A 125,253-nucleotide genomic window follows, 5' to 3' on the forward strand; every position below is an offset into this window, starting at 1 on the left:
GAAAGAGTCAGACTCACAGAGACCAACTGCTGGGACACCTCCAACTTATGTAGCAAAAGCTGCTAATGAAAATGAGCTCAACGTGCAACTCCTGTGCTGTTTGCAACGAGCCCCAGGTTCTCTCAATGAGCAGCAGGCAACGAGGGAGCAAGAGACACTCAGTTAGGACGAGGGGGCTTGAATCTTGCTTTTATCACAGGATTAGGTCCTACGGCCATCGTGGGCCAGCTGGTTTTTATAGAGAAAAAAGAGGAAACATAGCACCTGCTAGGAACACACGTAGCATGACAAGCTCATTTATTCCCAGCAGTTGTTTACCACTCCCTACCTTTCCTGCAGCAAATGAGACAAAAGGCAGGATTTGATAGTGAAATGGCTTAGACATTACAGTGGAGTTGGATTTCCTTTCCAGATCCAGCACAAGATCCTTCAGCAATTTCTCTCTCTCCTCTCTGTCTCAGCTATCCTCTGCAGAAAGCAGAGATCCTGATACGCAGTGTGGTATCCCACTAACAGCAGGATTAACGTGAACTCTGAGCTATGTGGGATCTCAGGATGGGAAGGACTACAAACTCTCACTTTGCAGTTTTACTAATTTGCAGCATGGAAGTGTCCAGTCTGCTTGCTTCCCAGTAGAATCAACAGACTGGAACCAGTCCCCTCCACTGCTAAGGCAATGAGCTGATATTGCCAAAGCTGTCAGTGGTCACTTGGTGCTGCTTACTGAAAGAAGGAGCATTTTGAAGGTTAAATTATACACCTGAAGTGGAACTAAAGAACATCTGGAAAGGGTGAGTTATAAGAGAAAAAAATCAAAGTCGGGTTTTATTTGGCCAGCTCTCAGGGTTGATTGTACAGAAGAAAAATGTTCAATTCCAGGTTACTGCCCAGGTGGCCACAAGCAGAGACCTGCTGGAGCAGCTACACCAGAGACAGTGCTCAGGTCGGAGCCCACAGTGAGGGGCACCATCCACCAGAGCCAGAGCATCCAGTCCCCTAAACGGCCTTTTGCTTGTCCTTGCTATTGATTCAGAGGCCCCTTTGAGCTCCCTGATGCATTTCCACCTTGGGAAACCTTCCTCCTTCCTGGCATGCCCTTGGAGCAGTTTCTAAGATTATAGGCTGGCAAGAGGAGAAAGGGGTAACGTTTCCTGTAAGTGCAGAAAAGTAGAATATATATCTGAGTTACTGCAAGCCTCTTCCCCCTGTGAATCACCAGAGAGCCACGGGGGGCTCAGCAGTCACCTTGCAAGAAATTACATGCTTTGGATATTAAGGAGTTGGATTTATAGAGTTGTTTTATTTGCACTAAGTTTTCGTGTGTTTCATAAAGCAGAACATGGTATAATTTATTGCTTGTCTAGCATCTTTTGTACCAAAAAAGATTACAGAAATGTTTCACTGCCAATTACAGTTAACCAGCTGCCATCAACCGGCCTCACGCAAAGGCAGCAGAGCTAATGCTGTACTTGCACAAGCTCAGAAGTTCATGGGGAGATGAAAGATCTCAAAACCCAATTACTTTTCATATCCAAAAGTCCAACCATTTTCCTTCTAAGTAAATCCTTCCCAACAAGAGGGGGCTGAAAGCTGAAGAGCCCAGCAAAGACGGCTTGAGAAGAAATCTGCCAACGGAGCCGGCTCAGGAAAAGTAGGCAACAAAGCCTTCCCAGCAGCAGGCCACGCAGGAGAGAAAGCAGAAAGCTCTCCTCTTCCCTCTGAATCCTCCAAATGGCAAATATGGAGCAGAACAATGAGTACAGTTGATTATAGGATAAGAGCAATAGGCTGGGGCAACATGGCAGGGAGGTTTTTAAACAAGTAGGATCATTTATATTTGACTTAGAAAAGAAAGGATATGACCATCTCCAGCCTGGTGTTGGAGATATTTTTATCGCTTGACTTCTGTGTGAACTCATCAAACTAGTATTTGGATAGTGAAAATACATTGCAAAGAAATGTCAGTATGCTTGTAGTATGTCTGGCAGGGGCTTGCAGCTTCTCCGTTCCAATCATCAGGCAATAAAGTCCTGGGTGACGTGTTCCTATGCTGAAGCATTGAATATCCCTTGGATTTATGCAGGTCACAGGGCTTGTGTGCTGACTTCAAAATCCATGAAGTACAGATGGCGTTGAGATCTTTCTCCCCCAAAGAAAGGGTTATTCATCTTCTTTTAGAAGATGGTCCAAACCACAGACAATAGATAATGTTTTGAAGTCTGAGCCTTAATTAGAGAGATAAAGAAGGGTATCTTCTTTTGTTAAAAGAGGAGGTTGTATTGAGTGTGTGACAATGAAACTGCTTCCAGGACAACCACCAGAGCTGTTCCTGCAAGGAGCTCTGTAGAAGGAAGATAAAGAGCTCACTCTTCACAAACACTGGCTTTTTGCCATCTTTGCACTTTTGTGACTCATCTCCTACTGATTTCAGTAGAAAGCAGAAACCTTTAATGTAAACGATACTTCTCGCTGAGTTTTATCAAGAGAAACAACCAATGCTAAATCCAAAGTTAATCAATTCCTTTAAAATTAACAGTACTGAGGAAAGGCGGAGGTGTGCATATAGAAACTTACAGGACTATTGTCACGTGAATATTATAACCTAGGAAAGAAAACAAGCCTTTTGAGCTGGGCCAGTTTAGCACTGTGGGGTGCTGCTGCTGCTGCTAAAAGCTATAGGAGATGCTTCCTTGCTTAACAGAGTCCCCTGCAGCAGTATGCCGGTCAAAGCACTGTACCTTACTTTGGAGAGATGCTCTTGTCCACCGCAGCCAAAGAATGGTGTAAACAGCACGAGTCAGTCTCCTCATTCCTCAGCGCCCAGGAAACAGCAAGCAAACCCTAAAACAAGGGCAAATAATCCCAGAGAGCAGAGTGATTAGGTGTGCATCAGAGCACCTGTACGTGAACAAAGACGAAGAGGGTGTGCGAGTGCACCCCCCTCTCCCAGGCTTCGGAGACCAGGTTCTGGAAGGCTGATGTCTAAGAGGACAAATAGCGATTTCACCAATTCAACCTGAAAAAGTTTTATCTAAAAACAGTGTAAGGAGGCCTTGGAAATGCAGCCTCGGGGGAACCGGCTTTTTCATGAAATTTTAAAGATGTGCATAAAATACAGGTTCGGTTTGTATGTGAAGATCTGAGTGGGCTCAAACACCAGTACAAAGCACTTACTTGTTATTCTTTTACTGCTAGACGCAGTAGAGAAATGAGAGCAAGAATGAGCACTGACAATCTGGATGCCTGAAATAAGGTTAATCCAAACCAGGCAAAACTCTTCATCCCTCAGCTCTTCCCAGGCGTTTGCGGCTCTGGCCTCCGTCCGGAGGAGGAGTACCTGTCGGCACACATGCTGGGGCGTGCAGGGGTCTTCTCGTGAGGAAAAGGAGACTTTTACTTCACGTTAGGATTTGCAGTATCCAACTAGGGCACCCAACATCAGAGCAATGCAAAGGTCGAGCGCGGCATTTTCTGGCCTATGGTGCACCTAACGGCTGCTGTGACGAGCTGTGCCAGGGCTCGGCGCCCCCAGGGCTGCTCCTGGCGCCGTCCAAACCGGCGCTGCGGGTCGGCTGCGTCTTACGGAGCCGCACGCCCCCTTCGCTGCCGCTCGGCGGTTTCCGCTCGCGGCGGCGGCGGCTGTCGCTGGGCTGGCCTCGAACCCCGAGGAAGGGGCAGAGCTCGGCCGGTGCCCGGGCTGAATCGCGCCGACAGGAACAGCGGAGAGAAGGCATCAGCATCTCAGGCTCAGCATCCTTGCGGCTTCTCTTAGGACCGCTTGATTCTCACTTTTCGGTTTTACTATTATTTGCACTATTCCACCTAATCTTCATTAAATATCTAATTATTTATTGCAAAAAAAAAACAAAAAAAAAAAAAACAAAAAAACAGATCAAGCCCCTCAAACACAAACAGAATATTTCAGCATGCTCCTCCTTTGCCAGTCAGTGCATCACACCCGCAGCCTTGCTTTGATTTCTCTGACTTAAGGATCATACAATTTGCTGCAATGCTGCACAAAATAAATCCCTAACCTCTTAAAACAACAAAAGGAGGACATTTAATGAGTCAAAGACAATATTGTATTACCAAAGCAAAGATTAAAGGAACCGAATTCTTGCTTTAAAATAAATTTTGAAAGGCTTAAAACACAGAGCCCAAGAAATCAAAAAAGCCATATATGAAGGAAATATAATTACTCCAGCCACCGAAACACAAATGCTATTGGTAGAAAATACAGCAGGGCGTTTGGAGAACAGCACTGAATGAAAGCAACAGAAGCAGAATCTGGATGAAAGGAAGAAAGAATGAGGCAGATGAAAGAGAAGATGAGAGCCGGGTGAGCAAACAGGAGGGTCATTTCCTTCATCTAGAATTGCTAACTCCACTGTTCAGAAACAAAGCCAGCGGCTCTTCTTCACACGATTGTCTCCAAGGACTCTGTAGCCCATTTGGTGATATTTTGAAAAAAATATATTTTGAAAAAAATCCTGTGTTCTTTAATGTCACTCAGCAGTTGTCCTGCAGCTGGGGATTTCTGTTCATAGAAAGGTCTGAATTTTTTTCTGCTCTAGTTCTTTCATTACAGCCATAGGATTTATTACCTGGTAATTCCTTGAGCTCTTATAAATTTATTTGATTTGGGAGTTTTGGGTTTTTTTTGTCTTATGAGTCCAGTCTGGCAACAAATTTTCCATACAAAATTTAATCTATTGTATCTCACTTTTGTATAATCAGATCGTTAAAATGCATTGCTAATATGTAAATCTGAACTAACCTCATTACCATAATTATGCTCCATAATTATTGAATAAACAAGCATTTTAGAGTTTCTGAAGTCTGCTGAGAATGCTTTTCCAGTTTGGGAGTGGCTTTAATTATGTGCTCCCTGATCACTGTGATAAACCTCCACGGCAATCCGGCTATGTGGCTGTTTAGAAAGCTGCTCTAGATCCCACCAGCAAGGACCAAGGGTCTGCATATCAAGAGCGTGTCAGACTGCATCTTGCAATCACAGCCCGGCTGCCACGCTCCATGGGAATTAGTATTATCGTTTAATTGCTAGAAAGGGGGTTGCTCACAAGCCTCCACGTACTTTAAGCAATTGTAAGCAATGAGTCAAATTCTGTTTTTCCCTCTGGAAGGAGAACTAGCAAGCAAATCTCTGTGTGCGTGACAGAAGTTTATTGAACGGAAAGTATTTGGAGATAACATACTCACCGTAAGTTTTACACCTGAAATGCACAGGTGCCTGTTGAAAGAGCTTTCAAATGTGCTGCCTGCTGAGTAATTTTATCTCTTTTTTTTTTTCCTTTGACTTTCTTTTTAAGGAGAGATTTCTTTTTCATATCCCCAAATGAGGGATAGGGTGAACATCAAATGCCAGCCCATACAAGTAGCTCCACTGAAGCTAATAAACCTTCACCGATGTGTGGAGGATTCAGCCCGTCACCTGCAGAAAGCATTACGAGCAGGATCCTGCTGGCTTCCTCAGTCTGGCTTCATCTCTAACAAGAAGCACGTCATGCCACCACCGCCGTTGTCAGAGTTTGCAGCCACATCTTGGCTTAGGCGGAAAATGGGAACATGCTGTCTCTGCAGGCCTTGGGAAAAGGCATCCACAACCTGTGGTAGACACCTTTGCACAAACGACTCACAGATGATCAGCGAGGTCTTGACAACATTTGGGTGCACTTGGCCTAGAGCGCTATAGACAGCAACACCCGTGGTACCGAGCTTTTTCTCCTTTTACATGAAATTTTGTGTAGGAGACTTAAAGTTTGCTAAAGTTTAAGAAGGTCAATAATATTGATCCATACAAATTTTCAGAGTGAAAAAAAAAAAGAGCTGTTTGATCTATGTATTAGAAAATCAAGCATAAAAAGGATAGTAGACTACTGCTAGTAGACTACACTAACTAACCGGCTAGCACATACAAAACAAAAAATAAGCAGCTCCACGGTTTTCCAACGAGCCACAGGACATAGAAAAATACACATATTAGTTCAAAAAGAAACTCCAGGAACCAGACTGTTTTAGCAGCTATTGTACAGTCCCAAGGCTCTTTTGATGTCTTCTGAATTTCTCTTAAGAAACAAAGAGAAAGGCAAAAAATACTCCATTTCTTGGAGGGCGGATCTCTTTCTCTAATGCCTTGCAACAGATTCCCTCGACAGCCTGGCCTCTACATATTCAGTCCTTTAGGTCTCTTCCCATAGAAAGTGAACTGGAAGAGAAGCTTAAATTAGGTGCAGGTGGTGGTGAACATTACCATTTTGGTGAACTGGGGCTTGTCAGGCTCCCTTACCTTTAGGTGAGCATCACATTGCCAGCTCCTGGGGCAAAGATTTGATGTGAAATTACATTTCACTGTGCATTTGTGGGACAGACAGACAGTTTTATCTTGGATGGGGAAAGACAGATCGGATCTTTACAGAAACAAAAAAAGGATTCTGCACGCCCCCTGACAGCAGCACCCCTCCTAGGTGAAGGCCAGCACTTCTCTATGGATGGATTTTGTGCCCTTTTACACAACTCTTTCTTGAGAGTCTTGGGAAGAAAAGTGATTAATATAATAATGTGTGTGGGCACATTTTCTGGATTAAACAAAATAATAACGAGGCACATAAAGATCATGTGCTAGATGTAGGGAATAACACAGTAGTTTGGGGCTTTTCTCCCAGTACTATTCATGCTCCACTTCTACCTGTGTCTGCATCTTATGTTTCCATCTATATTGCACTGTTGCTTTAACTGCACGGATTTGCACCCTTATTTCCCAGACGAGACGCAGGCTTGGCCCCTGCCTCCTGCACCCTGCGGATAGCAAAAACTCGGGTCTCCCCTGAGGAGCAGCTACCCCAGACCAGCCCGGACAAGCCGGGCTGTGCTATGCCCTTTCAAAAGCCTGGTGACACAAGAGACCCAAGCGGCGGGGCGCAGCGAGCCTGCGCTCCACGGGCGCTGCCGCGCGCCCGCATGCTCTTCTGCCCGCTCTCGCACCCTTGCCGCAATGCACCGTGTTCACCAGACGCTCTGTGAGCCCAGCAAGCTAAAAACCAGGCAAGCCTGAGAGGCTTTCTGCTACTTCAGCGAGCTGAACGGACTCTATAAAGCATCCGGCAGTGCCCAGGGCCGGCAGAGAGTAGAGAGGAGACCCTGAGACAACCCACTGGGAGGCTTCGCTGAAGCTGGAGCACAGAAATCACTCAGGTTATAAAATAATAATCACCATCATCACCTTTAGAAGATTTGTTTTAGCCTGAGCCATTGCAGTCCCAAAATCAGTTGCCTCAACAAAATAAAGGAAATGATGAACAGCAGCCCGGGGAGAGGAGTGAGCGACCAGCAGATGGAGGGAAGCTCTTATGCCCTTTGCCACCAAAGCAAACACGTGTGGACCCTCAGGAAAAGGACTGGGAACATCTTTTCTCCAGGCTTTCAGTGTGTTATCTGAGCCTCTAGAACAACCTGTTTGAAGGTGCAATTTCACAGCAGACTCAGATTAAGCCTGCAACACCGCTGCGAAGGGCAGTCTCGCTCTCCGGCTGTGTCCCCCACCACATCACAAGATGATTGGGCTGAAGTTTAATCCTCTTTTCTGTTTGTTTGTTTGTCCATGGCTGTGTTTCAGTCAGATGGGCTGAGCCTGAAGGTGCTGCCTATGCAGCCGTAGGGATGCTGGTCCCAGCACCGGGCAGGAGGCAGGAGGCAGTGGCTGACCGCAGGTGACAGAGCAGCACGGGCTTGCACAGCTTAGCCAAAGAAGCCTGCCTGTACTTTCTGGGTGAAGTGTGGCGAACAGTACACGCTGCCCTGTGCCCTGGCTGTGTCATAGGGTATGGTTTGAAGGACTCTTGTCAGCTAAAGAGAGCTAAGAGAGAAAAGGAGGAGTTTTACTGAGCGAAGTTATAGCACTCCCCTGCTTCCCGAGAGTAACACAAATTCAGAGCTAAACAGAGAAAGAGGATGAATGCAAAGATCGTGTTCAGACGTGTTGCCTGCTTTCAGCTGGATCATCTGCCTCTTTGGCTAACCCTGCCCCTGGCACATTAGCAGCAGTGGGTACCACTCAGCAGGCACCACTACAGCTGCAACTCTCAAGAGCAAAGAGGTAAATAAGCATCAGCCAGCTATAGCATCAAGATGACTATGTGTTTTTCAGGATCCTCTCTTTTCCCCCAGTTATTCCTTTGATGAACAGCTACTCTGAGAACAAGAAAAATAAGAAGGTCTCGGTCCTGCAAGCCCAGCATAATAACTCCACACTCTTTATTATGGCACTGCCAGCTCCCAGCTCGCAGGCATCTCCTAACCCATCTCTGCCCTAAGAGCCCCGTTCCCAACCATTCCCCCTAATTTTCTGCAGGACATTGGCTACTTCTGAGCTGCCTGGGTGCTGAGCTGGCCAGAGCCCCGGAACCAGCCACTTAGGAGCTGGCCCAGGAGAAGAGCTTCCACCAGCTGGGCCACCAATTTGTGTCCTTCTGCCCTGTTCAGCCACCAGTCCCCGTGGCACTCTTAGTCTACCCTTCCAGGTGGCCACCCTTGTGGGCCTGACAGTTATCGGTGGCCCTCGCACAAGCCGGTTAATAGCCCTTCATCACCAAGGGCTGGGTCTTCTACCCACACAGGGACAGAACCCGTTTATTTTTCGTGTCTATCCTTCCGTTGATCTTGCTCCGGCCAGCTGTATGATAATTTATCCTCTGTCACTGTTCTTAACTCCCGAGTTCACGCGAAGTATGGTAGCAGTGAGCTACATGAGCAGCTCCCCGAGGACAGAGCCTTAAAGCCTTCCTGAAAACGGAACCCAGCACTTCACTTTTGCAAATACAGAATTTACTTGTTTGCGCTCGGCTTAATTAATTAAATCCACGTGGGAATTACCCGCGCAGTACGGTATGCCACAATATATCTGCTGAGACCTAATTATCGTCAGCCCAGGCAGAGGAGAGAAGCCGGGGAACGGTGCCTGCCCACGAGGCAGGCTGGGGCGAGCGAGCGGCACCCACCGCGAGGCGTCCAGGTCGTCTTCTCCACGGCGGAGGGGTTTAGGTAAGGTGCCTTCTTCTGTGTAAGGAGCCGCAGGTATGTGCAAATGAGCAAAGGAAAAGAAGGAAGGAGGGGACATCCACACTATGTCCCAGCAATCATTATTATTGATTTCTCTGTTGCCTTTAAAGGAGGCATCTATTACAAGAACCAACGCTTAACGAAACTGCAAAGAAACACATATGCTTCCCCATAAACAAACTGGAGACCATCGCCTGTCACCCTCCGTTTGCTACAACCCTAGCTACAGCCACAGTCTGGAAACACCGTTTCTATATCCACATTGCTCTCAAGCTATTAAAAAAAAAAAAAAAAAAAAGACTAGGTGAATTTTGCTAGTTCTGGGCAAATCAGAAATCAGATCAGTTCTCACCAGTAGCACTGGGTGGAAACAATCTGCTCCAAGCTAGAAGCACGGGTGGCATCTGCCACGCTAGGACCCGGTCAGCACCCCAGCGGGGAAACTGGTACTGTGCAGTATGTAAAAGACTATTCCAGTCCTTGTGCTCGCCAGTCACGCTCCTGCTCGTACACTGCTAATTGATAGAGCACTTAAATGGTTCACATGGTCAAATGGCTCTCAGTTTTAAAATTATGGGTCTATTAATCAGCCTGCTTTAGCTGGAAGTTGTTCTATATATTTAAGTAAAAGATATGCAAACCACAGAATTTATTATACAGACCTTATAAGCTTTTTTCTGAAAAAAAAGATATTTTAAGTGATTTTCCTAGTGTTGCAAAAGGGGCTGTAAAGAAAAATATTCTGCAAACTTGCATTTTTGCCCGGTGTTTTTGGATCAATGTCAAACACAGGCAGAAGTTGTTCCTTTCCAGGTAATGTTAGTGCAGTTCGTTACCGGACTCCTAAGCCTCGAAGTCACCTGCCATGACTCAGACTCAGAGAAGAGTACTTAATTTCATCCAATGTCTACAACCCAGTCTCTTTTACAAAGGCTTTTAGCTACATCTCACTCAAGGGGTGAGTTACACACTTTGGATGAAACAAAGTTTTCAGCTTCAATTACTACAGAGTTGAACGATGCAACCGCCCTCAAAAACACCCAAGAGCTTGTTTAGATCAGCTCTGTGTTCCAGACAGAAGACCAAAATGCAAAAGCATTTTATTCGATTTACTCCAGGATCAGCCTCCTGGGGCTTTTCAGGGTAAAGAGGTGATTTCTGTGGCTCTGTTTGTGTATAATAGAAAACTGCTGCACTTTAACACGACTCTAGCTTCTCTACAGTGCAGTATCGCTAAAGCAGAGCAGGTGCTAACGCGGAGTCAGGCTGCAGTGCAAGCCCGCCAAGCTCTACCGTGTACAGCAGTTTAAATACCGAGAGGGAAAACCTCGATGGAATTTCAGAAAACGTAATAGGCTTTCTAAAACCAATCTTTCGGAGCGAGAATATTTTTCTATTAACCAGTACTATACGGTTTAAAAATTCCTCGCCCCTTCCCACAAGGAGAAACAGGGGAAGGGGGGAAGCAGAGACGCCGGCCGGCGTGCCGGCACCGCTCGCGGCACGCGACGAGCCTGAAGCGGGGCTGCCGGCCGGCCCCGGGCGAGCTCCCCGCGCGCCTTCGGGTCGCGACGCGGGCTCCCGGGCAGGAGGACGCACGGGCCGAGGAAAGCTGCGAGCAGATCAATCCTAAAGTGATTTATTTCCAAGCAGCAGATACCAAGCAGGCAGTGTATATTTATCATTTGGACAAGGCCTTAATAAAGATAAATTTGGAGTGTGAGTCCCTCCAAGAACTCAAGCTGCAGACACGTGCCGAAGCGCACTTCGCTGCTTAATTAGACACATGTGCTTCAGCTGGGCTAGCTCTGGGTTTTACCAGGGATGACGTTTGTTCGTTTTCAGTTATGAATACTACAACTAGTTCTCCGATAGTAAAGGCTGTGCAGGCCAAACAGCGGTGGCATCCTTTTAAGGCAGTGTTCCTAACACCAATAATCAATACATGTTGCAAAATCAGAATGTACTCCCAGAGTCAATAATTAACGTATATTTATTACCTGAATAAATACATTTTAAAACCTTGTTAATATGCATAAGCAATATTGAGTCCTGCTGGAGACTCTGAGCGAAGGATAGCCTGGGACAGTCAGAGCATCGCTTTGAGGCTGTTCTTTAGCACCGAGCACCGTAAAACGTGGGGGGACAAAGGGAGAAGGAAGCAGAACGCGGCTTCGTTTTGCTCAGAAAATGCACTAGGCTCGCTTTTATCTGTGTCTATACGGCCACCCATCACAAAATCAACTACTATTTACTGTGAATTAAAATATTTTCTGTGCTCTACGGTACAGCGTCCCAGTTTCTTTCAGACTAACCTAGAACCAACCCCATCTTCCTCACACCGACGATCTTTCTTTGAAGTCAGCGGGAGCCGCGGGAGCACATGGGCTGCAGAAATTAGACCGAGATTCTCAAAGGGGATTTAGATACATGTTCCATCAAAATGAATGAAAGGTAAACCCCCTGTGTGCCCTGAAAATCTCAATTACTGTTCTGAACTTCAATTCAGTGATGAAAGATCCCATTGTTGGTCTGCTCAATAATATCTTAGCTGTTCTTTCATGCAGAGCTGCCACAAGACAGCGTACTCTGTGGCGACGTATATTAGCTCTGTGAAATACAAACAGAACCAACATGGGGCTAAAGTCAAATTCAAGCTATAAATAACTCCAAACCACCAAGAGACCGGTCCACAGCTCCTGCCCCACATGTGTAGTACAAACCACGCTCTCTTTGCTTGCCTACTCTGCCATAAGCCAGGAACAACCTTTCTGAAGTCAAGGGAACCATGTGGAGTTAGCCCAGTTCAAGTGCAAAGAGAAACAGTTCAAAAAGCCTGGAAGGGAATGTCTCATCTGTGATTTCTCACCGAGTCCTGAATCTGCTGCTCTACCAAAGGCAAACATCTGCCTTTATATCTGTCGTCTCAATGGTGAGGTTAGAATAGCATCTCGAGGGACACCATCTGCAGAAGCAGGGGTGCGGACCCGCCGCACTCCCTACGGAGCGTATGCGCCCTCTACAAAGGAGTGTGGGAATACCCTGCTGCCCTCAGTAACAACTTGATCGCCCAAGTGAAAAGCAGAGCCCTACCTCACCAAGCGCTGGCCATGGTTAGCAAGGACCCGTGGGAACCTTTTTCTAATGAAGTGGCACGCAGCCGGGGCTGCAGAGCTCCAGCCCCAAGTCCCAGTCACGTGCCCCCTTCTACAGATGGCAGATCTGCCTCCTATGCACGTGAACTGGAAGCTGCACTGATGTCAGGTAAGACCTTGTAGAAATAAAGAGACTGTCTGTTAATGAAAACAGAAGCTTCTTGCTTCTATAGTCTTCTCACAGAAGACTATGGGAGTCTTCTGCACTCATATGCTTCTCCCAATCCCTTCTGAACAGACAAATCCAACAAAAAATGCATCCAAGCGATATCTGTAAGGGTTGTTTGCATCAGGAGCCCTAAAGGCTTTTTAACAAGATGCATTTCAGGCAGGTTGTGCATATAAAGCCTTTCCCCTAGGTGTCTGCCTGGTGACGTCTTCCAACCCAAAGAAATCCATGTTTTCCTAAACCTTTTAGTGCATCTCACAATATGACAAGCGATAATGGCTCTCATCAATCTTGTGTTGTGGTACATCTCTTTCCTTAACAGAGGAGATAGAGGAGACCGAGGAAACCTCAAAGGGAAGTGGCTCGCTCTGTGTAAGGCTAAAACACAAAGCTTAATACGCTACAGGAGAAAGGACACAACGAAAACACAAAGGATGAGCTTCCCTGCAAGGAAGCAGTAGGAGAATCTGGCCTCATTTCATATCATCACGAAGCTCGAACAGGCGCATAAAAGCACGTATATTGAGAAGAACATTATTGGACTAACCAAGCCCACTCTGTTAGCTCCGGTAGTTCATTAGTTTCATTGGGATTTCATAGCAGTAAGGGCTACTTGAGCCTAAAGGAGCTGCACAATTTGGATGCAATTTGACTGAAGAACTTAACCCAGAGTCTGGTTCTCTACCAACCTCCAACAAAATGGGTAATTTGCAATTTTGAAACATCAGATGTCATCTACCAGTTTTTTAGCTTTCCTTGATTCATCTGTATCAGAAAAGTGTGATAATGCAGGTTAGCTAACTTAAGCTAAATTTCTGAATGTATAATACTAATGGAGATGAATTTTTACACAAGCTTTTCTCTTTTTTAAAAAAATAAACACATGTTAACAAGACTGTGGCCTTTTCTGAGTTTACTAACTCTAGGAATTGCCTTGCCCTCACTAGGTAACAGCTATGGAGCATCAGGGGTGAAACAGGTCAAGAGCGGTAATGGTTTATGCACACAAACAGTTTTTAAAGTCAGCTTTTGCTAGGAATTACAAAATAGTTCTCCCTACTATTAGGCTTTATCTTAAAAATGGTAATTGCCACCTGGCATACTCCATCGATACTCTGAAAACCGAGCAAATGAGGCCGCACGTTGCATTGAGGCAGCACATCAGTAGGAGAGGAATGCATCCACGTGCTAATGTAAGCAGACACATGGAAAGAGAAAGACACGAGATAGTTTAGAGGGCATTATATAATAATTGCTGGCAAGAGCTGGCTTTTTAACAGGGATGGCTTTAGAAATTGGGCAGCAACCCATCAGCCTGCAGGTGCTGAGCAGAGAATGAATTGCTTATCTGTCCCTGCTGCTCATTCTCAGGAGAGATACAGTATCATGTCATTCAACTTGCTGATCTCTTCAGACAGGTTTCTTTAGTGACAGGATTTTAGTGCCAAAAGTATTGGTTTACTAATAGGGAAACATGGCTTCTCCAAATTGATATTTCTATATGCTGAGCACATAGGGATACCCTTGGGTAGTAGCAAGTAAGTAGCAAGCATTTTCTAATTAATTAATCCGCACATCTCCTCTTTCAGCTACATCTGTATACATCAGTACTGACATCAAATTGTCTGTTAACTTCATCAGAAGTATTTCCTTTCCCTGAATTTCCCAGGGGCTGTATCAATACCTGCTTCCCTAAATAAAAGTGGCAGGCGGATGTAAAGTGGGTATCAACTGACTCCCCTGTTCAGCATATCTCCAGTGAAGACAACAGTTCAAAATGGTTATTAAAAGGTTAGAGATCCTTCCAATTGACAAGGCACCAAGTCCAGGTGACACTCATCTAAAAGTGCTAATGGAAGTGGAGACAGAAATTGGAAAACCAGTAGGAGACATTTTGACAAGCTCAGCTGAGTAAAGATCCCTAAAGGCAGAGAAAGGACTAACATAAAACAGTATTTTTAAAAGAACAGAAACAAATAGGGAAACACATACATATAGATCTAAGTGTTTACAGACCCGTATTCAGGAATATTTTGAGCATTATTTTCATGGTTCTGAACTTTAAAAAGACAGACTTCTTCAATTTGATGCTGTGAGCAGGGGATGTGGTTTCATGAAAATGCAAGTCTCTTCTTCTACCTTCTCCATGCTCTTTTAGATTATGCCTTTGCTTTCTTCGTGGAAGAAAAGCCCTGTTACAGGGATCACATTTAATGAAAGGGGGCTAAAAGGGAATTCTGACAACACCAGATGTCACAAGTTGATGCCATTCCTCATATATTATTGTATTCAGAAAACCCTACAAGTACTGAGCCAGAGAAAATTCTCTGGCTTAAAATCAATACTAAACTAAAGTCCTTTATCCTGCCAGTAATTGCTGTTTGCATGCAAAGCTGCTGCATATGTCTTCACTGGGAGAAAAAACTAATAAGACTTTCCTCATATTGGCAGAAAAACAAAGAACTCAGATATTTGCTCTTAGCTCTTTTGTGCAGCGGTGGATCGGGAGGAAGAGGTAACGGCCGTGTACCTTGGAGCTGATCCTGGAGAGCTGTGAAAGTCGTGCAAAGCAGCATTTTTGATCTCTTCAGTCACCTGCAAATCTCTAGATCACAACTGTCTGCATAAAGGTCCCATGCAATTCCTTATGTACCTGCCCCGCACATGTAGTTCCTGACAGGCGATGCCCAGTTAGCTTTGGGGACATGTCAGAGGGTCAGAACTAGCGGTCAGAACAGAAATGATCATACATACCTATTTAAAGATAAGTTCTTCTGACAAAATTTGATCTGACTGAAACAAAAATTAAAATTTTAATGCTTCTCTGAAATGATCAGACTGAATGAACTTGGAAAAACTAGTCAGGAAGTATAGTAATTTACTCAATCTCATACCATTAAGGTCATAAAAGGCTTGAGAATGGGGCACTTTTCTGAGAACTGCAGAAATACCCATGTTTGCAGTTCTCATTTCTTAGACATCTCAGTTTTTTTCCAGCTAATGCATGAGTCCGCATGCAGTGAGCCCTGTGGCACTCCGCGAAGTGCGCGTACGCACTGCACCCCTGCGACGAACCGACTCCCATGCTGCTGCAAACAGCGAGTTTCAAAGCAGGGCTCAGCTGAGTTTCAGATACTGGCTGGAAATCTCAGCTCCTGAGCTGCTGCGCGGCACTGTGGCCGCCCTTCTCCTCGGAATCCCCCAGGGGAAAGCTGGTCACGGGGTGGATCTCAAACCTGCTCAGCAGCTGCACCAGGAAAGCAGAGCCCAGCAGAGAAGAAAGGCCTGCAGGTGGTGCGGCTGAAGTGGGCCAGGTTTGAACTACAGTCCTAAACAGACCTATTTGTGTTCCTCTTTCCTCATTATTTGCTTCAAATGGGAAAAACATATATAAAGATTGTATTGCCTAGAGAATCTCGAGAGAGGCTTGTTCTGCTTCCATTCTAACAAAATAACCAAATTTTCAAGAAGCAGGATTGCAGTGTTTGCAGAAAAATTGACTCCTTACCTCTTGATAACTGCCTGAAGGTGAAATATCCTGAAGACCCTTCTAGGTCACCTTCATCAAGTTCAGCCTACGCAAAGGCACCTACTCTTCATCCAGGTCAAACCTAGTGGCTCTTTTTCCCAGGAACATTATTCCTGCTTGGAAGCGTTCATGCCCAGGTGGATGCTCGCTCCTCCTTTGAAACCAACTGATTTTACTTTAAAGAAAGACAGCAAAAATGAAAAAGTACTGAATTCTACAGATCTCAGGTATTGAAAAGCTTCATAGGCTATGTGTGCTCTACATAGAAATTGCAATCTGTCCTCTATAACATTTTCACCTCAGCTGTGCCATTTGTTAGCTTTAGAGTTGCCCAGAGATTCGGTGGTATTTTATCACCTCCTTTTGAAAGATGGACTTCCACCGTTTGTTCCCATGGGGTTGCATGCTATTTTAAGCTGTATTTTCTAGCCAGCTTTTCCACGGCTTCTGCAGCGGCATGTAATTTCCATCAGCACCTTTAATGCCAGTGCTGTTTAATCCCTTCCTGAAATGCAATGGAAAGGAATTTAGAAGCAAGTGAAAGCATCTAGATGAATAAAGAAGTAGAATATCCCAGTGTCAAAGCTTGAATTGGTCAGTGTGCCTGCATGCGTGTTGTTTTACTATAGTCCTGACTATTAGCAACAGGCCAGTGTACCACATCAGTGGAATCCGGAGCCTGGGACCTCATGAGCTGTCCCAATGAATCAAAATGACACAATCCCTTGTGCTAAATAGCCTTGTGCTGATGTGGTCTGAAAATGCAGAGACTGTCTCTGCTCCTCACTCCTCTGGATTATCACCTAAAGTGGGCTGGTATGGAAAGGGCCCCTTGCCCTTCAATCAAACTGCAGTGTTCAAGGAGAACCCAGAGCTTCATGGGGAAGCAATTAAGGTGGTGTTCATCCACGCTCACTAACTGACCACGGTCATTCAGGTTTGAGGCATATCTGGTTTGCTTGGGTTTTTTCTTTTCTCTGTTTGGCAGAAGATGTTTGGGGGCTCTGGCGTTATGCTATGAGTAAGCCAGCTGTCTTGGTGCAGGGTCTTTCAACCCCCAGATAGACTCGAAAACCTGAGAAGTTGGAGGGAAGCTGAGATTTGAATCTAGCCTATCTAAATGCCCAGTATCCTGTCTTACTCTTTTCCCTAGCAGTATGTTCCTGGGACTCTGTCCCTGCTGCTTGGGATTGGGAAAGCTCTCCTCTTCTTCTTGATCTAATTTAACGTGAGCATAAGCTGGAAATAGCTCCTTGGATGTCAGCAGTAATTCCCTGTTGCCCTGTGTGTTATATAACAAACACCATGTATGCAAACCAAGTATGAAATGCTTCTAGGAAAAACGGAGCAAGACGGTATTTCACACTCACTCATGGTGCAGAGAGCTGTAGAAAATCAGGCACCAAACCAAGAAGAGGTCAATGTTGGGCTGCTCATTTGGCATTAAGCTTTCTGCATTTAACAGCTCAAGACAATAAGAGTTTTTGCACATTAACAAAAATGATTGAACGATCAATAAAACCATCTACAGATTTCATTTGCAAGAGGGAAGGGAATTAGATGAATTCAAAAGCAGGAGCTCATGATCATTTTGAAACATGGTGCACTAATCAAAGATATATTTGCACATCTGTTGTGTATTTGATTAGTCTCTGGCAGTTAAATGCTACAGCAGTAATAGGAATATCAAAGCCATTGATCCCCTACACATGAAGACCATGAAGTTTGATTCGGACAGACATCTCTTCCAGGTCCCATTGAACTGTATTGGTAAGGGTTAGCTAAAGCCTTCTGTTGGGACAGCTGGTTTCAAAGGAGGAGCATAGTGGGGTGGAGCGAGCGTCCATCTGGGCATGAACGCTTCCAAGCAGGAATAATGTTCCTGCAAAAAAGAGCCACTAGGTTTGGCCTGGATGAAGAGTAGGTGCCTTTGCGTAGGCTGAACTTGATGAAGGTGACCTAGAAGGGCTTTCAGGATATTTCACCTTCAGGCAGTTATCAAGAGGTAAGGAGTCAGTTTTTCTCCTTGTTCATGAGACATCCCTGCTCCACCTCACTAGTGAAGGTGGAGCTTCTGAGCTCTGAAGCACATGAAGAGACAGAGGCTATGACATATAAGCAGATGAAGTGACTGAAGGGTTAAATGAGTTTTGTTATTTTTGTTAGCTATGTTGTGCTGTATTTTTATTAAATTCTTATTAAAGGATGAGAGAGAAAAGTGAATAAGGGGAAGAAGAAAAATCAGAGTTTGTTGTCTACCCAGCAGTGGGCACCTGACTGGATTTGGTGTTTCTTGGGGCAACAGGGAACCTGCTCAAGAGTCAGCTTTGAGGGCTTTTTCTGCCACCCTGCAACTCTGCCCACCTCTTCTGCTGTCAACTTTGGATCTCTGTGTCCAAATGAACCCTTTTGGCATGAGTGCCAGTTTCAGTTCTGCCTCAATGTCTATTTTATCCACTCTTCACGTCTTGCCAGCTCACACCCCACCTCCTCCTGTCCCTCCACCCCCTGAGTCAAAGGTGACCCTGCTCTGGGTAGCAGCGTTGGCCACAGGAGCGCCAGCAGAGCACCATGACCATTTTCCGGCCAGTTGCTTCTGCTGCAGGAGCTGGGCCGAGGGGCAGGCAGGTCCTTTGGGAGCAGAGATGGAACCAGTAGATTCAGAACTTGGGTACCAAATAACTGTCAAACCTCCCTTGCAAGTCCACAGCCCCGAGCAGACAGTTGTTTTTGTTAATCTCTCTCAGTTTTCCCATGGCTTGAGTGGTAAGGAGTTAATGCTAGTTGTTTAATTAATTAATACTCCAAGGAAGCAGAAGTGCTGCCATGCTCTTAACAGCTTTTAGATGTGTTGGCCCTGCCCCACTCAGGCAGTAGGACCGAGCAAGAACACACCAGGCTTCATGCGGTTTGGTTCAAACCGATGCATCCCGTTGAGCTCAGGACAGCAGCAGCTGCAGGGCTAGCAGCAGCTGGATCCTGCACACAACCTTACACATGCCAGTCAGATCAATACGCAGAACTGTGCTTTCAGCAATGCTGATTTCAACCTATGTTATGGATTTCAGGGATTCTTTGTAAAGCAAAGAAGCCCTGGTGGCTTCCTGAGAAATAACAAAGCAATTTCAGGGCATGCACATATGCCAGAAGAACTACCTAGTAACCACTGCCCTGTGATTTTTTATTCTTACACTTAAAGGAATGCACGTAGCAACAACACTGAATCAGGACTATCACCAGTAATACTGCAGCAGCTTTTCTTGTTCAGCTGTTGGGAAGCTAGAGAGTGGCGGATGAGTAGTGCTCCAGGACAAAACCTCGGGTAACGCCATCCAAAGGGAGCATTGCTCCGTCCTGTTACTGCAGCGTGGTTTGGAACTGTCTTTGCTGCAGTGACACAACGCCAGTATGAAGTGGTGCTTCACATAATTAAGTCAAAGCTGAGACTAGCATGCATATTAATGAGCACTCTAATGAGCATTAATTTTTGATGTTCCTCGTTAACAAGCGTTATAAACTATGACAAATTTCTGTTTGACTGAATGCCAAAATTCAGATGAGTGGTGGTTCAAAATTGTAAATCTGAATGCTTCCCTGGGGGATTGGAACACCAGGCATAAATACTCTGAGAGCTCGCAGCTTCAAAGAGGAAAAATATATGCCATGACAGGCTATCTGCCACTGCCCTTCTACATGTGTCTAGTGGAGAAGCACTTGCATCTTTCAGGTAGAGGCAGTTTAAATTTAAAATATAAAAAATGAAGTATCCAACTCTCAAATGCTAAAAGTAAAGCATTCTGCTCCTATTGAAAGCAAGAGACATACTTTAATATCGAGAGTTTGACATGAACAGAGGAGTCTCACCCCTTTGGCTCTTATTTGTGCAGTCAAACACCTGGACTCAATGTGCAAGTCTGGAGGCTGGTAAAAATGCAGGTTCATACCTGTAGTCACGACATAGGCATGAACAAAGAAAACATCTCTGAAAGATGAAGAACCCTAAAAAAATCTGGATGAAGCAAGACAGTGACGAGAAGATCTAAAGGACAGCAAACCCGTATGTATAATCTGCACAGATATATCGTATCCTAACCGGCCCAGGGACCCCTCAGGCTTCAGCTGCCCGACTTGAGCACAGAGCCGGGGAGCTCGGGCTCCGCGCAGCTCTTCTAGCACGCGCTTGCAACGAGCCTGGGTCGCTGTTGTATTTTGTTCGTTTACAGCTAATCAAAGCAGTTCATTTTTCAGACGTTTCTGACCAGCTTTTGTGTTCTATCGCACTCAAGCCCCACTTTGAAGGTGATAAGCATTACACGTTAAGGGAGGCTTGTCTGTGCTTTTCATGCCTCGCTGGTTCAGAAGGAGCAAACCGGTGGCATGAGAGCTGCATTAGTAGACAAATACAGGCCATGTCAAATGAGGAGAAGGACAGCTGGCTGAAAGAAAAGCAGAGTCAGAGGAATCCGCCCCACTGTGCTCACCGAGCGCTTCCAACAGTTTTCTGCTGCACTCCGTTTTACCCACGTAACCACCCTCAGCACGCGCCGACACCTCCATCCAGAACGGTGTTCATGTCATCACTCACGTCACTAGAACTTGGGTGAAAGGAAAGTTTCCTAAGAAGTTTGACTTTTCAAAGTTGTTTCCCTTTCTGAGTATTTAAAAGTAATTCGTTTTTGGCTTTGTGGGATTTTCCTGTTTTTCAGTATTTTTCTCTGAATATCACTAAAACCAGTAATGACATTTTGCTCAATAAAAATCTGATCTTCAAAAAGGAAATATACTTATTTTAATAAATTCTGAAAACCTATGTTTTTCTAAAAGATATAAGAAACTAGACAATGCTGATGTCCTTTCTTTGAAAAAGGAGGCGTCTTTCTGAAAACCGCTTTCCATGAAAAAGCAGCTGATCGGTCCATCATAGATCGACCTCACAGCAATTAAAGCACCGAGCATGGGATTCGCTTTATCTCAAAGCAGACATCTACAACTGATGAGATAAATTGCACTCCACAAGTGCCTCTCCATTGAATTCAGAGAGATTGGAGGACATCATCTGTATATTAAACAAGTAAAAATAGATAAAATGAATTCCATGACTGCTATAGTCCTGATTTTTTTTTAACCTCGTTCTCATCACGCTGTACTCAGCACTGAAAAGGAGATACAGCCAGATTTTAGGGAACATCTTACATGAACTGCCTACCTATGGGGCTGAACTCATAAAACAGGTATATACCTGCTATCAACAAACTGATTACAGTTACGGGGCACGGTGTTATAAAATGGAAGTAGTTGGGAAGTCTCTGTCTCCAAGAGGTAACATCTAGGGGTGGCACTGAGCTTCACTATTCAGGTAAGTCAAGGGTTGGCTGCCTCACAGCCTCCAAAACTGTCCGTTTCCACTCTTTTCTGTTGCCGTTGCTGATACTCTACAACAGCCTCTGCCTATCTGATTACTTAAATTTAATTAATATTCCTCTCGCTCTACTTGCTCAAATGGATTCATTCTCTTTACTGCTCTCACGACTGCTAATAAATTAGAAGATGGATTTTAAAAAACGCTACTGTCCTCATCATACATCAGCCAGTCCTGCACTGCCAATTGGTTTTCTCCGTGATTGCTGACACTTTAGACAGAAGAAATATTTCTAACACTTACACTGAATCAACCTGGATATTTTATACCTGCTGAGCATCTTACAGTCTCATCCCTCCAGCTGGGGAGGTGAAAGCCATGTTGGCCTTTTCAAGTGATCCATCACAAATTTTCTTCTCTATTTTCAGTTTACTTTCTATTGGTGTGCTTCTGATTTCCACTTTGATGTTGTTCTCAATAATCAAAGCCAGAAATCCAGCTTTTTACAGACGTCTTTTGAAGCCATCTTCAAATTATGACAGATCCAGCATCCCAGTAGGCCAATTCAGAAAGACCTTTGATTAATATTTATACTGCGGAACCTCAGTGCAAAGCAAAAAAAGTGGATTACCTTGCAGCCATTGTTTAGGCAAGGCAGGCAATTACAGATTATAAATAATGTCACCCTCATTCTTTTGGCAAAGTGAATGTTCACTGGCAGCAGAGTTTTCTAAATATCTTCCATCAGAGTATTGTCAGGCATTTAGCTATTTTCCTCTTCAGAGCTTTGGAGTTTGAGGACAGGTGGATTAAATGGCAAATCAACCAAACACTGAGATAAAGGAAATCAGCTGTCCCAGGTGAATAATGAGCCTTTTTTGGTCACATTACTCTGCCCTTAAATCTGTCATAAAAAAGGCTAATGCAGTCATTCTTAACCTAATCCGCTCGGATAACTGGAGGAACACCCTTTCCAGGAATCTTCCTTGTGCAATTCCATACAGGATGGGAAAAGAGATTAGGCATTACAAAAATCTTATTTATTTTCAACTGACCTGGAAATGGGCTTTTTTATAAAAAAGAGATCAAGGTTCTTCCCCAGTTTTTGTGCCTATTACCACGTAGTTGGATAGAAGCACAGACAGCTCTTGGAAAAGCCCCTGTGCGCTGCCCTAAACAGTTCCACAATTTCAGATGGATGAGATCGACCTTGGTGCAGCGGGCACCAGGTGGCTATTTTACCTGGCAGAGCCATGATTCACTAGGTGGAGAAAGGTGTGAGCGAGAAAGCATTTGTGGAACTGGAAACAGGAGTCCTCTTCCAGGAACAACCTCACTTCAAGATCCCAGGAAATTCCCAAAGCCACCCTACAATCATCAAAATGCTACTTGCGCTTGTAACTTAGCAGTGCCTGTAAGCAGCTAAAAAAAAAAAAAAGACACTGTAAAGTTTTTAGGTCCATTTATGGGTTTGTGCTCTTTGGATAGCTCCGATGAGCTTCCCTTTTGCAAAGGCACTTAGGAATCAAACGCTGCACAGTCTCAAATTCATCAGTTTGCAGACGTCAGGAACCAGGGGCAGCGCGAGGAAGCAAAACCAAACCCAAAAGTTAGACTCGCGCGGGGCTGCCCCAGGCTCACGCTCGTGGACGTGAACAGGCTGGTTGCCAGAGCAGGCTGCTGCTTCCTGCTCCCGCCTGGCCAAAGAGCAAGAGCAAGATACCCGGACAGAGCGTGTCCGCCGTCGTTCTGTGCCCCAGAAGGACGTGCTCGCTGTCACCTCGCGGCAGCACGTGGGACTTGCGTAGTGCCCCAGGATGGAGGCAGAGGAGAGGACCAGCTGGGTCCCCGGGAGCCCTTTCCCCGGAGGAATGGCACGAGGCTAAGAGGTGGCTGGGCGATGCCCTCTCCTTGCGAGAGCAAGGCAGACGGCTCCTCTCCGCGGGGGGCTCCCGTAGGGGTTAGCAGTGGGGGGACAGCCACAAAAAGCACAGCGCGCCGTAAGCATGGGATGCCCCGCTGCCCCCTCCCTGGTGCAGAAAGCCGTCCGCGTCCGCCCGCGTGCTCCCAAGGAGCACTCGGAGCTCGCTAGCACTGAGACGGTGAGCAGGAAGCTCGCACATAAACGAGCTGGCATTGCATGGATCAAATTGGCTTTTATTATCTGGAAATGAAGAGTAACGAAGGGTTCGGCGGTGCGTTCCTCTCTCCGAGGACATTCCACAGATACCAGCCAGCAGGCCGCTGGAGCACGGGGGTTGGGATCAGAATCCAAATCCAGCATCGTTCTGGTCTTACCCCACTGATATACGTGTCTATGGGCAGCAGCAAGGCTTGCTCTCACTGTAGTCACTGGGAGGACACAACCGAACCGTGATGAGTATTACCACAGCCCAGTTCAATAGATAAACGATTCTGTTGTTTAATACAGTTCTTGGAACGACTCCTAGAAGTGGAAACCTGCATTTTATACTTCCTTATTCACTAACAAACGCTACAGTGAAATTAAGCTTAACATTGACTTGGTTTTGTGAGATAAAGGGATAAAATCCATTAATTTTCTGCTGATAAAATGTTATTTTGACTCATTCTAATGTGTATTCTTTCCCTTGCCACAATCTCAGACTCCTTTTTCCCTTGCTGCTCCCTGGCTACATTACAGGTTACTAAAAAATCAAAGCTACAGATCTAGTCCGTAGACTCTATCCTTTGTTATTAACATGTAAGGCAGAGCACGCAAGCCGGCTGTCTGCTGGGGAGGAGGCCGTAGAGCGCATTCCCCACAAGCAGCCCCACAAGTTGCTGCTGCACTAATGCGACTGCAGAGAGCACGACAGAATTGTAAGAAATGACCCCAAACTGGCATCCAGGCCACAGCTTCCAAAGAGCAAATCTGCTCGAATCTAAAGAAACAGTACCAGATTTTTTCTGGACCTAATAAAATACTTTTGACGGAACAATTTTACGTGAAACCTTCTAAGCTAAGAAAGAACTTCTTAAAGCTTGCAATATTCTGCTTTAACATTTGTGACCAAACGGTTGGGCTAGTACATGAGACCACTGGGAAGCAAACCAAAATTGATTTATTTCGTTTCATTCGCCAAGTTGAATGACAAGCTGGAAATTAAAGGAACCAGTCGCATTTTGAAAATATTTGCCTTTCCCTCATCCCATGATGAGGCCATTAGGAGCCTCTCCACCTCTCCAACTTTACCAACGCAAGTGATGCCATCCCTTCTACAGAAACCTCTAAAACAGAAAAACGTAGCTACTCTCCTCCCCCTAGCGAACAGGGGTCTGTGCTAGCATAGAGAAACACAGTTTGCACCTCCGTCAACATGACGCTATTTGGAAAATATTAATGAAGAGCGAGAAACTCTAAAGCAGGGAAGAGAGGATAGGACAGGCAAGGTGGAGAAAGGGAACTAGGGCAATTCTGCAAGAACAGCACTCAGTGCTTTTTCTTATTTAATATATTTATTCATGAGTCAGGCTAACAGTAAGAGCGTGCTAATGAAGAATCGTTAGCTGATGATATCAGGTTAGGAGACCTAATCAATACAAAGGAGGAATAGAGTATCACACAGGAAGAGCTACAAGATCAAAGCATTTCAAAGAACGTCAAGCATTTAAGGACTGCAAGGATTTTGCTGTAAAGCAGAAGCTCCTCAGCTAGAGAGCACAGAGGAGGAGCGTGGCTGTGGAAAAGACAAATACAGTTCTACTATGCATCAACTAAGCTAGCTCTGCAGCATGGACATGAACATGCTAATACAACTCTATAAACACTGGAGAAAACTCAGGTCTGAGGGAGACTGTGATATTATTATTTGTCACTAAATCTCTCAATTACTAATTTCGGCACAAAAATAAACCATATATATCAACCAACAATTAAAGACAAAAAGCTAGGAAACAAACCCTAACAAAGGAAAAAAAAACTCTAGAAGAGCCTTCAAGTAACGGCAAGAACAAAAAAAGAAGTAGCTTAAGACTCCGTTTAGTATATTTATCAATAGGAATACCTTATTAGGCACGAACTGAATTACAATTTTCTGCAAGGGCAAGAAACTGGACAGTGTTTGGGGAAGTCGCCCCCAGGCTTGTATCTCTGACAGCAGGGATCACCTTCAGTCAGATGATGTTGCAGGATGTAGGCCTAAGGGAATTAATCATATTTAATATTAAAGTCTTTACTTTGACACAATTTCAATTGACTACAACAAATCAAAGCAAATGCTGCAATAAATGTCTTCATAATGCCTCGTGCTGTAGCTGTGCTTTGAAAGCCCAAAATCAATAAAAACAAAATGGTGACATATGTTTGTATTATTTGAAAAACTAAATGCATGCAAGGGGATCTGTCACTGCAGGATTAATAGAGCACATGACGCTGTGTTTGCTGGGCGTCTGGTTGTCTGTCTTGTAATACGAATTTTGAAACAGCTAGGGATTTCTGCTACTACTTTTGCAGGTTTATGCTGAAGTTCACATTAACAATAAATCATCCTGTATGTATAGTTCTCTTTTTCAATTTACTGCAACATAACTTCACCAGTTCACCCAGGGAATAGGGCCATACACATAATGAGTAGGAATCTGATAATAAAATATTAAGTAAGACAACAAAACAAAAACATTTGAAATATTAATACCAAGGCTCTAAAATACCCCTCATTGCCATTCAGCCTGCATTTGGTGCGTACATACCTCTTACATGTGGGTGGAGCAACAGCAGGAGAGCGCCAAGTGGTCTACTCTAATGACTGCAAAATAATCTATCTGAAATTAAGGAAACTATTTAATGATGATGTAAGTGAAAATAAAACACGTTCCACAGTGACCTGAAAGATGTTGTTTCTAATCTAGCAGCTAAAATTACCTTTGACCAAGTAATTATTCGCTATGCTAGGACCTTTTCCACATCCCTGAGTACTTCACAAAATGAATCTGAATGTATTTGCCCAGAGTGATTCTTGGCCCTCCTCGTGGCTGTCCTCACGAGGCAGGGGAGAGCTTCCGGCACGGGGAGGTCCCTTTGGCGGTGGGCGGCAGCAGAGCCAGCGCGGAGCACGTACCGCAGCAGCCCCGCAACCTTAAGTGTTCTTTTCCAGCAGACAGTAAAGTACATGCTTAAATTTAAGCATGTGCTTACGCCTGCTCGACAGCAATGGGAACTCTGCACGCACCTATGTACGCGCCTAAAATCAGGGCACAAACTTTTGCCCTCTCCTTTCTGGCAGCTTCCACAGATTCAGATTCTAAGGCCCCTGAAATTACTCAAGTCTTGGATATATTTTTAAATACATCTATATTCAAAACCCATAGGTGAGACTTTCAAGATCAAATGCTTTTGGTATTCCACAAAATGCAGCTCTCCCATCCCATGTGTCATGCAAATAGGCTCATGAATTGAGTAATTCTCCTCAGCTAACCGGGCTCATATTTACTTAACTGATGTGAACAGACAAAGGAAAATATACCACTTGCTCAGTGTGTGCAAAATTTATGGTATGTAGCTAGCATAATGTGTTTAACAATTTTATCCAAGTTTCAATCTAGGACAAAACAAATATGTTCACTTAATCCCATGCCATATTATAGCAGTTGCATGCAGTAAGTGATTTAAAGTTTTAATTCATCATTAAAGTACACTGTGCACACACAGGTTTTTCTTTTTAAATAATAATATGCAAAACTTCCAGAGTCGTTAACAATTCAATAAGCTGTTTAAACAAGAGAACTCTGAAATGCTTGATCTGTGTCTGTGCCTTCTAAGCATCCTGCAATAATTTATCATCATTTTCACAAATTGCTTGTCAGGTGGACCAAAAAACCTGTTCTACAGTTACCTTCGTTCTGAAAAGTCTCTGTATAAGTTTTATATAAACTGGTGCAGGGAAGTGCATGGAATCAGATCAGATATATTTTTCATTCAGAAAACGTTAATTGACATTACCTACATCCTTAAGTCTTGCCAAGCACTCAAGCAAAAACTATTCTACCAGATCTGCCACAGAAGACTGCAGCATCCGTATTTTGTATGCAATAATATAAACAGTCAGCAGCAATACCAGCTGAGCAGCATATGCTGGCCTTAACAGCGTAAAGCACAAGTGTGAGATGCTACTCATGCTGCCTTGTGTTTGCAGAGGGTCATCGTGTATCTTCGTCTGCAGGAGGAGGGTGAATTAATAACAAGACTGACATTTAGAATTGCAAAGCCATTTCAGATCACCTCTACTTAAACTGGGATTTGGGATAACAAATTCTCCATAGGTATGTCTTGGGAAAGCGCTGGTAAGAGAGCCCGTTTCCCTCCAGCACACACAGGTAAAACAGTGCACCGGAGAAGATGGATGCTGTAACCAGCTCCAGCTGCACCAACCTCTATTACCTGAGTGTAACCATCCAAAGAGTTGGTCCTCTAGGTCTCCCTCACTTTTATAAGTAACTCTTTTAGAGCTTTCTAGTATGTCACATAACATTCAGTCAACAGAAGGAAAGTCTTACTGCATTTGAAAGTATAAAACCAATATCAGAGTGCTTCTTAGAAGGCAGGCGGACAAGTAGCCCTTACGATTTTACATTGAGGCTAGGGTTTCATTTGAATGCATTTTTTATTAACCACTGACACACTGTTAAGGAGGAACAGACCTAAGCTAACATCTGACCTGTGGGTTCCTGTAGCTGCTTCCACTGCGGTAGGTGAAACCTCTTATGGAAAACTCTGCAGATAGTGCAGTGATTGACCTCACCCAGATTCATGGACTTCAGTGAGCTCCACTCCACTTAATAATTCAGTCTCAGTTCCATTTTCTGTGATTGCTTACAAAGCCTTGTCTAAAAGCAAAAATTTTAGGCATTTTTAACTGAGGTGGCAATAACAGTGCTTGTCAGGACTTAGTCCCAAATACCTACGCTGGCACATGAAATGGCAAGGCATTACATCTTGTTCCCAGAACCACATTGCTTTGTTTTATGTTACTGAAGCATAAGAAAGCAATACAATTGTTCTCCTTTTTTTTTTTTTTTTTTTTTTTTTTTGCTGTGACAAGTCAACTTTATTTTTGAAAATGCAGGTTAAGGAAGAACTTAAATCTCCAAGCCTGTGCCTTTGAAAATGTACTTCCTGCAGTTTGGGATGGATTTGTAAGGTGGCTTTGACATTTTGTGATCACCTTCAACCAAGCATTGTGAACTATTTTGCACATTTCATTTCCAAGATCCTACAGCTTTTCAAACATGAAAGGCATGTACAATTGCATACGAACTTTAAATAACAGTGCTCTGAACTCATTGCCTGCCATTTCAGTTGCAGAACTACTACAGTATGGAAAGCCTTTAGACATCAGAAGTTTTCCATGTTAATCAGGATACCTTCTCAAAATAGCATAATGTCTGCTAGCAAAGTCAGAGAAACAAAGGAAAGAGAAGTAATTCTTATAATACAGATGTGGAAGCTAATATGCTTAATTCTACTGTCAACAGTGGGAAATGGTGGTAACAGGACTTTAAGATAGGCATGACAGTAGACAGCCAGGAGTGCAAACACTGGCCAGAAGGCAACAATACAACTGCTACAGGTGGAAGAAGCAACCTACATACTCTGCAGTGCACAGATGTACGGAGCCATGTGTCACCATACATGCAAGAAATGCTACCAGGGTACAGAAACCAGTTAATCTTATTCCCTTTAAGTTTTTGTTACCAGATAAAACAAGAGCAGGAGCCCTCCACTGAATTGAGAGTGCTAATAATTTCTAGTTATATGATCCTATCGTATAATTTGACTCATGGAATCAAAGCAGCATGCTGTCTCTAACCTACATCCTGCAGGTCTCAGTAATATATTCTGGACTCAGTAGTGAATTACCATAATGTCAGTGGGTAAACTGCACAGAGACCCTGCAAAGGTTATACTGCAGATGAAAATAAAGTGGAATAGACTACCCGTCATTAGGAACTCCAGCATTTACATGGAGAACCTGCTGAAGAACCACTGCCTTAGTGGAGCCAAAGTCTTACAGAAGTTGGAAGAAATCATGTTCTGTGTTTCACATGCTTCAGAGAGACCCCTGAAGATGACAGGTTGCTTAATAGACATGTTTCTTCTAAGTTTCTGTATTTTTGTTCTCATTTCTTTGTAGCCAGTTCACAGCATCTCTGGGCATTATGGGCTGTTTTTTCACTACACAGTGCATCACCATCTTTCACTAATATCAGGGAGAACTGGAGGTACACAGAAGCTTAAAAAATACACTTGGCAGGATTAGGACAATTTGACAAAAATGAGTTTTGAAACAGCCTTTATAAAGAGACCTGTAGCACTTAGCAGTGCAGTTGGCTGTTATGTGCTGCTTGTACGGATTGCTGACTCTTAATCATAAACTTCATTAAATATGATTCCCTCCAGAGAAGAATAAGCATGCATCTTACCTACATACATTATAATTTTGAGGCCAGCTGAGGGAGTGCATTTCCTGAAGAAGCAAGGGATATAACTCCAGCTGGGTTGGGAACATAAAGCAAAATTGAGAGGAAGAGAGAGAAAAGGAGAGAGGCAGAGTACTGCATCTCTAATGCAATGGCATAGCCTGAACAGATTGAAAAGCACAAAAAAAGCAAACGGAAGCCTGAAAGCACAGTGTGAAGCTGGGAACGTAGGCCTTTATATATGAGATAGATGATACAAAGGAGATAAAACTTCGTCATGACCTACATTTCTTGTCATGCCATTCATTACAGTGGTGGTGCATGGCAAGAGTTAGGGCAGATCTAGCGCTGCGCAAGTTGACTTCCAAATGTGAGAACATAATTTATGATATTCTGTCCCCATATGAACACTCAAGTGGCACTGAAGTGGATATTTGTGCCTCACAATCTCACTTTTCCACTGATATGAAGAAATGGGAGTCCTCAGGCACCCACATTTACAAATTAAGCAAACATTATTCTGTAGCAAATGACTACATACTCGGAAATTATTTTAAAGCAATCTTTAAAAAAAAAAGCCTATAGGGGTTCTAAAGATTTATTGAAAAACAAAAACATTAAACCAGAAAACAATGAGGAAAAAACAACATCATTTCGCGTATGTTCAATGTGCAAAATGGATACACAGCCCTTTAGGTAGCAACAACAATAAAGAAGAGTCATCTAGGTCAAGTGGCACATTTCTATTTATTAGTAGTATTATTTAAACAAGACTTAAGGTGTAGGCAGAGTTCTCCAAACAAGTGAAAAACGAGCAGGTCCCTGCCCTGAGACAGCATACAATACGAGGTATGAGAACAGAAGGATAATACCGTTAAGTCTTTGCGGGGGGTGAGGGAACATCACCACAAAAAAAGGTGTGGGGCTGGCACCCACGGTCCCCACTGCCAGCGGGGCACCCACGGTCCCGGCGAACCAGAAACCACCAACCCGAGGACACGGGCAAAGGACAGGAGTGCATTCACGCTGGCGGGCTGCACCTCAGGCAGGAGAAACTGTGTTAAAAGTCCTTTCTGTGACCACAAGAACACTTGAAAAGAATCATCACGGCACTTCGCTGCTCAAATAGCAGATAAGATCCCACTGTACAAGCACGACACAAATAAAACCAAGCTTGTGATTTGCCTGATTGGGTTATAAGCAGATGACAAAGCCCAAGTGAATCACAGAATCTAAAAAGAAACAAATAAAAAGAATTAAATAAGTTTAAAAGAAGATGGAAGCAGCAGCCAAAATCTCCATCTGCCATTAGAAACATCTGACAACCTTTCAAAAATATATAAAAATTGACTTCTGATGTCCAGGAGAAGACCAAAATGTAGAGGAAAACGAGAAAAGACAGAATCATTACAGTTTTACTGTAAGCAAAAAGTGAGATGGGCTGTTAGGCAGAAATGGTGGTGGAATTACAAAGATGGCATGCATATATATATGTGTATGTATAAACGTATGTGTGTAATGTGTGCATTTGTGCATACATGCACACACAAATATATAAATGTGGAAAATAGCACACTAATTCTTCTCATATATCCTTTTTTTCAATATTTGTCCGACTGGAAGCTCCAACAGTAGCTTTTAAGTGGAAGACATCCTAATCACCAAACGCACAAGAAACAAATAAACTAAACAGTACATAGCAATAGCAGTTAATATTTTCTCTGACGGCACAGAAGACAGATACAGTCATAGTGACAGCATTTGACTGGGCGTCGGAGTTCACAGAAACACCCACAAAACAGCTCGACGCAAGAATCTAATATTACGTTCCTGTGCTGAACCAAGATGGCTCTCTTTTTGCAAAGATTTGTTTTGCGGTATTCTCAGTATGATTCAGAAAACTCATTTCTCTCCTTCACCGTCTCTGCTAGAGCCGAACTCACCAAGGAAGGAATGTGCCTCGGGTTGTCTTCTGCAGACTTTGATTGCTGAGGACAAAGACACAAGCAGGCCTCTGAGGAGGGTTTGAAAGCTCCCCGCCACAGGTGAGGACGGTGGAGGAGTGCACCCAATGAGCAGCATGCGTAACTAGCAGAAATCAGACCATCAGCCCCAAATTTGCCTGTAATCTTGGCAAGGAACTGGCCAAAACAAGTCTCTGTTGGAATCTTCCTCTTTCTCCTGCAGTTACTGCAACTTGTTCAGGTTGAAGTTTACCTTCCCCAGCAGTTTTTATATATAAAGTTACTTTACTGGCACTGAAAGACCCCTTCTATCAGCAGCAGCCACCCTGCCTATTTTTAGTTGGGTCCACAGCTGCAGGAGCTGACATGAGTATCAATTTTCCTTCAGCTGAGCAGCCTCAGCTCCACCAGCGCCTTGGGCAGATGCTGCAGATGCTTGGGCAGATGTTGCCCTGATGCCCATGCACCACTGATTTATACTACCAGAGGAACACCATCCCATGTACCTATTTTCTCTACCAACTTCTTAGTACTACAACACAATACGCAAAGAAATAGTTTGCATTTTCAGGTGTGATGCATAAAAAAATAATTAAAACATTAAATCTTTCCAAATAAATGTGATATACACAATTAAGCTCAGCATTTTGCATAGGGAAAAAAGTCTCTTCAGATTAAGCTCATTGATATGGAGAAGACGGCCTTCAGGTCTTCTAATCAACTTTTATATCATTATACTTTCGTCCACCTAGTTGCAATCCTCCCCTCAGCCGCCTGCATTAACTAGTTTGTGCTGCTGGAAACATCACCTCCAGCCATGTTATTGCATGCTGATTTTACTTCTCTCAGTAGAGTTATAAAAAAGAAAAAGAGAGAGAAAGGAAAGAGAAAGGTTACACGCATGTATGGGAGCCACTCTTTCAGCTCAGATTTGTGCAGTATCTTGGACATTTCCTACGTGCAAGTGTAATTTTCTGAACTGGATTTCTGAATACAATGCAAGAGCATTTTGCTTATGAAAAAGCTTGTTTACCAGCAGCGTAAACCTGTCTGCCGTTTATGCCCCTCCTGTAAATATCCGGCCACGTTAGCATCCACTGCCAAACGGAGGGGGAGACGGGGCTGTTTTCCTTGCGAGGCTTCAACGGGAGGCTAAAGAATACGTAAAACCGAGCGTGGTGGGAAGAGCAGCTATTAGCTCTGGTAATTCACCCCCGGCCCCGAGGAGGAGACGGGCAGCCCGGAGAAGAGGAGCGCGCGCAGCCGTGGCCACCAGCCCCCTTTTTTATTGCCTTGAGTCGCAGCCACGTTTGCCAGCTTTACTCCACAGGAGAACGCGTTGGCCCCTCTTGTGAAAATACACCCATAGATTTTAAATGCTGCCTAACCTCCTCGCAAGATCCGAGACCTAATCAACGCTTTACGTTATGACCAGGTGTAAGTCATAGCGGGGTTGTTACTGCAAAATTTTATAGCGTCAGGAGCTGAGATGCTCCCGAGCGAGATGTGTATAAACAGCCCGCTCCGTCTTCACGTTGCCAGGTGCCGGGCGCAAGATTTCTACCTGCTGGCCAACTTTAAATAGACTTAGATAGTCTAAACCCATTGGTTTCAAATCCCAAAGTTGTATCTGCTACTGATTTACAGAAGAGCAATCCACCAGCCACGTAAGGTCCAAGCCACTCGCCAAGCCATGTGGGTGCAGAGGCCAGAGCTTGCTGCTGCTGCACCGTGCCACTCAATTTGACATTGCCTCTGTGTTGTGGGGCAAGAGGGTAGAGTTTAGAGCGGAACAAGAAAGAAACTAAGGGCCACGCTCTGTGCAAAACATCAGATATGGTCATTAAACAAGCCCTAAAACAAAAATCTGCAGCAGCAACAAAATACAATTCAAAAAATATAAAATAAGCAGAGACCTCAGCTGAAAGCAGACATGGTATCTTCACTTCTGTACCTTACTCTTTGTGGAATACTTTGACTTAAGATTAATGGTCACCAGGACACAGGTGCACGTGCTTTTCCACTATTCAGCAACCAAAACGTGCAAATTAACAAAGTACGTAAATTTGTGTACGCTCTTGCAAAGACATCCTTATCTCAGATTGAGACCACTCCTTTTCTTTAGTTTAACTTAAACCACTTGAGTACCACCTAAACCAAAGTGTAAAGGTCCATACAGGTTTACCTAAACCCATTTCAACACCAAAAGAAGCTGAACAACTACAGCAAGTCATTGCAAAGAGAGAAAAAAAACTCTCGATTTGTTTGGGCAGCACAACCCGTGCCTTTGTAAGCGACGTTTGTTCGCAATTCCACGTTCGCGGAGGCCCGAGCCACCCGCTCCCGACGCGGCTCCCGCGCCGCGCGCGCCCCGGTGTCGCGGTCCAGGGCTTCGGCGGGGTCCCGCGCCCCGGCGCTCGTCCCCAGCAAGTCTCCTCCCCGCGTCGTTCGGCCAAGCCGCCAAAACGCCGAGGATCCGGCTCCCGCCCAGGCAAATCGAGGGAAAAAAAAAAAAAATAGGGCAAGACAAGACACCAGGTATCTGCAGCACTATCATCTTGATGAAAGAGCAGGGACACACATTCTGCCTGTCACAATTACGGTGATAAATGCCTGTTTCTTTGAGGCTTGTTTGAAAGTCAATTATGCAGATTATTTCTCGAATACAGACAGATGGTCTTTTCCCCCATATGAGACAATCAAGTTGAACTTTGATATGTGCATAAAAATACTGTAATTTGTCAAGCTCCAATGGGGCCATTTTATCAGAGATAACCAAAAGACTGTATGGATTTTTGTATTTGCCTCTTTTCGATTAACACAGCCTCTGTTCCTTTTTATTCAGATTTTTTTTTTTTAATGGAAGCTTTGCTATGTTTCGTCTTGAAGCCAAATATTGATCATTCAGTCTAGTCTTCAGGTTTTGATTAACACAGAAAGTTACCAAGCGAGCAGCTTTTTGTTTGTTTTCTGCTAATTCTTTTTTTATTATTCACTTGCTGCAGTAAATCTTACTTTTATTGTCCAAGCACTGAAAAGAAAAAATGGATTGATTTGAGCTCCTAAACAATTTACAGCATAGAGCTTTTTGGAAAGACTGATGCAATGTTGACCTTCATTTTTTCCCCTTCTCTTTTGACAATAGAACATTTTTGATTGACTTGAAAGAAAAAGATGATGATTGATTTTGGCATGTTAATGATGATTTAATGCAACAAAAGCTTTAGAAAATGAGTGTTTAGTAAGACATGTTTTTTAATAAACGAAAATAGGCTGTTGTAAGTATGAGAATTTTTATAAATATTTTTGTCATTTTCATTGCCCAACAGGCAGAATTTCATGCTCCTACTTAAAAATGGAGTTATACTCATTTTTGATTCGCAAATGTTCTGACCGCCTGGATTCTCCTTCATCAGCTCTTCAAAACAAGTTTACTAAGCAAAAGCACGCAGATAAAGGGAAAAGCTCTGACAAACGTAGGAAGGGTTGTTTGAAATAGGGACTCTGGGAGATGAAGATTCTCCGACTTGTGCAGACCTTTGGTGTCACTGTGGGCAAGCCCCTCAGACCCCTGGCCACCACAGCCAGGTCAACGACTGAGCTCCTGTCCAGTCCAGGAATGTCTGAAACCTATTTCCAAAGCAATGCAAGACCCACCTACAGTATAAGGGTTAACCAATATTATAAATCAATAACTTGAGTCAGTAATAGATGCTGTATTATCTCCCTGAGGCTTAGCATTTCCATCAAGCTTAAAGTAAGGTTAATAACACTTGCCTAATCAACAAGTGTTTTGAGATCTCCAGGGGAGAAGCGCAGTGGAAGGACAACATACTATTAAGATAACCTTCCAGATACTGGAAGTCTTTCCTGACAGCACTACCTTGCTCATAGCTCGAATCACTGGGAGATCAATTAGATAGAATTAGATCTGGCCAAATGTTAAGCAAACAAGTATTTAAGGTGGAACTTTTTACTTACTTTCACAGTAAGAGGTGCAGGGTTGATTAACGAGCCTCATGGGGAGGCATGAATATTAAAGTCCCCAAAACCCACAACATTTCTGCACACTGTACAAAGCAATGCTTTGGGGAAATGCTCTCCTCAGCTTGCTTGCCAAGTGCCTGCATTATCTAGGAGTTTCTGCCCAGTACATCTCAATTAGGACATTCTGACTTTTTCCAAACAGTGCTTGCTTTAAACTCAACTTCAGCTTTGCCAGGTCAAATAAGGTGTTCTTATTATCAATATTATCACCCTCAGTTCTTACCCTCCACCTTCCAAACAGAAAAGCCCTGTACAGCATTCTACAAGTGATGTTGGGCTGGGACAATTACTGCAAATTGCCACAATGTTTTTTCCATCTTTTCTGTTCTGATTGTTTAACATTCTGGATATGCAGCATCCCTGTTAAAGAGAGTACAGTCACTCCAGATTTTCACTGGCATCACTAATAGAAAAATTTGGCTCCATATCAATAAAACACTATGCCAAGCCAGTCATAAATATTCAGCTTTTCCCTCAGGAATGTACTATCTCATTTTCACTTCAATGGAATGTAGTATCAGCAAGTGCTCAGGGGTATATTAATTCACATGTTATTATACACCTGCCAGTTACACATGTGCACTAGCTCCATATGCTAAAGATCATTTTCACATGCTCTTAGAATACAAACTAAATCAGGCCATTATCTCAGTAAAGTCCTAATCCACCATTAGTCAATATTACTAAATATGTAGCAAAAGTTAAAGATCTGCTTAACTGTTTTCTGGACTGAAGCCTAAATTAGGCTTCTAAATAGAACAACATATGTTTTAAATGTCAAACTTCACCTAAAAGTCGACATTGTCCTTATGGATCACTTTCTTTGTTGTAGGCAGTGGGGTTTTTTTAATTAAATCAGAGTTCTAACACAGCATCATCTTTATTCTAGTTATCACCTGATTCAACCAAAAAATTGCCCTGAAAAATGAGCAAGTCCTGTATCATTCAATTATCAACTGCTATGATCTCCATTTTAATCAGATGTTACTGAAACTATTAACTTTCCTTACATGACTAATGTAATTTTTGTACAGTAAGTACAAATGTGTTCTGGGACCACGTCTTTCAGTGATATTTGTTGCTTACAAACCCAATTTTCACTTTTAGTAAGCTCTATACAAGGATCAAGGAGGCTAATGAGTAACAGGCTATACTGAATTTGGACAGTTTACATACAAAAAGAACACGAAACCTAAGATCTCGTATTCTGTAATTCTGCATAAAGAAATGCACCTCAATATAATGAAATGCTATGCATAGCCAAGTAACTGCAAGTCACAATCAGGACATTTCAGTGGACTTGACTTCCACAGGGAACATCTTCATCTAAGAGGGTCGACTTTGTAATTGCTTAGGTTAGTGTTTACTATTGCTTTCCATGACTTGTTGAGATTGATAAAAAGATTCTCCATGTGCTATTCAATGCTGGATCAAACCTGGCAAAAGTTAAGAGTTCTTTTGACCTCTCTGCTTCACCCGAGAGGAAGAGTTTGCCATTGTCCCAAGATAAATAACAGCTCCACTTAACCAGATCTTTAACCAGCCTGTTAATACCTCACGGGTTAGCAAGCCTAAGAAGGAGCATTCAAATGCACATATACACTTCAGTCTCTTCTTTAACATGCTGAAGATTAAATACTCAAAAAATAAACTTGTTGATGGGAATGTGAAGAGTGAGAAGGACCATCCACATGGCAAGTCCGAGGGCAACAGCAACATGAACATAGTCTTTATTCAGGAGTCAAGTCTCCTCCTCCAACTTGCTCCTCTTCTCTGGTCAAAAGGTTTCAGGCATTCAGTCATGATCCTGTGACTTGGGCCTGCAGTATCTGGGATTTTCAGACGATCCAGCTAGTGGATATGACCCATTTAGTTTCTAAGCTTACCCAAGACCAAATTTTCTAACTTAGGCAACAGTCATATGTGGTATTCCTTGAATTTATCAGGTGAAGGATAAAACCAGACCAAGTCCCAATTCATATAGATCAATAAATCTCCAGTAAAGGCAATGAACTTACTAAGTCAATACAAGACCTGAGCATGCACATGAATGAGCATTTCCACTACCTGCTGCTCACTAATTGGGCTGTGCATTGTACATAAGCATGTATTTTAGTATATGGATTAATGCCTCTTGAAAAACTGCTCTGTGAACTGAATCCCACTGTGCACCCCAACATATTACACCATGCCACCACATGCAAAATGCTAGGAAAGTGAATGCAGGAACGGCATTCAACTTGTACCCTGAACACCGTGTTGGTGCGCTCCAGTATTTTCACCAGAGAAAGCATAGCACACTAGAGGAAGAACAGACACAAAGAGAAAAAGAATATACATGAAAAAAAGTTTTTGAAATTGTTTTTAAAAGTACCTTGTAGGCATGAGAAAAATACAAGTCACAAGTGTTTTCAATAAATAAAACTCGTTATTGTCAAGTAAGAGAATCAAAAATCACTCACTGTTGAACCCTGCACATCCTCAGAGCTACTTGTTATGCTGTTTTCAGTTGTGCTTAAGCTTACAAGGACAAATCAGACCTTTGAAACTAACAATTTCATTTTCAAGGGTGTCCTTGAAAGACTGCAGCCATATACAAGTAAGTTAGAGGATACAAAAGAAAGCCATGTAAATAGCAAAAAACAAAAAAAATGGGGTGAATGTCAGCAATTGAAAACACACATGCAACAGCTGCAAAATAAATTACTATCGTTCTAGCTGCTCCTCAGACTCAAGAGCTCATATGGCAGTCTTTTAAAGGTCAACACTGAAGTCAGACACATTGGAAAAGAAGTCCAAGAATATGAAACCCAGCGTTCAAATAATTTGTTTGCCCTGGAGTCCATATTAGAAAGGTAATCTCTTTTCTATCACTACTTAATAACATATCATTACTCTGTAAAGTGCTTTAAAATACCTGGAGTACAAAAGATGATATTTAAACCCAATTCGTTCCATTCTATCCCAAACAATACATAAAAAACTGGGAAGAACAGGATAAAGATGTTAAATTTTGTAACGTTCCTTGAGAAAGTGCAAACAGCCGTAACTCCAAAATTACATTGTAACCACAGGCCATTTTATCACCTGAAAAGGACCAAGCAATGATAATTTCTCCACTGACCTTAATTAAGCTTCTTGTAGACTCTCTCACACACTCTTCTTTCTGCTTTCTTTGTTATTAAAAAGTGAAGTTACCCCCCCAGGTGAATTTTGCCGCGTGCTTGTGGCTCCGGTGTCAGAAGCACACCTTGCGTAATGGAAAGTTTACGTGAAAAGTCAAGGTTTTGATGAATGTCACACTTGAAAGCCAATTAAGTGGGCTGAAAGGAAGACACAGTTTCCCATTGTCTAATTGCCTCGCAGCACCTTCAAGGTAATAAATTTGTCACGTTGAATTATTAATGAGAAACGAGTATTTGACTTGCAGCCTTGAGTGGCAGATCGTTCATCATCGGCTGGCGCTGCCCCTCCCGAGCAGGGCGGCACGGCGGGGGCCGAGGGGAAGGTAGCAGAGCGTCTCCTCGCCTCGCCGCCCCGCACGCGCCCTTCGGTTCACACCCCCTACAAACCCCAGCGTCCTTGATCAGCCGCGATGGGAATTACGAATTATCACGTGCCCCTAAGTTGGCCTCCTCGGGGGGCCACGGACTCGGGCTTTACAGCGCCTGGGACATCCTGGAGCCGGGGAGGGGCAGCCCAAGACAGCCTCATGGGTAAGGAAACAGGAGCAACTTATTTTGGAGCCCTGCGGACTGACTAAGCGAGCGGATCTGCGTCCTCTCCCGCGGGGCACCGCGACGCCCCGCGTGCAGCCAGCGCAGAGGCGGCCGTGCGAGCCCCCCGCGGGCCACGCCGCACGGGGCAGCAGCGGCGCGGCGCCGCGGCAGGGGCCTTCGCTCCTGCTTTCCAAGTGGGGAAAGACACGCAAAAATGCCACCCAAAAATGTCTTTAAAAATAAGTCATTGGAACAGTGCAGAAATCAGGCTCGCTCGCAGAAGTAGTTATTGGCCTTGTTCTCTTTTTTGTGTTCATAAGATTGAGAATTTTGGAGAGTAATCAGAACACAAAACAGCCAGAGCTGGTATCGATTCTCTTCTCAGAGTTTGGATTTTGTTTCCTGCCTGAATACTGCTACTCTATAAAGCATGCTCTGTAGTTAATACATCCCACATTTACTGCTCTCCCTGTCGTTTGGTAAGATGCTATTAGCTGGGAGGAGAATTCCTTGCATTTTAGAAGGTACTTGGGAGGAAGAGGCAATCAGTTTGTATTATTATTGTAAAAAGCTAAAAGAAAACACAAGGCCTGTAACTTGGGGATATTGAGCACTCACACGTATACTAGCATATTCAGCTGCACACATTCAGTCGTCAGTTGAACAGATATTTGCTGGAATGGTTTCCACTTCTACAGAAAGAAATTCAAACCACGGGGCCCAAGTTCCTGAATTCAGGAGGTTTTTTTGCAATTGAAAGACTGCAAGCCCCTTTCTTTTTGAACTCAAGATTGATTAAATTAGCTTCTTTGATCACTGACCATTCCAGAACTCAAATATTCCCTCCTCATCCTCGCTCAGTACTAAGGTTCTCCCTGTGTTATCTAAAAGCATGATTAACACTCGCTTAACAGCTGTTTCCATAAACAGGCAATTACAGTCAATGGCCATACACTCTTGTAAAGTCCAGTGAGTCAATAGGCTACTTCTAACCAAAATTACAACCAACTGCTCCCTGCTACAGGTGTCCTAGTAACAGTCCAGAGCATCTATAACTCCAACCCAAACACTGCTGCTGCAATGCAGTGAATGAAGCCAAAGACGGAGGGAGGAGAGCAAGACATGCTGCTTGGCAGGACACAGAGTTTGGGAGCAAAAGAGGGCGGTCAGCTGCTAGGAAGGACATGCATGGCAGCCAGGATCCATCATACCCAGCAAAGGTCTCTTTGCTTCTTTCTCCTTTCAAAAGACTTCAAACATCCACTAATCCTTTATTGACCCTTGAGAACCACTCGTGACCATACAAAAAGAGCCGATGCCTTACTGTAATACTACAGCATCGTTCGCAGGTTTTGTAGGACTTCACCACATTCATGATGGTGCATGGAGCAGCAATGGAAAAACGAGATCCCCTTGGTAGACCTCACGGTGAAGCTGCTTTGGATATTAGTATTTCTGCTCAAGTGGAACCTAGCTACAGTCATCTATAAAGACCAAATCTTGTTCTCCTTGGGCGGAAGCTAAATTGCTGTTAAGACTCTTTTGAGAGGCAACATTTGCCAGAGAGGTTTGTTGATCTAAAGAGGTGTTTGAAGGGCTTATTCCAAATACTAGCGCGAGCCCTTAGCAAGCAGTCTTTTAGATGCCAGCATTTCTGGAACATTATCAGAACTCTGTAGAGATGAGAATGCCTTAGGGGTTCAGCAACTTTAATTTTGCTATGAATTTGACTCGGTGACTTCCACATATGTACCAATAAGACCTGGAGTAGAAACCTTAGAAATTAATGAGTAGGACAGGGAGATTTAAGAGATCTGGGCATATAATTACTATAGCAGCATGTGCTCTTTCTTGCACCACCGTGAGATCTTCTACTAGGCACACTGCAATAAACCGAATAAATCACAGGTCACAAAACACAGCAATAAATCCAGCCCATATTAAATTATGAAGTAATTAAAACTGGTGCTGTATTTACATTTAAAAATTCACTAGCAACATGAGAAAAACGTTCTTATTGCCAGTGCATCCACAGCAGCCTCTGTGGTGTTTCTATAACTACTCCTAACATGAAGCCCTACTATTTCTAGCAGGATCAGGCATAAAGGTGGTATGTAGATATTTAAATGTGCAGTAGGCACTTCCTAAAGCCTTATAAAAGTTCCTAAACCTAGGAAGATACAAATTCCATGGATACCTATTGATGAAAAAATCATACATTCAGTATCCACTCTACAGAAACCTGCCAAAACGGGCATCATAATCTGGTGAAGTTTTTATAGAGCATCTAACAATGTTGTTTAAACTTATTATTGGCAACAAACAAATTTTCATCTCTCAGTCCCATTTCTCCATCCAGGGTCAATCCAATGTAGCAACAGAAAAAAAAGTAAGCGTAGCTACTAATGTTGCTGTACGTGTTCTGTTCGAAGGCCTGCAGTGTGCCAATTTTTTACTTCCGTTTTGTTTGCGGGTTTGGGGGGGGGGCAGGGGAGAAAACCCTCAGCAAATAGAAAATATCAGTTCCCCAAAACCTTCTTAATTCAGCACCAATGAAAGGTTCTGGACAAGAAGCAAGAAAAATGAACACACTCCTGCAAAACCTTACAAGACGATACTGAAATCTGCTCATTATTATGTTATTATCCCTGACGTATAGGGCGAGTCAAGCCTTTAGTCATCCTTGTCCAAACATACTCTTGCTACAGACAGTGAATATCTTTCACCCTATTTCAGGAATGCATCCTGAATAAAGCATCCAATACCACTGATATACAAAGTAAAACTCAGATTTTCACCACACATATGGTAGATTTCATTATTCCGTTGCTTTTCACATCAGTCACCTGGCAGTAGTTATGTCATCCTCAGAAACTGGGAGGCAGCAATTAGACACCTTGCATTAGACAATCACATTGCTCAAACCGGGGTTTGAGCTCCCAGTACATCACCGAGACACTTTTAAAGAGCAGCCGACACCTCCTGGCAACCTATGAAAAATGTCCTATTTTTAAACAGTTTTGCCTCTGTAGGATGTATGTTCTGTTCTTCCTCTCCCCTCACTCTTCATTACGAAGAACATTTGCATGACAAATGTCATCTTCAGTCTTCAGGTTCACCTGCTCCTGCTGCTTTTTTTTTTTTTTCCTTTGCGCTTGAACCCTTAATCCTCTTTGTGCGCGTACCACGGGCGCTGTGGAAATGACTGTGGTACTGGCAGAGAGGAGAAAACGCAGCTGCCGCTGAGCTGTCTGGAGGAAGGCCGGGTGCCAGCGTTGCCCCTGGTGATCGGTGCAGAAACCGAGCGGGCAGCGGCCAACATCTACTGATCACTCTTCTAACCCATTGTTTGGCCACACCAAGCCTCACTTTTCATTCATCCAATTTCTCGCCTTTCCTACCGTCAGACATAAGCTACTTTGAGTTTCAAGACCTCTCCCATCTTCCGTTTATGATATTTTATCCCATAGAAGTGGCTGATTCTGGTTTTTCACCCCTTCCCTCCCTGTGCCATGGGCCACCTCTTACATGCTCAAACAAGCCCTTTCCTCCTCTGCTGACCCTCACCCTCCAATGGAACCACCTGTAGAACCACCTCCAAGCCTTGTTCCCTCTTCCCAACCCCTTCTGGATTCCTCAGTTACAGCAAAAGACTTGGCAACATGCATGTCACTGCCACCCATGTCAGCTAATATCCTCTTGCATTTCTATTCATCAGTCATTTCCTGCCTGAGACCCTTTTCTTTTGGGCAGACATCTTTTTGTCTAGTGGGACTCTGATGCACAAGAAATCCTCTGTTTACAGAATCAAGACACATGAGCAATAAGTAGGGGTGAAGTCTGAAAAGCACGGGCATATGCTCGTTTAACTCATCTCCCACTGTTCCTGCTGGCCTTTGATCCCTGAGCATCCAGCCAAACAATGAAGTTACAGTTATGGTAAAATAAGATCTATGGGACTCCATCTGGTCATTTTTACTTGGGTAAAACTGATGCACAGAGAAGTGTTTCTAGCATAGAGCTGGAGCATTCAACTTCCCAGGGAAAACATTATTTCTGCAAGAACACAGCAGAGCAGATTTACCCCAGTATAGCAGGAACAAGAACCACCTACGTGTATGGGGGCGGGGGAAGAGCCTAGAGCGATGGAAGCGGTGCACAGTGCTTGCGCCGGCAAGCGCACCCTTCCCATGCCAAGATACAAAGCACGTTGCTGTCAAAGCACCTGCCCCGAAGCATCGCTGCAGCCATCAAATTGCTATTCCCTGCTTTCTTTGTCCGGGATGCAATTGCTCAGATTGCATTACTGCTCCAGAGCAAAAAAAAAAAAAAAAAAAAAAAAAAAAAAAAAAAAAAGCAGCAGAAGCTACCGCGTGCTGCAGATCCTCCGAGGATGCCCTTGTCATTCAGCTGTGCCTTTCTCTTTCTTAGGAGGAGTTAGCCTCTGAGTACCATGTTTTCCATCCCTCCCACCTCCTTATCAAAATTACTATAATCGTTTGATTATTCCTTTCTATGCAGTGGACAAAAACATCAATCACTTTAACCAAATGTTTTAGGAAGTTAAGTTTAGCTTTCAAAAGGTGGCTATTTCCATGAAATACGTTATTATTCATAATGGCTTTAAACAGAGTCTGCTTTCCCCAAATGCCTGAGTGCAAGTTGAGAGCTCTTTCATCTTCTAGTGTTCACCCGTTTTATTTTTTATATACATGGTGGGCTGCATTCATCCAAGCAGCTCTGTAAAATATGACAGATCCTTATACAGCAAACCTGATTAACTGAGAACAGGCGGTCTCCTCGGTTCCAGTAATATATGGACAGAGGTTTAGGGGGAGAGGAGAGCAGCTGCTCACACTCTGCCACTGGAAAAACATGTTCTAGGATTAAAATATGAAAAAAGCCACCCAATGGCACCTCGTTACTGGGGCCAGGCCAATTAGAGCATCATCCTCGGTTTCTACAGGCAAGCAGAGCCCCAGCGCTTAGAGGAAAGCTCTGCCCATGCCTGCCAACTGAAGTTTTCCTCTCACTAGCTATTAATGCAATAAACACAATGGTAGAAAGAAAAAATACTTTGAGGAAAATCAATGCTTTTGAGAAAAAACATCAATGTAATTCAAACAGCCTGAGTCAACTGTCTATAGTAAATTAAGTTTAAAATTTTAACAAACTGTCATGTAAAAACTGGTGGTGTCTGACAAATTGAATTACCATAGCAATACATCACTCACAAAAGTATTATTGATAGTGACAGGAAGATATTGAATTTAAATTATTCATTTTTATTGATTCAACAGTACATCTTTACCAAGAATGGGGCAAAACATCTGACAAACATTTGAAACGCGTATTTCAGCTCCCGGAATAAAGAGCTGCCAACGCACCCGCGCCGTGCCTCCGTCCCCACGGCGGACGGTCCCCGCGGCCCGCTGCCAGCGAGGGGGTTTCGCCCCCAGGTCCTCCAGCAGCGCTGGCCCGAGCTTTGCTCCCTGCTGCCGGCAGCGAGGTCCCACGCGACACGAAAGGTCTCGCGGGACGACGATCCGAGCCGCGTGCGACACAGACCCTGGGCAGCAGCGCGGGAGGGAAGGGCGGGCCGAGGGCTTGCTGCCTTCGCGCTACCGACGCCTTCGCCCATCCGAACAGCCGTAAGGGCTGACGGGGAGCGAACCAGCACAGACTTGGAGCCGGGGGACCTCCACGCACGCCAAAGGGCCACGGGGCGGCTGCGGCGTGCAGCCGTTGGCACGGGGCAGGAGTCCCGGCCGCCTCCGCCACGGCGCGGGAGGAAAGGGGGCACGGCTCCTCGCGGGGCGACCCGCACACGGGCTTGGTGCGTCTATTTACAGGAATAAGCGTCAAATAGGACTCGATCACTACCTTAATGCATTTTCAGTGGATTTGTAGGCAGGCTCGGAGCTCTGTGGTCTCTGTATATACCCCAGGCAACACCGCAATGCTGCACTTCGGGCAGAATAATCCTTTCTGGTCCACGCGAGACTAGCTTGCACTTTCAACTGCGAGATCCGAATGCTGCTAGCTCGAGCACACATTGTTACCGACAGTATTATTTATCACAGTATTAGGCAGTCTTTAAAAAGAAACCCCAGCATTAGTCCGGAGTAGCAACATTTGTGTGCAATTAGTCCGGAGTAGCAACACTTGTGTGCGAGCACCAGTAGCAAGAAGGATCTGCACAGCTTTAGGATCGCAGGTGACCATCAGCTTCCCTCCAGCCCAACAGAGCAGACCACACCGCACGCAGGAGCCCAAGGCGGGAGCAATTCCTTCGTCCACCCCGGGACACACAGCCAAAGCTAGGCTGGAAAGCCAGGGCTTGCTTCAGCCATTGACCATTTCCTGTGTTTCCTTTTGTCATGCAAGAGAATATTTACTCTTCCGAGCTGTCAAGAGAGAAAGGAAACATAGCGCAACTGCTACACATCAATGCAATGCTCCTCTGCAGCATTAATACAAGAGTAGCACTTTTTATTCTTTTCTGTGGTTTGCAGAATAAGATGGAAGCAATAAGACTGTATTCAAGGAAGCCTCCTCAAAGTTAACGATCGAACGTGTTTGGCTACTAAGCAAGCATACATTTTTTTTCAGTAAAGAAATCTCTTCACCTGCTTCCAGTTGACATTTTTATTTCTTTTACATGAAGACAAAGTGTCTTTTGCAACAAGAAAGCTGAGACTGCTACTCAGATTATTTCTGTCTACTTGAAATAAAAAGGAATTTATTTTATATACTTGACCTTTGATAAACTACTATATAATAAATCCTTTTCATTTCATTCCACCTGCTGAATGCGTATTTGAGCCAGTGTAAACACAGCAGCTTTCAGCAGCTCTAAGAAACTTCACCAAGAGACTGCAGAAAATTAGTTTGTTCCTAGCATTACTATGCCCTTGTTTAAGAGTCCTCTGTGATCCATCAGAAAAAAATGCATCAAATAAGGCAAATACAATGCTTATATGATTCACAGCCACTCTGCCAAAGAGCAACGAGCCCAGGGTGTTTCAGTACCTCCTCATATCTTAATATCCCATTCAAATGCCCACTTCTTAAAAGTTCTATTTTACCACATTTCAACCTTTCAACAGAAAGATTCTGAACCACTAAATCAAGGGGAACTTTAGTCCCAATTTCCTACCCATATCTCACAACCCATCCAGCAATACTTAGTATTTCATAACAAATGCACAGCAGAGATCTGTGGGACAGGCTTTGAATCAACCTCTGAAGGAGGCTGATTCCAACCACTGGAAGGAAATTTGGGACTAGATTTGTGGATATCTGTCAAAATCCAGTGGCTAACCTCTGTTTTGTTCTGCATGCAGCCTCCCAGCACTATTAGTAAGAATGCACCACATGTATCTCTGAACTAAGCCCAGGGCAGGTCAGGGCAGGAAACTCAGCTCCAGAAAGCTAAGAGCCAGAGAGATTTTTCTGCTAACAGCCAGATGAGAGAAGACACGCAAGTCCACGTGCTGAGGGGGCTGAGGGGGAAAGACAGCATTTGGGAGGCAGGTAAGAAAATTGCATCCTGTTCTTCCGACTGAGAGAAGTCTCTTCTTTATTCCCATGGGAATAGTTTTCAGGCTCTTCTGAATGTCTGTCTTCTAGAAGACAAATATGGGGCAGACTCTAATCATGTTATATAGACCCTCTTTTTAACCTCCCTCTTACCAAGAGCTCCTCTGTGCTTTGCTAGCAGATATGCCAACTCTTTCACACTCTTAGAAAGCAAATATCACTTAGTGCTCCCTCCACAAAACTTTCTGCTACCCTCTAGATAGTATTCCCTGAATCTTTGTAGATCAATGAAAAGTAAGGACTTTCAGTAAAGAAACTGTAGGAAAAATTAACAATTTTAATTTTTCATCCATTTTTTTCAACAAACCCCACTTCTCTTCACTTGGCTTTATTGCTCTGCACATCTGTTCTGTTATCACCCAGTGATGATCAATGCTAAACACAAAAAGCAGCTCTCCAGATCCTCCGGAGACAAGTCCTGTACAGACAGCTGTAATTAGAGAGCCACAAGACTGCTGGGAGCAGCTCTCACACTCTGAAGCATCCAGCTGAAAATGTTCACACAACCAAGCTGCCTCCAATTGCATCACCTTCACGTGAAGTTTGAGAAGGTCCGTCTTACCCTCAGTTCAGGCAAGTCAATGTGGCAACCTGTCAGTTCACCGCAGTTATTTGTGTTGCTCCCCACCCTATGCCCTATAGGCTGTCCACTGTCCACGTTCAGCAAGTAACACCAACTGCCCAGACTGACTCCTCGAAATCAAGGTGACAAGACAGAGCATATGACTTCGAACACCTAGAGATGGACCAGGGTTAGCAGCAGCTCTGTTTTGTTCTAAACGCTCTGCCTTGCCTCCCACCCCGACCCCTTGCCTTGACGTCCTCTGTTACTCCTACAGCTTCTGTTTTTCCCCGGGCAGAGAAGACAGATCTGCCATCCCCCCCAGACAGACCTGCCACCCCCCCTTGCCCCAAGCTGGTTCCCAGACAGCAGCAGATGCCCTGTCTTGCACCAGGAGCTGTGGGTCCCAGCACCAGCCGGTGCTTTGCCTTCGCTGCCAAACCCCAGCGCTGCTTCCATGCTTCCATCTCCTTTCCAGTTGAGACGAGGCACCGCAAACCCAGCCCCGACCTCTCCCAGGGAGGACGGTAGCCGTGCGCCGTCTGTTAGGTTTGCTTTGCTTTTCCCGGCAGACACCAGGACGGACTCTCAAACCCGCACAGCCCGCACCTTTCCGAGGAGGGGGAGACGCGGAGGGCTGGCGCAGAGCACAGCTCTTCCCTGCCACGGCCGCGGGGAACCTCCTCACGAGGGCTCAGCTCTGTTCCTTGCTAGCTCTACACCACCTCTTCCCTTTCCCTCCTCCTCCTCTCTATCGCTTTGATGCCGTGGGCCTCTCCCAGAAACCTGGGAACACCAAGGGGGTTAGGGAGGAAGGCCACGTCCGCTGGAGTCAGCGCTGGAGGTGGGCGAGTGCCAAACCAGGCTTCTGCAGGGTGACATGGGCGAAGGAAGGAGAAGCCAGGTGGGGAGGAAGAAAGGAAGAAGGGAAGAGACCGGCTCCCCAGACCCTCCAAAACCCACTCCCCCACAGCACCCTGTTCTCCAGGAACAGCCTACCACCTCTGCAGGACTTTCTCCATGGCCAGGAGGCCGCGACAGAGCCGTGCTGACGCTGCACTACAGGCAAACACAAGCCATGCAAACACCTTTTCGATAGTGAAAAGGTGGCTAATGCTATTCTTATTTAGGAACCCAAACCTAAGCTTTGCAACTGGAAAGCGTCAGCAGCAGCGACTTGCCAAGCTCCACAGTGTGGCAGTGCTGGAGAGCGACTCAGGAGTCCCGAATGCCGGTTGCAGCTTGCTAAAGCCTCACCCCTAGCTGTGGCAGGTCTAGCAGGAGGAATATCCACACATGGAGAGGTTGAATTTGCCAGTGCTCAAAGCTGGGGGGAGTGGAGAGGGGGGACAGGGTTTGCTTCACGAATCCGTCATCCTTCAGACCTGTGCTGCAAAATATATATTTAACCTCTAAGATAAAGTGCACTAAGTTCAAGTTGTAGTAATCAGCCAGAGATGAATTTGCAATACGAAAGCCATCATGTCAATTCTGCATTTCACAAAATCACACTCTCCAGATGAGAGGCAGAACTTCAAATGAGCTACATAGTAACCCTGGTTTCAGCCCAGCTATGCCGAGACCGCCGCACGCATTTCCGAACGCTCACAGCTGCGGTCGCGAGGTTTGCACGCAGACCCGTGTCCCTGCCGAGACCGCAACAGCGGCACCATCTAGTCACTCGAGCACCGCGGTCAGGACTTCACGCAAGACCCTGTGCAAAAACCTACAAGCAAATTTTGTGGCTTACTAAATAGGACAGTTGATGTTCTTGAGAGTTCTGGTCGCACGCTGACCATTGGCAATTGCTAGCTGGGGAAGTGCAGCAAATTTTTTTGGAGAACAGCATTTCTGGAGAGCCCTCTAATACTTTCGAAAAGGACCATCTAAAATTGCTCTCGACTCCACACAGCACTACAGACAAGGGAATAAGCACTGTTAAGAAAACTAAAAGATAACTCATTCACTTATAGAAAATTCTTGTGGCTGATAGAGATATTCATGAATCCAGCCAAAAATTATTTGCAAGTAATGCCCATTTCTGAGGCTGCAGTATTTGCCATCATTATTTCTGACACTTTCTATATAATTTACGGCCCTCCATGACACTGAGAAACTGATTCTAAGTCTTCTTTGAGGAAAATGTGTCAAGCAACAGAAATAAGAGCTGCACATTTGTATTACTGCAGACAGACCTTTGAAGTAATCAAACCAGTGCACACAGTGATATGGCAAGAAAAATATTCATATGAATACCTACATGTGGGAAGAGGGCACCCTCACACACATTGCTCTCCAGTGCCCTTGCCAGAGAGGCAAGGGAGCTCCTCCCCTTCCAGGAAGCTGAGGTAGCCACTGAAGATGGAAAAAGCCAGTTCTGTCATGGCTTATCCAAGAGACTTAGAAGGAGAGGAAGTAAAACCACTTTCTAAAGAAAATTCACCCCAAAATAATGAGCCTGGAGGTGTTTGGAAAGTCTTACTAACTTGTAATAGGAACAAAATGCCAACTTTCATTCATCCTTTCCCCAAATGTTTGTCCACATCCACTAGAGGAATGGCTACATACATTATTTTCTGACCTGTGCAAGACTTCTCTTGATATGACCCGTAGCTTCAGACAAGAGCATTCACAGTGTGCTGTGCAATGTTAGCAAAATTTGCCACCAAAAAGGCTGAGAAATTGCTCTTCAGGTGTGTCATTTACTCTTCCATGCTATTTCCTCTCCAAAGCCATGTGTGGGCAGGAATAGCTTTTCTTCCCAAGGTAGATGCAAGTACAAACTTACAGGGTAGATTTATAACAGGGGTTAGGTGCCGAAAGGCAGGAACTGGAATTTAGCTCTCAGTGGCTGCAAATTCACTAAATTCCTGTCTACTCCTAAGTGCTCCTAATTTCTGGGCCCTGTGGGCCAGCCCAGGTGGGACACCAAGGTCTCTGTTCACAAGAAATAACAGGCTCCTTCCCGAATAGTTTTTCTTCAAAGACACGGTTACTCTCCTGAGCAGGGGTCACATTTCATAGAGCTTTGCAGCAGCTGGGCTATTTCTTTCAAGTCCATCTCTTCCCACAGCAAGCAGTGGAAGGATGACCAGACAGAGGGTGAAACCCTTAAACATGCTCTCTCTTCACCGTCATTTGAATTCAGGCTGTTCAACTCGACTGTATGATCTCCAAACAAACTGCAAACATTTTTACACACAGATTTGTATGCACATAGATGTCTGGAGAATAGTTGCTCTTCGGACACATTTGAATGAAAACAAGGCAACGCTAAGGGCAGATCAGAGCCTCTGCAGCTCCTCAGCACCTGTTATGTTCGTAGGGTTATGAACAACTAGAGGATTGTGTTGGTCTGGTAGCACTTGATGCAATTCAACATGCAAACTGGCAACACCAAAACTGAATGAAGTCAAAGGAGAAGCAGAAGACCTGGCAAAGGAGTGAAGGTTGAGAAATTGTCCTTGTTTTATGATAAATCCGGTGATTTGATAACCGGATCAAATCAAATCCATAAATGGGGCAATGACATGATTAAGACAGTTATGAAAAGCTCAAGAATTCCTTGATTGTCATACAATTCAGCATAAGACTTAAGTGTCATGTATGAAAGATGAGCATCTAGGGGTATGTACAGTAAGGGCTAGACTGGCCTTTTTAATCGATGTATTAAGACCTTGAGGACAAGAACTTAGCACAGACATGAATGTGACCCTTCCTTCCTGAGCAGGAAGATCTCCAAGGACCCTCTGTACCTGCATTTCTACAGCAGTCATTTTGATCCGTTTCCTACATTTGCAGTACTAAGGGAACAACTATTTACCTACCTTCCCAGCGTATTAGGGGAACTGTCAAATGCAAAAATGCTATGAAATCTTCAGGTAGAAGATGGCAATAAACAACTTCAAATACAGCATCAGGCAAAAGAGCAGAGATTTTAGCGTTTTTAATTTATTGACTAGAAGGGAACGATATCATGGGGGTGTGACTGCAGATGGAATAGCTGCTTCATTTCATTGGTGTAGCTGTCAGCAATGAATTGAAGCAAAGCAAAAGATTTGACACCTTTCAGCTAAACTTAATAGGAACATAAGTGGGTAGAAAGACAATGCAATCAGGTCTACAACTGAAACATCTAGCTACATCAAAAAAAAATGACTTATTGTAATCACGTAGTAAGTATGATATGAATCAGTAAGTCAAAGGCACTGTTCGGGAGATAGTTCTAAAATATATAGCTTTGCAGTCGTTTCAAAGTATGTAATGGATTGGTTTAATATACCTGACACATATGTCACATAGGCTCAGAAATTTTACATTTATTTCAGACTCATTATCCTAAATAAATCATAAACTTTCATGCTGCTTAGTTATCTAACAAGCAAGAATGTCTCTATAAAATAAAAGGCTAAACGGGCCCTCCAACACACCAGTAATTGTTTCTTCTCTCATTCCAAGTAAAAGTTTAGACTTCAGATCATATTTGAAAGTGGAAAAAAGATAAAATTAAACAATTTTAAAAACAAAGCATTATTTTTTCTTTCTTCAGAAGACCTTGGTGCAAACCAGCTGCTTCAAAGCAAGTGGGACACAAGAGGCAATAAGGCTGGAAGAAAATGCAAGATGTCAGCCTTGCCCTTCCCTATCCTTAACATGGAACCAACCGTTACTTGATCATTCCCGATCCACCTTCCCCAAAGTTAGGGAGCAAAAACAACCAGCATGGGAACTCCCTGCCCTCCCTGAGGGCCCTTCTCCCATGCTGGGCCTGTGACTCCATTTCAGCTTGTCAAAGCCAAACATTTAAAAGTCGTGTCAGGCTTCAAAATCACTAGCTTAAAGTTGTTAGAAATTAAAAATTATAAAAGCTTAAATTGTTTTTTAAAAAAATCTTTGAGTTCTTCCCTCTATTTTTTGAGCCCTGAGAGTTTATATTTCCAAGCCTTTCTGAAATATAATCAGTTTTCACAGAAATTGAGTTGGACATACTACTTTTTCCTCCTCCTCTTAATCTAGGGAAGGAAACAAGGGAAAAGAACAGGAAAGAAGAGATTTGCCTTTTTCTTTCCGGAATGTGGACACCTAGACTCCGGCTCCTGCCTGGGCATGCCTGTGCAAACCAACTTCACTTTTGATATAAAAAGCCTTGGACACATCCCAGTCTGCAGATAAAAAGCAGCCCTGTACACTTAACGCTTTTCTGCTCACAGAAGTGCACAGCACAGATGTATTTCAGCCCCATTTTCGGGCACAGACCTTTCTCCTGCACACAGGCTACAGAAATTTAGTGCCAGCCTCAAGCAATGGTGGCCTGATCCATCTTCCACTGAGATCAGTGGAGATCCCTCCACAAAGCTGGACACATTTTTAAGCATGCACCCAACAATTCTGCTCTACCAGACTAAAAATAGCAGAGCTTTTGTATCAAACCAGACATAAATGCATACCAAACAATGAATCACTGTAACTAATTATAGCACAGGAGGAAAATGGGGATTGAAGTCAAGATCCAAATTTATAAACTATAGAGGTAAAAGATCTAGCAGCTGGGCAGAAACAAATGAACATGATTGACTTCTTTGTTCCATTTGCAGATGAACTTTGCAATTGCAGCTTCTGCTAAAGAGTGGAGCAGGAATATTTAGCTGTAAGCACAAAGGGAACAATAAAACAGCAAAACATCAAAGCTACAGTACAAATGAAAGACAGAAGTAGATGCAGGAGGGGTTTGCCTGCTCCTTCATTTGGCAGTATTGCCAAAGGGCCACAGCGATTTAGAAAATAACAGAAACATAACTGGAACTATGTCAGAATAAGCAGGAAGGAAAAAAGAAAAACACGGCTTTGCTCTCAGTCCATCTCCCTACTAACTGCCAATTTTGATAGCTTTGCAATCCGTCGTGCACAGCACAAGGGAAGGCGAGGGGAAGATGTTTTATTCGGTGTTCAGCCAGCACAGTGCCTAGTAAGAGTAATCATGTTTTTGCAAGATTTTTTTTTCCCCAGTACCAGTTTTCCCCCAGCGCAGTTTCCCCTGCTGCAGCCAGCCCGCAGCAGGCAGCTCCGCCCAGACACATGGCTGCACGTCTTGCTCCCCTCGATGCGGGTCTGTGGTCGAAGGCTTCTCGCGTCCTCCTGCCACGAGGCAGCTTTGACCATCAGGGTCAAAATACATGAGAGCTACGATATAGAAGTTAGCAGGTGGCACAAAAACAGACCTTCACAAGCTTTCAGTTCTCCCCAGATAAATTCAGGGTCATGTCCTGATAGGATTATCTTCTTGCCAAGCAATTATTTTCATAAAGAGCCGTATTTAAAGGGGGACCGCTTGAATTTTCACCCACTTTCCTGGGCTCACGCTCTCTCAACGTCTGATTGTCACACAATCTGTACTCATATTAATCAGCCCCAATTTCTGTCCGGCCCGACTGGCAACGCGTTTGCGTTACGTTTGTTTGCTAATGAACCGGAGCTCGCCCTTGCGTTTCCTGCCTCTGGCAAACAGCTGTCCAAGCCCCGTCCCCCCGTCAATTAGTCAGTGCGTACATTGAATCAGCAAGAATCATCCCGGTGTCTAAAGCATCGCAACTCGCTGCAGCGGTGCCTCTTCAGAGAGCACATCCCACCAAAGCTCATTAAGGGAAAAACAAGCAAGGAGGGCTGAGGCAGGATCTTTGGCTCTTGTCGCTGTTAATAATGTCAGACCCATTTCTGCCTTGTCTTTTCATGTTAAGATTTTTCAGAAGAACATGGTGGAGTCGCACTTGACAGGTCCTAGAATACCTTTGATATCCTGATCAAACTTGGCACCTTCTACTTCATCTCCAGAGTAAATGATCTTCGGAGCTCACACACATATCACACATTAGCATGTGTAGCTTTGTGATACCTATTTGATATGTATTATTCTGTTTCGTTGTATATCGCAGACCCTATTCCCTCAGCCTATTTTGATAGCTGAGGGGATTCACGGGCAACGCGCTGTTAGGGGTGCCGCAAGAGCAGTCCTATAGCTTTTCGCACTGTTCAGAGCCTTAACGGTTACAGCTCCTCCATCTGCTGAGGTATTAAGTGACTCCTAATAGCCAGTTGCACAGACTGGTTGGATTTTCTCTTCTGACAGATAAGCAAACAAGGAAAAACTTCATGTTTTTATAAATCCATCGGTAGAATGTTACCATGCTGTGATAGATGTCTTATGTTTGGATCTGTTCCTCTCATGATACTCAATCTTTCTATCTCTTCAAAATTCATTTCCCATTGGGGGTACCGGAAGGGTTGATGCACAATCCAGCCCTAAACACAACTCCCTGAGTTATCTGCACAGCACAGGTCTCCAGTGCAGCACGAGAAATACCAGGCTCCCAGAATGTTTGCCACCTCTCTGGTAGTGGCATGCCTCCTCCTACCTTGGCGATTTTTATCCCAAACTCCCTAGGAGCCACATTACCTTCCCTGGAGTTTGAAGTTATTTCTGTCTGGCCCATAATCTCTGCCTGATAATTCTAAATTGCACCTAGTTTATTGACCAAATGCAACAGTGTGTAGCCTGAAATACATCTACTTAACGACTGACAAGAAGCACACCTGCCCCAGCCTGCAGTAAGTGTCTGACTGAGAGCACAAAGAGTTCTTCAGTGGAAACCCTGACATCCTGATGTCTGCATTTCTAGCAGGTGCCGCTAGCCCGGGGTGCGACAGCTTTGTTCCCCTGCTAGGATGCCTTAACTCATCCTGACACATCACCATGCATCGCACTGCAGTGTATAAGCAGACTTCCACTGTTGCAGAGCACATAGATGTTTTGGTATCAGTCTCCCATAATTTTTGCTCCAGATGCAGGGGAAGTGGAACTAGGCCTTTTTTATTTGGAGAACGCACTTGGCAGTCTCAGAAAGCATCAACCCTGCAGCTTGCAGCCCTCCATCCCTCTGCAGGGCGGGCACAGCTCAGGCAAAATGCCTTTCCAAACAACATCTAGCTAGCAGCAGTCAGCTCTAGCTTCAACAAGTCTGGCGCTCTATCCAGCAGAGAGAGGAATGCCTCTTCCAAATAAGTGACACATGAGCTATAGTTACTCATGTTCTGGTGAGTTCAGTGAACTGACTTTGACGAAGTTTCACAAAGTTACTCCGCACTGTGCATTTCTTTAGCTTTGTCACTGCAGATGTCAAAATACATGGGTTACGATGATGTTTTCCTTGATGCAACAATTTGCTCACTGAAAACTCATCTGAAGCTTCCTCCAAAGCCCAAAACAGCACCCAGCAAGCTAACTAGCTGAAATTGGAAACCTCAAGACAGCCAGTTCCCTTCGGCATTCCTCAGGAGCCAGCAGCACTGGCTGCCCCCTCCCCAGCCATCCCCCCTGTGCTGTTCTTCAGCTACCAACAAACCCATATCTGATGCTAGCTGTCCAGAAGTCTCAGATATAGTGAAATCATCTCCCCATCTTGCTTATACAAGAAAACAAATTAGAGATATTGAAGTGTGTTAATCCCATAATTATCATGGTAATAATGAGGGAGTTTAATGATCTTGCTAATTCACTATTCAGCAAGACTGGATTTGGAAAACACTCCTTACCCCATCCGCCCTTCTAATTGTGCTTAAATCAGATCTTCCCTGTAAGGGAGAATTACAACTATGTGTATCAGTACCCTATCTCCAGTCTAATGTTTAAGAATTGCTGGAGGTCTACCCAAAGGCTAAGTTGTATAGTGTAAGTAATATCCATGAGAGGCTACAATCAGTAGCTATTCAGCTATACATTAATTCAGCAAGATTGCCGGAGGAAGTAAAAGCAGAAATAAAGCAGAAATAAAACATCTATCAGAGAAACCCTAGTTCTCATGTAGATTGCCTGCTAAGGTTCTTAAAAATATCAGCTGAAATAGGCTGACTAAAAGTTGCATCTGTCTAATCAAATTCCTCCTGTTTACACCGTTGTGCTGCAAAGTGCCATCCTCAGCAGGCCAGTGCTCAGCTGAAGGGCAGGCAGATCACAGGCCGCCCCAGACAGAGCACAGGGTGGCTTCCAGCGCTAACTCATGTGCAATTCAGGGTTAAAAGGGTTTTTTTTTTTTTTTTTTGCACTCCCACCCCACCATATAAGGCATTGGAGACTCATTAAAAATAATTTTTAAAAATAGTCAAGTCTAGGTACAAAAGAAAGTTACTGTTAGCTATTGCAAAGTGCATCAGCTTCTCCGCAGGAACTGTCACGCGTAGGCTCATCCAGCGGGAAGCAGGAAGTAACTCAAAGCCATGAAATGGCAACTCACCTGCCATTTACTGTAATGCAGCCGATACTGCCATGCTTACCCTGTCATTGCTTGTTCAAAAGCCCACACCATCTCTTCAGCTTGCTCAGATTTTTTTTTTTTAAGTAACAGACTGGAAGAGGAAAAATTGCCAAGTATCTCAAGGAGGAATCCCCATTTTGAGGCTAATGCCTGTATTCCCCAAGCAGACAACGTGGCGCACGGTGTGTGAACAGGAAGGAAGCATGGTTTATCCATTTATCCAAACACACACATCTGACCCAGTGAGATAATTAGCAGGAACTTCCTCCTGCTGCGCAGGCTTCTCTGCAAAGAGAGGACATCCCATCTTCTCAGCCTGCAGCTCCAAGCAAAGGCCATTCTTGTCACCAACCCTGGTAATAGGAGTAGTATGAGCAATCACTCAAAACCAAGAGGCCAGATTCAAACAGGGGGTAAATCAGTGAAGCTCCACCATAAAATATGGTGATTCACAGCAGATGAAGACCTGACCCCAATATGCAGCAGCCATTGCATAACGTCCCATAAGATGTTTCTCAGCATGAGTAGTTATCTCTTACTATAACCATATCTTAACCCTTAGTACCTACCAAATATTGTTTCTAGTGCATATGACATGCCACAGAAATAATGAATAGCGATTAGAATTAATAATTGCACTGGAACTTGCAAAGAACAGCAGCTCTGTTTAGCATGACAGTTATTTATGAACACAGAAGTGATGTACTGGATCAGCCCGGAGATTCAGCCAGCCCACTGTCCTGTTCCCAATAATTGCCTGCAGAAAGCATCCAGAAAGCATGCACAAGAGCAAGGCAGGCACCAAAAGATAGCTTGCCTTACTAGCCTTCTAGCTAGAGCCAGGTACAGTTTCTATACATTTAATACCCTAAATGGATTTCTCTAAGAAGTTGCCACCCAGTTTCCATTGGATTTGCATTACTTAGGCTCCTAGCAAGGTACCGCAATATTGCGCTGAGTGAGGAAGGACCTCACAGCGCAGGTCCTGCCAGGTGGAGCTTAGCCCCACTGCGGGCTCAGCTCCCTACTCATCCAACAGACCAGAACCTGCCAACTCCATTCAGCTGAACGCCACCAGCCAAGCCTCAGAGGGTCTGGAGAAGTACTGCATATAACTCTTCACTTTCTATTGGAGATACAATCCTTTTTCAGTGTCACTGTGTGATCTCAAAGCAGTGGCAAGGTCAGAACACCCCTTTAGGCAAGGGCTGCACATGGATAGTTTTCCAGGAGAAAGTGCTCACAAGGAAGACAGTTTTCAGAATGACAGTGTAATAAGCACACCATACCCTAAAGATCTGCCATAGCCATGATGGCAAAAGGGTGCGATTGTAGATAAGCCTGGATTTTATCAAACCAACCAACAGAGACTTAGAAAAGGAGACAAGCTTCTCAGCACACAAGTCATCCATCAGTTTCTTTTCAGGTTTATCAGCTCTTCTATTAAACTGTGTCCTATCTCCCTCGGGACTTTTCCTTCAGCAAGCCAAGCATGGAGAACTGCAGAGAGTCAATCAGCTGAGCACATCCTGGAAGGTCTTCTGTCACCAGCTGCCTTGCTGCTGACCAAAGAGAGGATGGCACACACCTACCGAGCAAGGTCCAGGCTGAGCATGTGTTCCAGCAGCAGGAGAAAAAAAAAAAAAAAAAAGATTCCCTTGGCAAGAAGGGGAAGGTCAGAGAGCCTCACAGCCTGGTCTATACACCTTCTGAGGTATCTGAGCCCAGATGCTCAGTAGGGAAATAGGTAAGACACCCATGGGGATAAGGCTGAACTCATCTCCTCCACACCTACGTCAGGTTTTTGCTCAGTGCAGCACATGTTGAGCAACGTCAGACCAGTGTTGCCTCAGACACCGAAACCCTTCTTACTTAGCTACGTGGGAGTGCATTTTGATACTCTGCAGATATAGGCACTTGCAAATCAGCTGTTGAACCTCAAGAAGTTAGCCTAGCATGAAATTTTAAATAAAACACATTTACAGACATACACTTCCCAGAAAAGATGCTATTGGAGACTTTTTTACTGTTTGCTTTTTAATGATTTTACAAGAAGCATTACTCAAAAACAAGCCACCACAAGTCAAGCAGAGCCTTATTATCATACTTTAAATAAAGCAATCATTAGTTTCTGTTGTGCCTCTGTAATTACAAGCTTTGTGATTAGAAGACACAGACCCTCAGTCTCAGAAAACCTCTGATCGACAGGTGTTGCTGCCAGCCGGGGCAAAGCAGCAGACAGATTACCAGCATCATACGAGCCTCACCACCATTGGCAGGATGAGGAATGAAGTATTGGCCCGCTATGGATACGTGGGGCCAAATACAGCGTTGAAGGCTGCTAGCTCTCCCCGAGCTGCCACCCGGTTCAGACTGGCCCTCTAACCGATCCTTACTAGCCCACTTTCAATACAACTTCCCAGTAGTAAGAGTAAAAGCTTCCCAAAGACTGATTTAAAGTAGGAACGGATATTTATTCAGAGATTGCTCAGCAGCCCCCAGCCCATTCTAGTGTGTGTGTCTGTGTGTGTGTGCGCACAGAAACTCTTAAGTGAAAAATTATGAGTGGAAATTGAATCTGCTGGACAAATGCTCAGCAATAGATGAACACATGCTGCATTTGCAAAAAAAAAAAAAAAAAAAAAAGTATTTTCTTCTTATTTTAACTCCAGCTTATATTAAATATTGAAATTGCTGAGTTTTCCTTGATGTGCTGCATGTCTCTGCTATACTGTAAGCAAGCATATTTCGTTAGCTGCATATATCCATCTCTAATAACTTTTGAACTCCTGTCATTCGGACTTGCAGGTCTCAAGTGTCTCTTCAAATATAAAGGAAAGGAAAAAAAAACACTCAAAAAAACCCAAGAAACAATGGTGAAAGCAATGTGCTTTCACTGTATTTGTCAGTGGAAACTTTCATTTGTGATGTATAATTGAAAAGCAATGCAGCAACACAAGATATTACATGAGATGAGGAACATTTCAGTGGCAGACTCACAGCCCACAAACCAGAACATAATACACTGTTTATCACAGATAATTGCAGGCTTTCCATCCCATTTTAATCCTTTTGTTACCTTCCAAACAAACTCCCTGTCCCAATTTTAGAGAGAGGAAATAAGAAAAAACATTTGCATTCTTTTCTGAAAAATACTCATTATCCAGGGTAACAGAGAGAATACACTGGATCTTCTGGAGAATATACTACCCTGCCTTAGGTAGCTACCCTTTTCAAAGGTAAGATACAAGCCAATGAACCATCACAATACTTTTTTTTAAATTTAATTTCTAGAAAGCCAGAACTAAGCTGCAAGCTTCTCTGTTTATATGCTTTTGCTTTGAATTTGTTCTTTCTTATTTTAATATTTTCTAAATTCAAAAAACACCCAAATCAAACCTTTTTGGTACAGATCAGAATGTTAAGCAGTAATTTAATAAAAGGCTTATCCATTAGAACAGGAGCCCATTAAAAATGGCATATCTCTTTCTTCCCCCCTTCCCCCCCCCCCCCCCCGCCTTTTTCTTTTAAGGCCAGGGACCATTTTTCAGCAAAGCGTTTCTGCTGCTGCCTGAAGCCCTCGGAAGAGTCACAGTTTATACTATTACCTCAAAACCGGTGGATGCTCCACTGTAAGGTCATAAAAATAATTTTGACACAAATCTTAAAGCCTCATTCAGTCATAGAAGCCCTTAAAGGATAACACTGCCTAGCGGACAAAAACCAAAGAGAATAAGCTGTGCCTATGTTTTCGGCACTAATTTAACTGACATCAGTGTTGATAACTCTCGTTCATAATTTGTACCACAGCAGCAGGTATTGATAAAAATAACCAGCGCAGAAGAGTTTATCACCCAAGCACAACACTGCAGGCAGGCACGAATAGAGAAATAATAATTCACAGCAACATATGATTTCTTTTAAAAAGATATGCCCAAGACCCTGGTCTTCTACACGTATCCACACCCTGAGTATCCGGATACGTGCCTGGCTCAGCCCACCTCACGCAAGGCGGCGGGACCGCTCCGATGCTCGCCACGTACTGCTGGACTGCGGCCGACTGCTTACCACCACTTGGTATCAGCTTCTTTCTCAGGGTGACCCAGTACGAACTTCACACATGTTTAACTAAAACTCATTTTCCCTCCAGCAAACTACTTGTGCTAGTATAGTCATTTTCTGAAAATACGAGGGGTAGATAACACAGAAAAGCTTGAACAAAGTCAGCTCAGTTTGCTGACGCTGCTCATAGAATTCGCTCTTGCGAGATAGCTGCTATGGCAAGCTTTGTAATGCATTTTTTAGGAGAACACTTGGTTAAATTAATATCTGCTAACTACAATGCAACGCATGCATAATACAGTGTAACAGCTCTGAAGATTTAATAAGACTACACAGATAAGCAGTTTAACGACCCATAGCATTATATAGCAAAATACAGCTTTTCGAAATACAAACCTTATGGTTTAAGACACCTGTTATTTACTCTTGAAATTAATGTCAAACTACCAAAAATAAGCATAGGCATTCTCAGCAGACTGTTTTTAACTTCTTGCACCGCTCTGAGGCCTTCAGCAGAGCGGAGCTGCCTGGTTGTCCTCAGACTCCTGCTATCCCAAAGACACGCAGAAGGGAGAAACCAGGCAGCACTGCAAGGTATGGATCCAATCTTATCTCGCCCAAAGAACAGGGACGTCAGAAGGGCAGCGCAGAATAGGAGAAAGGGCGTTTAGTGCCTCCTATCCTGCCCCCGGGAATAGCCGCAGCAGAGCTGCTTGGCCCACGGCCCTTCCCTGTGGGCTCGCTCCCCGCAGCGGGGTGGCCGAACAGCGCAAAGGAGGGTTCTCAACCAGGCATTTGTACAGCTAAAAACGCTAGGAAGCCCAGATACAGGTCATAAGCTGACCGTGCAAACTTCTTCCTCATCGTAAATTCATTACAAACATTTTTACTTGCTCTAGCAGTAGGAAATTGGAAGTCGTGAGCGAGCAGAGCAATTCCCTCTGCAGGTGGATAAACCCTCCCTTCCCAATCTGTTACAGCTGTAACAAGATATATATGGAGAAATAATGTTGATCAAGGTGGAATAATATTTAGAGCAGAGTGTCAGGTTCAACCACAAATAGATTTGCTTGTGGAAGCAGCTGCTCCATCCATTAGAATTTTCTAATAAACTGTTATGAAGATTGACACTTTGGAAGCAATTAAGTATCAGGTATTTTTAGGTAATCACTGCAGCAATAACATAAGACATGCTCATTTTCAGAATGAGAAATTATCTGTAGCTCCCATTGCTGTGCTACTTTTAATAATTCATAATAGTTTTGACACCAGTGATTATTTTTGATTACTCGAGCTTTGCAACTTTCCAAACAAACTAATAGGAGTAAAAGAAGTTGTTTACAGTCTGGGGAAAATCCCATTAGCTTAACTTCACTAGGTTACAACAAATGTGGTGGGGAAGGGAGTGTGCTGAAGGCATGAGAAGAACGAGGCAGGGAACAGCAAGAGATCCCCACGGAAAGCAAATACCTTCAGGTCAAGATACAGCATAGAAGAGTATGGAAACACAGTACAGTAACAAAAGTAGCCATAGAAATGTGTTTTCTTTTAAACAAACCTGCTCACATATTTGTTAGGATACTCAGATGTTGACCTTGATCACAAAAATATGCTTTTATACAGTTGGTGCTAGCAGCTCCTGGAGACGCACCCAGGCCGAGCTCCTCACCCTGCCACTGGCACCTAAACTCTGAGCTCAGACTTGTTTCTAGCATCTGTTGAAGGGCATAAAGTTCATTTTGGATGGTCACCTGCAGGTTGATTTGCAGGGTGAACAGATCAGCCTTGACCTGCTCCCACTGGCAGGAACAAAAGTCAACAGCAACCTCCACACGCTGCCCACCAAACCAGAACCAGGTTTGTACTACTTCCGACCGGCATTTTATTTGCAAATCGCAACTTACCTCCTCTAAAAACACAAAGCAAACATTTCAGTGCTGCCAGCATCCTGCACAGCATCACAGCTCCAGAGTTTGCACCAGCAGCAAGAGCACCTGGAGTGCCACATCCCACCACGAGAGCAGCCCCAGCAGCACAGGCACACCAGCCACCTTACCTGGCACCACAGGGGCAGCTCTGCTGAGGGGCACACCAAAGGAAAAGCAAAACCAAGCCCCACTTATCAACCAGCACCTCGTTTCTTTTAAAGTGTTTCCTGGTTGTTGCTACTTTGCTTTTAAAACACACCACCTGTGCTTCAGCCATGATTACTCCAGCTGGTGCTAATGAAGCACTGGCTTGGGTTTTTCAAGGCTCAAAACCGATTTCAAAGGTGCCCTCAGCTGCTCCAGCTGTGGACAGCAAAGCGGGGAAATGTGGTGTGGTGCAGTGCGGTGCGGTGCAAAATGCACCAGCAAGGTCACCTCCTCTGCAGCTAAGGTACAAGTTGGCCAAGGAGATTTTAGTACCTATAGGTTGTAGGTAACGGCTGGATTCTGACAGCCGGAATTGAGATGCTCTCCCAGATAGTTCTTATGTTTATTTTAACTAGCAGACATTGGGACAAACATCCCGTTAAGATCCCAAGGCTCTAATATAGTTGCATTTTTCCTCAGCTCTCTTTTATTTGCATTGCTCCGTGAGATACCTTAGCGTCTGCAAGACAAGCCAGAAGGGCTTACAAAGCGGAGGAAAGCATAAGATTGGGGCCCAAGTTGGCTCTTTAGATAAACATACAAACCCTGCAACTAAACCGTGCTTTGGAGAAGAATTCGAAATTTTATTGCATCTCTGCGTGGTGCTCCCTGCCCCTGTGTATGCTAGACAGAAGCCCAAGACTTTTCCTGCTTAAGTGAGCAGTAGCTGTAGTTAAATCCCGGACAAATTCTCTGAGGACGTGCACCAAAAGAGCTTTGCAAGCACGTTTCCATGCGGACAACCCAGATTAAGCTAACAAGGCAGTGGATTAACATTGTTTTCTTCAAACAGTTATGCCATTAAGAAAAACAGCATTTTAAAAATACAAACAAAGCTAAACGATGCCGTCTTGGCTAGCGAAAGCCCATCGCTGTTCTGCAAAGATTACTCTTATTAAATAGTAATATCTCTGTCTGCTCAGAAATTACTTTCTTCTGGGGGATACTGAGAATGAAGGGAAGGAGGAGGAGGGAGAGGGAGAAGGACAGAGGCTAAAATACCTGCCCTTAAAGGCATACTTCTATTTGGCTTCAGTGATGCAGGTACATCTCTAAAGATACGGAAACCTGGACCTAATGGTTTACATCTACCTCTCTCTAAGGGGCAGTGCCATGAATTCCAGCACTTTTTATCCATAAAGTGACATGCTCTCAGTTATTATGGGAGAAAGATAAATAATTACGTTTCCTGTCCAGATAAAAAAATTAAATACACTCTGAATAAGCAAAATGTGTGAGTAATGCGGACGCTGTGCGCAGTTTCATTCCACATTAAACACGAAACGCAAACCTACCATAAAGTGGAAAAAAAAAAAAAAGTTGAATTATGCCTGAAGAGGCTTTGGCCATATGTGGTGCAGCACTCAGAAATTTCTTATTAGGCTGCTATGGCACTGTTCCATTTGTTAAATTATTTTATGTTAGTGAGAATGATTAGGTTTCTTGTGCAGTTATTGGGACCCGAAAGGCACCTTTATTTCCCTCATTTATCATGTACAGCAGCATTCAGCTGAAGTGTAGAGGTAAACAATTTTAAATAGCAATACTCTTGCTTGGAATACAGTCATCTTGACCACAGGAGCTTTGGAAAAATGCAGATTTAAACTGCTCAGATTACAGTTTTATCTGCATCTGAGTCTGAATTACTAACTTATCACCAAGCTCAGCAATAAAAAAATAAAAAATAAAAAAAGCACATGCGGGGAACATATTAAATATTTATGCCTGCAGTACCTTACAGGTTTTCACCAAAATATTAATTGCGAAGCAAAAACCCAGCATCCCTCCGCATGTCGCCTCGCTGGGGCCACCCTGGGAGAGGCCGATGGGGCTCGCTGTGCTGCGGTCTCCCCCTCCCCTGGCTAACACGTCTCAGCTCCGTTATTCAGGTCGAAGAACCATCACAACCTCTGTCTTCTGCGCAAGAGGCGGCCCACCGGCTCCGCTGCCCCCGGTATGGGTACGCCGGGCACCGAGGAGGATCTCTGTGGAGCCACGGACCTTGGAGGTGACCTCTTTGGCACACGCCTGTTGCAGCAACCTTGGGAACCTAGATCACTCTTTGGAAATTATTATGAGCTTCGTATGGATCCAGGGATCTCAACCAGTGACAGCACTCCAAAGAGAGGAATACGTCACTCACCAAAGAAGGTCACACGTGAAGTCTTGTAGGTGGAGAGATTTTTGCCAGCTGCTGCTTCATTACGACTCATGGGCCCGGGAAAGAGAGGCTGCCGAGGACAGAGGAGCGGGGAGAAAGCGCGGGGAAGGACTGCCGGAGCGCAGACAGCCTCTTGGAGGCTGTTCTGGATTGGCTGACAAGCACTCGAGAAGGGCAAGGGAGAGAGGGTCTGTCTCCTGCTCAGCCCCTGCTACGCTTAATAAAATGGAACCTTATACATCCTTTTTAAATAAAAATGTGCATCAAAAATAAATGAGGTCTTTCATCAAATTCTACTAATGGAAACAGCCCCCAGGACTTCGAACCTGGGCAACTGCTCACATGAAAAAGGGCAGCAGTAGACTGCCAAACAACATACTCCAGCTTGTTCGCTCCTCTCGGCCCCTCACTTGTACAAGCCTTTGGCTTTGTCAGCTGTCTCTCTTGCAGTCTAATGCCGAAAGGGTAAGAAAGCAGAGTTGTACTTCTGATACGAAGGTTTTGATGAACCCCATCTTCTGCTGACAAAATCAGAAGCTCTGGAAATCCTGCAAGAGGATTATCTAGTATCGGTGATTCCTTGTCCATGTTGTTCCTGTTACAAAATATTTCTGGAAAGGAAGAAGCCTTTCTAGATGTATTTTTCTGTACAGTAGCATCACTTTGCAATGAGCTTTCTCTATGATTATTCCACAATCATATTAGATCTCCGGAACAATTAGTCCTTTTTAATCATTCTGTATGCCTCCCTGTTTATCCTCCGCTAATAACTTTGGCCCGTGTTGTCCAACTTCATTCAAGTAGCACAGAGAGTGAATGATGCCAGCACTGATCTGTTCCCACAAGAACCTAAGTGGCCGCAAAGAGATGGACTCTGATGGCTTCACTGAGGGAACTGGGGTACCGTGACCCCAGCCTCTCATCGGTACCAGAAAATCTACACAAGGAAGATGTCACAAATGCCTAGACTGCAAGAAATCCCGAAACACCGTGCTGATTTGTTCGATATTGTTTGGGGACAAGCAAGAAAAGCTACGCCACCAAAAACACGTTGGCCAGCATAAGGACGTTACATCAGTGCGTTGCCAATGTTCAACGTACGGAAATATATAGTCAGTGGCTAATGCCAGCCAGTGCTAAGGCTCTGTGGCAGACCTGAAAGCAGGGAGGAAGAGCAAATAGTAAATTAATTCACTGTTCATTAATTCACTGTTAATTCTCTTCAGCTTCGCACGCGTGCACAGGAATACCAACACATCCATGCTGACCTCCACGGCCAGCCCAGCAGCATCGTTCAGCAGAGCGGGTACCAGGCAGTATCAGCCACAGCAGGGACTCGAGCTGGGCAGCTCTGCATCCCGTCTGTCTCTTAAAGATGGTCTGTTCAACTAGAGGGTGTCTTTTGCGAGAAGTTGCAATTATTTTTACAAGATAAAAAAGCTTAGTGCAATCTGAAAGAAATAAAGCTGGTCTTTGCTGAAGGAGCTTATTATAAAGTCAAGCGGTGTGGATGAGGAGTGGAGAGAGCAAGAGACGGCAGCTAAAAGGGCCTGAGTAAAAAATCAAAGAATAGTTGGGATATATGAAGTCCGACCTCTACTTCAGAGATTAAATTATTAATTAGTCCCAAAGAAAGTGCTGTGTTTATCTCACATATGTTCAGTTCCATAACAAGGGCCACCGCCAGCGCTGCACTATAAGGGCTACCGAGCACAGCGCGCACTTGGCTGGAGCTCAGGTTTATTGCATTACAGTGCATTTCAAATACTGCTGCTCCTCAAAGGCACTGATATTGGGTCAAGAACATAATATCCACTGCAGAGAAATCTAATTCCAGAGCTGGGAAAGTCTCTTCCCACCCCAAAATGGCTTTAGGTATTGAAATGAATCCCATATTACAGCTCCATTTGGTCAAAGCAGAAATTCTGACAGATTTATTACTACCTTATCAAGTGACTTCACGGTTTCAAAAAATACATATATTCTTCTAAAATCCATTTATCCAGACAGAATTCAATAGTTACATGAAGTATGCTTATTTAATTGAAATTTGCTCCTCACATGTGATTCCAGGACTCTGCATTTGCAGCACCCCACTGAAGCATGGGTTGGGTTGTTAACATTCCCCATCTTCCACATTCACAAGCCCACTTAAAATCATGTTCAGATGCTTTCCCTTATGACTTTACATTCTCAGGGGATTACTTTTTAACTTGGGTCAGCTTCAATTTTAGCTTTATTTTGCAGGAAATATTTTAAATCTGCAGCAGTCGAGCATTTATACCACTCATTTTACAGTTCTACTTCTCAAGAAACAAAGGAAGCAGCTGAGACCATGCCACCCGAAGGAGGAAGGGAGTGCAGAGTCCTGCACCTAGGGAAAAATAACCCTAGGCACCAGTCCAGGCTGTGGGCTGACCTTCTGGAGAGCAGCTCTGCAGAGAAGGACCTGGGAGTGCTGGTGGATGACAAGTTGACCATGAGCCAGCAATGTGCCCTTGTGGCCAGGATGGCCAATGGTCTCCTGGGGTGCATTAGGAAGAGTGTTGCCAGCAGGTCAAGGGAGGTGATCCTGCCCCTCTACTCAGCCCTGGGGAGGCCTCATCTCGAGTACTGTGCCCAGTTCTGGGCTCCCCAGGACAAGAGAGACATGGAGCTGCTGGAGAGTCCAGTGTAGGGCTACAAGGATGATCAGAGGACTGGAGCATCTGCCCTACGAGGAAAGGCTGCGAGAGCTGGGCCTCTTCAGCCTGGGGAAGAGAAGACTGAGGGGGGATCTGATCAATGTGTATAAGCACCTGAAGGGAGGGTGTCAAGGGGATGGGGCTAAACTCTTTTCAGTTGTCCCGTGTGACAGGACAAGAGGCAGTGGGCAGAAATTGAACCACAGGAAGTTCCGCCTGACCGTGAGGGGGAATTTCTTCCCTGTAAGAGTGACAGAGCACTGGCACAGGTTGCCCAGAGAGGTTGTGGAGTCTCCTTCTCTGGAGATCTTCAAGGCCTGCCTGGCTGCAACCCTGTCTACCATGCTCTAGGTGACCCTGCTGAGCAGGGGGGTTGGACTAGGTGATCTCCAGAGGTCCCTTCCAGCCTTACTGATTCTATGAGTCTATGATTCTATGTTAACCGAATACACTGGAAGGCCCTAGGGCAGGCAGGGTAATGCGTTGGCGTTTCAGCTCAGGTTCACTTCAGTCTCCAGCACAAGGGAAAACTATTGCTTGCTAATGCTAGGATTTTATGATGTGCTCTCCAATGCATGAGCATCCATAGGTCCTTTGGATCAGTTACTATTTCAAAGCATTTTACATACGTAAAGTTGCTGATTAATGAAGAAAGCTGAAACCCCTCTGAAGAGCTAAGGACAGCCTTGGAGAGGGCAAGCAGAAATCTTCAGTCAGCTAAAATCCTTAAGATACGCTAGTACGGAGCTGAAATATCTTCATGAGCATACAGGGGTCCACAGGCCCCCTATAACCAAGCTGATGAGACTCTGTGGGACTCTCAGGCTGGGGGAAGTGGCCTCACGCAATCCCCTGTGGCTGCAGGACAGGCGGTGGCACGGCTCCAGGGAGACCTGGCAGCACAAGGGGAGGCAAGCGGGCCAGGCAGAAAGGAGTCTTAAAAGATCTGGACTCAAATTTCAAGTCACTATATCTACTGTGTATCTCATCCCATTACCTTACTTCAAAGGTTTACTGCAAGATGCATTCATGATTATAATGTGCTTCTTGGCAGCAGAAATAACAAGACCTTTACAGAAGGAGTAGTGCTTGATGTGGAGCAGCTACCTGCTTTCCCCGCTTCTTTTGGAGTGATACGCCAGCTGGAGATCACGGCCATCTTCGTAACAGCGCGTATTTAACATGGCTTGCTCTGCGCTGAAGACAGAGAGAAGAAAGGAGTCAGGAGGCGAGAAGATGACAGCAGTTGTGGCTCCCCGTCACCTATTCGAACTGTAATCTGTTTCCAATGAACATCGTGTATCAGGATCCATCAGACGGCCGTCCTCTTCATTGCAGATTCATAACAAGCTGGTATTTATTGCAAAGAAATAACACACAATAAGCAGGGATACTAAGAAACCAGCACTGCATATAAATGAAGGAAAATTCCAAGCATAAAACAAAGCTTTGACTAAAAGCTCATTACGAAAGAAAATCCTGACATCTGTACAAATGATTGAACATAACCAATTCAAGGATGCAAGCTACAGATTGAACTTCTAAAAGTTAACTAAGAAGCTTTTTACATATATACCCTACTGGTTTTTGTTTCCATAATATATTATTAATGTAGAGATGCTTCATATTTCTTTTTGCTCACTTCCAATCACAGTGCCAAGTGCACTTAGCTGAAGGACATTATTTTAATGAAGTCACTTATGCCCTTAAAAATTAATATGTCAGAGTAGTTAAAGTCTAGTGACTGTAACCAAACCAAATAATGTATAACAGAGATGTGTAATGAGAAAAAAAATATAGCCCGAAGTCAAGGTTAAGTGGTTAACCTTAGGAAACAAGTGAGAGGGAAAAGGCAGGCAGCACCGGTCCCGTGTGCCCTGCCACGCCGTAGCGGGGACCGCTGCGTGGCCGGCACCGTGACCTGGCGGTTTTAACTACCGCTGCGCTGCGCGCTGGAGGCACCAGGAGCTGCAGCTTCAGATCAGCAGACAAAAACCACGTTCTTGCACTCAGGGAGCACTTGGCATTGCGTTCGCAGTTGGCGTAAAGCCGTCGCCGGCTGTGGCCGCGGCAGCTCCTTCGGCCGGCGCAGCTCCGCGCCCGCGCCGGGGCTCCCGTCTTCCAGGGGTCCGGCTTCGCCCGCGCGCAGGGAAGCTGAGCCGGCTACGGCCCTCCCGCCCTAAAGCGCCGCCGGCGCGGGCAGCAGGGCTGCAAAGCGTTCGCGTTGACACGCTACCCGCTTTCCTGCGGTGAGATGCCCAGCATTAAATGCTACGTTGACCCCGGAATAGCTATTGGCGGGAGCAGAGTTGGTCCCCGGGGCAGCGAGCGGACGAGTCCACGCTCCGGAGCCGAGGTTTCCCCTCGCCAGCACCGGCAGACGCACTTGCCGTCTGCTAAGGAAGGTGGAGGTGAGCACCCGGTGAGTACACAGAGCGCCTGAAGAGTCACCCCCCGTCCGGATTTCCTGGCATCCAGAAACCCCAGCAAACCAACAATTTTCTTCTCTCCTGGGCAGAAAAATGACGTTCACTGAAACCCAGCAATATATCAGTAATCTAATACCGCAGAAGCTCTGTTAAGCTACTAATCACATACGGTACGATTTGCTCGTTATTAGCTGCGAGCGTTGCAGTGGAAGCAGGGGAGCGCATCCCTGTTTTCAGAACCTGTCACAGATATTCACGTGTTCTTCTCCTTGGACCGAGGAATTTGCTGATGTGATCGACTCCCTCTCCCGTTCAAAGTGACTTAGCCGTCTCAGAGGTGTAGCTCCAAACCGGGTTAATGCACCTCTAGAACATTCAGAAGGTAAAGAAATGTAATTTAATTTGTAATTGCATAAACCAGTCACGGAAGCCTCCCAAGAAGCCTGAGTTTTCATTTCTTTCATAGTAGACATTTAATTATATGATAATTACTTACAGATTGCAGCTCAGCCTCTACTTTTATGAAATATAAATTGCACTTCACTCAAAAGTGCAGGATAGGCATTTAAAAGGCTTCATTAAGTAGGTTTTAAGATTTTCCTGACGACTTTCTTTAAGCTGTGGAACGGAAAGCAGATGTACCTGTAAACTGAAGCTTGCTTCACAGAAGAACAAAGTAGAATTGCTAATGTAATACAGGATGGAGGAGCCTTTACAAGCAAAAATATTAACTTTTAACAAATACATTTGTTTAAATGACAAACAAAGTATTTTTATCAAGTTGGATGACAAAAGGGACCAGGATTGCCAACTCCCAGACGTAAGGAGCAAGGCTCTTTATTCTAAAACTCCAGCACCAGCAATCCTGGGGTTGTATCACATCTCACTGCCATTAGAACAGACTGACTAAAAAATTCATCTCCTTCCTAGTTTCCTAGAGGATTTGAAAATAGTGCAAGATGATGACAAGAAGAAAAACTCCATCTGCATTTTTTAATTTTAATCCTGTGGCTGTTTTGACTTCCCTCTAGATTCTGGAGCATTAGGAGATGACCATGCTGGTGTTACTTTTTTGTCATATCTTCACAGTTCTGAACCTTGGCCAAGAAAAAAGGGCGAGGATACAGGAGTGCTGAAGGCAGAGGTCCTGGCTGCTGCGAAATGCCGTGGAGGTGTTCCTGGTGCCCACACCAGCACCGCACAGCAGTGGTAGAAGGCACCGTTTTGCTACGAGTACAGAAAAAGGCCATTAATCAAGCGGGCAGCGCAGTCCCACCAGTGCGCTCCAAGCCAGAATCTGCCCTGTGCCTTCTCCCAGCTCAAGACGCGGACAAGAGAACGAGAAGTCTCTTCCTCCAGCTCACAGTGGTTTCCATCAGCTAGAGCAGTAAATCCCAACTCACTGCTGACGTAGACTGGGTTTCCTGTTTGACTGGAAAGAATCACTTTCCAGCACTGAATGTTGTTAGTAGCTGTTAATGACATTAGGCTCGGGAACGGCAGGTTTCATAGAAGTCGTTACACAGGTTATCCCTTCCCAGTAACAATACTGATCTCCCAGTGACTTTCACAGATGCTTCCAGGGATTCCCTTGGAAGTAGCTACAGATAATGCAAGTGTTCGACTGAGACACCAGAGGAAAAACAGACTGTGCTTCTGTGGGCTTTGGCTGATTAGGAGGTCTATAAATACATACAGCATTTCCTGGTACGTTAAAGTACTTTACATGGTTCTGATATTTTAAACCTAATATTTCACACACTCTCAAAGTCAAAGTACTTTTGTACTTTTGTGTCTTCTACAGCTAGGACTGAGTAATTTCTTAAAATGTACCATCCAGTATCTTCATCTACCCAGCAGACCTAAAGGTAAAGCTAAAGTGAAGGCCAAGCACTCAATAATCTCTTGCGAAGAAGTACGGCTCAGCTGTTGTCCACCATCATCCGAGCCGATGCTACAATGGAGAAGACAAGTTCTCCTTGAAATAAGGGAACACGAAACCAGGGGCTTGCCTATCCCAGGGCACTTTAAGGAAGCTAAGCTGATCTAAAAACACAAACTGAAAGGATCAGCTAAAGTGCATTAAGCCCTAGTGTGGACACTCTCACTCAGGATTAGAGTAACCTTAATTCTATTAAGGTTAATTCATTTCTAAGGAAAATTGTGCTTGCAGCATTTTTAGCCACTTAAATTTGGAAGGAATGCATATACCCAGAATTTGGTCATCCCTCCGCACCATGACCACGCTCGAGCAGTCTGCCAGGTGTAAAAATGGGGCAAAATCCAGGGCTCTGAGGCCAGGGGCCTTGCCTGGGCATGCAGAGGAGGTCTTATCACGCAGTCCGGTAAAATAAAAGCTTTCCCTCGATCTCCGATGCTGCGATTCAATTACCTTTGGCTGGAGTTTTGAGTCTGCAACTGCACAGGCAAGGCTTCGGCAGATAAAGCGGTGATTTAAATCCGTAATTAACACCAAACTTCCAGGCAGCGATCTTTCACTCTTCCCAATCTGTGCTTCCAACTTGCCATCAGCCTGAGGCCCTCCCGGGGCGGTGGCAAGACGCAGCGGCACGCTGCTCCCGGGAAGCGGGGCGGCAGCCTCGCGTGGCGCCCGCGATCGGACCGGTGCGCCGGGCGCTCCGCTGCGGAGCGGCCCATTTTTCACACTTGGATGCTGCTGGGGAACCTCATTAGAAACCAAATTACCACCTGCATCAGGTTTACACTAACGTATTGACATCTACCGCACTCGTTAAATGAACCGTAAATCCAATACGCTGAAGTCATTTTCAACCGAATCAGATCAGGTCTGAGTCAAAAGAATTACAACTGTTACACACTTAATGCTGGGCACTTCCGTGGTGTCTCCAGCCAGACCGCTTCAGACACGGAGAGGAAATTGTAAACCTGCGAAACAGCGCAAGTAAACGGGGCGCGCCGCGAGCATACTAAACGTGGTGCTAGGAGTTTAAGGATGATAATTGCCTCTAATTGACTAGCCGGTAACGCTACCCAGGCACCCGCGGCTGTGGTTTCTGCTAGCCTGTTTTCAACACGCCATTTCCTTCTCCTTAGTTAACTTATGCTTTCTTATTATAAACCGTATTGTTTGCGTTTCCTACAACCTTTGCTTTTACGCTTTCAGCTCTCTGAGGAGAAAGGGAGGAAGGAGAGGAAGGGGAGGAAGGGGAGGCAGGAGAACAGCAGTGCCGTGCGTCTTCCCTGGAGCACTTTGCTCCGGCTGGGAATCGGCGTACCATCGAGGCCTCGGGAGGTTGTTCAGGCTCGTGCATTTTCTCTTCCCTGTCCCCCCTGTCTAGAAAACCTTGTGCTGTGTGTGCGGACAGCATTAACCCCTCTTTTTGATTCAGGGGTAGATGACTTCCCAAGAAATCCAGTGCTACAATCCAGGACCTGCTGGTGGCCCATGCACAGTAAGGAAGAGGGTGACAGTAGAGAGGAAAAGCCAGTTTTCCTCTGCCCCAGTCCATCCCCATAGCTTGTTTACGTGGAGATATTCCAGAGACCTGATTCAAATTCAGTACAGCTGTGAACTGGAACTACCAGTTTGCTCAGCCACGTTCTCCTTCAGTCCCGTAGAGACACTTCCCCTAAGCAGCCTTAGTCCTGCTAAAATTGTTGCCCCAAAATGGAAAACAGTGAGACAAATGAAAAATAAATGGGAAATATATATGAGCCAGTTCCTCTATCAACATAAATCCATCCCAGATTCAATGGATTACACTGACACATGGTACCTGAGGAACCAGCTCCTGATCAATACTTTAAAGACATTAGAGTTTGGCTTAGTAAATAAATTTAAAGGACCTTCTCTGGTCTCTTGCTGCCTAAATCCTGGGCAGACTGTCTGTGTTGGCACTCCTCTCCCCTTCCCTTTAAGCAGTGCTGTCTCCATGGCACTCTGGAGCAATGAAGAGGTGCCGGCTGGAAGAGGTAGCCACAAAGAGCAGTAAAAGGCCACATGAAATTTATGCAGCCTGGAAGCTGTTCTGCTGATCAGCCAGAAATGAATTGGTGACCTTCTATTATGTGAAGAAATATCTCAGTAGAAAGGGTGGAAACTATTTACTTCCGTTTGTTTAGAGAGGTGGATTGTCTGGAGAGCTTAGGCTGTCCAGCTGGATGGTGCTCTCATGCCTCTGGCCACTTTCCATCCACATTTAGCGGTTTTCACAGTGCCTGTGTTGATGTTTTGGCAGTCCGCTATGCTGATCCCTGAGGACTCTAGCAGAAGGTCACTCAGCCAGTGCCTTCAAGGACATTTTTTCCACATGCTATTACTTGTCTGACACAAATTTATAAGCAGATGGTGAAAGTGTGGACCATCCACATAGCACATCTCATTCCCTTGCTGCTGCCTGAAAGCAGGACCTGCTTCTCTTCCCCAAGAGGGGCCTCCTGGCCATCCCGAGACAGGCAGCATCCGGGTAGTCGGTGTGTCCCCTGAACCCACAGAAAACAAAACACAAGGGCACATATCCAACTGGGAGAAGCTCATGGGGCTCTGCTGAAGTCAGTGGACCGTGTGCTCAGTATGGTTTCTATTGAGCGCAGGGTCAGAACTCAGTGCAGAAAAACACGGAGAGTGCTGGTAAATGCGGGTAAAACTGAGGTCTCTGTTACAACGGAGATGGTTACGATGGAAGGTTGTGTTCACCCTGGAATGGGTTTGTTCTGAAGTGCTTCTTCCCTCTGATCCTCAGGCTCCTCTTTGTCCCAGTTCTCCTTCCGTCCCATGGAGACACTTCCCCTAAGCAACCTTAGCTCTGCTTAAATCGTTTGCCCAAAATGGAAAACAGGGAGGCAAAATGAAAATTAAATGGGAAATATATATGAGCCAGCTCCTCTATCAACATTACTAAGAACATAAGCTGCAATAGCATGGGAAGGAATCGAGTCCAAGACATACCTGCAGGAGGGTCAAAAATATTTAAGATCTAGGCCTGTCACACCCATTTTCTGGTGGGCTAGTGGACCCCTGACTATATCAGTCTTTATTTACAGATGACAGACAAGATGCAGGACACGTGGGGAACAGAGTCCAACGAAAGCCTTGGCCCACTGCGTAAAGGGAAAGAGCTTCAAACCATGTAGCAGCAAAAAGGTGACACCAAGAATCTGAGGCTCATTCTGAGCCAGCGGTCAAAGAGCTCACCAAGAGCCAGGGTGTGGCTAGGTGAGATTTCAAAGGCTACTAGCAGATCCAAAAAGCAAAGCCAATCTTAAATCAGACTGCAAGGGAGGCACATTAAATCCCTAACACAGTAACAGGAAAGAAAGGTTGTTTCATGCAGAGCTCTCCAAATACAAGAACAGAAACAAGCCGGTGGGTTAACGCTGTCACGGAAGAGAGAGAAACAAGAGATCTGTGGTAGCCCCAGGTCTGGGCCCGTCTGGGGATTAAACAACCAGCAAATGCAGCCGCAGCTAGTGCATCAAGTCACGCAGTCAGCACCGGGGATCCAAACGCCTTCTTCAAACATCTCTGATGGAATCTCCTGACTCTTGAATTAGATGTTATGCTTCAATTTATTATTTTTGATGACAGTCTTTTGTCTTCATCCAAACTAATTATGCCTAAATCAATGGTAATGGTAGATTTGACATTGATTATCCTTGTAGAAGCTCTCAGCTTAAATTGTCCTTTTGCATACAGATAATTCTTTTGATTATCTCCTGCCAGAGCATCGACACCTGAGTATTTATTTAATTAATTATTTTTGTGGACCTGTCATCATGGGCATTTAATCTAAAGTACAGTAATGTAAACAGCTCCTCCAACCTACATTGCCTTGGGGCGTCAGCAAGCAAACTTTCTGAGCCACGAGCCACCATCTAATATTCCACTCAGAGATGTTCACCAAAACTGGGCTGCGTTTCTGAGGTCAAGTCTCCCAGCCACAGACCCTGCACCGAGCAGGAGGTGCGAGCAGATCCTCTGCGGAGTCTCGGCAGCACAAGGCCAGACCTTCTAGCGATGCAGTAGGCTGATGTGACCTCACCCGAGCACCAGCAGCTCAGAACAGCAGAAAACCCCGGAGCTTTTTGGCATAATAAAGCACTTTGGCAACTTTGCAGCAGCCTCTCTGAAGAGCAGCAAGGCCCCCAGCGAGCGGGATGGCAGAGACGAGCGGGTTCAGCCCCTGACACATCAACGCAAGGGTTCGAAACCCGCGGGGATGGATGTGGCATTTATGGGCATAACTTTTCTGTCTGCTCCCCCTTCAAACCAAAAAAAGGAAAAAAAAAAAAAAGAAAATATTGCCTAGTGGAAGGAAAAGATTCCCACGTTATGGGACCGAATTACTGTTGCCCGTCTTTTTACCACCAAGTAAAATCATTCAGGCTGAAAGTGGTGAAAGCACCCGCTCGACTTTATTCACACGGAAAAGCATAGCCACGCAGATGCAAAAAAACGATTTTACGACACTTGACACTCAGGCGCCCGGCTTTGTCGGCTCGCCGTTCGTCGCCAGGATTAAACTTGTTCTGAGGGCATGTTCAAGACAGCCCTCACGGCCCAGCGCCGCTTGGTCCCCGCGAAAAGCTTCTCCTTCTCTTCCCCGTACGAATGCTTGGGTTTCTCTAAAGTTTTTTTTTTTTTTTTCTGCAACAAGGGCCCCTGCGCAACGCAGGACCCGCACGGGCGCTGCCTCTTCTCGCCTCCCGGCAGGCGCGCGTGGAAGAAAATCGCCAAAACCGATCGTTTTAGGGCTGAAACTCGGCCGCGCCTGGCGGCAGCTTACCCGGCCGCGGAGGAGAGGGGCCACGCGCCTCCTTCCCCGCCGAAGGCCGCAAAACCTCATTTACTCTCCTGATTGCCTTAGCCAATATGAAACAAAGTAACTTTTAATAAAGTGTGCCGTGGCAGAGAAAAATTGATACAATCACAGAGCTGGTATAATAGGATTTAATTCTGCTTCAGATGTGCTAGTTTTAATAAAAAAGGATTGAGCAAATCTAAAATAAATTACACCGAAAGGTCAGGCTTATTGCTTGTACAGTTATGTTAGCTCTTCCGCAGACATTTTTACAGACTGTATTTATGAGACCTTTTGATTTTCGGAAGAGGTATAAAATACACCTGCAATTTTCCCATTATTTGCAACAGCGTTTCCTCCGCGAGTGCCATCTCCTGCACTCCAGATTCCTTTAACAGACACTCATAAAAGAACGACAAGTTGTTTATTCAGGTTTTGTTAAACGGGTGAAACTAATTCCCACTGGAAAGTTAGACCCAACTAGGGAACAAGCTCGAGGAGAAGGGCGGCTCGTGCGAGGGCGGAAAGCCCCGGCCGCCGCCGAGCTCAACCTGCCGGACAGGAGCCCGCCGGCGCCGGAGCTCCAGCCGCGCTGCGAAGTTTTAAAGCAAACTCAGATCGTTTTAAAGCGAAATCGAAGGGCCCAGGGCAGCCGCAGGAAATCCGGCACCCAGCTCGCCGCCCGGGGACGGGATGTTTCTGCAGTCTCTTGCCACCGTGGTACGGGCAGAGCGTCGCGGGGGTTGACGCGCAGCTCCGCGACTTGTCCGTCAGCTGGGTTTTCCAGCTCGATCCCCACCGTCACCCTTGCCCGGGTTATTCTGAGCCCACTCTACGTAATTTCATCAACGTGTTCGCTTCTGATAGCAACCTCCACCGCCCCCCCCAAAAAAAAAAAAAAAAAAAAAAAGCTTTAGTAAGATGGTCCCCAGAGGAGCAAGTTCTGTCCTTAGCAAAAGGCAGACGACAGGCAGAGCGTGTCCGCCGAACGAGCAGCATTTGCAGTCGAGAGGAATCGATCGGCTCTCAGGGTTCTCGCTGCAGTCAGAAACTGGCAGCAAAAATTCATACGGAGAATTAAATGGGTTCTTTTCTCCTAGATGGCTACTAGGGGAATAGTTAACTGGGATAGCAGGCTGCCTTCCTCTTTCCATTTTGAAGATACAGTTGCCCTTAGAGATACCTCCTCAGCTTGGCTTAAGCAGGTGAAACACCTACCAAGCTCAGTATTTGGACAGAGCAGTTTACATTCACTTTAACTTTAGATATCACTGGCTCTTTGATAAGGTACCTGTATCTATTTCCATCCATCTGAGATAGGGGCACAAGCTATGGTCCGTGCGCAGCACCTCCTACTCCTACACATAACCCACAGTGGCTGCTGCTGTGATGGATATGAACCCTCTGATCTCCAGCAGCAACGCGGTCCCCATCTGGCAAAACTCACTGTCTTATTCTGTCTCTTATTTTAATAGGTTTCCTGCTGGCTAGGCTCTGCCTCCATTTGATCAACGGTGCTATGTCCTCAATCAACTCTTCTCCTTGCTTTTTGCTCTATTTTTAAAAGCAGTAACCCAAACCCATGCAAGCAGCACAAATTCTGTGATTTCTCAACTTTTATTACTATAACTAATTCCCAACGCGAACTATAATTTCTATAGCTGCTCTCAAATGAAGGTCTCAAAGCTTGTTAAATCAAAAACAAATTAAGCACACAGACAACACGGTAGCGGGGCTGATCTCTGGTCCCAGGCACCTTCCTGCATCCGGAAGCAGCACAGCAACAAGCAGGAGCGGGCTCCTCCGCTGAGCAGGGCTTTCTGACCGCGCTCGGGGAGCCGACGGCCAACACGCACAACCCTCGGGGCAGGAGGCGCCGACCGGGCTCCCCTGCCACCAACCCTTACAGCCCAGGCTCTGAAGCGCCTTCCGCAAGGGGACACCCGCCAGGCAGCGGCCCCAGGCAACCCTACCACCACCCACCGCCCGGGCACCCAAACGTCACCCTCGAGTTCCTGCTTCTGCCTCAGGTTCCCTGCAAAATAACCTGCAGCTCGATAAACTTTATGATGTGTTGTCATGTTACCAAAGTCAAACATTTACTCGCTTTTTACCTTACACATCCCCCCCAATCAATAATTGCATCTATTGATCGTCAACGTAAATTCAAAACAATTTACATTGAGCACTGTAACCTAATAAGAAGCCAACAACTGAATTTGTTGAAATCGATTTTCCTTTCATTTCCTGCAGAAAATCTTCAGGCCCGTAGAATAACAAGATAAAGTGCACATAGCTGTTAATTATCAATGAATATCACAAAAAGCTAAAATTAAGTTTCTTTTGAATATGAAAAGAAATTGTTGAGTCTGCAGGCTTGATCTTTAAACAAAAGAAGCTTCTTGGACCTTTTCCACACGTGCATTCAAACTTTAGTCATGGTAAGGTGAATTTCAGAGCCCAGTAAAGTCACCTTGTCAGGTAAATACAGATAAAATGATACCAAATTCCTGTATGCAAATCGCCCCTCATGTGATATGCATCCGTCTCTCCAAGCATTTTGCACGTACTTTCAGTGAGGATGGGCAAATTCGGAGGTGGTGCTTCCAAACCAAGCGACGTCACCTGCCGTCTGAACGGCAAAGGGGCACCGGAGCGACGAGCAGGAACAGCGCGACAGGAGAAAAGCCTAACGCTGTCTCAGAGTTTGAAAGCTAGATTCTATCCTGAAAATGAATATGCAGCTTCCAACACCTTGAGGGGTAACTCCACTTCCTGGGCAGCAAATCAGAGAACCTTTCATTTAGACTTTGGTTACTACAGATGAAAATACAATCCATGTCCAGATAATTACACCGTGTACTTCCACTCTTGAGTGGAATTTAAAATTTTGTGGTCTCCAGTAGCATCCACCTAATTAGCAATGGAGAGGACTGATGAAGATGACTTGCCACCCTGTTTTAAGGCAAGCAACTGCTATTTAGAAATAAAAAGGTTTGTTCCCTGGAAAAGGTTTCTATAGCGCCTGCCCTGCTTCAAAACATTGAGTGATTACAGCTATGATCGACGTCACACGACAAAACCAAATTCCACTGCACTTCTCACTGTCTCCAAGATTGCAGCCAGGGTTGTCCCCTCACCATGAGGCTGTTCCCCATACTTTTCTCCAAAGATCTGGGATAGCAGACTTAAAACCTCGTAACAGGCGTACTTAGAGAGCAATGCTCTGCAGGTAGCCATCCACATCTACAGCATACGAATATTCATAGAAATATGAAACACCTAGTGTCTCTGGCTCCTCTGCATATGGGGGGAGCGCCGTAAAGGCATTCCCTGCGCTTAGGCAGAAACATCTGCACACTGCTGATACAAGCATGGGTCACCAGAAAAACAAAACTGCCTTAGTAGAGAGCAATATCCATTCTAGTAAAATCCTCCCTTTAAAAACACTGACTTGGGAAGTATCAGTTAATGATTTAATGTTTGTTAGCATTAAATAAATAGTTTCTTAAATCAGTTCATGAGTTATCACTGAATGTCATTCCATTACATGGTGCAGACCTACCCTCAGTGTCTCAGACCTTCCAAAGGGAGAAACTACCACGTAGGTCTCAAGACAAGATGAGTGATCCCAGTAAAAACAGATGTTTGGACAGAGCAGCTTCTCCAGAAGAGTTGGCAGGTACCAAGATTTTGGAAACAGTAGGCGTTAGTGCCACAAGACACCCACAGAAAATATAAAAGAGGTAGAAATTAGCTATGTGATCATCACCACATTTAGTAAGACTATCACTTTCAGCAGTTTCTTCAGTGTCAGGCTATCCAAAGGTAGTTCAGTTTAGTTTCATTCTTGTACTGAACCTAAAAATTGTTTTGTCCTACAGCTGAGGACAAAGTAAGATCCACATCTGTTTTCCCAGCTCTAGGTGCTTCATCTGGAAAAGAGTCAAGTCTTCCAAAAGTCACTGTGAAGGAGATAGGACTGCTACCAACCAGTGCCAGGATGAACTGGTCTTTCTGGACTCCTTAGAGGCAAGAGATACCAGCATGGATTACTCCAGCTGTGTCTACTTTTTCTAATGGGTCTTCCCAGGAAAAAGTGGAGAATTGAACAGTCCTTCAGGATATGCACCTCTCCAAACAGAATAAATATTTACTATACCTGCTAGTGATCAACGACGCCAGCTGCAAGGGCAAATTCCTGGTCCCTACCAGTCTATCTCCTTTATTTCAGTAACACACGAGAGGTGTGGAATAACATAAAAACAGTAATATACTTTAATATAGCATCAACATACACTGTATTGATATATCATACAGAGAGACAACATAAGTAAGGCTGTCACAAAAATACAGGCACTACTAGCATTTTTTTTTTTTTTTTTACATTACAGGAAATAAGAAAGATTGAAAGCAGAAGGGGGTAGCCACCACCCCAGTAGTGTCCAGCTACAATAGCCTGGAAGTTAACAAGAGTAACCAAAACAACACTGTTCAAAAAAATCATTTGATTTCAAGCACACGGGCCCCATCTGTACCAGAAGCACAGTTACCATAAGATTTAAAGTTCCTATGAATTTTTAGTTGTTCATATATGAAAATAAAGAATTCCAAATTTGAAAAAAGTTCTGAAGTTATCCTTCAACAACACTATGTAGATAAATCTTTGAGGCAGTAAATATCACTCCTATTAAGGCTAACATGAAAGGATGGACATCATGCAAATGTAATTAAAAGAAAATACACTACATTTCAAAATACGCAAACCAAGTTTAATATTAGCTTTTTTGCAGAAAGGAATAGATCAAAACACTAACTTTGACCCACTAAAGTATTTACATACATGCTTGATGCTAAGTACATGGAGTAGATAAACTCAGGTGAAATGTAACTACAGCCCAGCTTCAGTATCTTACCCAGATCAGACTCCAGCCCATCAGTTCCTTCCATGTCTGCACCAAGCAACTGTCATTTTCCATTTTCATAAACATTTCTGGCTGCAAATTCCATGCTCTTTTCCAACCTGTAAGGCCTACCTATTTTTTAATTTTGGAATTACTTTGTGATTTCTGAACATCCTTCATCTTCCTACTGAACTTGGGCAGGAGGTGTGCACAGAGAATGCCTGTACCTGCTGAGGATAGACTGCAGATCCTGGTAGAGCACAGCAGGACCTGAAGTAGCTGCAGGACCTGCGTAACATAAATTACTTCCATCAGATATTTAGAAAGGTTCAGATTGATTTCCCTATACTGTACCCCTTGCTTATGATCTCAGAGAGAAAAACAGATTTTTTTAAAATCCAAAACCAGCATTATCGCTAAATTAAACAAGCAATGCTAATTTACAGGAACAATATCTTAACTGATATTTTAGTATAGTAATGCTATTTCTGCAAGGAGTGTCTAAAGATGGGTTATCATCAGCTAGGAGAGAGCTTTATTATAATGACAGAGAGAGAAGACATGCATTGAAATTAAACAAAATAATGAAGATGGTCAGCTGTATGACTTCATCATTGTCATTGCTAACATCAGACCTAGCTCAAAAATAAAGGATTCATCATTTGAAAGTAGTGACTGTGTGAAAGGGAAAAAGAACACAAAAGTTGTGTGACCTCTCCCTGTATTTGTTACGTGTACTGCCTGATCTGTGAGTGGTGCTGAATAGTTGCAGTACTTTTTTTTCTTTTTTTCCTTCAATTCTGATGCTAAACACAATGAAGTTTCAGTAGAAAGGAGTCTTGAAATTATTTCCAAACTTTTTGTGACACCAGATCAAATAATTTGTTTGGCACCCATCAAGTGCCACTAAAGACAAAGTTCTTTGAATCACATGACATTCAATGCTTACAAATCTCTTACAAACAGTATTCCTTATCTAAGAAAATAGTAGTTAAAAGTAGGAAGATTTCTTTATTTCAGTCTGTCTAATTTGGAGTCACAGCAGTGTATCATTTAGACACTACTAGGCACATGCTCTGTGTACTTCTTCAAGAAAGAAAACAAGAAAGAAAAAGAAAGATTCATTTTACTTTAATCCTGACCAGCAGCTGTTGCAATTTTCTTTACTTATCACTGTGAGATGTAATGGATGGGAAGATTCACTATGCTGAGAAACTAGTATATAGTACACAAGTGCTCTCAAGGACTGTTGTTCAACAGCACATTCAGTTTAACTAGAAACTACAGACTATAAGAGATAATAAATAGTTCCTGGGAGGATCTATCATTCTTCAGAGAAGCTGTCTGATCAAAAGGATAATATCTCAAAGAACAATCACATGATCTTTTGCTATATAGCTAGTATATCATGTCACTGAAGGAGGAGAAAACAGAACAGTACCTCATATGGTAAGTGAAACCAAAAAATCTGCATAAAAGGACAAGTTGAGATATTACCATCCTGTTTCCCATGTACTTTGCAAATAATAATACACAGAAAAACTGGATACACAAGAACATGCAAGTGAAACAAAGCTAATTTGCAATAAACAAAAAAAACAGAATACACTTATGTTGAGACTGAAAGCATTAAAATATTCACCCAATTATGCTAAATAAGAGCAACGGAGTAAGACATGCAGTCATGTAATTCAACAAAAATTCAATCAGCTCTTCAAGCCTTTATTTCCCTCTTTTTTCTTGCTTTTGTAAGTTCAGGTTATAAAGTTATTGAATGACATGAGAGCTGAAAAGCAAGATGTAAATAAGTTATCTTTCTCTCTCTGTTAAAAGCAATGCTCCAGGATTTATGATTATCTGTATGTAGCTATGTAGTCTTTTTCCAGCCAGCATAATTACACTAGATCTCCTTCCCCCAAGGGTAAAAGAGGATGTCAACCACTCTAATATCAAAAATATTATTTGCAAAGACATCCTCTTATTTTGAGCACACATTTCCCTTTGGGTTACACAGTCATTTAAAAGTATATCTCAACACCCATCAGTAACCTTCATCCGAAAGTTGTCTCCAATCATTACACATAATAGTCTCAGCTCTCTAGATGAAAACTCATTTTTAAACTACAAGTACTGCAAATAAAAAGCCTAGTAAAAATAATTAGTAACTTGGTCCTCAAACAAAAGCTTCACTCCAAAATACAAAAATCACATCAGTTATCTTACAAAAAGCTTAAACAATCACACCCATTTTGCCCCAAACCTTAAACTCAGACCATCAAGAAAGGCTGGAAATTACTCCCCAGAGAATTAATCCCCAAAAATATAAAAGACATTCCAATAGATTTTAATTGCCACAAAAGCATATGGAGAGAACTGTGTCCTAAAACTCAAGAGCTTTCCAAAGCTCATTTTACAAATTTTACAAATAAAGCAGCAGGTAGACAATGCAAAGCATGAAATACAAAGTGTTTTATCATCCCAAAGCAGTCAAGAAAGAAGTAGACTGCACTAAGAAACGTACAAGTCGTCTTCAAGGCGAGCGCCACGTAAAAGCACGCTGCATTAATCTAGGCTTGACGTTACGAGGGCATGTTTCACAGTAGCAAGGTCCGTTCTAAACACCAGATCAGAGACAGAAGATTAAAGCAAAACGTTAGATGTCACAGTCACTGTCCCACTGATCTGGGAAAGGCAGAGACTCCAAGGCAACCAGAAACTACGAACCGCTTAATAAAAGGCCACTCCTGCAAAGCCAAAATAAGGTACATCCAGCACTTTCATCCGTTCATTAAAACGGAAACACTAAAAAGGAGCACTCCATAACATATCCCCGTTGCTTCTGACTGACGTGTTGAACCAAGGGTAAAAGCAGAAAGTTAGCAGAGATAATTTAAGCAACCAAGATCTTTTAGCACAAGGCAGCATAGCTGAGCAGCCCACTAACCAGCAGATGAATTACTTCTAATAATAATAATAAGGAAGCTGTTAGGAGAGTACTTCAGCATATTAGGTTTATTAAACCTCAGTTTATTACACCTTTTTATATTAAAAAGAAAATCCAAAACAAACAAAAAAGGTTTCTTCTCGAGGTCATTCAGAAAAACATCTCACCTCGTCCGTAAGCATATATGCAGCCCAGGATAAGCCAATGTCAATAAAGAAAGCGTATGTATACGTATTTACTGGCTTTCCTTCTGAATAGTTTTGAAAAAAATGTCAATTTACATCTGACAGCAAACAAGAATGTCAGTCTAATTAGATTTTTTTTTGTTCTGTCATGCTCCTGATCCTATCTGCTTACTCTTCTGAAAAGAAATCTCATCGATGATGAAGGCACAATTATACAAACCTTAACACACTTGAAAGCAAAGCTATGCAGAAAATAGAGAGAGGAGAGGGAAAACAAAGGTGAAGTATTTTTCTTAAATATTTTAATTCAATTTATTTTCCCACAGCCATATAAATTTAAAATATGAAACAACAATAATACAGCTATAGAATCTAGGTTTTCTTTCAAAGCAGCAGCATATAAAACATATAAAAGCTAAAACCTCAGCACAAGCTTCAAAAAAACATGGACTGAGTGAATTTTGCTCAAGACATGAAATTCACAAAATACAGTACACAAAAATACTGGAATGCATAAAATATAAAGCTACACTTTTTAGGTAAAGAAAGGCATTGTAAAATATACAAAATTTGCAAAATTAAACCATGGGATTTGGGGAAAAAGTACCATGAATATGATGAAGTTGGCAATTAATACTTGTAGACGGAGAGAAGAAAGTGGCAGTTTTTATATTTAGCATTTTTCAGGCTCACGACTTCACTTTCTTGGCATCTTTTTTCCCAGAGTTCTCAGTAGCCAAATCTGCTTTTCTCTTCTGTGACTAAAAAGAAGAAAATTTTTTTTTTTTTTTATAAATTCAAGCAAATGGTGGCATTATACAACACATTCAAGCTCTGAAGTACATGACTAACCATTCAAAATGAAGATAAGCGACCCTAATATATTATTTATTTCAATTCAGCTCTATAGTACATAAAGGAAGGGCAAACAAAAATCCTAGACTGAAACACTCACTTCTGCTACCCATTTTCTTCAAGTCCCGCATTACGTGGTCTTAATAGCACAGGCACCATACACCATTAATTGGATGAAAAAAATCAGGAACTTGTTTTGGGTACTGTTGTTCTAAAGATGGTAATTCTTTAAAATAAGAAAAGCAACACTTATCATTTCTTCCTCTAGAGACAACTATACAGCAGAGGAATAACAATCTGATATTAAATTAAAGACATATCCAACGTATCATAGAAACATCCAGGTAGAACAACGTTTTTGCAAGTAGAGTCTTTCACTAGCACTTACATAAAAACCTCTACTCTCAAATAAATAAATAAATAGGCCCTAAAATCCTACAAATTCAGGAGTTCCTACCTACAATCTAAACATTTCAGTTTAACCTCTCAACTAATGGCTTGTACTAAATCAGTGGCTAAAATCTTCTTAATTTTCATTTAAACAAAATTCTGCCCCACTGAAAGGAAAGTAAGTGCTGCAAACATACTGCTGGAACTTTTGCTCCTCTCTTCTTCTTCTCAGCTCTTTCTTTTTCCTCAATTTCCATATTTTCTTTTTCAATTAACGATATGAGAGTATTGCAGCGTCTCTGAAACTCCTACGGAAATAGAAAACATCAAATTCTCAGGTAAAGAATAAATCATATGTACTCTTTTTATTAACATGAACACATTTGAAGATCCTGGATTTCAAAATACTTTCCTTCCCCCCCCCCCAAAAAAAAATAGTGTTCAACATCCATATACTAATAAGATTAACTTTGTTATTGTACCTCTTCCTTTACAATGTTTAAAAACACCTTAGTTTAAGCATTTCTCTAACCAGAGAGAAATACAATCTTCAGTGAAATATTTCAACTTCCTGACAAGGTATTTTCAAGACTGTATGCCAAACTTACACCCCAAAAGATCTTTCATCATGTTTAGATGAAGCACATAATATACCACCTCCCAGAACACTATACTAGATTTTAGGAAAAGTCATCTTTGGATACATCTTTAAAGCAGGGAGAAAAGGAATCAATGCTATCTTAAGCAACATTTTACTAGGTACACAGATTTTGTGATGGCGTAAGACACTGTAGGACTCCAAATTGGCAAAAATCTATCCAATCTTAAACCTTGAACTCTCTGTTGCATTTTCAGATTTAAAAAAAAAAAAAAAAAAAACACCAAAAGCATTGTAGGCCATAAATGTTTTTTAGCAAAAAGATTTCCTAGTCATCTGAAAGCAATCAAGCTTTAAATTACAGAAGTGTCATGTATGGATTAAAAAAATTCCAATACAACCATAACATTATTTGTATTGCAGTTAATAATAACTATTTGCTTGGTTAATAACAACCACTTGCCTGGAGGTTGCCTTGTTATCCTATCTCAAAAAAAATTCTGATCAATATATAGTACCACTCATTATGATTCATTGAGTTTATGTATATTAAGAACAGAGATTCTGCGTACTTTTCCTTCCAACTCAAGGAAGGAGCTTTCTTCTGAAGGAGAGGGATAGAAAAGAATATTCTATCTATTGCAGTCATTGATTTCTTTTTCTTTAACCTCAAGCTACTCCAGAACTACCTAGTAGCATAAATCTTAGCCTACAACTGGTAAATTTGCAGGAAAGTGAATCAGTGACCTTTTCGCCCAGAAATTAGTTCACATTTTCTCAGCATCTGTAATCTCCATATTGCCTCAGCCATCATGTTATATGATAGAAAACGATGCGGTCAAGCATCCAACATGCATGTAGGCTTCTGCTACACTCACTATCATAGAGAGTAAGAATCTACATAATAAATTCTGTCTTGAACTACTGAAACTTCAGTATGGACTAATTCATCTAATTTTAGTACTATAAAAAATACGCTTAGTTTAAAATGCCTTGCACCTTTAGAGCTGAGTTTCCTTCAGTTCTCTCTTTAGGATGGAAAGAGATAAGACATAGTTTGCTCCCCACTTCATAGCTATAAAGACTAGTACTGCAATAAATAAGACGGGAGCACTGAACCATCACCTTTTGCATGCCTGAAAGCAGAGAAGCTGACTTGAGAGTGAAAGAAATACTCAGTCTGAAGCTGGCAGACAGGCATGTACATTCTTGTATTTACAAAGGAGTCATTTCTCTTAGGCTGGTATAGAGTTTGCAGAAAGGTAAAGAGAATACAGTAAACTATGGTTTCAGAAAACAAATACATAATTCAATACTGCCATGATACCATGCATTCCTCCGGCATGAACAGAAATAAAACAATAATAGCTAAAACTTAAATATATCTCTGTGCCCAGTATAAAAAAAAAAAATACAATTTTAGGTGCTCTCAATTTCTTTGAAAAGTTACATTTTAGGCTAAACCATCTGTTTTTGGAATAAAGAAATGAAATCTATTTTTTTTTTTAAAGAAATCTTCAGAAGGAGAAAAATGGATAAGATGGAAGATAAACTAGCTATTTATATGGAGTTCAAGGGACATCTAGTGGTTAGCAAAACAGTTTTTTTTGAAGAGCTTGACAGTAAGTCTCTTTCACAATTTAAGCTACCCTTTCTATGATGTTTGATACAAGTCTGAATGTGATAAACAGTAATTTGAGATCATATGTGATTTAAGTGCTCTAAGAAAGGGTTTTTATCCACTTCCACTAAACATATTATGTACCTTTATAAAGATTTGTATTTATACTTAGTTCAGCTATTCTTAGCATTAGACAACTTTTCAGCAAGTTTCTCCAGAAAAGATATAAAGCTAGTGCAAAATGGACTCACACAGAAATTAATACTTCCACAAATGTCAGGATACTTGTATGCATAAAATACATACCTTATTGGCATTTATAAACTACCTAATCATATCATGACATTTTAAAACAATTAAGAAAATGTAACATGTATTAGAAATAAAAGATTACTTTATCCATTATCTATACTTTGAATTTTCAAACTACCTTTTTAATGAACTCAAGGATTTGCAAGAACCAGATAGTAAGAATACAAGATTTAACTTTACTTCTGACCTAAATATAAATATTCATGTATGTTTTTAATTTCTATTATCCATTTTTATGGTTTTCTTAAATGGATTCCTCCACAGACAGTTTAAAAGTAACTTAGTCATAGATTAAATAGTGGAGTTCTCTCTTTTAAGGGTCATAGTTTTATAACCCAGTATTTCTTCAAATAGACATTTTAGCACATAAAACATGTAACTCTTATTAATTAAGGGGTAGCTGATGGACTATCCAGAAATACTTCAATTGCTGGAATATGAAGTAGAAATCATACTGCATAATCATAAACAACACTGGGAAAAGCAAAATATTCCCACCTGTTCAAATAAACATTCTAAATATTTTATCGTATGTATTATTTATTCTTTATACAAGCACTCAGAATATTTTATAAACAAATCCTGAGGTTTGTGAATGAACAAGGGAATGAAGAATAATGAACGATGGTTCTGCAGCTACTAGACTAACCTATTGAAAAAAAATCCAGGTTGGATACTAAATGGCATTTAAGTTACCTGACCACAATGTAGTAGTTAACTAGCAATTTGCTTATAAGGCAAGGGGGAAAATCTAGGACAGTTGCACAAGGGACAACGTGCTCCATTCTTTTGTATCAGCTATCCCCAGGAGCATTTTGTGTTCAAACAGACAAAAAAAAAAAAAAAGTTGTTCCAGCTCACACTCATTCCAAGTGAGGAATAAGTTATTTCTTATATTTTCCCCATATAAATATGGGCATGTACCATGCATGTTTCTGTGTCTGTTCACATGTGTTTGTCCTTAATACAAAGCGCACAGACTTGCAAGTTTTACTCAGAAAAAAAAAAAAAAAAAAAAAAAAAAGGAGCTGAACCAGGGGATATTGGAGCAAAGATTCCAGAGCTGAGCTAACAGTCCCACATCCTCAGGTTGGCACCTACATATCTTACTATTTGCAGCCACCGAAGTTTCTGCTAGTATCGACACTTCTCACTTAATGTCTAAATTCAAATAAAATGGCTCTGCACTCCAGAAAGAGAAAAATATAGCTGAAACAGACCATTGACCTACTTGTTTTCTTTATCAACCTTATATTTTGCAAGTGTGAACAAACACTCCAGAAAAAAAAATAAGCCCTTTTAAATGATAATCATTATTGACAACTAAAAAGTGCATTTTAAACCAATTTCTCCAATGATTAACTCTTATATGAATCACTGTAGATTTCCTCATGTTTTTAAAATTTAAGTGCTAGCATTAGAAAAGCTGTTCTTCTCTCCAAATGTTTATTTCAGGTGTCTTCAGTCTTGAAAATTATCAAATAATTCTGAAAAGTAGTCATATGTTAAGATACATTCTTTGGTCAAATTTTTTGCAGTAAAAGTATTCATAAGGATACTCTATTAATCTACATTAATTTCTTCGGGTTACATAGTATTATATTTCAGCAGTATTATATTGTTTCCTGCACTGAGGGAAAAGTTTATTCTAGCAAGAATTAGGAAATGAAAATGAACACCAGATTTCTTTTTTCAGAATTTGTTTCCTAGAGTCCACACATGACTTGGCACACATCCAGATTTTACATACTGGTGCTTAAAAAGGAGAAAAGATATATCATATAATGATTTAGCCGTAACTAACTGATACCTACCATTGCAGTTCTAGATTTGATAAACCAGTCAAATCTGAACTGAGGAGCATTGCGCACACACTGCCTTAGTTCCTCATATACATTTTCTTTGTCAAAGCCCATCTTGTGTAACATGCATATCAAAAATCTGTCTTCTTCTTCTGTGTAATTTTTTCCTTTGTTTGTTCCATACTGAATACGCAGCTGATGAAAAGGTGCTTTATACCTTGCAATCTGAATGCAAAACAAGAATACAGACTATCAGATAGACCACATTACATCAAGGATTTATTACACATTAGTGTAGACTACCTTTTTATATGGCTACCATATTTCAGTAATATTCCCACCCAACTATTCCCTTTCTGAAGGGATCCAAAAGATGGATCTAACTAACTATAGGCAGAGGAAGAAGTCAGCTGAAGGACAGGACAGGAAAGAAAAAAGATTACTTTGGCATCAAGTGCTTTCTTGATACTGATCCTCCGTTGAATTCTTGCTTCTCCTCGTTCAATTTGAGCCATAATCCTTTCAATGTCCTGCAGTTCATTACAACGTTCCCAGAAAACAGCTAAAAAAGGAAAACACAGCTTGTAAAATAAAATCATTTCCTTTACTCTTCACTGTTAAACCACTCTTCATCAAAACAGGAATGCAGTTTGTGGTTCCATTAAATCTTAAAGATTTGCTAATACTCTCTGGTTTACTGCAGGAGCCAAAAAACAAACTTGCTCAGACTTTTATTCAATGTCTTTAAAAGTTAACTAGAAGTAAAAGTTCAGTAACAACTGTAACAAAGTTCAAGTCCAACATAATTAATTTAATGGTATTAGATACAACTCCGGAAAAAATTACTTTTAAGGAAAGCTTGTCTTAACAATGGTGAAAATAGTTAGAACCGATAGCCCAGTAGCAGCATTAACCCATGTCTCACAAAATACTCATATTTCAGCTTTTGCTAGCTGTCTTTTTAAGTATAGGCACTAAGTATAAAAACTAATAATTTGTGGCTTCTTGGGTGATATCTTTTAATCAACCCAAAATAAATTCAGCAAATTCCAGTGAACTCTAGTGCAGTTGCTCTTTTTTAAGTGACAAGTAGAACACTACAGCATAAAAATTCTAATAGTTTAGAAATTTAAATCTAAATAGAATGGAATGGATGAAATAGAAAGAATTCTGAACAAATCAAAATCATAAATATTGTAGAAATACCAAAGACAAAAGGTACAGAGTACCAGCTAGAAGCCTGTATTTAACATAAGTATGTTGCTACTTTGAGGCAACCTCATGATTCCAAAAGACCATAGTGTCAAACACAAATTAACTATGCCATGTTCTAAATTTTCACTAAAAGAGAAAAAGATGCTGCAAAGTTAACCTTTTCAACAGAACCAAATCTTCTACAAGAAATCAGATGTTTTTTTTAAAAAAAAAAAATCTTCAAATACACTTCCAAATTCTCTATCTAGTAATTCTAAAAGAAATCATAGTAAAAATGATGGAGATACCACAATTTTAAGAGATACACTTCAAAATATCTACAAACCTGAATACTCAATGACCTCCTCAGGCGACTTTCCCTCCACTTCACGAGCAATATTGTCTATATCATCACGTCCGTATTTCTCATTAGCTTTAATAAACTGGTTAAAATCTCTTTTGTTCCAGTTTGTAAAACCCTGTAAGCAGCCAGAGATCACAAAGTCACCACTTCGTAGAAGGGAAAACAATTGCCAAATTTTTTTCTTAAGTATGTATCATTTCCTCCCACTGCTAATGCTTCTGCATAGTGTTACATAATTACAATGGTTGATAGTCTTCAGGATTTCCATAAACTTCTAATATTGAGGATTTATTACCAAGTCATAACAAGTCTGAGGAGTTATTTTTGTGCCTGACTCCTCATGCATTAGTATGAGCTTTTTACTGTATTTTCTTTCTTTAAATCTTTGAAGTGGTACTTCTCCAAAGAAACAAGCTTAATGACAGGTTACTATATTTAAGTCACACTTCAGCAGACAAAAGCAACAAATAACGTAAATTATTTAGAGTATTTATAAACCTTGAACAAAACACACACACACTTGGATGAAAGTACAAGTACTTCAAGAAATAGTCTTTAGTCTGAGTAGATGCAGTCAAATGGAACCTCCATAGCACTGTCAAACAGAAAACGTTATGTACTGAAGAAATGAACCCAAAAGTGAACAACAGTTAAATGAGATGCAATGCATGAAAACATCATCCAAGAATGAGAAATTACAGTTTAAGGATAGAAAAAGGAGAAAACATCAAAAATAAACAAATGCCTGAGTAGTAATTTGTCATGAACTGAGTTTCTTTCATCAGAGAAATATATTTACAGGGAAGCCTGTCAGTTCTCCAACTGAATAAGCTCAGTCCACAATCAGATGGTGTTTTACAAGAAATCTAACATCCACAACACAAATATTTCTTTTTAATCATTAACAGCAGTACGGACATGCATACTTAATATTTTCCCTACTATAAATAAGGGATTAACAAAGAGTAGCCTTGCAAATTTCTTCAAGGTGCAATAAGCCCAATTCCTTTATAGAAAAACTTTCTCAATCAAAAAAGTCTGCTACTTAAAAAACACACTTTCTCCTATTAAGTAACTCTTAATAAGCCAAAACAGTACAATAACTATCCAAAAATTCAGGAAAATAGCTGAATTCAGTACTAGAAGCATGCCCAACAGCAGAACTGGGACAAGATTAATGGACGTAACATGATGTCTTTCATACCTGTATAAATGAAATGGGTTGATATAGGCTTGTGCTCTCTGATTTAAACTACTTTCGATTAAAAAAAAAACACACCTGCAAAGCAGATGCACATCTGAGTGGCACATGCCACTGACTGAATTTCTGCATGTATTGTTGAGCTGTGTATCCGCTAGACAAGTCTTGGCTTTGGAATTGATGCAAACATTCAACGAAGTGGTAGTTAATTGAAATGGAAACTCGTCTGAGAACAGGACAGCTCCCTCAGAACAAAGACAAGACAAAATAATTTCATCTTGCATTTGTGCACTTTGTTACATCCATGTAGCTTTCCTGAACAGTTATCATTAGTACTGTGGATTTATATTCCACACTAGTAGAAGCATACACTGATACACCTCAGCTCTTTTCATCATTTTACCTGTGTTAGAAGCTTTTCTTTCTCCTCGGTTTCTTCAGGAGTCAGAGGCATAGATTCATCAATCTTCTTTTGCTCTTCCTTTTGCACCTGAGCTGCATTTGGAAGGTCAGGATTCCTGGGAACCTAAAATCAGCAGCAGGGGGTACAGATAAGTAGTAGTGCAACAATGTTAGGAAACAGACACTCTCCTATAAATCTTGCTTTACAATTTATAAACATATGTTAAAACTGACCGGACTGGCACAGTCCACATCCACTAAGTACGTGTTGTTATAAAAACAAACAAAAAAACCCACCACACTTCACACCTTAACTACCCTGAAGAAACAAAGCCTAAGATAACTACAAAATAACTGCAAAACTGAAACTACCCTTTTAGACAAGGTGATGTATCAAATACTAAGTGACTCAGCTGAGCTCATTTGCTCTTGTCTGACAAGCTTTTAAGTGTAATGTTTAGCTTCAGTAAGTAACAAAAGGGTCCTATTCACTTTTTCTCTAAGAAACTTAACTGAAAAATAATGTAGAATACATCTGGTAAAATACATTTTCAAACTATTAAGTAGTAAAGCAAACACTGATTGTTACAATTATCTTTTCTACTGTGAACAGAGCAATTTTCCCCAACAATTACCATATACATTTTCTAGAGATTTGAATCTTATTGCTTAAATTTTCACACCCAAAAAACAGGGCTAGATTTTGTCAAATATTATGTCTGCCGTCATTATTACGTCCTGTACCCACCACTAAATCAAACAAGGTAAGGACACTGTGAGAGGGGCAGATCCCCACCTAGCTTAAGCCATCATACTTCACTGATTTCAGTGACACTTTTTAACAGCTAAGGATCTGCTCTCTTATAAAAAAGAAATTAAAATCTCTTGGACATAACTAAGGTGAAATACTGAGGTCTGCTAGATCTACTATAAAGCGATGCACACTGCCTATTTAAAGGCCAGACTGTGATATTAAATATAGTAAACCAGATCTGCAACATTTTGCATGTCCTGACATCAATTTAGTATTTGCAGCCTTTAAGGTGTGCATTGCTCGGCACACTGCACAGCTGCACACGGGGAGAAGCGCGAGATGCCCACGAGCCTGGCAGCCACAGGAGCCTGCCTCGAGATCAGACTCTGAACCCCAGCTGCCAGCAGAAGTAGCCCCGAGGCACACAAACGTGGTTGCAGACAACACTCAAAAACAGACCAAAAGGTCATAGAAATTATCCTCTTCCACACGCCAGGCAGCTGATTTGGAAGTAAGGTCAAACATCTCTCTCGGGCAGAGGTGCCCCCCCATCCCTCGAGCAGCTACATCACCCACTGCTAGGGTGCAAAAGTTGCACCAGCTGTTACACATCTGGACTTCCCTCACAAAACCCAGCATTTGCTACAGACTCTGCAGGCAGTGCATGTTTCTGCAGCACCAAGGCACGAGGAAGGCAAGAACTACGGTTAAGATCTAGCTAAGAAACGTTCTTGTTTTCAGTGGTTTACATTAACACTATGATATATAAAAGTTTGGTCTCTAAATCCTTTGATACTGTTTTTGAGGTAGTCCTCATTTTTAAAAAATGAACTCTCTTGAAATGAAAAGTTATACTTTCTATACTTTTTTATACTTTCTAAGCAGCAGACATTTAACGATCCTGTTCACCACCAGTAAGCAGCATATTACATTTGTAAGATAACAAGAATCATGTTAGATTCATCTAATCCAATGGATTTAGTTAACAGAACTGAAGCACAATATTCAGGCATTCAAATTACTTCCTGAAGTTTTGTTCTGAGGCAGTAAAAAGTAAAATCTGAAACTATATAAGAAACTATTTTCTCCTCTATAAATACTATCACTTCAAAAGTTATTGCACTGTATAAAGAAGGTACTTTTCAGTTCATATTTTTGGTTGAAATTTTAGTAGCTTTTCCAAAGAAATATGGAGTGCCAAATTAAACATGATAGCAGACAAAACGGGAGAAATAACCACATGTCGGGTCACACAAAATTAGTCACCTACAATGCTACGCTGCCAAAAAAGATGAATTCAAGTCTTTATTACTTTCTTATATATTCATAAACTATTACAAAATGAGTTCTTCACTATATTTCATAGCTGAAAACAGGTACTTGTCATTTAAGATTCCAAATTGTCTACCAGAGAAATTTAGTAAAATAGTACATTCACATCTCACAGAAAAAACAATAAATTTTAAAGGCTCAAATTTGTCTTAAATTAAATATGTTACATTTATCTATTTGATTAGAAATTTTTAGCTACAAATGCCTCTGTGATCAAACACTCTTGTAGTCAGCAACTTCTCTAAATATATTCTGAAGTTTGAAATTATTAAAATAGCACAAATCATCACGTGCTCTAAAAAGATGTCCTGTAGCTCTAAAGTCTCCCTTCTATCAAACGACAATTCAGTTCAAAATCCAGAGAGAAGACAATGTTTTCAAATTGTGTCATTTCAGACTTTAAAGCCTAGGAAAAATCTACATCCACTCTTCCCCTCAAAAGATGTTATAGACAGAAAATAAAGGAATTACCTTACAGATCTTCAAAACATGCCTCTGCTGACAAAGTTCTTTGTTCTGGTATACCCGGAAAACGGGTACTATGATTTTTTTTTCCTACATTAGTTCCTGACACTACTAAACCTGAATGTCTCCTAGCAGACAGATAGTATGTCTCTTTTAGAGTTAAAAATGGGATCATATTTTCAATAGTTTAGGCCTGACCATATAGAGTTTTCACTCCTTAAATTCTCCTCTAACTTTTTCTCCCTATTTTGATGGGTAGCCACACCCCATTTTAATAATATATAGTATCCCCAAAATACATTTTTATTTGAGTCTCCTATTTACCGCTATATAAGGCCACTCCCACCAAAACAGCTGAAATATTGTCATCTCCATGACAGTACTCATACTTCAAATAACTGTTCTATGTTGAGGTTTTATTTTTACACAGTTTCAGATGCCTCAAGTTGTAGCCACAGCTAGGCTGCAAGTATAGCAAAATTTATCTGTCTTGTCTATCACCATCATCTTAAAAATATGTTAAAGTAGAATCTGAAATTACCCTAGGAATTATTTTGCTAATTTCTGCATGTTCACACACAAGAGAGAGTACATTTATTTTAATTGTGATCTCAGTAGTTACTCCAAGTAGAAAGATAAATGGACATTCATGCTCCACAACCAGTGAATTATGTGCACCAATTCATTATTCAAAAAGAGAGGAAACTGAAAGAGCACATAAGATATTTTCATTTCAGACACATATACTGAGACAGACTTAGCTAGTTATTTTACTTCATCACACAGTGCTAAGTATGTCAGCAGTACGAAAACATGATCTTTCATTTCATTTAATAACACAAAGTTTTGTATTAAATAATATGAAAGCAAAAAAAAAACCCAGTAAGATAGTTCACACCGTGCATATATATGTATAATAGCATACTGCATGTTGGGAATTTTCTTTCTTTTCTCAGAACTGTTCAAAAAATCCTGCCGCTAAAAGCAGCATAAAGGCCTAAACTTACTTATTTTCACTGACGTTTAATTGTCTTCTTCTAGGAGGCCATTCCCTACTATATCAAGCTACAATGACAACTTGTCTTCCTTCTATCACGGCAAACAATTCTACTTATTAGTAATTCTATTGTTTAGCCCCTTTCTTTTTTTCAACCATAATGCTATGAAATCTGGAGAAATGACAGCCTTTTATGAATGTTCTTATATATTTAGTTACGGAGAATTAAAACAAATAAAAACTATTTTCATTTAAAATACATTGAAAGCTGCTTATATACTAAAAAGGTTAATAGAAGCACTGATTTGTTACAACTGTGAGGATCATCCTAAGTTAAAACTCTGTAGTTTGCAGTTTTGTCAGTAGCATTTCTTTTATCACTACTTATTTTACCATTCCCAGACCACTGTTAGCTAGTTTTCTGATCTTTGCATTAGACTTTGTGGATGTAGTTATCTGAACTATGTATATTCTTTCAGTTCAGTTTATTTTCAAACTTCTATTATTCTCTCCTTTCTAAAAACATATTAAGAACGTTACTATCTTCCAGGTGGCTAGCTACTGCAAACTTTTAAAAACTTTGCATTAATTAAATTCTGTTACACTATTTTCACTCATATAGCAGTCTTCACGTATTTTCCTCATTTACATCTGTCTTCAGAATTTTTACATTTCTCTTTTTATAATCCTTACCTGAACTTCCCTCAGTTCTCAAAAACGATGAGCAGCAACGACAGTAACTTTCCTTCATTTAGAGCTTTAATGAATTTCATACAGTCCTCTTGATTCAAACACATTCAGTCTCTCTAAACATTCTTTTATCTAAGTTTAACTAATATCCCCATTTCACATCCTCCACCTCCCATTTCACACACATATGTGGGCAAGATCAGCAATCTTTCATCCTTATTGTTAAAGAATTAATTGAAGAATTTCTTTCCCTGAGCTAATTATACTTCAATTCTTATCTATCTATCCTGCCATTCTCAAAGTCTTTCAGCTTCCAACTAGATTTTAAGCACCTTCTGCTTATTTTTTAAAAAAGTCTCCTAATATTAATTCTACTCTTTCATAATGCCAATTTCCTATCTATTGCTTTCTATGACCGTTCATGTTCTCCAACTTGTTTTATAAAAAGTATTTTCTTCTTGCTGCAACCTATTACCAGACTTGTTGTTGGGTTTTTTTATGAAGTTACATGTCTGGAAGTAGGAGTCCCATCTGAGCAGTCCCAAACATTGGCATCAGTAATGAAAATCAACATCAAAACAAAACATTTGTTTACCAACTGCCCAGTAATATCGAGCAGGGGAAGGCAGCTAAAGTATAGCAGGTGAAGGGGGGGGGGAGGGGAGAGGAGGGGAGGGGAGGGGAGAAAGTATATATCTGTTGTTTATTTTCCTTTCCTTAATAATAATATATTCAGTCTCTTCTCCATATCTTTATACATTCTACAGTCCCCAGAAATGCAAGAAAATTGAAGTTACTATGCTTATCATCATCCCAACACTAAGTCAACTTCAGTATTAACTAAAGATAATTTCTGTGCAAGAAACATGAACACTATCGTGAAACAATTCATACTTTAGAAGGTGATTTTACATTAGTCAAGACTGATTTTCTCACCTTAGCCCACATATCACTTAAAAAAAGAAAAGATAAGTATATGAAGTATTGGAACTGTCTTCACTTTTTCCAATATTATTGTTAGATACTCACTACATAAGATGCATGAAGCTACTCGCACATAAAATTCTAAATAAAGGAAGAAATTACAGGTGACTGTGTTGCACAGTGTGGAATGACATTTTAAGTAGTTTTTCTTCAAAATAGGAAAACACTTTGCAAAAGATAAAACCAGAATGAATTCAGACATATTTTCATCTACTTCTTTAAATTAGCTGCTGTTGAGGTTGAAGTAGATCTACATAGAATACAAATATATATCACTAATCTGAAAAAAAAGTAGTATTACCTTATATCCTATAGTCTTACGATAATACAGAATTTCTTTTTCCAGAAGTTCAAATAATCTTGGTGGAAAAAATTGGAAATCCTGAATATTTGGTTGTTTTGGAGGTCGTGGAGCCTTCAAAAATACACAGGTATATTAATATTATTTCTGTACACTTAAACTGCCATATTTCAGCACTATTGGCAATGTATTGCTCTACAGAACACATTAGTTTTATTACAAGTATAGGGTAAGAGTAGAGGATGCAACAAGGAAGAGGAAAAGAAAAAAAATAAAATCTGGGGGAATAAAATTCCCCAGCTTTTTACCTTTGGAACTTTTGGTTCACTAACACGCAAGGCTTCTCTAAAATAAGCATCCACTGCATAATTAGCTTTGCGTTCTCGTTTTGGAGGCTCTATCCATTCCATCATGCTCAGCTATATACAAAATGGAAGAAAAATACATTAAAATAGCAGTACACTATTGACACCTGAACAGAAAGGATATTTTTATTGCAAATCTTTTGCTCCACTCATCAACATGAACAGTACAACAAAACTTAAGAATAAGCTAGAAATGCAGATTACAGTACACGTTCAGACACATAAAAGAGATCATACAGCAGGAAGGGAAGGCTGTGATCTTGCAGTGTCATGGGTAGTCCCCCCACTTATGGTAACCTATGAACTTCAGGCATCTTAGTGAGGTGGTGATTCTGTCCACATAAATCCCATTGAAAGACAGGGACTTAGTCTCCAAATCCTGTAGGCTGCTATGGTGAAAAAATTACCTCTCCAAATATCACAATGAATAACTTACACAGACACTACCATATGGACAAAAAAATCCATTAGACAGCAGTGAATTAATCTAAAACTTACTAAAGCATTTCAAGACCATGCTGTATTTAGCTGGTTTGTTTTAATAAGTTATTTGCAAGAAAAAAAAATAGGTATTTATATATACACACATACTTTATTCTCATTGAATATTTTGTTTCTTTAAATGTTTCTTCAAGATTTTTAAGAAATTTGGATAAAAATAGATATGGAGCAACAGTCAGCCATATAGAGAACAATCTAATCATAAAAGGTAATTGCTTTGGAGAATGTACTGCAGTTAACAAACGAGAGTTTCTACAGGCAGTAGCCTTCTACTTCTTTAGCATAACCTTTATGCTGTAACATTTTTGCCATGGTCTTTGGACTTGAGCCTCTAAAGTCAAGTCTTAAAGACTTTGGTTTATGAAAAAAATTACCTTTTGTTTTTCTCTATAATCTTCACCTTCGAAGTTATACAAGCTCATTTCCGTGTCCATAGTGAAATTTCTTAAGGAGCTCTCTCCCATTTTTTGCAATCGTTCATTCATTTCAGCTGTCTAGAATGCAGAAAATTATATTTAGAATCACACAAGATATTCAGTATTTCCTGCAAAAACAGCTTTCATCATTAAAACATTCTCCTTTCCTTCTTCTGCTTCAATCTTCTACTTACATTTTCCATGTTAAATAGGAAAGAAGTCCACAGTGCTTTTCAACACTGAACAATCTGATTCTAAGACCTTCCATTAGACCAAGTTTATTATGCTGTGATGTAGCCTTATACAATTTAACATACATCCTGTACATCTCTATGATTTAACTTTTGAATTTAACTGAAATTTATGCCCAACACTTAGGAGCTGAAAGGGTAGTTCATTTTTTCACAGAGCTACCTATTTCTTATTGCAGCTCCATAAAGGCTGTTTGTCTATTAGAACTGCTGGCATAAAATTCATATCTTTCTAAAAGCCTATCCCATGAAATAAACAATGTTGAAGATAACGTGCCCGTTTTTTCCACAGTTTGAACTACTGAAAGTTATCACAATTCACTTCTTTCACTCCTTAAGCTTTCATAGCCTTTAAAATATTTACCAACAGTAAAATATTTACCAGCAGTTGGGTGTAAGCAAACAGATTTACCAAATTATCAGATTTAATTATTCTTGCCCTCCACTTCTTTTCTAGCATACAAAATATTTATTTATATATATATATATATATATATATATATAAAAATATGATGTATATTTCAAATTTAATACAGAATTGTTCTCTCACCTTCTTTTCACCTCTTTCCAGAATAGTGGTTATATCTTCTTCTGTCAGCTCACTGTCTTTTGAAGCAAAGACATGTGTGGCTCCATGTCGGATCATTTGCAACATTTCATCCTTTGCCAGTTTGTTAGACTGTTGGTCTATGAGCCTTCCTAAAATTAGAAGAAATATGTTGAAATCTGTAATATAAAAATTCTAGCAGGCCCATGCAAATAGTGGATTTTTTTCAGTTCACTGGCAGCGGAAGAAAGAAAAAAGACAGAACCATGTAGAAAAAAAACTAAATTTCACTTGTGCTGAACGTAAATAGAAATTGGGGAGATATGGGGATCTTTGCAGGGGAGACTAACTTTGTATCAAGCCAAAACAAAGATTCTGTTTCACTTTCAGATAATTCAGATTTTATGTTTTAGATCTTATTCTTGTAAATTTAGCTGATTTTTTTAAACAAGAAATTTATTTTGACACAAGAAACAACCAAGTATTCTGGAATAAACATTAAGAAGCTCTTCATTAAGAAAATGAACACCTAATTCTGCTGATTTCAAATCAAATCTCTGAATACTTTCACTTTGCCCAAAATTATCATTTTTCCCCCCAACGTTTCACTCATCCTGTCTCATCTCTTCACAGACCATTTTGAACACCATCCTTTCAGTAACCCATCCCACTGGAAACGCAAACTGTTATGTCATTCACAACTTGCACAGATCTCAGCTTGAAAATCTTAGCTTTTAATAAATTATCTTCAAAAGGCTTCGGAACAAAGCAACATTGCAGTTTTAATTTTCGTTAAATTACAGTACAATAAGAACCACTTCTATATAACTGTTTTTAACTGTCCTAGAACACACTGCTACTATTTTTTTCAAATGTAACACAAAAATCAGTTGATACCTATTTAACAGTAATTTATTTTCCTCATTTAGATTCTTAACAGGAATCTATGCCAACATCCCTAATTTAGGAGAACTCACACTTTCAAATGAAATTTTATCTCTATAAATGAATGATTTCTACGTGACACTTTTTAGATATATTTAGTGTACCGCTATTATACACAAGGTGTGCTCTGAGGCAGAGTATTTACAGTAGTAAATAACCACTGTACTTCTGTAGTTATTTAACCCGTGCTCTAAGGGACTGAACCAAATTCTGTTGCAGACAAAAACATATATCAGTTAATACCTTGTTGTATAACTATAGAGTCCAGTCTCAGTTTTATTTCAGCTCTTTCTACAATCCTCTCTTCAACAGTATTATCAGTGATTAGTCGGAACACCCGTACTGGTTTCTTTTGACCAATACGATGCGCACGATCCTAGCAAACATAAATCAACGAGTATTCAGTAATAAAATCTCACAGATTAGACAGTTAACTTGCTATATAGCAGAAACATCAGACAAACCAGCAAAAATTTCTTGGTTCCTTGCTTATTCAACAGTACACAATAAATGTAAAACCAGTATAGTAATACATGCTTATACCTGGACAGATGCATCTTTTAAATTTGGGATAGTTATTGCAATAAACTTATCTACCTCACTGTAAACAAAGGTAACCGAAGGCCAGTCTACAATGCAAGTGGGAACTGGAGTAACAGCATATATACATACACTCTGTGTGTGTGTGTGTGTACATAATATACATATATATGTATAAGATTTTTATATTATATATACATACATATATTTATATGCATATTATAATATATAGTTATATATTATGTGTATATATTTATATATATATGCATGTATGTGTATGTGTGTATATATATGTATTTATGTGCATGTGTGTATATATATATTTATATATGTGTATGTGTGTGTGTACATATATATGTGTACATATATATGTAACACACACTCTTGTAGTGCATTCAAACTAATTCTCTCACATGACAAAAAGTATTGAAACTTTGGCAGCCCTAACTTCAGAATATTAATTCCATGGGAAAAGTCCATGTGAGCATGGCTTCAATACTGTAGGTGTCCCAAGACAGCTGCGTTAAAACATCAGTATGCAGCTCACACCTTACAGTTACAGCACAGAGCAAATAGTGACTAGTCAATCTGATGACTAACATGCTGCACCTGTTTGTATCAAAACCTGTGGTTATTCACTCTGAAAAACATGAATAAAAATATTTTGTCCTCTAAAGAAAGAGAAACAGAGAAATAAAAAAAAAAAAAAGAGTAAGTAATTGGTCAGTAAGCTGTTCGAGTTGTTGGTACCAGGTTTTTCTGGTTAGCCTCTGAACATGAGTTATTAACTCTTTTACTCTCTTGCATAATATTCATTTAATACTTTCATTTAACACTTTCCTTCCTTAAAAGCTTATTAGACCTTACAGATCATGCTCATTAATTCTCAGGAATTCAATCTACTGTTGCTGGCCAGCGTGCATTTCAAAGGAAGGAGGCAGGTTATTAGATAGTAGAAGGAAGAAGAGGAAGGGGGAAAAAAAAAGGAAAAAAAAAAAACACAAAATACACAACAACAGAAAAAAAAAACTCAATCATCCAAGAAGCATCACAGCATTTTTATTCCACATGAAACAAATTATAGACTTTGATTTTAGAAATTATTCAATACTCCAAAAGAGAAGACTTAAGCAAGCTTAACCCAAAGTTAAGGATTTATTTTCCCTAGCTTTACCATCCAGGAGAAACTGTAGAAACTATGCAGGTTGCACAAGCATAAGCTTTACAAAACAACAGGAAAGCAGCAAAACATAATGCTTCATGCTTTTAATTCAATCCAATTATTCTGTGAACAGCCTTCCTTTATTCATTTACTGTTATATACTGGAAAGACAAAATTAAGAACAATTCTATGGATAAACAATATTGTCACAGTATGTTGATAGAAGTATTCTTATTGAGTTTTGAAAATAATTAGACAAAAAATATACACAGGAAGAAATCCGCAGTTTCTTCCATATTTTTTTATGCCATTTCATTCAATCCCTTGATTTGTTGGTATCAAATACAAAAGGTAAAGGAAAATAACAGAAGTACTGGGAATACTTAAACAAAATTGAATAATGATAACTTTAATGAACATGTAAGGGTTTTAGCTCACCATGGCTTGCAGATCTACTTGAGGGTTCCAGTCCGAATCATAGAGAATAACTACATCAGCAGTTGCCAAATTAATTCCTAGACCTCCAGCTCTGGTACTAAGCATGAAAATGAATTTACTGCTGTTGGGAGCATTAAAGGTGTCTATCGCTTCCTAAAAAATAATAATAAATAAATTTTTAAAGGTCTCATTAAAGTATCAGAGTTTTTTCAAACAAGTTTCCAATATACTGGTGACTTTACAAGGATTTTTCATACCAGAAACAACTCTAGGTTTGCACATGCAAAACAAATCCACTCGAAGGAGACAAATATTAAGTTCTTCAGTTAGTTGGGGAACAAATGAAACCTACTTTACTACAACCTTTGGTTCAGGAAAAACATACATCCTTTGCTGTCTTTTTATACTGTAGTATTTTCACTTTGTTTTAAAAAGCTACATAGCTACTCATATACATATCTAAACAGCAACAGCTTCATCATCTGATACATAAAAAAGAAATTTGTTTCTTTTTTATGCAGCTCTCTCACCTCTCTTTCTTCATGTGGGGTCTGTCCATCAAGTCGGCAGTACTCATATCCACGCCACATGCAATAATCTTCCAGAATATCCAATAAACGAGTCATCTGACTAAAAAGGAGAACTCGGGAACCTGATAGAACAACACAGAAGATAAGATCTTGTTGCTGCTTTCATGCTTTACATTAATCTTACTACAGAGCTTACTATAGAGTATGAACTCACATGAAATATACTGTACTATCTGACTATGCGTAACTTACTCAAAAAAAATCTTTCTTTCTTTTTCAGCTATTTTTCTAACATCGATTTAACATCTATTCAGGATGGGTTATTTGACAATTTTTACAGAAGAATTACACAACTGAAAAAAGAAAAGTTAAAAATATGGTAAGATAAGTAGCTGGTAACTGATGTGCACGGGGAAACTATTCCTCTTATCAAAAATGGTCTTGAAGATGGTAGTAGGGAGATTCTTCTCTTCCTTTCCCCATATTATCAGTCTTCCTTACCATTCCTGTAAGACTTCCTTCCCTTCATGCATTAAAAAAAGGCTGCAGAAAAATGGTTGCGAACAAAAACTCCACTGAAAGTAATGAATGCATACACTGGAGGAAAGACAAGAATGAACCTATTTAAGTTTTATAGTATATTTTTACTTCTGATGGCTATTCTGATCAATATCGTTCATAGATGGTACTTACCCTGTTCTCTGAGTTTTGCTAGCAGTTTATCCAAAACTAACATTTTACCACTGTTAGTGATGAGATGTGTGTCAGTGGTATAAGGAGGGCCAGGCTCAGCACCATCAAATAGGTATGGATGGTTACAGCATTTTCGCAACTGCATCAGAATATTCAGCAAACGCATCTTATCCATTTTCCCAGCTGAATTTAGGATATCAATATCTTTCATCAGGATCCTTGTATACCTGAAGTTTTATGGACAATTTTGAGAAATTCTACATTTCTTTCAATATTTAAAACATGAAAGAATCCCTGAAACATCTAAATTACATTTTCCAGAAGCAGAAGATTGTTTTGTTTAAACGACTACTGAGATACATTATTATAAAATTTGGGAAAAATAATGATAATAAGGATTTATAAATTCATATCTAAATTGAAAGGCAATCTGTCAGTGAATGACACTAATCTGTCATTTACTAGGTTTTCTTACACTTCTATTCTAGGATTATGGAGTGGATTAAAATTATCTCAGATTTGACCAAAGCTGCTACACTGACCTGGCTCTGCGATCTGCATAAAGAAATAGACGAAAAAGCCCTTTTCTCACTTCTCTTCTGGGTACATGGCAGCTCAGGGTTTTATTTTACTTTTAACTGAGACTTCTACTGGTGCATACCTACTTGTGTCAAAGAATGTGATTTATTAGGTATACATTCTTTCAAATAAACTTAAGGAAAGGAAACAAGAAAAATTCTTTTTTTCCATCTTCCACCCATCCCTTTTCATTACAGTTCCTGAGCTCTTTAACTAGCACATTTAACAATGGGGGGAAAAAAGGGGAGGGGGGGAAATAAGAAGAAAAAACTAGCATCTGCCCCAAAGACAACACTAAGTATGCTTTTCTAGCTGACTGTCTTCCGGACACGCAACGACAAGAAAAAATAGCAATTTAATATGAAGAACTGTTCTGCTCTTTATCAGAAAAGAATCTTACTTTAAGGTAAGTAACTCACCATTCCCTCTGCATTTTGCTAAGTCCAAGGTAAATCTTTACTTCCTTCTTAGGAGGCAAACTCTTTTCTACTTCAGCTTTTATGCGACGCAATAAAAATGGCTTCAAAACCTACACAAATTAGAGTTTTTCCACAGATAGGTTTAGAATATGGATCACCTCAAATACAATAGTAACAGGTTCAATTATGTAATACTTATTCTATCAAAAGTAAGCAATTGTTATTGCTCTCATGGTGACCCCCTCAGAACAATTCTGCTGCAGTCTAAAAAATGAAGTTTTCCATTCTTTCTAATAGGCTACTAATTCAACATATGAAATACATAACATTTTTGCCGTATTCTTCCTAGTTGTAGTTCTAAGCAAGGATTAACATCACAAATTTATAAATCAATTTATTCTCTTTTATTAAAAGCTTGATATTGTTTCAGCTAGCAATGTATGCAAAATATACCAACACTTCAAAAATTAAAAAAATGTATGTTTGCACTCTTCAAATTTCAGTTTTATTACTATATGATGAAAAATGCCTCTCCCATTTTACTCACAGTAAAACAAAGGTAAGCACATGTTTTTATTCAGGCTAGCATTAACGTATTAATATAGTATTCAGGATAATAAATGGTTTCAAAAATCCCTCAAATTTCTTCATTTTAATAAATAGATTTTTGTCCACCTCAAACAGCAACGTTACAAAAAGTAGCATCAGCAGAGTAATTTCTGGTATTTTACTCAAAAATTCTGCCAAGTACCTCTATAACAAAACACATTCATGTTCCTTTTCTCAATTTTGCCTGACATGAAGTAAGGAGGAAACAATCTGTTTTTATTTTTACATCATGTACACTAACAACAATGTACGATTGTAGCTTTAACTACTTACAGCATGAAGTCTTTCTACAAGTTTCTGATCACCGAGACAATTTTTAGTGTCAAACCATGAGTCAAAATCCTGTGGGGGGGAAAAAGCACAACTAGAATGAATAGTTTATCATGTCTAACAGATATATAGGGACTCTCATTCACTCCAGCAGATATTGACATAAATCTTAAGATGTATGACTTGTATCAGTGAAAGAAAAATCAGGCCACAATTCTATGTCAGCTGCACAGCATGTAAGAACACTTAAGTCAACTAAATAACTCCACTGACAAAATACAGTTATACTGCTACTCTGTTCCAATTATGACGATGTTTCATGTTCATCACCGGAGCATCTCACTTCTTACCTTAGTACTCGCACGATGATAGGACAAGAGGGTACAAAAAATAGAATCCATAAGAAGTGAAATGGAAAACACAGTAGAAAGAATGGGAGCAATACCAGGACAGCAAGAACATAACAGCAAAAAGAGAAAGATGACTCAAAGGAGGAGGAAATCCTAAATGAAAAAAGGCTTACACCTATTTGGATGCTCCATATTCTTCATTTTGCATTGTTTTCCCAAATTTTGCTCCACTTTGCATAATTCTTCAAATATATAAAGTACTACAGTTGTCATTACTGGCCTGAGGCCTTATCTTCACTAACATAATGTGTTATTTTAACTAGACAAAGCAATAAAACTGTCTAGTTAGGTAAGCCAAGGAGCTTCTACTGAAATCAGATCTTCCACATCATGTCTCTAACTAGCTGGTCATTCTTCTCCTCTGCAGAAAGGGTCCTGGGTATCAAAATGACAAGATTTTACTTTCAAACCTCAACTTACATCTGCAGAATTGAAGACATCGGGTAAAAGAAAATTGAGTAATGCCCACAGCTCATGGAGGTTATTCTGCAAAGGAGTTCCTGTAAGCAGCAATCGATTCGTTGTCTTGAACTCCCGGACAATCTCTGATAGCTGAAAACATAACAAATAGTTATCGTCATCATCATATACTGCTTAAATATAATGAGCCTTCATCAGTTTCTGAACCTGAAACCATATTAACTGCATTTCAAGACAGTGAGCTACCTGTGACATCTACACTTACCACTCAATAGCTTACTGCTAGCTTTTAAAACATTTTGACCTATCTGAAATACCTAACACTTAGAATTATTTATTTCGAAAATACATGGACACAAAAGATTCTAACCAATTTTAACAGATTTTGAGTTTACCTTGGACTTCTCATTCTTTATTCTGTGAGCTTCATCAATTACCAGGTATCTCCAGTTAAATTTTTTGAAGACAGATTTCTCCTTAATGACCATTTCATATGACGTAACACAAACATCCCATTCTCCAGGCATCATAACATCACGGATAAAAGCTGCCTAAAGAAAACAATTGAATCAATTAAGGACTATTTACAAAAAAGAACAACTTATTTGGAATTCAGTGAAACATATTTGCCAACATCTCTTATGTACTGTCCTATCACTTTAAAGTCTGAAACGTCTTTTATATAACTAAGTTAATTCAAGAAGTCTTCAATCCTTTGCACTTTAGGCACAAACAGATCATCAGTTGTCATTAAAAACAAAGAGAAAAGACAAAAATTTTTCCTATTCATCAAAACAAGTATCTGTTCTTCAGCATAAGTTTTCTATAAGTTGTTCTTTATCTTCTTGCATCTGCTTGTCTAACAACTACTTAAGTGATACACATCTATTACACTCATTTAAAGCATTTAAATATGGTACAAAATTACAGATATAAAATCCCTCTAAACTATCCAGTCCAAGAGATACAAAATCCACAAAAGAGTGTTTCAGAATAGTTCACCTAGTCTACTCTCACCTCCTCTCCTTCCTGAAGCCCTCTCTCCTGACTCATCTCTGTTTTGTTATGGATATATAAACCTAATCATATGAAAGAACATCGCCCCAAGAAAAGGTCGTAACATGCAGGTCTTCAAGAACTTATTTAGAAGGTTGCATAGCCCACTAGCTAAAAGGTCAAACACAAATGTTCTAGTTCTCCTCCTCAAAGAACTAGTTAATAACAAAGTGATCTCTACAACACTGTACTATGCACTGATTTATTAACACAAACATAAGCTCAGAGGTTTTTAGTCATTACAGAAGACAAAGAGATAAGGAGAAAACCAGGAAATGAGAAATTATGACAATACATACATAATATTCTGAAAGCAAAGAAAATACAAGGTACATGCTTCCCCTTCAACACAATCTTAATTTCATCCCATGGAACTAGCAATAAACACTAGATGTGATTCAGCAACTGTGGTACAGATTATCAAGATTCAAATCATTAATTATTTGCAAAGAATGTTTTGATCAAATGCAAGAATATAGCACTGGAAGGAACTATTTGAATCACTAACAGAATAGTTCCTCACAGTGACAGGCAACCTTACAAAACATGTTAGGTACTACAAGATTCATAGGAACATCCAGCTTGCTCTTCAAGTCACAAAATATCCAACATCTAATTTAAAGCCTTCAGTATGAAAGATGAAAAGCCTCAAGAGTTATAAGAAAACCCTAGTTACAAGGCCATGGATGGATGGGAGATACAAGTAAAGAACGTGAGCAGTCATCTAAGAAAGGAAGAAAAGAATGAAAGGGCAAAGAAGCAACAAAGTGAATGCAATAAAAGAAAATGGATAATCACTGTCAAAATGCAAACATAAATGAGATCAATATTAAAAAAATAGGTGTAAAAGTCAAAGTCGACGACAACAGGGGAGCAGAAAAGCCACAGACAGCCTTACTTTGATCCCAATCTATTATTTCAGATTCTGTTTACCTTTTCCCCTGCAGCTACAAATGTAACATTTTTCATTTGCAATGCTAATATTGTTAAAGATTTTTGGGGGGGGGGGCGACACTATAATTAAGGAACTGGCTTAGAAAGAATTCCATTCCCCAAAACACTCATTTCTGACAATGAATGTATAATATCTTTTGCAAGTAAAGCACTTACTCTGGCATCTTTATCTCCAATAAGGCAAACGGCACGCAACGATGGAACCCAGCGTTTAAATTCATTCATCCAATTGTGCAGAGTTGATTTTGGAACCAGGACCATGTGTGGCCCAGGAATGTTTCTGTAATGCTTCAGATAACCTAATAACGCTATTGTTTGCAGAGTCTTACCAAGACCCTACATTGGCAAAGAGAAGAGGGGAAAAAAACACTTCTGAAATATCATACAGAAATAGTTAAAAAAAAAAAAAAATCCAAGCTTTTAAGATTCTGCCACTCAACTTATAGCAAAATACACACAGCAAAAGTTTTCAACACAGTTTATTTCATTATATTACAGATACAGTTGTGAAAACATTACTGTTGTGTAACAAAACATACTCCTGCATATACAATCAATACTATAGGTATTTTAATGTTTGAACTTTGCTCTCAGTAACTACCACTCATTCATTATCCATGATATATAATGCATATCTTGTTTAATTATACCAAATTATTCTATCATTCAACTTGAATTCTAGAGGATATATTTTGGTATTTATCAAGCGCAGCAAAATCATAGGCTTAACCAAGACAGCACACACTCTTACCTCTGGGCAGAGTTAAAGAAAATTTGCACATTTCTCTTTACTTTTGAGCATGTCACACAAACAAAAATGAAATTGCAATGACTATACATTTTTATAAATTACAAATAGACAGGGATTCTCAGTTAGCTACTATCTACCCAACCAAAGCAATAACTACTGGAAAAATTTTATCATTTCATGTACTGTTTACTGTTAAAAGATTAATTTATGTACAAACCGCACAATTTATATTCTTGCAAAAAGTTATTGGGCAATTGAACAATATACAAATAAAGAAAAAAAAAGGTCAGAAACCTTACTTTCCACAAAAATTCCAAAAGCTTACCATTTCATCTGCCAGAATGCCATTAACACCATTTTCATACAACGAGATCATCCAGTTCAGCCCTCTAACCTGATAATCTCTTAGTGTTCCTCCTTTCACATCTGTAAACGTAAGATTCCTTTAAGTGGAAAAAATACTAATTTTAAGTAGAAAATTTTAATTGCAATCTGCTCATCAGATTTTAACTAAAACAAAACAAACAGAAAACTGCCAATAGAAAACTTACACGAAGGAGATTCCTCAAATCGAATACACACGTTAGATGTTTTTCGACTCTCAGACAACAATTCTTCATCTTCTTCTTGTTCTGTGCGCCTGTGACGATAACTAAAGAAAGAATTCAAGATGGTTGTGTATATGAAATAACTTCCAAACACTCGCTATATAATCAAAACAAGCCAAATTAGGATAAAAACAATTGTTGATCTACAGTGTGCATGTTCTAGCACCCTGATCTTTGGCAGAAATCATATCCTGTTACAAAGCTATTCACAATTTGCTCCAGCTTTAATTACGACAGCTGAAATACAGCCCTCTCCTCCAGAGCCATGACTATACTCTGACAACAGGTATCATGAGCTCTCTAATAGACTCTATAATGAGCAACACAGTATTAAAACACAAACACACACATCAGTGCTGGCCATAGAATCAATTACTTGATAATTATACCATTCAGAGGAATAGGATATTTTATTCCAAAAGTATTTTTAAAAATTTGATAAAGCAGAAAATGCTGTTCTATAAACTTACCAAAAGTCAGTTGTTAGATATTATAGACTCTTCAAACACCTGCAGGCTATGTCTATATTAGTAACATAGACTGAATTGCGCAGCAAGACAACATCCGGCTATATCCATGTTGTGTTGTTTTACCTTGCCTAGCTCTAGTCTGATCCCACTGACATGTCCACTAGTGGTTGGAGCACATCACGTGCATCTCTGGAGCCCATCTAGTTTAGTGTTATCCAAAAGAAATTCAATCCATGTGTTCCAAAATCACTCCACCATATTAACCAAAGAATGGTAAGTAATAACGATCAAGGAATTTACTTTAGACATTCATTCCTGATCTAAACCCAGATTAATACAGTAACACACATGCACCAATTCACAGGCCAACACATTTTCCTATTAAAGGTGTACTATAATTTCTTTTGAAAGTTCTCGACTTACTTAAATCAAAATATTTAGATTACTAACTAAATACATATAGGAAAAGGCATCATAAATTTGAAAGTATAAGTTAAAAATCAAAGGATAACATACTCCCCAGCTGATATTAAGCTCTGTTTTTCATCCTTTTTTATCCGTGGTCGTCCCAGTTTGACTTTCAGTGGAGATGTTGGTGATTTTTGTGCTGCAGGCTGAATAAAATGCGCAAAAAGTTCTGTCTGTTTCAGGAGGAATTCAAATCTTTTTGCTCGATCTGCTTTCTAGTTTCCAAAGTGAGGAGAAAATTTTTTTAAAAAAGAAAAATCATTAACTTTTTTCATGAACAATTTTATTTTTCTTAAGAAACAGACTCATAAGGACAACTTATACAAGGGAAGACTGACAAGATCACTGCCAACTGTTAGCCAACTACAGGCTACAAACATCATACAAAAGCTGGCATACCAGTAAATGTAACATAATACTTTAAAGGATTCCGTACATACAACGAACAAAAAGATGAGGTTTTGACTTACAGTAAGGAATTTAAATCTAGTTTTGCTAAAGTCAGTGGCAAAACTTCTATCAGCTTCAAGGTTACCAGGATTTCATCCAAGAAGATATTGTGCTAGCTCCACTTTTAGAAGTATGAGTAACATAATGAATGCACAAGCTTAACACTCCTTTCATTAAAGTTAGTCAATTTTGCTTTCAGATCATAAATTTCAATCTTTTAAGTTTTGCTGTAATAATCAGGTATATGCACTTCGCTAAATACAGTGAAGCTTATGTCCGTCACTGTATTTAAAAAACAATGTGATATCATTTTTTAAGAAATAAAAATAAGATAGAATGCAATTGCTAACAGTTTTTCTATGGCGTTTAAGCATCATGTAACAGTACGTCATGTAAAGAATTTTTCCGCGATCTCATTTATATCTTGATACCTAAGCTACAAATGTGAAATTGTAATTTTGTACTATAGTCTTTCTAAGAAATATATTAACAACAGAAAGCTTTTCTGTAGAAAAATCAGATAATTTATACACAAATAACAGCAACAACATGAACCAACCTACTAAAGGAAAAGGCAATCAAAAATGAAATTGACTCCTGCAATGCACGAGCTTGCCACATGAGGGCAATCTATTTACAACACATTTATTTTAGCAGTGCAAATCATAATAGCATGTAAGCATCCTTAGAAAACTCTCTTGGAAATCATTATCGGATTTTTCGTGTGTTTTGAAATTTTGGTAAGATGGCAATATCAAGTAAAACTTTTATATGAAATGACAGGGCGGAGGAGGAGAGAGAAAGGGGGTGCTTAAGGCACATATATGCTTATGCTCATGCAGGACAAGAACAAATTCATCCAGAACATTTTAAATGAAACTGGTAACAAAAAGTGGTCTTGGTAAACAAAGCTAACCATAGCTGGTGAGGTTCCACACTGACTGCCATAATATACACCCAGCCAATAATTTTGCAAGCAAAGAGTAAGTTGTGAAAAACAGCTCTAGCTCATGATCGCAGAGTTAATAAAAGGCAGTTTTGGGAGACACATTCCCACTGTCTCTTAAAACAACGGCCTTTAACCCTCTACATCAGGGATGACATCATATTGACCATGTATTATTCTGAAACCAAGATTATTTATTTATTCAACTCATTCACAACAGATTTAATTGTTTGTCTTATTTTTCGCCAGAAATTAAGTATTTGTTCAGGTAATCATCAATTTCTGTAACAGTGACACTCTTTTCTCTGGCTTTCATAGCATCCAACTCCCCAAGATTCTACTGTAATTATTAGACATCTATTTAATGTTAAAGCATTTAACAGGAAGACACTGGATATTGGTATCAACTAAGAACTGACTACATATGACATTCAAGAGCAAGCCTTATAATGGCCTCCTCTTCTTTCTGCCTTTTTGTAATACAAAAGTTACCCTATTCTCTCTACTCTCTTCTCCAGTGCTACAAGTTCCCTTAATTGGGGTCATGGATAGGCCCTACTTTGCACTATTATCCCATGGAGCATATCAACATTTAAAATCTCTGCAATTTTAGAGACGGGATGAGAAATTGGCAGCTTCTGCATTTATCTCATTTAAGCAGGTACTTAAAAATGCCTCAGACATGACTGCTGGGATCATCAAATGAAACCAGCAGATACAGACTCAAAAAAGAGAGAGGAGAGTTCTAAATGTAAAATACAATTGAGTAGAAACTCCTTACCACAGGAGGGTCTGGATACTAAATTTACATGGGGGGGGGAGGAAGACAAATTCACAGAAGAAAAATCCACTGATAATTATAGTGTAAAAAAAAAAATCACAATCTCCAATTCTGGAAATCATGCAGCCACAAATATCTGGAGAATGGGATAGTCTTGTAACAGAACTATTGCCATCTGCTTGCTCTGTTCTCATAATCTTCACTAAACACTAACTGCACAACACTGGACTACATATAATTGTATCAGTAACACCATTCTCAATTCACTTTCCTTTTCTAACACATCCTGCCTGCAATATTACCTGTAACTGTGTCCATCTAGTTCAAGGAAACAAACTAAAAATTCTCACAAAAATCTTGCCATCTGTTTTGCTGTGAATACACTTACCATTTTCTCTTCATATTCTGGGTCAATCTCTTTTTCAGGTCTGGCTGCCTTCGGCGGAAGTTTGAGTTGAAACGGAGGATCATTTTTCTGGAATTCAAATTTTAAACACTATAATCATCAGCATCTTTATCCACAAAAGCAAAAATATCGAACAGAACAAACCTGCAGACTATAAGAATAGCTGAATTCTTTTTAAGAATAATTATTTCAAACAAAATGGTTTGAAATGACTACAGTAGACCAAAATGGACCTAAATAAGTAGCAGTTTTTCAAGCAGCATTACACTTGTTTTACTTTCAGAATTGTTACTGATGAATATATATTTAATTTAGTCTTTAGGACATAAATGAGAGGAACATAAGCTGAAGTTGGAGAACACCTTTCTAAGTTTTGGCCCAAAGACATAACTCTCTGCAAAGATGAACAGTACTAGCGTCTAATAAAGTTGTTTGACAATTTAATGATTTATAGATGCCTGACTTCAGCTTCCAAGGTCTAATAATTAAGTTGTAAGTAAGCAGCACTAGAAATTTTCTATGATAAATGACTTGCAACTTCTGACAGTTTGATTCAGAAAAAAGTGTTACAAGAGGGCTGTTATGCCAACATACAAAAAAGCAGTTTATACATATGTGTATACTCACACCGCCATTATATTATTATGTAACATAGCATAAACTTCTGTTTGAAAGACTGCCAGTGCTAACACTGGAAACAATCTCCTCGTTACCAAAGAGACAAAGTGTTCCTCCTTAAAGACAAACAAGAATGCCAGTAGCCCATTTCAGATGTCTCCTTCAGTTCCCTTAGAAATAAATTAATTATGTAAATGAACATCCCTTGAAAAATAAAGTCATCTGTCTACTTCAGATGAGTATGAAGTTTCTCCCGGACAGAGGAGAATGGTTCAATATTATGAGAATCCTTCTTGAATGCAAAAAGAGTTTTCCTTGTAAAACATAATGCAATATCTTTCCAAGTCCAAAGGTAGATGGCTCTAATGACAGACTGTCTCTCCTGTTACTCAGATTTCCCTACCAGAAGGGAATTTCATGCTGGCCATATCCATCAAGCTTATTCACAAATAGTTATTTCTGAATAACACAGTTGTCTAACTGCCGCAGAAAGTAAATGAACTGGTATGTAAATTTACTGCAGCTACAGCATGTTAAATTCACATCCTACACCCTAACTTTCAAGGCAAAACACATTTGTTTTCCTGCTCACCTTCACTCCTCATTGCAGTGTTTCATAATCTGATCTATCGATGGCCCCAAAATACCAGAAGTAATGAACAGGAGACTATCAAAAATTGATGTAAAAGACAAACAACTTAAGATACAGGCATCTCAGTACCCGTTCTCTTCCTGACCACTTACACTGGGAAAGAGTACACTGTGTTTTCACTAAAACATTACTCTGTGCTGATGGAGCTAGATGGGTAGTAGGCATGAGCACCATGTCTGAACTTGTCACTGAGTAACTCTGCATTGTAAAAATCTAGAGCTTGCCAATTATTACATTTTGATATGAGTAAGAATATTTTTCTCTTTTAATATCAACTGTAGCATATGCCTAATACAACACAGAAGCACAAAACAGTTCCTAAATTTATGGGAATTGTACCCCAGAACAATACACAATGTATCTTCAGCAGTTAAAGGACAGATTTAACAGGAAATTTGATCAGCTGAAGCCTCAGTGCAAACAAATATACCAGCAAAAAAGTACTTTCACTTTTAACTCATTTTCTGCTGGGAACTATCTGGTTATAACCTGCCTCTACCCTACAAAAATTTTCCACTAAAGATTAAACTTGAGATAACATAGCCCACTGAAAAACTGTCATTTAAACATCCTATGACCAATAGTGTTGTGTAATGCTTTCAGAAACAACACAGCCTGAGGCATCCCAGTGATCCAAATTATCTTCCCTTAAAATCTCTATTAACTAGCCAAAAAAAAAAAAGCTACTGAGGTCAAGCTGAGATAGAAATCTATCCAGTCAGTGCAACAGTTGGTCCTAAATTGAATCACCCACATGAATGCCTAAATAAATGACTAAGAACAAGAACTGTTGTTTTAGTTGACCTTACTCTTGTATCCTGTGCTTTTGAGTTTTTTTTTTAAATAAACGCACTAGTTAGAAAGACCTCTTTTTGTGTTTAACTCACATATGCAAAGTGGAAATACATTGCAAACAACCATTAACTTAGGATGTTATATGGCTGCTGCTACAAGATGATTTGTGTTGAAGTAAAACCATGAAAGGGGAACGTAGTGCAACAGGTTGTATTATATCCCCTTATTACGCAGATATGAAACAGACCCGTGGCTCAGCTGGAAGAGAAATTCCACAGACTGGATGAAAACCTCAAAGAGCAGCAACTTCCTTTTTTCCTCTTAAGAAATGTGTAGATCCCTATGGCACCACAGCACAACGTTGATGTATTCTAACCTATTCACTACTTCCAAAGGATTTCTCCAGGTAGTCACTAGACACTTAGTACCAATTTCACATCAGTTGAGAAGCAAATAATTTTACAGAAGAAACTGTATCTAGAAGAGATTTCTTTTCTCCTGAACCTGAACCATCAGGCGATGTTCGCAGTTACGGCGTAGTGTATTTCACAGTCGACCACTTTTCTTACACAAGAGGAATGAACTAAAGAAATAGGCATTCATTTCAGGGGAAAACGGACTTTCGGGGAAAAGCAGACTTTGACCAGTTGCCGCTGAAGTTCTGATCGCGCTAACACCCACATTCCCGCTCCCTTCGCAGTACCGCAGGGGATCGGGGCACTCGGGCACCGTCCCTCGCAGGCGCCCCTGCAGGACTCGCTCCTCAGACCGAGCCTCGCGCAGTTTCCAGGGATACCCGCAAACATCCCTTCGGCGGCTGCCTTCGCCGGGAGCCCCGGCGGAACGCCTCGCCTTCCCGAGCCAGGAGACCGCCGGTGCCGCGCCGCGCTGCCCCTCAGCGGCGCCCCCGCGCCGCGCCCCGGCCGAGCTGCCCGCGCCCCCGCGCCGCGGCCTCCCGCCCGCCCGCCCGCCGGGCGCGGGCAACCGGCCCCCGCGGGCCGCGCCGGTTCCCGGCGAGGCGCCGCGGCCCGCTCGGGCCCCCGCGGCGCAGCGGTACCTCCTCGGCGGCGGGCTCCTGCGCAGAGGCCGCCGCCGCGGCGGAGGTGGACGGCGCTTCGCCATCCGAGCGGGCGGCGCTGCCGGGGCCGGCGTCCATGCTGCCGCGGCGGGGCCGGGCCGGGCCGGGCCGCTGTCGGCGCCGCCGCCGCCGCGGGGCGGGTGGGGGGGAGGGGAGCGGCGGAGCGACCCCACCGCCCCCGAACAGCGCGCGGCCCCGCCCCGCCCGCGTTCCCGCGCCCGCAGCTATCGCGAGACTCCGCGAGCCGGCGCCACGCGACGGGTGCCCCCCCCCCCCCCGCCCTCCTCGCGGGGACGGGGCGTGGCGCACGCGCCGCGGCGGGGGGAGCGGCCGTTGGAGCCGCGCCTGAGGCGGGGCCGCGCGGCCGTTGGTGCCTCGTGCTGCCTCGCCGCGAGGATGCCGCCGCCGCCATCTCGCGGCAGCGCCGCGCCCACGCCGCCGCCTCACGGCGAGGCGCTGCGGCCCGCAGGGAAAGGGCCGCTCCGCCCGTTGCCCTCAGGTCCCCCGTCAGGCATCACCGTGCTCTCAGAGCCCGTAGCCATGACGGTGCGTGACCCACCACCCTGTGGCCTGGCACCATTGCGCAGGGCCCACAGCCCGGCTAGGCTGCTATGGGAGAGGGAAGCCTCCGTGCTGACTGAGCCGGGCAGCAGTAGGAGCTGAGAAATGAGGCGACAGTGCAGTAGCCAGGCTGTGAAAGATGGTAAGAGACAAAAAAAAAATTGTAATTCATTTCCCTTGATTCCAAGCACTGCTGCGAATCGCAAGTATGTCTTCAGAGGTGCCCCAGGCAGCATTTGGGGGAAAATAATTTTTTCACCTCTGCAGGGTTAAAAAGTACCAAAGACATTCCCAAGCCAAGAGTTTAAGGGATATTCATTAGCAAAATGATTTTTAATTCATTCCAAATTCAGCAGCATTAACATATTTCATACTGAAAATTGCACTAATGAAGCCACTCAATTTGCTTTTTGTCAATGCATGTATTTCTGATTGCCCATACAAAAAGTCTAGGTGCTAAGCTGCTGAGCTACAGCTTTGCTCATGCTCATGAAGGATTCCTTGAGGTGGCAATGTTAAAAAAAAAAAAAAAAAAAAAAAAAAAAAAAAAAAAAAAGCTCCAGATCATCCATTTTACCTGATTGTTACTTGCAAACACAATACTTTGTCCAGAGAAATAAACTCCAGCCTTGTGGGCAGAATTAGCAATAAAAGTTTTTTCATTCCAATAACAAGTTTGGTGCTTGTTTTCAAGCATGGATCAACCACTAATCTGAGCAAATGGATTATGTAGTTCATATACACTGCATCTGGAAAGATGCATCAAAGACCTTTTTGCCATACATGCATAGTCCATTAAAATACATCACTCTATGAAGCATTAACCCTGTATTTCTGCAATGTTTCCATGACTGCCTAATTGTTCTGAAATCAGTTTCTAGGTCATGGTCAAATATAGAAGCTGCAAAATAGTAACAGTACTATTTCAAATTATTTAGCACACTACTGCCTTCTGCATCTGTTGAAACAAGGCAAGACCCACAGCGGTCTTCAGTAGCACCTTCTAGGTAATTTCTTCTTTAAAACCTTTAAGAAGTATGCTTTTCTTAGCACAAGTTAAGAGTGACATGACTGTTTAAAAGAGTACTCCAAATAGCTTTTCCAAGCAGGTTATCTAGAACATAAAGCTTAACATTAAGCTTTAAAAAAGAGTTGGAGAGATGTGGATCCAGAGACATTTTCACACTTACCTAGGTAACACTATAAAGCCCTTTCTTTTGAGATCTTGAATTGTAGATACTCAGCCTCACTCAAGCAAGTGACTAATTGTGGCAGCTTTAGCTTTTCTACCGCAGATGGCTTTGGGTAAAGTTTTATCTTAATATTCTGTGAAATTACAGTATAGGCCAAGTTGTCATTAGACCCCTTTCTGTATGAGTTTGGGTAAATGAGTTCTATAGGTACCTATGGATGTGGATAGAGAAATGTTACCACAAAACAGACCAAAGAGAGGTAAAGTACATGCTGAGAGGTAATGTGTGAAAAATCTCCCAGAGCTGATAAATTCTAGAGAATAGTAGACCAGTTGAATCCACAAGTAGTGATACACTCAGTACACCAAAAGTTTGCCAGATCTGTAAAAGGCCACCAGCACACACTAGCATCAACAGGTTGTATAACTCTGACCACATCCAAGGAAGTGGTGGTTGTGGCTACGCAAGGCCTAAAGCATCATAAATACACCTGATAGAAGAAAGAATGCTTTAAATGACTTTCCAGGCACTTACCTAGAAGCTATTGGTGTGTCAATATGAACCTCTGCTTCCAAATACACATCTGGGGCCAGTCACCTAACTGTTTCTCAAACTCAGGTAAGTATTTAGTGATTGTGTTTGTGTGATTGAACCATGTGAGGAAATAAGTGAATGCACTGTGAATAACTGTTAATAACAAGAGCTGAATTCTATTAATAACAGCTTAAATAAAAGATGTCTTAATATCAGTGTGATCTGACTTGATGTCCTGTAAGTGAAATAAGTAAAAAGAGGATTTTACAACCAAGTGGTAGTAATTTTGTCAAGTGCCAGTAGATGGCAATATCATGCTATCATACTCTGTTCAAAAATCCTGACTTCAGGGTAATTGGGCAGCCTATATATTGTTTGCTATGAAAGTGGCTCACTCTTAAATAATTTTATCAATAGGAAAAAATGTATATGCATTATATTGGTAAGGCATCTAGTACCTACTTCTGTTTAGTTATTTGTAGTACTTCATTCTGTATATGCAGTATGTTCCCTGCAATACCTACATTAACTTAGTTTTTACTTATATTAGATACCCCACCACCACCAATCTCAGTTGTTAGCTGGAATTGCAAAGTCACAACTGCTTCAGCTGGGAAGAGTGTTGACAGAGCCAAGTGTTCCTCTGACATAATCCTATATATTGTAATATTAACAATTGATCTGTCAGAGTCCTGTGGGTACTGATAAGCCTTAGAGGCCCTGACCAGCTTCACTTGAGGCCTCTAGCTCCACCCTCCACCCATCAGCTCAGAAGCACCATTACAGTTCAGCCCAGGACTTCAGTCCCTGCCCAAGCTCACCATCAGGGGACCCAGGAGCCAAGTATGCTAACACAGCTGGCAGGGCCTCACCAGTCCTGGCCCAGCCCTGCAGTACCCCAGCAAGACAGTCAGGTTCTCCAACCATAGAATCATAGAATGGTAAGGTTGGAAGGGACTTCTGAAGATCATCTAGTCCAACTTTCAGCATAGTCCATATGGGAATTGAACCTGGGACCTTGGCATTAGCAGCACCACGCTCTAACCAACTGAGCTAAACCTGCCCTCAGATGCAGATCATCAGGCGAGCTCATGAGGTAGGTCCAAGCTTAAGCTGAGAAGACAATCCCCAAGTCATGCTCAAAATGAGATCTGGTAAAGATCATCAGGCAGGTCCATCATGACAAGACAGGTCCAAGATCAATCCAGGAAGTCAGTCCTTGAGCAGGGGTCCAGATGAGCAGGGTCTATGGCTATAGGCATAGCTACAGCAGAACTGAAGCCCCTTACTCTTCCCTCAAAGCTCAGCCAGGGGCCCATGCTGAGGCCTGGGCTTAAATGGGATGCAAAGGTCCACAGCCTTGGGGAGGAGGGGAGCAGGTGGAGGGCCTAGGTGAGGCTTGTCAGGCTGTTAAGGCCTATTAGTGTGGTAAGAGCCCTGACAGAATCATACTTCTCTTAATACAGCAAGAATCAAAAAATGGGAGACACTTTATTTACCTGTATTTCAGAGCCCTTCCAGATGGTGCTGTTCCCAGTATGCTTTTCCTGAGTTTACTGAGGCATATGAGGCACATTCCTCTGAATGTGTCAGGGATTTCCTTGTATCTTTTCATCTTTCATGACTTTTCAGCCTCTTGTGTCTCTTTCAAAATGTGGCTTGTAAGACAGCTGATCTAAAGGCAGTCTGAAAATGTAGTCTCAGTGCCCTTCTCCAATTCTGGATGAGGGCACATTCTTCCCTACTCTCTTGTACGAGCGATGACATTCATCTTACCATAAAGTGAATAACTTGCTGAACCAGCAGAAAACTATTTCCTGTCTTTTAAAAGATAATTTTCCTACTGGTTTAGTACTCTAAACAGACTTGCTGTATGGTCATAAAAATGCCAGAAATGGTAGAAGGAAAGCAGTGAGAGGAGTTACAACTAGGGGTAGGGTAGAAAGCAAGACCTGCCCTTTTGGCAGCAGTTAGCCATTGGAATATAAGTACACTTAGTCTAAGTTTATACCCTGGCACACATAATCAGATTGCATCGCACAACCTCTCTCTCTCTCTCAATTCTAAAGTCAACTAATAAGTTGAAAATCTTCCACCACTCATTTCTTTCCCAGCTTCATTTGTGGCCTATGCTTTGATATGTGACTCCTATTGTTTCAGTTATCTTAACCATTAATTTGCTTCTTCCTTTGACCTAATATGAGGGAGAACATTACACTGTGAGGCTTTTTTATTTTCCAAATCTCACAAGAGGGACTTCTTTCACTGGATAAATGTTTGTTGTTTCTGTAAAATCTGCTGGCTGTCTGGCTGGAATGGCTTGTTCAACAAGGAAACCATCTCTGCCAGTTAACACTGTTACCTTTTCTGTTGCTGAGAATTCAGAAAGAGCACCTCCCTTCATATTTCAGTGGCCTTTGCAACTAGCTTTGATTATGTCCAGCAGTACAACTATACATTATTACACTTCCTTTTCAGCACTATTTTATTCAGATCCTTTATTTCATATGTTTCCTTCCAAAGTTTTATCTGGTTTAGGGTTCAAGTATTTTTCTTCCTTTACGATTAGAGAGAGCTTTCTAAAGCTTTCTGCATGGAACTTTACGATATAGAAACAACTTTTAAAAAAGAACTCATTCTCAAATTATCTTTAGCAAAGGTATGAAGTTTTTTCTGGGCTGTAACATTTGTGTAGAACAATAATAGAACAAATTTCTTCTTTGTTTCTCAGTAGAGATTCTGTTTTAGGTTTTGTGTTCATAGTTCATGCCTAGATATGAAGAGTTCTGGGTCATACATTATAACCTTAGCCTTTGCTGTTCTTTATGTGTCACTCATTTGTTACCCAAGTTTTGCTGGAAATTCAGCCTCAGTTACAGGCACAAGCATTTCGAAGCAATATACTCAGATAGTCTCATCATTAATACTCTTACAGGAAGGGGATTTTTTTTAGCAGTACAAACATCATATTCATGGACTGGTTTTCTATATCATGCCTTCATTTTACCCAACAGACAGTCTCTTGAGATGGCAATAGGATTTAAAAATAGAAGATGTCATTTGGCTCTGAAAAATATGATAAAATGGCTAACACATTCTTTGTATCTGGTACAAAGAGATATGTGTGCAAATACCCAATAATTTTTGTCATATGTAATATTGCATTTTTCATTCCACATTTTAGTGACCAGAATTTTAGTGTGTTATTGTGAACACTTCTAATATGGCTGTAATTTTTAACCGCACATTGTTTTGCTAAAGTTTTATTCACTTGGCATCCAGTTTTATAACTGCATGTTCTTTTTTTCGCTGGAGAGCCCAGGAACTTCTACAGTTTGGTAAATTATGAAAGAGAAAGGACTGTCGCCTCTTCCTGGATATGACCAAGCGGTTGCATGTGGGCACATTAGAATGTGTTAAGAAGTTACTGAGTCTCAGCAGGAAGTTATTGCCGAGATGCCTTAAGACTATATGTGTGCTTTTAGTCCTGCAGTGTGAAATCAGACACAATGGCTCCTTCCCCCCAGACCGTGTCTGTGTTCCTGACTCTACCTTTGCATTGTTACTGATGGTCCTCTAGCTGAGGAGTGAGTTAGGTCCCAATGAGCAAAAATTGAACCTAATAAAGTTTTTAGTATTCTCTCAGATCAAATTACCAAATCAGCTCAAGTGCCCGCTCACATGAGTGCCAGTGCCAACACAGCAAGGCAACAGATATGCATGGCAAGACAGGGTGTGTCAGTTCATGTCAGTTTAAGCTACCATAAACCAGACTCTAATAAGAAACAGTACAGTTGAATATTCTGTCCTGAACCATAGATTTTGCCCACCTACAAATAGGGATGTCATGTAGATTTAACAATGATCAAGGATTCCTTTAAAAGTTATACAGTAATTCCTGATGTAATAATCTACAGATTTGACAGAATCAGTGGTCCTATGTCAAGAGAGCTCCTGACCAGAAAAAAAGCAGTTTTGTTCAAAATGAAAGGCATTTTAAAAGTGATCAAAAGTAGATCAAAACAGAGACTGTCAAAAGAGTTTTCCAACTCAGAAAAACCTGAAGTATACTTCGCTGATCACTGCAATTGTTTCTCTTTCTCACCTAACCCATGCAGGGGTTTTGCAGTGTTGAAAACCTATAAATAACCTGTCTATAATAGAAACAGATGCTTACAAAATTCTGAATATTTATATAAATCTAGCAAGCAGGCCAGTTAAGTATTGCCTTAGCTTTCTTTAATGTTGATTGAAATTATTTTCTCACAGGTTCCCTGTCCATAATTAATTAGATTTTTCTTTAACAAATGCCTGTTTCTGTGGGTTTCATTTCACACTGTCATCCCGACGCTTATCACACACTATTT

At 41.7% G+C, this 125,253-nt stretch overlaps 1 protein-coding gene across 1 annotated transcript; it reads right to left on the minus strand.

The window, feature by feature from the left end:
* Positions 1 to 85,076: 85,076 nt before the first annotated feature.
* Positions 85,077 to 118,681, minus strand: SMARCA1 (SWI/SNF related, matrix associated, actin dependent regulator of chromatin, subfamily a, member 1). The gene is made up of 24 exons (XM_062584373.1): positions 118,578 to 118,681; positions 115,438 to 115,524; positions 112,921 to 113,087; positions 111,878 to 111,978; positions 111,652 to 111,752; positions 110,732 to 110,911; positions 108,961 to 109,116; positions 108,566 to 108,697; positions 107,739 to 107,807; positions 106,857 to 106,966; positions 105,859 to 106,085; positions 105,166 to 105,287; positions 104,636 to 104,788; positions 102,739 to 102,871; positions 101,554 to 101,702; positions 100,711 to 100,830; positions 99,779 to 99,889; positions 99,471 to 99,584; positions 93,949 to 94,071; positions 92,327 to 92,459; positions 91,230 to 91,348; positions 90,799 to 91,011; positions 86,651 to 86,761; positions 85,077 to 85,969 (listed from the first exon to the last, which is right to left on the minus strand). Exons 1-24 carry the CDS (start codon positions 118,674 to 118,676, stop codon positions 85,898 to 85,900), a joined length of 3,102 nt encoding a protein of 1,033 aa, XP_062440357.1. The 5' UTR covers positions 118,677 to 118,681; the 3' UTR covers positions 85,077 to 85,897.
* Positions 118,682 to 125,253: the final 6,572 nt, after the last annotated feature.

This window comes from Rhea pennata, chromosome 11 (assembly GCF_028389875.1).
Source record: "Rhea pennata isolate bPtePen1 chromosome 11, bPtePen1.pri, whole genome shotgun sequence".
NCBI lineage: Eukaryota > Metazoa > Chordata > Aves > Rheiformes > Rheidae > Rhea > Rhea pennata.

Excerpts from the sequence above, each read along its gene's own strand:
- SMARCA1 (XM_062584373.1), bottom strand. The coding sequence starts at position 118,676 with ATGGACGCCGGCCCCGGCAGCGCCGCCCGCTCGGATGGCGAAGCGCCG. Across the intron at positions 101,703-102,738 it reads CTCTATAGTTATACAACAAG|GAAGGCTCATAGACCAACAG; the intron begins GTATTAACTGAT and ends TTCTAATTTTAG. Across the intron at positions 85,970-86,650 it reads GAGGAGCAAAAGTTCCAGCA|TCACAGAAGAGAAAAGCAGA; the intron begins GTATGTTTGCAG and ends TCTTCTTTTTAG.